Here is a 141,994-nt window from a genome sequence, read left to right on the forward strand (position 1 = left end):
ATGGCCCAGCTTGAACGCCCGAAGTCCTCTTCCCACAGGTGGTATGGGGGAGATTTCCGGGGGCTGGCCTCTTCTCTGGTTGTGTCAAAGTGCCTGTGAGTCATCTGTAAGGGATGGCCCTGTGGCCTTCATGTTACATGGTGGTGCAGTGCTTCCTTGGGCAGAGCCAGCCGGCAGAGGGATTTTAGGGAGAAGTTTGGGACTGTATCTGGATTAGATTGGGGAGGGGCACCAAAATTGTACAGGATTTCTACCTCCTTGGGCTGGATCTGAACCGGACCAAGAAAATCGGCCCTTTTATGGTTTTGATCTAGTTTGGTTTATGCCCAGGTGTTTGAATCCGACCCCATTTCCCCCGCCCCAAATCAAGGGTTGGGGAGGAGCATGTGAAGCTCCCTCTGGGCTCCTTTTTGCTTTAAAGCCGGAACAGCTCCACTTTCATGTAGATATATGACCGTGACCTGTGCTACAGGAGAACGTTACCAGCTCGCGGCTTGATCTCCGGAGATCCTGAGCAATTGCAGCTCCTGCGGAGGTCATTGGGTGGCGCCATCAGCACCAATCAGGTTCAAGCCCTTTGTAACGGGGTGAGGGAGAGGAATTAAAACCCTGGTTCATGCGGCTCCTGAAGGATGGACTCCTGGAAACTACTAGCCAGGAGGATGACAATGGCAGGGAACCAGAGGATCAGGACCAGCTAACGATTCCCTGCATGGGTCATCAGCTGAGTTTGAAGATAGGATCTGCAGCCGCACAGCACAGGCCTCTGTCTCTTAAGCAAAAGGAGTAATTCCTTTAGGCAGTAGCACTAGTAGGCTGTTGCTCTCTGATGGATGCAACACACATTTGTCCACTGCAACCGCCAGTTCGGGGGAGAGCTCCCACAGGTTTTATCTATCTCCCCACTTCTGCCCTACAGGGTTATTTGCCGTTGATTTGGAATATTCTGTGGTGATGCCAGGTGGTGGGCTCAGTCCCAGCTGTCTACTGGAAGCTTCCCTTTCTAGAGCATCTTCCATCCCACTGCACTTTACAGCCTAGCAAAACAAAGCGCCCCCGAAATGCAGCTGCTTGTGGGCTGCACAAGCCGGCACACTAACTGAACCCGCAGTGGGAACAAAGCGAATGGCAGAGCCACATGGTGACAAACCCAGTTGGGAAGCTGGTTGCCACAGTCACCATTTAGTGCATTCTTTGGATTCATTGCCCAGGGCTTCGGCGCGACACATACCCCGGCCCTGCTACGTCCATAGGGCCAGGGATGATGCAGGCTTCAGGCTTACGCATTAGCATCCCATGCTACACTGGACTCTGCTTGGGCCAGCAGCCCCCTTGGGTCTCCCTACTGTCACACAGCTGTTTCCTTTTACTCCCCATAAGTGGGCAGCAACACGGGGCAAAGTCTTCAAGGGGCGGTACTCTGGTTGTGAAACATTTAAAGAGTGGATGAGGGTTTCTAAACAGGGAATGAGAAGAAGGAGTAGAGGAAAACGGCCAGGAGAATATTTAGATTGCAAACTCTTTGCGGCTGGCACCTGCCTTCTTATACGGTTGTAAATCATCATGCAAATCTATGGCACTGAATGACTAGGGATAATTAGAGAAGGGGAAATAGAAAGACTCACAGTATACAAATCCAGGCTCAGGAAAGCCGAATCCTTTCTGCATGTGATGTTTTCTCACTCTCTCCCAGAAGTGCCAGCAGCTCTTTAAACCCAGGACAACTCCAGGAGGTTGATGGACATTACAAAGAGGGAAGCATGCAGCAAGCTCCAAGTGCTGTGGAAAGCTGGGCTCCTGGTGGGGATCTGGGCTTTCTTTTATGAGTTCCTCCTGTAATTTCAGGTTCGTAATCTGACACGTCTGTTCTTAGGCGCTCAGAGAAGGGAACGGAAAGCCCAGTTGCTCCTTGCGCGATTGTCTTCACTCAGGGCAGGGGGTGTGTTTTCCGGTTCAGCTGGGGTTGCAGAGAGAGCTTTACAGGAAGCAGAGCTGGGCTCAGCAAAAGGAAGACCCAGCTTTTGCTGGCTGCAAGCCAGGGGTGTGTTTTCGGGGGTGGGGGGCTGATTTCTTTCCAAAGATAAAGGTTGAGATTTTTTGATGGCGACTGGGGGTTTCCCATGGAATGGGAGGTCTGCGGCCTCCGTCCGGAAATTCAGCTCAAAGCTTTTGGCAAAATTCAACGCCCAACAACCAGACATATCAAACAACCCCACACTTCCAGGGGCAGCTATTGGGTTTGTGTCTCCCACAGACGAGGCTGGCTCTGTTCAAGATTGGCCCGGAGGACAGACGATGCAGTAGCAGGACCCCAGCCTTGATTTTGGTTTGGTCCTGGTTCAAGGTGAAATGCGCCTGGCTTAGGGTTTCCTTACAGCTGTGCTAGATTTCTTCATGTTATATTTTGGCCACAGGCACAACCACTGGGAGGGCAGATGGAAGGGGCAGGTTCCTCTAACTAACAGTTAGCGGTTCATTTTCCCCCTCACCCCACAGTACTGGACTTTATTATGTGGCTGCACTTCAGGATTAAACTGGATCCTTTCTTTGGGCAACTGGAACAGGCTTAGCATTTTGCTTTCTTCTCTTCCGCCCTGCTGGTATTGCAATCACTCGCTTCTGCTCTGTTCTGTTAGCAGTGGATTCAACACTGGAACACGCCGATGTCTGGAAATGAGATGTCGCTTACCACGCAGACATGCAGCAGGAGCGGGGTCTGCGGGAAAAGGTGCCTGGCCGGTTTGCTCCAGGCAGAGGTGCTGCTCTGCATTTTGAGAGGGGAAACTCTCTCCAGCGGCCTGGGCTGGTGGTGCTCTGACAAGGGGAAGCCCCTGAGGTGGCAGACACAAGTGGGGACACAGGTCTGCCTCCCTCGCGACAAGGGGAATTCTACTGGTGCAACTGTCATGGGTAAGCCAGACCTTGGTGTAGACAAGGCCACGCTGAGCCTTGCTCCTACTTGCAATCAAGGCAAAACCCAGCTTGCCGTTGTCTGGGCTCAGTCCTGGGACAGCTATGCGGATGACTGAATCAGGGCAATACCTGAGTGTGGACAAGATTCTGGCACTTCCACTCCCTTTTTGGGGTGGGGCAGGGGGATGGATGTGGCTAACAAAATAATAGGGAGGAAGAATAGACCCCCCTCAGCCTCAGTTGTGACCTTCCAGAAGCTGCTGAGCTGGAAACTCGCAGGCCAGAGGGACAAGAGAGGGGCGTTGAGAGGTGGGTGGGCTGCTGGGAGAGAGCCGCTGGCTTCTGCTTTTTCCCACAAGATGTTGTGGGCCCATTCCCTGTCTGTCTGCTAGGTCTCCTCATTCATCAGGGAAAGCTGATATTTGCCTACACAGAAGAACCACCCTTTCCATCCACACGCCTTCAGGCACCAGTGGGATGCTAGCAGCGGAAAGGACTTGGCAAAGGGAGGGGACTGTTTTCGGGCTGAGCTTTTCCAACCTGCCTCAGAGACTTGCGGGTGCGAGTGAAGGAGCAGGTTTACAGGTCTTGACCCAGTGCTGTCCCCATCAGCTTGCAATCCAGAGAGGCGCCGCTTGCTGTCAGGAATAAATCCGGGCTGCAAAAAGCTCTGAGAAATGCCTTTTTGCAAAAGCACCAAGGGCTGGCTGCTGCTGCTGCTTAGGGAAGAGGTGTCTGGGGAGAGAGAGACAGATGCGGCAACGTGTTGCAAAGATTAACCTGTTCGTGAATCCAATGGATGATCCGAGCAGGGAATTCGCCCGGTAGGGTCCACCAGCGACACTCCACTGGTCGCTCCCGGCCCAGCATGCCGCTTGACAACTAACACTCCACCGTCTTGTCGCCTGTCTTTCAACTGGCCTGGTGAGACCGTTTTCCGAAGGTGGGGGGAGACCCCGTGCAATGATCCAGTTCAGCCTAGGTAGGTCAGTACCGTTCTCTGCCTTTTACAGAGCCGGGCGGAAATGCAGCAGAGAGACGCTAAGGTCCTGTATCCTTCAGCGAGCTCAGGGGGTGTGATGTCAGTGGAATGAATGACGCCACTTGTTCTAACTTCAGCGGAGTCGGTGCCGTGAGCGACGCCGTGTGTTCCCCCAGGAGCGGCGATGCGCCGATTGGCGATTGGGGCAGCACTTCACAGCGCCCGTGCGGATCCCTGATTCCCAACACTGTGGTCTGGCATGGGGCATTCTGGGTAATTTTCCATGGTCTCATGGGATACTTTCAGAGTAGGCCCAGGGGAATTGTGGGAGAAGAGGCTCAAAGTCCCATGGTTTCCCAAGAGGTTTGCTTACGCTGGGACTCAGCAGTGCTCCCCACCAGTGGAAGGACACGTTGGCCACACACCAGGGCCTCAAGGCCTGATTTTCCTAATCAGCACGTGCAGAAAATTGCACACGCAATTGCCTACCGAATTTGCGTGCCCCATTCCCATGTCTGCCGGGGCACACCAGGTAAGTGGGCGAGCCGATGATTATTTGTATTGTGGTGGCACCCAGGGTGTGCTGGGCATTTGCCAAACCCAAGAGCAGATACAGTCACCACCCCAAAGTAGGGGGCAGTCCAGAACCACGAAGGCAGACGGAAGGGATATAAGAGACATGCAAAGTGATCAGATGCGTGGCTTATGGCTTAAGATGGTCTAAATGAACTGCCTCCCTGCTCCAAGCCAGCGACGCCTTGCCAGGAGGGTGTTTTCCCTGATATCTGGCTGCCTAGATCTTTCCTTGCTTAATTTGATTTCCTTGCTGTTAATTCAACTACCCTTGCCTCGCCCCCTCCCTTGGGAATCCCACTCCCCCCTCGCAGTCATCACACCCAGCAGCCCAGCGATCTGGCACCATGGTGTTAACGGGGTAACGGCTGCTGGGTGGGAAAAGGGAGTAGCACCATGGGAAGGAAGGACCGGGAAAGCCAGTGTTCCTGAACCTGTTAGGGCAGCGCCCCCTCCCTCCCAGCCAAAGTCCCGAATCCCTGCGACCCCTTGACATTTACTTTATAAGGCAGAGTAAAACATGGCTCAGTGCTACCCCTAGAGACTCGGGCTGTGTGTGTGTTTTGCGGGGCTGATGGAGAATACTGCCCTTGAAGGGCCGGGGTGTGTGGGGGAGTAGGGGTGGGAGGTTTGCTTTGCTTCAGACTGTAATAATATTTTAACAGTGAGGGTAATTAACCGCTGGGCCAGTTTACCAAGGGCCATGGTGGATTCTCCAGCACTGACAATGTTTAAATTGCGAGTGCATGGTGCTTTGCTGAAAGCTCGGCTCTAGGAATTATTTGGGGGCGGGTCTCTGGCCTGTGCTAGACAGGAGGTCAGATCAGTGGCTCTGGAACATTTTTCATAGTGGGGGTGCTGAAATCCAGCCCCCTTACCCTGTCGTCCCCCCCTCCCCAGAGCTGGGGCCAGGAGCAGGGCTGTGTTTCCAGGACGGGGGGGACCCGGACGGGGGTAAGGAGGCTGAGGCTGGGGCCACAACTGGGGGCGGGTGCAGGACCAGCAGCTGGGACCCCGGGCACGGGGCTGGCAGCAGAGCCCCAGGGGTGGGACCGGGAGCCCCAGGAGAAGGGCTGGCAGCTGGGACCCCGTGGGGGGGGGCGGCGGGCGGAAGTGGAGCCCTGTGTAAAACTTGGGGGTACTGCAGCAACCCCTAGTTCCCGCGCCTATGGGTCAGATGAGATGACAATGGTTCCTTCTGGCCTTAGAATCTATGAATCAACATCTCACATCTGTCCCGCTGCCCCCGACTGGTCTTTCAGGGCCCCCTGCTCCCCCTCTCTGGCGGCACAACCCTCCAGTGGACAAACAGCTGTCCAGTAGGGAGAACAGTAGCTTGAGGCTCAGGAGACATAGCTACAAATTTCCTGTGTGAAGTTGGGCGAGTGACTTAGCCCACTCTGGGCCTCAGTTCCCCATCTGCAGCAGCGGGAAAGTCTATCCCTGCCTCCCAGGGCTACTGGGAGGGTAAAGGTCTGTTGCTGTTTGGGAGAGGCTCTGCTCCGCTGCTGATGGGGACTGTATGGCTACCTGGGGCTGTGATTTGCAAAAGGGAACCAGGGAATTGGAAAATCCCCCACCTTGCTGGGCACAGATCCCTGCTCCTTCCCCCATTCCCGGACTTATGGAGATGGGGCTGTTTAGTCACAGGCTGGCGGGGGCAAGGGGAGGACAGATGCTGCTGCGACCCTCTGCCAATGAGTTCGGTGCTTCGCTCTCACTCGGTGCCAATGTGAATGAGGCTAATCAGCTGATGAAGATGAACACAATAAAATCACAGAAGATCAGGGTTTGAAGGAACCTCAGGAGGTCATTTAGTCCAACCCCCTGCTCAAAGCAGGACCAATCCCCAATTTTTGCCCCAGATCCCTAAATGGCCCCACAATGAACTCACAACCCTGGGTTTAGCAGGCCAATGCTCAAACCACTGAGCTCTCCCTCCCCCCCGCCCATCACCTATCCCCTCTGCATGGCCACCTCCGGTTGCCAGCGGCTTGCTTTTGCAGCTCAGCCCACCCCAACCTCCTCATGAGGGCAGAGAAATTCCTCCTCCAGCGGGAGTGTCAGAGTTAGTTAAGCTTTCCTTCCCGAGTAGCAAAGCAAACAAGCCAGTTTCCATGGCAACTCGGGCAAGGATCACTTCAGACAGCAAAACAGGACAAAACTGCAACCTACCGAGCTTGGACATAGAAGGGAGGAGTGAGAGAGAGAGTGGAATTCCTTCAGTGAGAGCAGGAGAGGAAAGCCCATCAGTGTGGGAGGATACTGTAGATTTCAGAGTAGCAGCCGTGTTAGTCTGTATCCGCAAAAAGAACAGGAGGACTTGTGGCACCTTAGAGACTAACAAATTTATTAGAGCATAAGCCTTCGTGAGCTACAGCCCACTTCATCAGATGCACAGAATGGAACATAGAGTAAGAAGATATTTATACATAGAGAGAACATGAAAAGGTGGAAGTACCCATACGAACTGTAAGAGGCTAATTAATTAAGAGGAGCTATTATCAGCAGGGGAAAAAAAAAACTTTTGAAGTGACAGGCTTCAGAGTAGCAGCCGTGTTAGTCTGTATCCGCAAAAAGAACAGGAGGACTTGTGGCACCTTAGAGACTAACCAATTTATTTGAGCATGAGCTTTCGTGAGCTACAGCTCACTTCATCGGATGCCTGTAGCTCACAAAAGCTTATGCTCTAATAAATTTGTTAGTCTCTAAGGTGCTACAAGTACTCCTGTTCTTTTTGAAGTGATAATCAAGGTGGCCCATTTCGGACAGTTGACACGAAGGTGTGAGGATACTTAACATGGGGAAATAGATTCAATAAGTGTAATGACCGAGCCATTCCCAGTCCCTGTTCAAACCTAAGTTAATGGTATCTAGTTCGCTTCTCTCTGATAATAGTTTGTCCTCCTAGAGAGTGTTTCCACTCCTAGGGCTTCCCAACACCCTTGTAGGTCAGGGATATAAATTGTTATGAGCTGGGTTGAATTAAAACCCCATTGCGCTTGTTAGGTGTGAACTCAGCCTTCAATTAACATACCTGGAAACATAACCCCCTTTGCCCCCTGCACAAAACAAAGATGTGTATGACTGTGCCCAGGAGCTTTTCCCTGGGGGGGGTGTGGTGTGTGTGTGTGTGTGAGAGAGAGAGAGAGAACACACAGAAACTGACAACAGAGAGAGAGCCAGAAACAAACAGCTAGAAAGCCAAGCAGTAGCCTGTGAGCAGAACTCAGTGTGATGCTGGAAGAAGCTAGAGAGAGAGCTTTTGGGTCTGCTGGTTAAAGAGGCTTGGGGCTGTAGGCTTTTGGGTTTTGTCCCTCCTGTATTCAGAGGAGCAGGCCCTAGTACATTCCTTGTACGCAGACAAGATTGCCTCAAAGAAAATAAGACCCCATCACTTTCTTTTTTCATTTCCAGGGCTCCAACATTTGACTAGCCACTTGGATCAAAAAGGGGGGACACTCTTGCAGCATCAGAGGTATCTGAAAGAGTGAGGTGAGTTCCAACAACCTTGAATGCCGCTGAGCCAGTGAGACAAGGGAAATTGCTCTGCCGGGAACACTGCACACCAGTTTAGGAAGGAGGAGGCCACATTCAGTGGAAACTGCAAGGGCGAGAATTTAGGCAGGCAGAATATAATGACCCTTGATTAAATCCAGGCCGGGCACCAGGGTTAACCAAAAGCACAGAATCATAGAAATGTAGAGCCGGAAGTGGGAGAGGCTCTGGAAGGGAGGCTGGTGGGGGAAGGGTGGGAAACAGGGGTGGGCTCCCGGCCAGGCCATGGTGAAGGGAGAAAATGTGCCAATGTGTGTGTGTGGGGGGGGGGGGGGCAGGCACAGCAGCAGCCCCCTGCCCAGGCACACATGTGCGGCTGCTTGGGAACTCCGGGCAGCAGTGACCGGGCGCTCGGTACCCGCTGTTCCTGGGAGCTTAACGCAGCCCGACTCAGAGGCAGTGACTGTAAGACAGCCAATGGCACGGGTCCTGGGCGGGAGCTGAGGCGCAGCCTGGCAGGGTCGGCCTGTGTGTGGGGGGGGGCACTAATCGGTGCAAAGGGTCATTTTCTCAGCCTGTCTCTTTCAGGAAGAATTGCCTGGCTTTGGCTCTCACAGCACCCAGCCCTTCCCCGGCGGCACTCAGCAGCGCTGCAGGCCCGGAGGGGCTGGGTACTGCCGCACCTTCCCAAGGACCAGGCCCTGCTCAGGGGCGCAGCGCGCCCCTCTAGGCCCCATGGAGGGTGTCGCACGGGGAGCCACCGGGCTTTCCCTGGAAGCAGCGTCTGGCTTGGCAGCTCATTTCCTAGACACGCTCCTGCAGAAACAGCCCTGGGGAGCCACCTGCTACATTTCACCAACCCATCACAGACCCACCTGCCCAAGCTCCTCTCACATTGATGCTGCTGGCTGCTCCATTGAGACAGCTACAGCTCCCTGAAACTTTCCTTTGCTGACCCACCCATGGCCTCTCTGGCATGGCACCTCAGTGCTGCACCGGGCCCCTGCATCCTTCTCTCCAGCCATCCAAGCAATCCCTGACCTCAGTTCAAATGCTGGCCCAAGGTTTCTCTGGCCCTGAATCCCCACAGTCCCCTTCCTATCCCTGAGTCTCTCCAGGCTCCACACAGATTCGTCCCTGACCCCACCTTTGCCTCTGTCCTGCCCAGCTGTGGGAGCCGTACCTGAGTTATGTAATTGACCCGCTGACACCCGTGACCCCTAGTGAATGGCTCAAAGTGGTGGGTATTTTTCCCAGCGTATACACCAGTAATTGCAGGCAGTGTGTACAAAACACTCGGCTGTGAGCCCAGAGATGCTCCTTGGGCAAGAAAGAAAACAATGATAATCATAATTCCACAGCTGGGTTTCGTGAAACCACATTTTAAAGGGCTGGAAATGTACCCTCCAGCAGAGCCTGTGTGACGCGCACCAGGTATCTGCTCCCACACCCAACCCTCAAGGTGGCTGCAAGAGAGAATCTGGGGACAAGGCCTGCCTGCTGCTTCCCATGCAGTGTCACCGACTGTCCCTGGCGGGTGCAAGGCCTGCCTGCTTGGGAGACCCAGAGAGCAGCTGGTGCATGGACTCGCAGCGTTCCTGGGAGATGACAAAGCAGGCGAGTGGGTAAGAGACTCAGGGTATATACCGGACTAGGTGCTGTGTGCTGAGAAAATGCACTGTGCATCGTACATCCCCTAGACGCTCCAGGGACGTGCACTTTAGAGGTGCGTTGTGTTATCGCTGACATCAGCTGAGACCTGATGAAGAGCTCCGGGTGGTTCGAAAGCTTGTGTCCAGTAAAAGCTATCACCTCCCCCACCCTGTCTCACCAACTGACCAGAGTAGGCAGGAGTGGATAAATGCAACACTCCCAAGGCAGCACCTGCGACTGGGCTAAGGAGGAAATACCAGGGGGCTAGTGATCTGTCCCCCTTCCCAGACCTGGCTCTGTGCCACAGAGGAGAAGAATGAGCCCCACCACCTGGGCTTGCATCTCCCACTCAGAAACCGGACATCAGCGGAAGCTGGGGACACTCCAGCACCTCTCAGGATCAGGCCTCATGCCATGGGGAGAGCGCTCACATGGCCTGGTGATTCTGAAGCACTGTAAGTGGACAGCAGATGTTTGGTGAGGGGCTGAGACCCCAGGGGGCCTTTGCTACCAGTGAGCAGGGCCATTGCTTTGTCAATTAATCTGCCTTTCCAGTTGGATTCAGCAAGGAGCTGGCAATCCCTCGCCTGCCTCCCCCCGCCCGCCCTGAGTTTAGCAGGCAGCTCTCACGCTTGTCCGTCCTCAGGAGGGGGAACGCAAGACAGTCTGGGTTGCCAACGAGTGCCAGAGCGGCTCCACAGAGGCATCAGTCACTGGCACCCGTTGTCTGCACAGGGGCCAAGTGTGTGCTCAGACGAGAAAACAAGCTGGACGTGGCCATCGCCGCAGGACCAGCTGTCGGCGGCTAGCTGTCTTCAAACCAGAGTCACTATCACTAAAATAACAGCAACAACACTCTGCATCTCTGCAGGCCTGTTTATTTGACAATCTCTACGTGCTTTACAGACATTAGCCCCACCCGCCAGCCCTTCGGGAGGCAGGTACTTTCTGTTAGCCCTGTATTGCAGATGGGGAAACTGAGGCACAGGAAGGCTAAGTGACTTATACCAGGTCACAAAGTGTTAGAGTCGAGGCTAGAATCCAGAAGTCCTGAAGCCCTGTCCTTTTCTCTCACTAACAGGTCACCCTCCTTTCTGGAGTGACACTACCTGATCCTGCCCCTTTGGCTCTCCTTGAATGTATTAGGCCAAAGGAACCAAATTGCTCAGCAGATAAAAGCTGAGGGTGGTGCAGAAGAAGTTCATAATCAGCTGATTGTAAGCCACGCTGTGTCCCCCTCTAGTGGTGACTAGGATTCGAACACAAGAGGGTGGGGGTGCTACAAGCCTTTGGGTCCTGCTTTGAGATCCCGCGGTCGCGGGTTCGGTCCCTGCTTAGTGACTCAGCCAGGGGCACAGTGGAACAGGAGCAATATTGATTCTCTGACACTCTTTATCCCACACCCTCTTGAGGCCTTCTGAACTCATGACAGTGTCTCAAGTCTAGAAATGCTGTCAGGAGTGAGTCTGAGGACCCGCTGGCGGGGGGAATGGGTTTATGATACTTGTTGGGTGAGGCTGGCACCCCGGCACACACTGGGGCCCGCTCAGCGTCCGAAGCACTCGCTCCCCCAGATGGAAACATTGGGCGGAAGGGGAGCCGCTCTGGCGCAGCACGGGATGACATTTTGAAATCCACCCGTCGGGATTTGACCTTTAATCCAGAGCAATGTTGACATTTCTAGGATGTCAGAAGAAATCAAGCCTGCTTGACTAAGTGCAGAGCGGGGCAGGGATTGGAGGGGGTTGAAATGGCAGCGTGATGCTACCGGAGATGGGGTTGGGAAGGGGTGTCGCTCCCTGGACGCCTGCATCCACGGGAACTGGGGCTCTCGCCAGCCAGGGGCTGAGTGCTAACCCACACACAGATGCAGCAACCAGCACCACTGCTTATGGCCCATGAGACCCCTGTGCAGCCTGCAGAGGACCCAGAGCCTGATCCTGTGCAATACTGAGCTCCCCCAGCTCCCACAGGTGTCGGTGGGAGTGGTATTGATTTCATGAGCCTAAATACCTTTGAGGATCTGGGCCTCTCAGGATCAGTCCCTTATATACCCCCTGACACTCGGCCAGGCTTTAATCTCCTCCCAGTCCATCCACACACAGATTCGTTTTAGTGGGGGAGGGTTAATTTGCCTCATACCCACCCACTAGACCGAGGTCCTGTTCCCAGTCAAGTCCAATGGCAAAACAGCCCTTGATATCAAGGAGAAAAGTAATGGGTGCTTTAATGCCACACTGGAGGCAGTATGGCCTAGTGGAGGGAGCCTGGGACTCAGGAGACCTGGGTTCTAATCCTTCCTCTTGCCTGCTGGGTGATCTTGGGCATGTCACTGCCCCGCTCAGTGCCTCAGTTTCCCTATATGCAAAATGGAGAGAATGTTCCTGACCCCCTTTGTAAAGCACTTTGAGATTATGGATGAAAAGAGGTAGGCATTACTAGATTAACATGCTTCCTGGAGAGTGCTAATTACTCATCCCCCCCTGCCCATGCTGGTGTAACTCCCATTTCTGTGTTTTATTTCATGGGGTTCAGCCCGTAACCCTTATGGCTGTAATTCCAGCTGCTGTTGCTAGTGGTGCTCCCACAGGGGGCAGTACAGAGCCTGGCGGGAGGGCAGTTGCCATTTCAGCCCCCTAGAGGGAGCGTGGGAAGTTTGTGCCCATGCCCAGTAGCTGTTTGGAAGCTGGTGTGGAAGGCTCCATTAAGGGCAGCATCCCCGCTTGTGCCCACATCTCCCCTTAGTTAGAAGCTGGGAGCTCTGCCGGGGTCAGGTGCAGCCTAGACCTGCAGGGAGGAGGCAGAGCTGCCAGGGGTGACCCAGACTGAGCTGTGGGGTGGATCTCAGTGCAGTTCCCTCTAATTGCACGGGTTAGTTGGATGTTACGGGTCTGCAGCAGGCAGGGCTATGCGAAGGTGTCTGTACAGTCCTTCGTCCCAAGAAGGAAAATAAGTTGGTTTTTATATTGCAGTGGATTAGGGACTGGGAAATTAGCTACTTGCCTGAAAGCGTGGGGCCTTACCCGTGTTAGAAGTCAGTAGGTTTCAGTGGTAGCCGTGTAAGTAAGTGGGGCAGTTGTGTTTGTGGGACTGTATCTATTGTGGAAGCACAGAGCATGACCCTGTGCCGTGACTGGTAGAGCAGCTCTCCAGCCCAGCCCTGCAGGGAGAAGATAGAGCTGCTGGGGGTAACCCAGACAGGTCTGTGGGGTGGATCTACCGTTCCGGGCAGTGCCTCATTACAAGGGACGTCTCTTGTCTTTTCATCGCTGTTCCACAAGAACGGGAGTTGCTGAGTGTTACCAAAAGCAGCAAGAAATATCCCTGGTGAAAGTAAGTGAGTCCTGCTTAGTGTTATTATGAATAGTGGTGATAATAATAATAATATCAGGAGGGGGAGGTGCTAAGAAAACAATCCCTTGTTTTGAAATACAATGTTGGCAAGCCTGGTTGGATCTCCGTACAGGTTCCTGTAATTTTACACAAGTCAGTGGGATCGAGATGGGGAAGACCCCATAAAGGCGTAATCGCAGACTGGAGGCCAGATGTCTTCAGGAGGTGTGTCTGAACCAGAGACTGTGCGTGAGCCTGACAACTGCACGCATTGCCCGGTTTCTCCCTTTCTCGCTGGAAGTTGCGTCTGTGCCCAGTAATATGGATGCTGAAACAACTGAGTATGTAGGACAGCTACATGTTTTATTTTAATTGTCACCATAATACGCAGGGCGAGCCTACGTGAAAGCAGATCTCCAGTTGTCAGAGGTCCCAGCCCCTGCATTGATTTGGGAAGGTAGTCTCTGGATTTGGGGTTTAGGCCCTGTGTTCTGTCCTTCATGTCAGAGGAAAAACAGCACAGCTGTAGTTAGTGATGTTAGTTTACCCAGAGGCCTTTGCAGTTGCGGTGGTGCAATGGCTTATCCGTCGAGTGTTATTTGTAAGAAGGAATTAGAAATTAGTGTCTGTGTGTGTGTGAATCCGATTATAATTTCCACTGTTAGTATTTAAAAGGTGTTTTTAGAAAACCCAGCCATTGTCCCTCTTGCAAGGATAGGAATTCATGATCTGTGCAAATACTTTGTCAAAGAGAAGAATGCTGCGGCACAGAATTGGCAAGTCAACTGACTTACCTCCCCTCTACCCAGGTTATACTGGGACTTAGTCTTCCAGATTCTTGGTGGTGCTTTGCAGGGCCGGGGCTCTGCAGCCACATCCTCCGGGGAGGGTGGGATCATGCTGCTCCATTATCCCTGCTCCCTGTTTCCCATCACTGGGATGGAGCAAATGCCCCAGCACTGGCTGTGCGTCCCAGCCTCATCTGCTCGCCCCGGGGGAATTCACACTGGAGTTCATAGGCTCACCCCAAAGGCTTTCTTCCCATAGCACAAATACCGGGATGCCTTGCCAGCCACAACACTAACCCCTGTGCCTTCCCCTTTCAATCCCTGCTTCGCTGGAGGAAAACCTCTGGAATGAAATCACTCGTGTTGGAATTAACACAGGGCCTGCCCTTTACTGGGATCAATCTCATTTGCTTTAGGCAGGTATTACTGGATAATTCCAGCCCTGGGGTTTTGGCCGTCCCTATGGGCCAGGTTGTGCCTCTCTTAATCACGGTGAGCAGCATCTTGCTCTGTGAGCAGCCCCATTGAGTTCGGCAGGAGAACTGGCAGGGTGAGGCGCTGGTCACTCCAAGTAGCCCTGGCCCTGGATGGGGTAGTGAGGAAAGAACCAACATCCTTATTGATTGAGGCTGAGCTTTGCAAAGGGAGTTAGACACCCAATGAGTTTTCGAGCGACGTAAGCATCCAATGCCCTTAGGCAGCTTTGTAATAATCAGCCTTGATTCTTAGCAGGTCCTCAGAGGAAAGATATCCCTGAGAGAGGAAGGATAGAATATTTCCTCCCCTGAGTCTCTCCAGGGCTGTCACCTGTGCTGTCATGGTGCCCCTGGTGGATCGCTCTTTGCAATGGGTGACGTGGGGCTTTGCTGGCCTTCCCATTCTGCAGAGTACTTTGTAAGAGAAGGGTCTCCACTGCTTGGCTGCTAAGATATTTCCCTCCGCTGGTCCAACACGAAGAGCTCCAGGGGCCACAAGTAACCCATTGGTCACTGCCTCATCAGAGACCACTTACAAACTGGGGCAGGACATTGCAGCCCCACCGAGGGGACCTCGGTGACACACAAGAGTTTAGTCTCCTGAGGCCTGAAATGCTTTAGTTTAACCCAAGTCACTAGGATCAGTGCAGGAGAAACAGAATGAAATCGACGGGGTTGTGGTGGGAGGTCGGTTGAGATGATTTGGCAGTCCCTTCTGCCCTGAAACTCTCTGGAACTGTGACACACACGCTTGGAAACAATAACTACGTAAGTGCTGACAGAAATCTTGACAGCACTTAGGCAGTCAGTGTGCTGCGGCCACTGTTGGTGATGTTGACCAGTATTGTCTCGTTGTTTCCTTGTGCTTCCCTGCCTGTATCCACCTGTTGGCCTTTGCCTTTTACTTAAATTGTAAACTCTTTGAGGCAGGGACTGTCTTTTTGTTCCATGTTTATACAGCCCTAGCCCAGTGGGGACCTGCTCTAGGACTGTGGTTCCTGGGTACTACTGCATTACAAATAATGAATTACAATAATCAATCATAATAATGGCTGGGTGCTGTTAAGCAGCTGCCAGGTCTCACCCAGAGGTGGCTGCATCTGAGTGGTGGGCAAAGCAACCCTTATGCATGAGTTATATATTAGAATGACAGCCACGCTCTGCACTTCTCAAACATCTTTCCTTCGAGGATCGCATGCTGCCTTACTGTGACAGAATGCCTTCACACCTGGCACACTATTTTGTAATAATCTTTGTACAAAATATGCCTTGTAAGGTATAATTTGAAAACCAATAACTTGCTGATCAGTAATGTCATGGTGAAACTCCGGAGACTTTTAAATAGGGTCATCTGAGCTATTTTATCAAGCGCTCCGAATGGAAAGTGCATGGGGCTCTCCCACCCCAAACAACCAATTCACTAAAAAACTAACCTGGAATAACAACAACAATGATCTGGCATTCATGGCAACCCTACAGTAAACAAACGAGTGAAGGAACAGCAATCTAGATGCAGGACTAGCTGCCACAGAGCTGTAACAGGGCAGTGGGATTTATTTTACAGACAGAATCAGCATCTCTCTCGCTGATGATTTATAGCCCTGACAGCTCAGGCTTGCTCTGGCTAGAGTGAACCAAACTTATCTGTGTCCATGCCCCTCTCCGTATCAGGAATTCAGTCTTTATCTGGACCAGTGTGGTCCAATGGATAAGGCACTGGCCTGGGAGTCAGGAGGGCTGGGTTCTAGCCCAGTTGTGTTACTAACTGAGTGTGTGTCCTTCAGCAAATCAATCTGCCACTCCTGCCTTGTCTCATTAGACTAGAAACTCTTCAGGGCAGGGACTGGGACTGGCTGTTCCCACTGTCACGCACAGCACCTTACACGAGTAAGTTAGCGTCTCTAGGCACTGATGAAATACTGACAGTGGCAGGAGCCCCCCAGACAGCTGCTAGGCGCTCTGCTGTCGTGAATGGGGCTGAATAGCCTCGATTCCTCATTTTAACCCGGCGCCTTAAACTTCCCGCAATGCGTGCCGTGTGGTTGAACTGGCTCAGCCTTTGATTTACTTCTGCAGCAGCTTCCCCAGACAGCTGCCAGGGTTGCCTTTCAGGCGTCCTCAGTCTTTTCTAATCAGCCTCACTTGGTTGGCACATCCGAGGCTTTGCTTGGGAATACAATTCAATTAAGGCTTTCACGCTTTTGAAATGGAAATTCCTCCACGAGCTGACGGGCCTTCCTGCCAGTGGGCTCTGCTGTACCTGACAGCAGCCTCCTGGGACGTGGGGGGAATAAAGGAAACCCTGTTGGTTTCTTGGGAAGGGGTTGGCCTGTCTCCTTGCAGCTTGACTTTCTGCTCTCCCTTGCTACAGAGCTCCGCTCATCAGCTCCTGAACAATGACACAAGGTCTCCGGCGCATCTGGGAGGTGTCAGAGCAGGGATCTGATCTCTGCTTTCTAAGGGAACTCATGTCACAGCAGTCTCCTTCCCTCTGTCTCTCTGTACATACCGCAAAGGAGGACTAAGCAGAAAGGGTCGGACATCAAGAGCAGATGGATGGCGCTAGCCAAGTTCTTTCCTGCCCCCACCTCCCTGCTGTATATTTCAGTCCTTCCCCCATGTGCCTGATCTCTTTTCAACCACATTTATGGCATTGGCTTTGATGGTCTCTCTCAGCAACTTAACCCCTTGTTTACTTCCTTCTGGTGCTATGGGTCGGCTTCAAATGCCCCACACAACCTTTCCTCCCAGGGTACAGTTCTTTGATAGCTCGGAAATCATCCAGGGTTGTTTTTATGCCCAAACATCCTGCCGCTGGAAAGGGAAGCAAAAGAACTCAGCATCTCCTAGAGAAAGGCGGAGGAGGCGGTTGCGGTTGGTGATTTGTATTCGCTCCTCCTGTGGCTGCATCTAACGCTAAACTGAGCCTTTTCTACTGCGGCCAGGCACCAGGCTGAGAGTTAAAAGGTTTGCTCCCCCCAAACCCTTGAGCTGCCTGGAGGCGGCCACAGCATTGGTTTGCTTTCCTGCAAACAAAAGGAGTTAGAGGGAGGGAAATGAATACTGGGGCTGCTCATTCCGAGGAGTTATTTTTGGCTAGTTGATCTTCACAGGTAGGCACATCAGGTTAGCTTCAGCTGCTCTGTAGCCGCCCCACTGAGCTGACAGCACCCAGACTACAGCCCCCTGGGCCTGCATGGCACCCCATTGACTTCAGAGCTCATGGCAGGATCAGGCCCCGGAGTCTTCTGTATCATCCTCTGCCTACCTGGAGCCCCAGTTCGGATCTGATCCGAAGCCCACTGGGAGTCTCTGTGTTGACTCAGGGAGTGGTGTCCTGCTTCAGTGCACTTCCCATGTGGTACTTCAATATAATTGCACCTAGCTCTTACCCAAGGCTTTTCATCCATAGAGCCCAAAGAAGCGCTTTACAAAGCAGGTCAGGATCATGATCCCGGGGGAACCGAGGAACCAGACTGGGGAAACTGAGGCGCCAGGAGGTGACGTGACTTTCCCAAGGTGGCCCAGTAGCTGAGCTGGCATTAGCATCCAGGTGTCCTGAGTTGTAGGCCAGTGCTCTGTCTTGTAGGCTACCCTGTCTAGTCTTGAAACTCCAGTGCTCTGTTCAAAGTCATTTTAGAATAGCCATGGTCCGTCTACCTGTTAGAGAATTACAGAAATGTGGGGCTGGAAGGGACCTTGAGAGGTCATCTGCCCCATGCCCCCATGCTGAGCCAGGTTTAAGTAACCCCGGACCAGTGTTTCTCAACAACCAGTCCATGAACTGGCACCGATCCTTGAGATTTTTCTGACACAGTTTAGGAAGGCAGCAAGCTGGTCCCTGGTATCAAAAAGGGTGAGAAACACTGACCAAGACCATCCCTGACAGGTATTTGTCTAAGCTCGTCTTTAAAACCACCAACCAGAAAGATTCCACATCCCCATTGGTAACCTGTCCCCGTGCTTAGCAATCTTTAGAGTCAGAAAGTTTTTCCTAATACCCAGCTTCAATCTCCCTGCTTGCAAAATAAGCTGCTTCCTTCTTGTCCTGCTCTTGGTGGACATGGGGAACAATGGATTGCCGTTCTAACCCTCACCTCTTCTCGTTGACACAGAAGGAATCGTAACCAGGAGTTGACTCAGCACTTTTGATGCTGTTCTCTTCCTTGCTGAATTTCACTCCATTTGAGCCAGGCAGACGGTTAATGGCTTTGCCGCCAGGTCACCATTTGCAGCCCCGGGCCTGGCCTGATTTCATGCCGGGAATTTAGCATCTCAAGGAAGGGAGCTGTTCACTTTAGCACAGTTGATATCCCCCATCAAGGGTATCCAGTGCACAGAAGGAACAGAGCCAGGATTCTACCCACCGTGCTAGCGTTTCCCCCCTCCCCCATCCTTAAACCAATAAGCACAAAAGGGGAAACTTCTCAAGTGTGTTTGACAGCCTTAAGGTCCTTGTCAATTCAGGGCATTTGCCTCCATTCCGGGCAGCTGCACCCATGTGAACCCCTAGTGCAGAGAGGCAAAGCTCTTTGCACGGATGCTCACTTTTGCTTGAAACTTGCCACCACAAGGTGTGTCCTTGGCGGTCCCTCGGCCTCTCCTGTTCTTTGCCTGGGGCACATGCAGTTGTCTCCCGAGGACTGAAATGCTTTAGTTGAACTCAAGTTATTTGGGCTCAGTGCAGAGGGATTTGGGTGCAATGGAACAGCCTTTGCTATGCAAGAGGTCAGCTCTATGCATCTATGAAACAGGGATCAAGTCCCCCTGGTGCAAACGGCAGCTTTGTCTGTCTGTGTGAGGGGCTGGCCTCAATGCAGGTGCCACCAGTGGCTGGAATCGGGGCAGATCCCCATTGCAGCTGAGGCCTCGATATCATCCTCAGCATGTCCTTGAACATCACCAGTAAGAAAGCACCAAATCTACCTTCAATGCCTCCCATCGAGACCCCCTCTCTGGCGCTGCCTCTGATGGATTTCCGCTGCTATAACCGCCTGGGGGTAAGCAAGTGATTCCAGTGCAGATTCACAAGCGGGAATAGACTCCAGCTTGCTCTTGCCTGAGCTCTGCCGGGCAAAGGAGCGTAAAAGGCAGGAAAGATCTTATTTATCACTGAGGCCAGCGGGTAGGAGTGACCCTCACTGGGGACAGATCTGTTGGGTAGCATGGGGCCGTTTCTACATCGTCGCTTTTCAAAACAGAACTGCCCTGAAAGCGACAGAGGCAAATGCGTTATGCAACGCGTCTGCTCTGCATCCCCTTGCAGCTCGCGGTCGTAGGTCATGAGTGAGGTGCAAGAGGCAGCCGGAGTACAGCAGAGAAGGTTGGAGCCGCTAACGGGGGCGTTCAGAGAGGCTGCAGCGAGGTGGGACTAGACCCAGCTGTAGGATGGAAAGCAGCGAGGGGGTAACGCGGCCCAGGAGAAGAGCAGAGGGTATTGATAGCAGCGCAATAACAGAGGCTGTTGGGCCCCTGCAGCCAGGACATGGCCAGATACGGCAGAAGGGAATGCAGCCTAGCCACGGCCAGAGGTGACCAAACAGGCCAGAAAGTGGCGAAGGTGCAGGCTGGGGACTGTGGAAAAATCCCCATCTCTGAGAGCCGTCTGCTCTCCCGATATCTGCGGCGGTATTAATTAGATAATGCGAGAGCGAAGCAGGCCATTAGCAATCAATTACAACAAAGCGCTGGCAATAAATGCAGATAATTAGGCTCCCAAAAAGTAATTACGTTTGTTCCACTCCAGTGAACTTTTTATTTTAATAGTAATTAACTCCGGCTGGGGGCAGGGAGGGGAGGTTTTCATGACCTGCTGCGACCAGCCCAGTCTGCATGAAAAATGGAGGGTGTCTTCTTCCAGCTATGGACTTTCCCTGCTCTCCTTGAAACTTTTATATGCTGGAGGCCGCTCCAAACAGATCTTTTTTGGGTCACATTTTCCAGATAGGCGTCACCTAGGACGTGGAACCCGAGGATTTACCACAGATCATCATCATGCTCTTTTGCCTGGTCAAACCATCCCTGAAGTTTCCTAAAGCCTCGTGGGATAATTTGCTTGGAGACATGGGCGGCAGCTTTCGTTGCCACTGAACATGGCCAAATGAGGCATCTCAAGCCGCAGAGGGTGCTGCTAATGAGAATGCCATCAGCTGATTTATCCCTTTGACTAGAGGAACTTCTATGACCCTGTAGCATGAGTCCACAGAGCAGCTGTCTGTGCCCCTGGACCTGTTCTCCAAGAGGAAATGTTTGTAAACTACATTAATTTTTCAGGCTCGCCTGAGGAGCCAGTTGGCCTTTTGTTCACTCGTGCATTACTCAAACCACAATCAGCCCTATGACTGAGTGACAGCAACCTCTCTGTCTCTGTTTAAAAGAAACTCCACATCAAAGGGTATCCATCCAAGCCAAGGAAGGCCTTCGTGTATATTTGAAAACACAATAACATAGGAATTATGAAACATACAGGCTTCAAAGCAGCAACATCCCTTCCCCTGCCTACGAAACATCATGTGACCAATACAGCTTAACCGTCCCACCAAGAGACTTGAGTGAATTTGGTGTTGATGAAACGTGGTGGATTGACAGCTTTGGGCCAGTTCTGCACTAGAGATCTGAGCCATTGGTAATCTGACTGGTACCATTGCATTTAGGGTAAATTGGCTGAAATTGGCAACAAGGAGCCAGTCGCCGTGAGGGGTGCGGCTGGTAAAGGTGGATTGCAAAGTCTCATTACAGTTGAGAATGATTAGAGTAAACTTCAGAGGATGCACACAGCCACCTCTGATGTAAGATCTTTTTCAACTGTACATTCATAATAAGTCTCCCTTAACTCATGTGTTCAGTTTCTGTTACTTGAAAACGTGGTGTTAAAGTATAAATATTGTAGCCAGTTACTTCATTCTATCATTCATTTATTGTGTGTTGTGTGATGTTAAGTTTTCCTAACATACCATATAATATATAATCATTGTATGTTGAATAGACTGAAGTGGTAGGATTATAGGCCTATAAGATTGATCAGTAATTAGAAGGGATAAATATGTATTAGGTATCTAAGTAAATAGGGCTGAAATGTGAGGCCTACAGGCTGAGGCCTGTATGATTTTAGCTTAGCCATACTAGGCCTTAGAATTAAGAAATGCTTGACATAAGTGACCAAAGAATAACCTGATGCCATAAGATTACAGGGGAAAAATGTACCAATGGGTGATATTGCGAAAAATTAGCCGTAAGATTCATTTTAGATCACAAAATGCCCGAGAGGTACCTTTTTTCTAACACATGCCTTAACCGCAGGATGCAGGTTGTGCATCAGTACTAATGAGAATAAAAGGAACTACACACAACCTATGAGAAATGCGGTACCCCAATATTCTTGGAGACACAATATGAATGAGGAAAAAGAGGGTTGACACTTTCACGCACAGGCATAGTCAGAATCACATTGAAAAAGAGGGTGCCCAGATTGGGAAAATTGAGTTCCCTATGGGAAAATTCCAGCAGGAACCATCCCTCTCCTGATGCTCAATTAATGAGAGATCCATCAGACCGTAAGACTATCTAGGAGGATGTGAGTATGACTGTAGCTATAATTTCTGCGTGGATATGTGTAGGATTTATCTATACTTGAATAGTCATAACTTTGCTGGTAATTTAATAAAATTTAGAAAGGCTGTTAGACATTGTTCTTGTGACTGTCTGTGTTGCTTTCCTTGTTCCTAGAGGCTCTAGATCTGAAACAAGTGGCAGAGGTAACTTTCATTCTGTTGAGACTGAGACCGTAGCCAGTGGTGTAAAACGACATTATTAAATCCACTTTAACTAAAATAAAAGGTCACAATATCCCTGCATTCTGGTCTTAAACAATGGGAATCAAGCAGCATGGATACAATGCATCAGAAGAGAAGAAAGCATGCCATATAAAGAGGTGTGACCAAAGCATTTCTGGATCTCGCATCTATGGAATGCAGGTAGGAAGGACTCTTGGTCTCTTGACCCCTTCAGTATTTCTGTTCTTCAAAACAAGCACAAGGAATTATCACGTAGAGTTTACTAAGGGCCACGTTCTTAGCTGGTATAAACTGGGGCAGCTTCATTCTTCACCTCAATCGAGCTACACCATTTTACACCAACTAAGAATCTGGCCCTAGAAACATTGTTCTGATTCTCCACCCACACTGTTCAGTGTTAGTCAGAACTGGAACCTGGAAAAAAGAAGAACATAAACTTTCCATGCTCGTTCATTTCTAGGAACATTTTAGTCTAGTCGATGAAATACCAGACACCCTTTTTGTGCTAACTGTTATGGCTTTTCATGATTAAAATGATCACCCCTTCCTGCTAGATACTGAAAGCATAAATTTCTTCCACTTATGCCTCTGAGAAGATTTAGAACATTGCTCTGCTGTGTCTGCAGGATAATTATTATGATTAAAACACATATATAACACTGTAAATAGCTAGCGTCAAGTAGGTTCCTCTCCAGTCTTCAGCATTCTGATGCCAAACTGATTACCCTTTAAATTACATGTGGTATATAACTGAATTCTGTATCCACTCCCAGATCTTGATTGTGTCAATATTCCTGTCTAGATTTCCTTGCCATTCTTTATTTCTGTGCTTTGGAAAATAAGACTATAGTACTGTGCATTACCAGCTGAGGGGAGGGTACAGCCAGTGGTGAGCTGGAGCCGGTTCCCACTGGTTTGCTAGAACCGGTTGTTAAATTTAGAAGCCCTTTTAGAACCGGTTCTAAAAGGACTTCTAAATTTAACAACTGGCCAAAAGTGGCGCCTTAGGTGCCGACTCCGTGGGTACTCCGGGGCTGGAGCACCCACGGGGAAAATTTGGTGGGTGCAGAGCCCCCACTGGCAGCTCCCCGCCCCACCCCGCGCCCGGCCCCAGCTCACCTCCGCTCCGCCTCCGCCCCTGAACGCACCGCCCCGCTCTGCTTCTCCACCCCTGCTTCCCATGAATCAGCTGTTCTCGCGGGAAGCTGGGGAGGGCTGAGAAGCAGGCGGTAGCTTCGCGCTCAGGCCAAGGGAGGTGGAGGCGGAGTGGAGGTGTGCTGGGGTAGGGGTGGGGGCGCGAGGAGGGCCACCCGCGCCGCAGCAGGTAACCCGGGGGAAGGGGGCACGTAGGGGAACCGCTCCCCGCCCCAGCTCGCCTCTGCCTCCCTGGGACTGAGCGCGAAGCCGCCGCCTGCTTCTCAGCCCTCCCCGGCTTCCCGCACGAACAGCTGATTCACGGGGGCGGGGGCGAAGAAGCAGAGCAGGGCAGAGTGTAACTCAGGGGAGGAGGCAGAGGTGGAGTGGAGGTGAGCTGGGGCCGGGCGCGGGGCAGGGAGCTGCCGGTGGGTGCTCTGCACCCTCCAAATTTTCCCTGTGGGTGCTCCAGCCCCGGAGCACCCACGGAGTCCTTTTGATGTGATCAGTCGGGGGAGCGGCTGCTCCCCCTGTTCCCCCCCAGCTACGATCCCCAGGGACCTGCCAGCTGCTTCCTGGGAGCTGCTCCAGGTAAGCACCGCTGGGACTCCCCACCTCGCCCGCCAGCCAGTCCCTCTGGCTCTTAGGGGCGGGGTGAGCACCCACTACGGTGGCCCACGAGACCCTCCTGTCCAGTTCTGGGGGCAGTCAGGGGACAGGGGAGGGGGGTGGATGGGGCAGGGGTCCGGGGGGGGGTGGGCGTCAAGAAACGCGGTGGATTGGATGGGGCAGGAGTCCTGGGGGACAGGGGTGGGCCACGACCCCCTGGTGTGGTGAGGAGAGAACCGGTTGTTAAGATTTTGGCAGCTCATCACTGGGTACAGCACCTCTCTTAAGGTCTGGTCCACAATGGTTGTTTATCCCCATTTCAGCTACTGTTTTTTGCTGCACAAGTGCAAACCCTTAGCGTAGATGGGGTAAATTGCTATCAATCACTGTTTTCATCCATGCATCTAATACTGGTTTCAAGCAGGGGTAAAGTGCACCAGTGCAAATTGCAGTTTATAGCCTGTCTACCTAGGAGTTTGCACCAGTGCAGCTATACTGGGGGCTGTCTAGCAGCGGCTTAAACCTCCCATGTAGCCACGGTCTTTGATTCAGTTAGAAGCCTGGTACATAAATTGCCCTAAGCTGTTGAGACTGGAGAGGAACTAAGCATTTCATGTATCAGCTTGATTGTGGACCCCTTCATTTTAGGCTAACGCTAAACTACGTGCTTTTCCTTCTGTCAAATTAGCTGAATTGTTTACATGTAGGATATTTCGAAGGTGCAGTAATTCGAGAGACACATAGTCTGGATTCAGAGTAGCAGCCATGTTAGTAGGTATCCGCAAAAAGAACAGGAGGACTTGTGGCACCTTAGAGACTAACCAATTTATTTGAGCGTAAGCTTTCGTGGGCTACAGCCCACTTCATCGGATGCATAGAATGGAACATATAGTAAGAAATACATACAGAGAACAAGAAAAGGTGGAAGTAGCCGTACCAATTGTAAGAGGCTAATTAATTAAGATGAGCTATTATCAGCAGAAGAAAAAAACTTTTGTAGCTCATCTTAATTAATTAGCCTCTTACAGTTGGTACGGCTACTTCCACCTTTTCTTGTTCTCTGTATGTATATCTATCTATAAAGCTATCTTCTTACTATATGTTCCATTCTATGCATCCGATGAAGTGGGCTGTAGCCCACGAAAGCTTGCGCTCAAATAAATGTGTTCGTCTCTAAGATGCCACAAGTCCTCCTGTTCTTTTTATAGTCTGGATTATTGTTCTTTTTATTCAAGGTTTGCCAAGTAGATACTGGCCAATTTCTCTGCCAAGACAAGTAATAGGGAAGTAAACCATCACCTGCTGGCTTCAAACAAGTCCTTTACCACAGTGGCTTTCAACCTGTGGTCCACAGACCTCTGCAGACTATGTCTAAGATTTCCAAAGGGGTTTGCACCCCCATTAAAATTTTTTTTAGGGGTCTTCAAATGAAAAAAGGTTGAAAACCACTGCCCTACCGCTTCCTTCATAGCGGTAACCACGTCAGAGCAGACCTGTTGGAACGCTTTGTGTCTCAGCCTATTGACTGCTGTCGGACATAAAAAAACGAGAGCTCCTATCCGTTCTATTCCAGCTTGCGTCTCATCCTCCAGCTATGATGGACAACCGCAGGAGAATACAGAAACCTTGGACAACCACCCTGCGGCATGTTCCGCTCGTGGATTGCAACACCCACCATGCCACAGGGGACTGGGCACCCCACAGCTGACGTTCGACGCCTGATGGATTTTGCTCACACCACTTACAAAGGTTCTAAGAATAATCATGGGGTGGGCCAGACCAGGGCTCCATGTTCTGTGTAAAATCTGGTCTGCCCCTACCCAGCACACTGGGGGCAGGTCAGGGCTAGGAGCATGCACCAGGCTCTGCCGCCTGCACCCCACCGTCCCCTGCTCCCAGCCATAAAAGGGCTCTCAGGGCACATGTCCATGTCAGGCTCTAGCCCCTTCGGCGCATGCGTATCCGCCGCCTTAGCCCCAGCTCCTGCCCGAAGCACATGGCTTCGCTGGACTATGCTGCGCATGCGCCACCTGACCTCCAACCGGCCGCTCTGAGTGCGCACGCGCCTTCCGCGCTCGGCCAGTGTTTCCCTCTCGGCCTCTGTAGTTTTGACTAATTAGCGAGCTTATTGGCCTACTCCGGGTCACGTGACCTGTTAATCGTCTGTGGCCGGGTACGTGACGCCGCGGGAGCCCCAGTCCCGAGATGGCGGCCACCCGCTGCCGGCGGTTTCCGGAGCGCTGCGAGGAGTGGCCGGGGGAGGAGACCAAGCGGGCCCGGGACCTGGGCGCCTTCCCGCGGCAGCGGGGGCCCAGGCCTTCCGGGAGGGGGCGAGCACCCAGGTGAGCGCCGCGGGGCGGGAGCGCGGCCGCGCCCCCAGCTGGGCCGGGGGGGCCGGGGCTTGGGCCCTGGGGGAGGAGACAGCCACGGCCCGCGCCTCGCAGCCCCCCCCAGCTACTCCCGGACACCTGCACCCCGTGCAGCCCCCCAGCCCGCCCCGGCCCTCACAGCCCCCCAGCTCCCCCCACCTACTCCCGGACACCTTCACCCCCGGCAGCCCCCCAGCCACCCCCGGCTTATCTCCCCTTCACAACCACTACCCCCCAGCTCCCCTGCCCCCCTCACAGGCCCCCAGCCCCACCCCAGCTACTGCCTGATACCTTCACCCCCTGCAGCCCCCCAGCCACCCCCGGCTTCTCTCCGCTTCACAACCACAGCGCCCCTGCCCCTCACAGCCCCTCCCAGCGCCCCAGCTACTCCCTGACACCTACACCCCGTGCTCACCCCCTGCAGCCCCCTAGCCACCCCCGGCTTATCTCCCCTTCACAACCACTGCCCCACAGCCCCTCTGGCCCCTCACAGCCCCCCAAGCTACTCCCTGACACCTACACCCCCTGCAGCCCCCCTCACCGCCCCCATCATCCCCTTACACCTGTACCCCATACACGCCCCTTCAGGCACCTCATCTTACATCACTGCCCCCCCGGCCCCTCACAACCCCCCCCTTACACCTGCACCCCATACATGCCCCTTCAGCCACCTCATCTTATGTCACTGCCCCCCCCGGCCCCTCACAACCCCCCCCTTACACCTGCACCCCATACATGCCCCTTCAGCCACCTCATCTTACGTCACTGCCCCCCGTCCCCTCACAACCCCCCCCTTACACCTGTACCCCATACATGCCCCTTCAGCCACCTCATCTTATGTCACTGCCCCCCCCGGCCCCTCACAACCCCCCCCTTACACCTGCACCCCATACACGCCCTTTCAGTCCCCTCATCTTACATCTCTGCCTGCAGTCACTGCCCCCCCCCCGGCCCCTCACAGCCCCCCCCCCACACACCTGTACCCCATACACGCCCTTTCAGCCACCTCATCTTACATCTCTGCCTGCAGTCACTGCCCCCCCCGGCCCCTCACAGTGCCCCCTTACACCTGTACCCCATACACAGCCCTTCAGCCACCTCTTCTTACATCTCCGCCTGCAGTCACTGCCCCCCCATGCCCCTCACAGCCCCCCCTCCCCCACACACCTGTACCCCCTACACACCCCTTCAGCCACCTCTTCTCTTACATTTCTACCTGCAGTCACAGTCTCCTCCTCTGGCACCCCCAATCACCCCCTTACACCTATACCCCATAAGCACCCCTTTTAGCCCTACAGCCACCTCTTCTCTTACATCTCTACCTACAGCCACTGCTCCCCTGTCTATTGTCTGTTTTATTCACATGATTAAGATTTGCTGGGGAGGTTTTCTTCAATGCTGTCCGCTACACATGTGGGTTGCTCTTTGTCGCTTGTTGAAACGTTTCCACTTTAATTATTAATTGGGCCAAAGCAAGAGATAGCTCTGAGACGACTTCCTTAGTTCAGTGTTTATGGCACTGAGCTGTGATGTTGGAGGCCTTGGTTCAATTCCCACCTCTTCCTGCCACGAAGGGATTTGCTACCTAAGCTGTTTTGTTTTGTTTTAATTAAGTGGGCACAAGAGGAGAAAACTTAAAAATGAATCACTCTTGTCCCGGACCCCTGTCCAGGCTATGGGAGATCCAGTCCCCCCTCTGCCAGGGGACTTGAACATGGATCTCCCACATCCCAGGGACCACACCCCCTGCCCGGTGGGTGGTTCTTAATTCAAGCCCCCTTCCTTTCTCAGGAAGACAATGGCTCCTATGAATGAGAGGGGATTTAAACAAGGACCCCCCACCTCAGTCACCTGGGAGAGAGGAGAACCCTCTTCAAACCCCTTCTAAGGGGCAGAGGGAGGACTCAAACCGGGATCGCCTGTATTCTGGGCGAGAGTCCTAGCCATGGGACTATAGAGTGATTCTAGCTTTTTAGTTGGCCCAATGAATAGTTTAATTAAAGTGGAACAGCCTCAATAGGCAAGACTGAGGGAGCTCCCTGTTCAGATCCGAGCTCCTCATCAGGCGGAGGGGGGAATCAAACTAGGGTTGCTAGCATCCCAGTAGCAGACCCTGCCCACTATGCTAGAGAGGGCTGCTCATGTCTGAGACTTGCTTGGGTCCAATTAATAGTGAATTAAAGTGGAACAGCTTCAATAGGAAAGATTGAGGGAGCTTGTTCCACATGAACACTGCTCATTTTTGCCCCTAGCATTGTGCAAAAGAGTGATTTCGTCCCATCCTAAGAACAAGCATGAAATATCAGCTGGGGTGTGTCAGTAACCTAACTGCATGCTGTCATTTATAAGCCTGCTCCCATTATCTACAGCGTGAGCAGTTTTGAGGGCAAAGAGGCAAAACACTCCGACCTGGTCATCTATCAAAGATGATCCAACAGTCTTGGGAGGTAGCTACGTCTCTGCCTGTTGATGGCTTTCTAAATTAGGACCATTACTTTGAATTCATGGCATGGACAGACCTGACCTAGCCAGACAGATAAAGCACCAAGCAGTAGCTGACAAGTAACCCTGGCTCAGTGTCATTAGCAAGATTTGAAGGTGGGTAACTGCAAGACAAGGCAACTGCACTTCTTCAGCGTCAGCAGCCTCTGACTCACTGGTATCTTTATTGTACTGTGGGGAGAAGCAAGCAACTCTGGATAACATGCGCGAACACAAGTGAGCAACTGTCACCAACAATAGCCTCCTTCAGGCAGCACCTGAAAGGTGCAAATTATCAGTCATACATAATGGAATCATGCAACAGGTCAGTATCTTCAAGTGTCCCCTGTCAACAGGGGATGGGCAAGAGATAGCATGGGCCAGCCAGCTTCTAGAGTGATGATGCTGCCACCTGCTCCAGCCGCCATCCTCCCCTTTCTGCAGTGTAGTTGTGGGAGTAGCTGTGCAACAAGGAGATATAAATGCTGCAGGGATTTGGGGCCTTCGAGGCTCGCAGCTGGGACAGTGACGAGTGTAGCAAACGTGTATTGAACACATCAGAGACAGATTCTGAGGGGTGTGTTAGAAACATTTCAACTCTCTGCCACTTACTGAGACTTTTTCTGAGTGAATATAGCTCAAAGGAGTGTTGCATTAGACATGCAGCAGCTCATAGTGATATGTAGGGTTACATAACAGTATGTGGTTATACTTTGTTATTCACACATGACAGTCTACAGCCCTTCTACTAAGAGTCATTACTGTTCTATAAGTAGCTTACATGTACTGTCCTTGTATTCAGTGATACGACGGAAGAACCCCATGCACCGCTACAGACTAGGGACCGAATGGCTAGACAGCAGTTCTGCAGAAAAGGACCTAGGGGTTACAGTGGACAAGAAGCTGGATATTTTGGGCTGTATAAGTAGGGGCATTGCCAGCAGATTGAGGGACGTGATCGTTCCCCCCATATGACATTGATGAGGCTTCATCTGGAGTATCCAGTTCATCTGTGTCCAGTTTTGGGCCCCACACTACAAGAAGGATGTGAAAAAATTGGAAAGCATCCACCGAAAGGCAACAAAAATGATTAGGGGACTGAAACACATGACTTCTGAGGAGAGGCTGAGGGGGGATTGTTTAGTCTGCGGAAGAGAAGAATGAGGGGAGATTTGATAGCTGCTTTCAACTACCTGAAAGGGGGTCCAAAGAGGATGGATCTAGACTGCTCTCAGTGGTAGCAGATGACAGAACGAGGAGTAATGGTCTCAAGTTGCAGTGGGGAAGGTCTAGGTTGGATATTAGGAAAAACTTTTTCACTAGGAGAGTGGTGAAGCACTGGAATGCGTTACCTAGGGAGGTGGTGGAATCTCCTTCCTTAGAAGTTTTTAAGGTCAGGCTTGACAAAGTCCTGGCTGGGATGATTTAGTTGGGGATTGACCCTGCTTTGAGCAGGGGGTTGGACTAGATGGCCTCCTGATGTCCCTTCCAACCCTGATAGTCTATGATTCTATGACAGTAAGGTAATTACAATTGTATTATGTGGGTTTTAGACTTTTCTCCAGCTGAGCACATAACATCAAAACTATATGTTTTATAATTAGCTGCATAATGTCATAAAAATAGCAGACAGATAAAACTTTACTCAAACCAGTCCATTCTATAAATGACAAGATGTTGTGTGACTACACACTTTAGCTTTAACTGCAGGCCAAAAAGTATAGGAAAATGCATAAAATATATCAGCTGGGGCTAAAGAGTTTCCAGACGTTCCAAAGCAGTACTATTTTGAGTACATAGTTGCATTATCAAATGTATTTAGAAGCTTTCTGCCAATTTTGATAAAAATTAAAACGATGCTTCTACAAGTTATGGCCCTCTTTGTGATTTTATGATTTTTTCAGACAGGCACAGGAAGAGAAGTCACAGGTAGCAGGAGGCTGGATGGCTCAGGGGAAGGGTGAGAAGATGGAATCTTTCATCTTTAAGGTCCTGCTTTGAACCCAACTCAGGTCAGTATTGGCCAAAAACTGTCACCATCTGAGGTGGCAGCATGGTCTAGTAGACAGGGCCCTGGCGAGGGAGTAAGACCTGGGGCAGTCACTCCCCACTCTCCCTGTCTTGTCTATTTAGATAGTGAGCTCTTCTTGTACTATGTGCACGTACAGCGCCTAGCACAATGGAGCCTCTAGGGGCCACAGTAATAGCCACTTGATAGTCTAATGAATTGGTCCAGGTGCCAGTGGGTATATATCCCCCAGACCATTTCCCACGCTGTACCTGTCTCAGCACTGGGAACTTTAGCTTCCGTGGTGTTTACCGCAGCACATTTTCCCGGCAGTAAGATTCATGTGGAATCTTTAATTTAGAAGAGACGTAGGTTTTATGGAGTCTAGATTCACAGATTGTAAGTCCAGAAGGGACCATTTTGATCATGTAGCCTGACTGACCTCCTGCATAACACAGGCCAGAGAACCTCAAGTATAGCAATGCCTGCATCAAACCCAATCATTTGTGAACTACAGCATATCTTTTAGAAAGACCTGGAGTTTTTAAAATCAAGACTGGAAGCAATAGAGGCTGTGGAGCTGGAAATTAATTCAGAGAAGAGAGGAAGCAATAGTCCATCTATTTGAAGTCCCTTAGTAAATAATAATTATCTTTAGCCCTTATATTTTATATATATATAGTTTGTCGTCCAAAAACCTCAAAGCACTTTAGAAAGGAGGTCAGTATCATTATCCCCATTTGACAGATGAGGCACAGGGAGGTGAAGTGACTTGCCCAAGGTCACCCAACAATCCAGTGGCAGAGCTCCACTTACATCCCTTCTCTCCCCCTCCAACAAATAAAATAGCATCTGGCACACATTTTAGTTGGGTTTTTGTTTTTAATTAGTCATGTTAAACTAATGACCATCGGGTCGCTCTCTCAGAGAAAACAACAAAAGGCACACACAAAAAAAGTAAAGTCAGAATGCCTGAGACAACAACTCCAGCTTAGGAAAGCAACTCTTGAGACGCTGGTTGGAGTTATACTGGCAACATGGCTCTCACTTTTACGCTCTCACATCCTCCGGCCTCGCCAGCAATTGTTATTTGACTAACGCCACTGGGACTCTCTTTCCAAAAAGAACAACAACTCAAATAATAACCAGTGCGCTCTGGTCCCCAGGGAACATGCCGAGATCACCCCTTGGAGCGGGGGGAGGAACTCCCCCTGTGAAGAAATCGGCCCCAAGAAATCAACATTTGGCACTGAAATGGCGCCTTCCGCCAGGAATAAAATGTTACATTAAAACATTCAAATTTGGGTTTTTAAAAGCACATTGAGGCAAGGTCTGTGTGTGGAGGGTAGAGAGGGAGGAGTCGTGTGGGCATAAGCCATCTCCTCTGTTCTCTCTGCTCCCTAGGAGCGCAGACAGACACACGAGAGCGCCCAGGCCTCTCTCTTCGTGGCCCTGAAGAGCCAATGGGACAATCCGATAGGGAGGCAGGAGAAAAGAAGCAGATTGATGCTCATTCCCCTTTAACAAGGATACTGCAGTGATGTACAGTAATGGCCCAAGCCGCCACACTATGGTGCTTGGGGAGAGATTACCGGAGTACTCTTCACAAGGGCATGGCCAAGTGTGGAGAAGGTTGGCCGACACCCCGCAGTTCACATCCCGGCTCTTCCAGGGGCTGCTCCTCCCCCATCTCCGCAAAATACCCAGCCCCTCTTGAAACTGATTTGTAAGTTTCTAGTCGAGTTTTCCTAATAGGAATTCAACACTCGTCTCTTAACGTGCTACTGCAGAAATGCCTACAGCTCGGCAACCCCGAACGCCAGAGGAGACCGGAGCCCTACCGTACTTGTACCTAGGCGGCCTTTGCACGCATGAGACGCATATTATAAATATAAAATCATATCTGCTACAAACAGAAGACGTATATTGTACATCTCTTACCCATATACACAAGACCACAATATACACATATGCCTTGGAGGAAGAGGAGTGTCATCATGGAAAGAGGATTTTAAGAGGCACAGCTCCCCCCCTGCCAGCCCTGCTGGGGGGGTGGGGTGAGGGGCTGTGCGCACAGCAGGTCAGATCAGTCACAGGAGGAGTCTTGTCCAGTGGACATGTGTCACTCAGGACAGTGCATGGATGGGCCAGTCTCCCTCACACATGTGCATGCCCACAACATGCATGCACCCATGTGCTGCATGAGAGGAAGAGAGAGAGTGCGCGAGCCTGTCTCCCGTTACCCTTGAAGTGCTGCGTTTCTTCAGACACTTGGAGCGAAGCTAGGCCCTGAGAGCTTTTTGCATCCTACAGCACGGCTGCCCTCAGAAAGGGTTCCACCCAGGCAGGTCTCTGGTAAGGCATCTTCGTCTGGGAGTTGGATCAAACTGTGTCTGAAGAGAAAATGGACCCAGCTGGGAGCGTGTGCGCTTGGGTGGGCTAACAGGAGGCAGCAAGGCTCAGATGGCTGGTGACAGCCAGGCCTGCGGAGGCATCCAGAGGCTCAATCCTTGGCTCAGTTTATACTTAAAGCCCCAGAAGCTGCCACTCTTTGCCTCCTTTCCCCCCAGACTCGGGCCACCACAATGGCATGGAATACTGATGGTCGTTTGAGTGGCACATCCACACACGGAGTGGCAAGCAGGCAGACGTAAGAGTTAAGACAAAAGTCAATGTGAGCTTTGTACAGCTAGGAGTGGCTCCTGGCCAGCACGTCCGAGGACTTCAACGATGAAATGCCACAGTGATTAGATCAGGCCGGGGTGGGGAGACCAAGTCCTGGCACCTATCGGCGGTAGTGATTGGGGGCATCCGCAAACATGTACTTGAGTCTGTAGGCTTCAGCAAGGAGGAGTCCAATCTCTTCGTTGCCCCAATGTATTGTTGGTAGGTTTTGTAACAACATTAGAAGACCCTGAAACAAGGGAAAAAGGGGTTCTTATTTTGGGAGGCAGTGGAGCAAGGATTCCAGCCGTAGGGCAAATTTAGATCTGGTATGAGCAGGCACAGCAGCACTGAATCATGATATGTTCTAGCTTTAGTATACAGAGCACTTTCCATCCATCAAAGTGCTTTACAAAGGTGGTTGAGGGGGAAACTGAGGCACAGAGCGGGGATGTGACTTGCCCAGGTCAGGCCAGCAGCGGAGCTGGGAATAGGACCCAGGTCTCCTGAGTCCCAGTCAAGTGCCCTGTTCATGCCTACCATGCTGCCTCCATGATGTCAATGGAGTTGCACCTGTTTACACTAGATCTGAACATGGTCCTGAAGGCAGAGGTAGAGATAGCTTCATCAACACTGCACATACGCAGACACACACCTCACTCCTGCATGCTGGCGGCCACCCAAAGGTGGACAGTGGACTCTTTATTAACCATGGAAAATGGAGTCCCATCCCCCTGCCCTTTTCCTGATGCACTGAAGCCTTCATACCTCACGTCTGCAGCACACAAGTCTTTATAGCGAACAAGCCTGATCTCAGCACACATGAAGTGCTCCCTCTTTATCCAACTGGATTTCACATTCCCTGGTCTATTGAAACGATTGCAGTGCTCAGACCCCGGCAGCAGCAAAACCTGCTTACCCAGCTCTGTGTGAGAGTTGGATACACACCCTGGTATGCCCCTCTTCAGCTTCCAGGCTGCTTCCGGAGGGTCTCAGAGCACTTGTCAGAGGGGCACTAACGGAGCCTCACAACCCCACTGTGAAATACAGCATTAACACTCCAGCTTTACAGATGGGAACCACAGCACAAAGACACACAAGGTCAGACAGTGAGTCTGCAGCAGAGGATCCCAGAGCACCTGGCTCTGCCCTGTGCTCAGTGTAACCAATCACGTGTCCTCTATTAACGTGGTTATGGGACGGTCATGCAGGGGTCCTCCAGTCAGAGGAGTTGAATGGTGACACCTGGGTGTAGATTTTATGATCTGATCTATCACTTGGGTGCAATCAACACGCGCACAGCCGCATGCGGTGCATCTCAGTGCTTGATGTTTAACCACTTACACGTAAACCACCCAACAGCGGCAATTATGTCGCCCGCCCTCCTCCCCACCAGGGATTCACCTGGAAGTCCTCCTCATCCAGGATCTCTTTCCGCCACTTGATCAGGAAGGCGGCACAGACATACAGGTGGAAATGGGAGAATCCTTCTGGCTCCGACTGGAAAGGACACAAAACTCTGGGTCAATCCTTGCAGCATGAGGATAGCACCGGGAAGCCCAGCGTAGCCTGCCTTTGCTCCAGGCTCTCCCCAGCAGGCCTGTGGCAGGCACTCAGGGCTGCACTGCACAACAAGGCAGACAAGAGGAAGGAGCAGGTCACTTTGCTGCTGCTGATCTCTCTGAGCGCAACAGCCTTCCCAGCGCTGCAGCTGCCCCACGCCCACCACTGGGGAGGCTGTGCTGGGAGCCTGCCCGAGGGCAAAAAACGGGGAGGCTGGGAAGTTTTAGTCCTACGTACCTGGTAGGTGTCCCACAGGCGGATAGTGCAGCGCAGGGGGAGCTCCCTCATCAGCAGATTGTTCATCCAGCGAAAGGCAAACTGCAGGTATTCGACCTCATATTTCCTAAAGTGATTGTGTACCTGCTCTGAAACAGCACATTCCATTACACATCTGGATCCCCATGGGGCCCAAGGCTCTGTGCCCTAATGCCCTGCCCCTCAAAGCACTCTCAGGACCAATCCCCTCCCCTGTCCAAATGCATTTCAACCCAATCCCCTCTCCCCATTAAACCAAGCCTCCTCCTACCATGTGCATTAAAGTCCCCTGTTCTGTTAAACGATGCCCCCTTCCACATGCATTTCAACCAAGTCCCCTCCCTTGCTAAACCTCAGTCCCCCCTACCATGTTTTCTCTGGCCAAATGACTCTGATTTGTGCCAAACTATGCCCTCGCCCACATGCCTTCCAGCCTAGCCCTCTCCCCTGCCAAGCCATGACTCCAGCTGTGTCTCTTCCACCTGAGTCCCTTCTGCCTCCTAATCCACCCCACCAAAACCATGTCACCTCCCACATGCCTTCCAGCCAACCCAACCCCCTTCCTCATCAAGCCACATCTATCCCAACTAATTCCGCCGCACTTCCCCTCTCCAAACCAAGCCCCACTTCCAGCCCCTTCCCATGGTTTGTAGCCTCTGTCCTGATCCGGATACCATCTGGCACAACCACTGGTCTTTGGGAACCTCGTGGGGGAATGGGAGAGGAACTGTTACAGTGCAAGCCTGCTCTCTGCCTCCGTGCATATGCTAGAATTCCAGAGGGAAATCATGTCCATCAACAGCTTCCACCCTGTTGAATACTCCACTTCTTCAAATAAAGACCCATCATATCACTGCAGTCAGTGATTACTAAACAGTAATAAGTCACCAGGACCAGATGCTATTCACCCAAGACTTCTGAAGGAACTCAAATGTGAAATTGCAGAACTACTAACTGGTATGTAACGTATCATTTAAATCAGCTTCTGTACCAGATGACTGGAGGATAGCTAATGTGACGCCAATTATTAAAAAAGGCTCCAGAGGTGATCCCGGCAATTATAGGCCGGTAAGCCTAACTTCAGTACCAGGAAAACTGGTTGAAACTATAGTTAAGAACAGAATTATCAGACACATAGATGAACACTATTTGCTGGGGAAGAGTCAACATGGTTTTTGTAAAGGGAAATCATGCCTCACCAATCTACTAGAATTCTTTGAGGGGGTCAACAAGAATGTGGAGAAGGGTGATCCAGTGGATATAGTTTACTTAGATTTTCAGAAAGCCTTTGACAGGGTCCCTCACCAAAGGCTCTTAAGCAAAGTAAGGAGTCATGGGATAAGAGAGAAGGTTTTCTCATGGATCAGTAACTGGTTAAAAGATAGGAGACAAAGGGTAGGAACGAATGGTCAGTTTTCAGAATGGAGAGAGGTAAATAGTGGTGTCCCCAAGGGGTCTGTACTGGGACCAGTGCTGTTCAACATATTCCGAAACGATCTGGAAAAAGGTGTAAATAGTGAGGTGGCAAAATTTGCAGATGATACAAAACTACTCAAGCTAGTTAAGTCCAAAGCAGACTGTGAAGAGTTACAAAGAGATCTCACAATACTGGGTGGCTGGGCAACAAAATGGTAGATTAAATTCAATGCACATTGGAAAACATAATCCCAACTATACTGATAAAATGATGGGGTCTAAATTAGCTATTACCAGTCAAGAAAGAGATCTTCGAGTCATTGTGGTTAGTTCTCTGAAAACATCCACTCAGTGTGCAGCGGCTGTCAAAAGAGCTAACAGAATGTTGGGAATCGTTAGGAAAGGGGTAGATAATAAGACAGAAAATATCATGTTGCCTCTATATAAATCCACGATACGCCCACATCTTGAATACTGCATGCAGATGTGGTCGCCCCATCTCAAAAAAGATATATTGGAATTGGAAAGGGTTCAGAAAAGGACAACAAAAATGATTGGGGTATGGAACAGCTTCCATATGAGAAGAGATTAGTAAAACTGGGACTTTCAGCTTGGACAAGAGATGACTAAGGGGGGATATAATAGAGGTCTATAAAATCATGACAGGTGTGGAGAAAGTACGTGGAGAAAGTAAATAAGGAAGTGTTATTTACTCCTCCTCAGAACACAAGAACTAGGGGTCACCAAATGAAATCAATAGGCAGCAGGTTTAAAACAAACAAAAGGAAGTATTTCTTTACACAGCACAGAGTTGACCTGGGGAACTCTGCCAGAGGATGTTGTGAAGGCCAAGACTATAACAGGGTTCAAAAAAGAACTAGATAAATTCCTGGAGGATAGGTCCATCAATGGCTATTAGCCAGGATGGGCAGGGATGGTGTCCCTAGCCTCTGTTTGCCAGATGCTGGGAATGGGTGACAGGAGATGGATCACTTGATGATTCCCTGTTCTGTTCTTTCCCTCTGAGGCACCTGGCATTGGCCACTGTCGGAAGACAGGATACTGGGCTGGATAGACCTTTGGTCTGACCCAGTATGGCCGTTCTTATGAGCAAACTGCAGGGGGTGAGGAACAAGAGCTGTGCACAGCAAGACCTCCCCCTCCTGCCTTGCTCCCATTCGGCTCTCCTCACCACCTACCATCTATCCGGCTGACGAGCTCCTCCAGTGCTTTGACCTTCTTCTGGATCCCGGGCTGTGCAAAGGTGTAGTTATCCTGCAGGAAGACAGTGAGAGTCAAGGGCAGCAGCTACTGTAGTGAAAGCATCCTGGAGCTTGGAACCCAGCTAAAAGACCTGCTCTCCTTCTGCCTACTCCTGGGATCGCTGAGATCAGCTGTCACACTTTTGCTAAGAGTCCCTGGATGTGAATTGTCCAGGAGACAGTGCGTTTGGGGTGGTGGGATCCTCTGCTCTGGAATTCACTTCCCTGTTGGGGAAGATTGCTGCCCTTCCAGGCCCAGTGTAAGCCAGACTCCCTGGAAAACATGAGCATTAGGGTTTTGCTTAGTGAGGCAGGGTGGTCTAGTAGTTAGATATACAGACTGAGAATCAGGAGACCTGAGGTGAAATCCTGACCCTACTGGGCCTTTTGCTGTAGACTTCCATAGGACCAGGCTTTCCCGCCTGGATTCTATTCCCAACTCATGCTGTAACTCTAGGTGAGTCCCTCAACCCCTCTGTGCCTCAGTTTCCCCATCTGTAAAGCAGGGGCAATTTTTTAAGGTGCTTTGAGATCCCCCAATTGGTGCTAAGTGGTAATTACTCTATTTTAAGTGGAAAGTGTTCGACTTTGATGTGTGTCTCATTGTGTGTTTTGTTTCTTGCTGCATACGGGGCGCTCAGATCACAAGAGAGCACACTTGAGAAATCTCTAAATAAGTGAATTTGTCAGGGAGCAAGGAAAGCGATTTGGAGCTTACAGAGAAAAATTCCTTTTTAATGGAGACATACATAGGCAGAGAACGAGAGAGTACTTAATTCTCGCTTTATTAGGAAGGTCGATCCTGATAAAAGAGGGGAGTGTTTTTAATAAAGAAGACAGAAGACATCTATCATTGCCACTTGTAAGTCCATGTGTCTTTGTGGGACCCTGATCAAGTTGGTCCGCAGGCCTGTGTGGGACCACAAGCTAAGGCGGGGGGGTAGAAGTCTGCAGCAATATGGGGCAATGAGAAGCAGAGACGTGAGGAGCCGCACGTGACTGGGGAACAAGATGCATGAGAGATCAGAGAGCATATGCATGGAGACAGCTCTCATCAGAGAGGAGGGGTGGTGGATGTGGGAGTCAGTGTGTGGAGAAGTAGGATACCAGCCAACTGTTGAACAAGCAGTTTCAGAAGTCAGGCTAGAAGGGGGTCAAGAATAATCTCGGCACAACAGCCCTCTGAGGTACGACCTTCATTTTACTGAGAGGGGACTAGACACAGATAAGTGACTTGGACAAGGCCACTGAGTAATCAGTCGCTGAGCCAGGATTAGAACTCGGAAGTTCCTGGCTTTGAGTCCCCAGCCTCTAAAACTAGACAGGACGCAGCTTGTAACCAGAGGGGTTAGGTACAGGGAGATCACTAGGAATGTCACTCAGATTGGGGGTGCGGCCTGAGGGTAGAACAGATGGCTACCCAAAAACAGAGGGAGGACACTAGGATTGCTACCTAAGGGAGAGGGAGGAGCAGAGAGAAATCTGCTCAGGCCCATTTCCTGGTGCACTTACCTGTATGCCATCCAGTAGTTTGCTCATACACCAGAAGCTGTCGGCTTCAATGCTCCGCAACACATCCTGAGACAGGGTCGTCACGTCAAAGTTCTCCACATCCTCTTCTGTAAAACAAAAGGGGGAAGAGAATCCAGAGGACGTGTCTCCAAGGGTGTGGGGAGAGGAGGAGAGAAGACGCATGAGTGCCTCGTATCTTTAAGAGGATCCTTTAATGTGGAGGGATGCCAGGCTGAGTTCCCCGTAGTGCCACCATCCTTGCTGCAAACACATTTTTGTGTTCCTGGTGCAACCTACCCTTGGCTTTGAGTCACTCTTCTGCTGCCAGGATCAAGGGGGAAAGGGGTGGGTAGAACTGGTTCTAGAAGCCAGAGCTGCTATGAACAAGATTGGTAACGAAGCTGTGCAGCACAGCAAAACATCAGCCCGGGAAATCTGGAAAGCCCAGTCCCCCTGCATGTGGGACAACCACGCTGCCTGGGGATCACCTGTAACACAATTATGCTTTGTAGAGCGGTAGTGTCTATAAGCCCCAAGCGCAGACCAAAACCCCTTTGTGCCAAGCTCTGCACAAACGGTGAACAAACAGTGCGTACAATCTAACAGTGCACCTTACCGTGACAGGAGAGCTGAACCCAGAGCTACAGTGCCATTCCCTAGATAAGCCAGTAAAGATGCTCCAATGGCTGTGGGTTCCTTACCGGCTCTGGTCCTACTGGCTAGGATATGTACCAACATACCATCCCCAGGCACCACATCAAGGTCACCACAACCAACGAGTCGCTTCCTTGCTTACAACTAGGCTGGGCAGAATTCGATTTTTATTTTTGAGAATATTGAGGTTCATTTGTAAGCATTTTCATCAGTTTCAGCTGTCACCGTTGGGAAATTGGGGGGTGGGGGGTGTGTGCCAAGCAATCATTATTTAATGACAATAGGCATTGAGATTCCCAAAGTGAAAGCTCTATAACCATTAAAACACAAACTGTCAACATCACATGTCAGAATATGCAAAATAAATATCCTTAATCAACAAATCACGTGTTTTGACTGCTCATTTGTTAGCCCATATGGAAGAAGCCTAATTCAAAAGCCTAACTCCCTGGATTTTTGACTCTTAAGTTCTTAAGCAACTCGCCTAGCTCTGCATTTTGATTATTATTGCTGGAAATATTTTTTGTGGGTTTGCGTACACTGAAATTGACGTTTCTGTATATTTACCAATAAAAACCTGATCCATCCATGCCTACTTACGGCTCGCCTTTAAGAGTGTTGGTGGTGTATTAAAGCAAAGTCCCTAAAGTCAGGCCTGCAGGTCCAAGAGGACCAGCCATCTCCTTGGATCAGAGAAACAGTTTATCTGGAAGCTGGGTGGGGAAGATCAAGGAGACCAGGCTGGGAGGAAAATCCTGTCCAGTGGGGTATTTTGGGGGGCAGGGGAGTTTGCCCCATTTATAATCCTAATTCATCCCTGGAGGCCATGGGGATGGCAGGATGGTCACACAGCAACTCCCTTTGTGAAAGCAGGGGGATCATGCCCTAATCCAAGCTGAGAGAGATGCCCCAAGAGAAGCACACAGCATAGTTCTAAAGCCTGGGATTCAGATAGGGATGAGGAAAATGCCACCAGCCATGCAAAGCCTTGTGTTCCTTTGCAAAGGCAGAGAAGGGGCTCCCTTGATTGCATATTTGATCTGGGCTTGGTTCCTCCAGAGGCTGCTTGCAGCAGTTTCTCCTCGGGCTCCTTCCTACTACACTGATTACCAAGGCAGAAACCCCAGAGCTTTAAAGGCAGCAGAGAAATTACCAGCATGCCAGCTCTCTGCGTTCAGTGGTGAGTGCCCTGCTAATAGATCTGACAGCTAGTGGAGAAAGTGCTCCTGATGGGCTGGTTTTGCTGTTAGGACTGAGTGGGAGGCTAAACATTGCCCTCCTCATACAGCCACCAGAAAGATAACGACAGGCCACTCGAGCCTCACGCAGAGTTAACAGCTGCTGAGCAACTGATCTAGTTCTTTGAAGGCAGGTTAAAGGGGTGGAGAGCTCGAGCCCAGAGGGATAGCTCAGTGGTTTGAGCTTTGGCCTGGTAAACCCAGGGTTGTGAGTTCAATCCTTGAGGGGGCCATTTAGGGATCCAGGGCAAAAATTGGGGATTGGTCCTGCTTTGAGCAGGGGGCTGGACTAGATGACCCCCTGAGGTCCCTTCCAACCCTGATATTCTATGAAAGTCAGCAGCCCTGGCATGCAGAACCGACAGCAAGCCCTATGGAGGCAATTCAGGAAGGGAGGGACCCAATGACACTGCTGCTTCTGCCTCTTTATAGCAAAAGCTGCGTTAAAGTTAGAGTGCCTTTCACACCCCAAATCAATTCACCCACCAGTGACATGCACCCACCTCTGAGGTGGAGGGCAGCACTGTTTAACAGGAAGCAGCACCACAGGGCAGAAAGGAGAGAAGACTGCTGTCATGGCAGGGGAGATTTCAGGTACATGGAATTTAATTGCCTGAACTGGAATTTGGCTGAGATACACAGGTCTTTAATGATGCAAAGCAATCAGGGCCTTGATTGTATCTGGAAGAGGGTAACATACCATAAAGGGAACAGCGCCATCTACTGGGTCACGAGCAACCACGTGGCAGAACATGGGTTTGACTGGGAGCAGTCAAGTCTGATGCTGCTTCGATTGTCTGAGGAGATCACAACCCAAGTTATCCTGTCTCCGCAGGGGAAACCTGCCATTTGGCTGAAGTTTCATAGATTCCAGGGCCAGAAGGAATCATTGTGATCTAGTTGGACCTCCCTGTGTAACACAGGCCAGAGAACTGCCCCTAAATATTTGTTTGAATTAGAGCAGATCTGTTTAAAAAAATATTCAATCTTGATTTAAAAATCACCAGTGCTGGAGAATCCACCATGACCCTTGGTATGCTGTTCCCCTGGTTAATTACCCTCACTGTTAAAAATGTACCCCCTCATTTCCAGTCTGCACAGAACACCAAGAGGCAGGACTTGTGTACTACCACGGCCCGCAGATCCCAGTCTTCTGCCTAGGCCTGACAACCACCACCCCACAGCTGGCCTGCAGAAAGTGCGTGTTGGATTTATGGAGGATTCATTCGGGCACCAGGCACAATGTCGTTCCTACAGGAGGGGCATGCCCGGCTCTCACAGTCTACTTCCTGTAGGCCTGACTTCTGCTCAGTTTGGTTCTGTGTCTGCACAGCTATCATTCATGGTTTTATGGAGGAGAAGGCCCAACGAGATGCACCATGCTTGGCTACAGAGCCAGCCTGCCAATGGCCCCAAATGGCATACGTACAGGAACCACTTGAGACCTGAATGCTGCCAAGGTACCTCCTCTGGTGACCCTTTCCCTTCTAGCATCTCCCCTCATCAGTATCCCAAAATGCCCTGCAGGGTGGGATGGGCTCTTACTCCAGGGAGCAGCCGGGTCATTCTGTCCACTGCCCTGCCCTCAGATCACTCCCTTGCCCGGTACATGCTCCTGCTTCCAGGCAGATGGGGAGTGGGGATAGTCAATGACACCTGTGCAGTCTAGTCACCCCCCTCGCAGTGCCCAAAACCAGTTGCTCCTTCAGTCAACACAAGTACTGATGAAGACGATGGTGTGCTGTGCCCCTCTATAGCTCCTTTAATCTAAGCAGCTCCAAGGGGCTTTTCCCACAAGTCACCCTGTGCCCCTAGGAAACCGGGAAGCCTCATGACCCCTCCGGCTACTAATGGGCAAACAGAGGCAGGGAGAAATTAAGTGACTTGCCCACAGTCACCCAGCGTGTCGCAAACAGCATTAGAATCCGTGATTTGGGACTTCCAGTTCCATCCCCCACTCCCTTGCCGGGAAGCGGAGACCCCAGCTGCAATTCACAAGTCCCTCCAGAGCGCAGCCCAGGGTTTGGAGAGGCCAGTATAAAAGGCTACTGGATAAAAAAATCAACATTGGCCTTGGAACTAACATGAGCATCTCTAACGCCAGCTCATTGTGAAACCAGCCGCTCTGCTGGGATGAGAAGCCCTGCTCCCAGCAGGAGAGGCAGCAGATCAGCTGCTCCAGAACCAGCTGCATCATAAATACAGATCTCCTTTGGGCCTGGGGTGCGAGCAGCATGTCCCGTGGACTTCTATACTCTGCATAAGCCTCTCTTCTCTCTGCATTTCTAGCCTTAGACCCGGCCGTTCTCAGGGCAGAAAAGGCTGTGGTCCGATTCCACATCAAGGTAAGACGGAGGCCCCGTGAGAAAGGGAGGGTTGAGTAATTGGAATGCTACACATCACTGGTATCGCTCCCCCAGCCCTTCCTGGGCAAGTGATGCTGTCTAAGAGCAGAGACGCTGATCTAGGCTACATTAGAGAAACGTAGATCCTGAACTTGCCCAAACGCCTGGGAGCTAGACATGCAGATTTCATGAACCTCATGCTCAGGGTATAAGCCAATCTCTAGTTACTAGGAGGAAACCTAACGAGGGTGGGGGAGAAGAGAGGGATTATCCCACAGCTGCCTCAGGTGCGGTTTCTTGAACCTTCCTCTAAAAGCACATGTAAGAGAAAATCCTGATCCAGATGGCGCAATGGTTAGGCCATCACGAGGGACGTTTAAACACGCATCTGAGAAGTTGGCTCATCAGCTCCCCACCCATTGCAGTTCCATCCTTTAAACAAGATCTCACGACCAGGGTTTATCCCGGCAGCTGTAGGCAACCTTTCTCCTCCCCCCACTGCTGCTTCTCTCCACCCCAGAGACAGCTGCAGTTCAGTGATGTTTGGAATAAACGGTGCTGCAGGAAGCATGGTCTGGTGGTTAAAGCCAGAGAGAGCTGGCTTCTATTTCTGGGGCTGCCACAGACAATCACACCCTTCTCTGCCTCAGTGTCCCTGTCTGTAAAACAGGGCTCATACCTCCCTACCTCGCAGGGCTGGCAGGAGACTCGGGGCCCCTCTTCCAGAGATGCAGAAGTACCTGCGTCTCCCCTCGATCACCACTTGCACTGCAGGTGCAGAGCACCTCTCAAAATCAGGCCCCAGTGAAAATAAGGGACGAGGATTATCAGCTCCTTGGGGCAGGGCCGTCTTTTTGTTCTGGGTTTGTACAGCACCTAGCGCAATGGGGTCCTGCACGTTGCCACAACAGACATAATGAATGGTAGGTGCCCAACTCCCCTTGAAACTGAAAGGGCACTGCATTCTCCCACCCTTCCTGTCTAACGGGCCCCTCAGAGGGAAAGTCCTAGAGACGTGCAGTGAATTGGGTGCGGGCTGAGAGCTTAAATCACTGATGCCCATTTCCAGTTAGTGGAGGAACCGGATTCACCTTTCCCTTTCACATCTCCCCTTCCAATCGCCTGTGACAGCCCTCCACCGCAGCAGGGCAGATTGCACGGGAAGCCCACTGGCCTCGCAGCAGCAAGGGAATGGAGAGAGCAGCGGGGCCCTAAGCACGACAACGCCAGCTGACAGGGAATGGCAGCGAGGCACTGAGAGGCGGCTGCTGGAGTCTCTGACAGACGCTTGGTCAGCACAGCTAGGGGATTTTTGGGGAGGCTCGTGACCAGGCCCGCAAAGGTCTGAAAGTTAAATCTGGCTCGGAGCAATTAGCTCTGATGAACTGACAGCGGCACCTCTGCCGTGCAGCTCCAAAAGCACCCCTTCCCTCTGCCGTGCAGCTCCAAAAGCACCCCTTCCCTCTGCCCCTCCCCGTGCAAAACGTGAAAGGAGAGCTCCAGTACCTGCAACCAGCCTTGTGCATTAGAGGGGCAGCATGGAAGATTCTCTTCTGGGCATTGGGGGGGCGCATGGGTGGACTCAAGATTTTCACAGACTAGTTTTTCCGAATCCAGCTAATTAGGATCACAGCAGGCAAACGCTGCTGTGGGTTCAGTCCTTGAAGGGTATGCAGAGCGTGAAAGGCAGTTCATCACTTTTAACAGGTCCGTGAGCCACTGGGAAGGGGCGGGAGGAGAGTTTCAAGCCCAGATCAGTGCGTGACGAGAAGTTGTGAGCAGCACAGCGAGACAACGCTGCCTTACACACGAGGCAGTGCAGCTCCAGGGACAATCCAGAGACTGCACTGCACAAGGCAAGAACACATCGGGACTCTCACCCAGCACCTGGTGCTTGAAGTCAGGGCATTGGGAGAAGGGCAGTGTGACCTAGTGGATAGGGCACCAGACAGCATCAGGAGACCTGAGTCCCATTGCTGGGTCTGGGCAAGTTGCTGTGCCTTTCTGTGCCTCAGTTTCTCCACTCACTCAGTCTTATCTAGTTAGATTGTAAGCTCTTTAGGGCAGAGGCTGCCTGCATCTGTTCTGTATCTAGCCCAATGCGGCCACTAGAGGCTACTGTAATGCTAATTAATAACAAGAAGATGAGCAAATTCATTTCTCAAACCCACCCTGGCCCTGAAATTCTTTATTTACCGCTGCTTAGGAATCAATGGAAGAGGAGGGGAAATGAAAAATCAAATGAAAGAACTGCCTGTGCCCCACTTAGCCCAGCCCAGCTTTGGGAAAGGGGGTTGTTCTGTCCCCTTCCTCGGTGCTTCGCTTGTGCTAAAAAAGCTGTCAGTGACTCACCCTAGGGGATCCTGACCCCTAACTAGCTTAAGAAGTTAGTTTCAGGTTCACCCAGCAGCCACCATGGCTCATGTCTCTACCTGGGGCGGTTTGGCCTGGAACCAACCCCAAAGCTGAGGTTTATAACTGACAGACTCGTATTTAATCCTTTGTTAATTTCTGCCTATCATCTAACAACAGGATTAGTAGGAAGCAGGTTCTCTGGCTCTGGATAGTTTTCATAAGCACTGGGATTGTTTTAACGTGTCTTCTCCCTTCCCCTTCTCCAGTGGTTCAGAGACCCAAAGGATTGTGTTAGTATTTTAAAACTTAGCATCTTTCCTTCATGACTCCCCCACATCGGTCCAGAGCAGATGATTACACATCCGGAGGGAGACCTCCACCACACACCTACATGCTGTGGAAGTGATGCTCCTAATTCTGGCACGCTGGCAGTTGGCTCACCTTGAAACTAGGGGAGGGAACATCAGGCTGCTGAAAGACACCATCTTTCAGATGCCAGGTTCCAACCCAGTCCTGACCAGCAATGGCCACGGAACATCTCATGGCACTGCTCACAATTGGAGTGCCCAGCTGGATTCTGCCACCTTCAGTTTCAGTCGGGTACAGCACTCTCTGCTTCTTGTCCCAAGCTGGACTCGGGCAGAGTTGCTGTGCACCAACACCTGCTACTTCCCCCCCCAGAGGTGGCTGCAGCTCACTGACAAACGTACAGAGAGCTCACGGCTGAGTATTTTTATTTCTACAGTACTCTGGGAGCGTCTGATGCTTTGCAGACCAAAAAAACCAGAAACCAAGTCTCTGCCCTGGCGGCTTCCAGTTCAGCTCAGACCAAGGACAGGTAAGAACATCAAAATGAAGGAGGAAGGTTAGCGTACAAAGGACAAAAGGGGAGAAGTGGTGGATCACAGATCAGAATGGGAGGGGCAAATTAAGGCACAAGACTGAGGGCGCAGTTCACATATCCGTGTTGGTCTTGCAGGGAGGCGGTATCTCTGTACAGGAACTCAGTATTATTCACTGGACTTCCCCCTGCAGGGCAAGAAACCTCTAAGGCCAGGAGCCCTGGAAAGCCAGGACAGTAAATGCAAGTGGGCTGGGGAAGCTTGCACCACGCCTGGCTGTGCCGTACCGAGCTTGGGGCAATGCTGGTAAAGGAAGAGAGCCTGTGGCACACGGCCCGCTCCATCCCTCAGAACCGCCACTCACGGCACAGATCCCCCGCTGGCTGGTTCGGAGGCAAGTGGCACAATCAGAAGGGAGGCACGAGCCAACTATCCTGGCAAACAGCAGCTTTGATAAACCATCAGCACAAACAGCGGTTCCGCGGGATCGTTAAAAAGGTCCCGCATAAAGAACCTGGCTCTGACCGAAACTGAAAAGGAGCCAACAGCGGAGTGGCAGCCACGCGGCTCTGGGGTGCAGGAGGTTCTAGCGTGGCTGTCACTGCAGCACAGGGTGCCTGGCGTAGTGTTCGGAGCATGCCCAGCTCCCTGCTGTGCCAGGCATCCCGCTGGGGAAAATAACGCTCCTGGCATTGGCATCAAACTGCCCCACCCAGGGGCTGCAGTAGGGGATCTGGTTGGGTCGCTGATGAACCTGACGAACCCCGGAATTCCAGACCACCAGCCCCAGCACCTTCCTGTGAACTTTGACCCATCTCCGTTCCCACTAAGGGATGGATCATTCCAATTCTAATCACGGCATCCCAACTGTGGGATAGGTTGCTGTCTCTGTATTATGGGCCGGGGGCAGGGGCTTGCTGGATATTTACACCTGTTCCTCGGTGCACAGCTCTGCTAGGGATTGGATGTGTGTACACTGATGGTAGAATGACTTTCTAGTGGCTTGGTCAAAGGCAGACTCCTGGCTTGGCAAGTGTAGGATAAAAGGGCCCAGCCTGAAACATGCATACTGCTATGTCTAGCATTTGGCTAGTTGAGTCTAATGCCACCACTGACAGTCAGGTCCAGGGGCCACTCAGGACTCTGTACAAGCGCCACTCACAGTAGCTGGATAGTTCTCTATTAGCTGCTGTGAAATAGGTAATGTCCTAATTACCATCAGTAGGCTTCAGAGTTAACACTAACTGGGATGTACAGGGGCAGTCTAGAGGGATTGTTCTTACTTGAAGACTTGGAAAAGAAACAAAACAATACACAGAACTGACAGGTTCCTTTAGCAACTGCCAGAAGCTAGAAACTTACAGTTATTAAAATATAAACATCGACCTAACAACAGAAACTAGTGGGAACGGTAAGCAGTGCTGGTACAGTGCCCTGGCCAATACCAGCTCCAGCCAACAAGGAGAGAGTCACCTTTACAACCTCCTTTGGATTTAAAGGAGCCGTATGGATCCCTAGTCCCATTGCTGCCATTACCCTACCCTGCTGCTTCTCTGAAAGAAAGGCAACCCTGGCGGCTGTAGAAATCTTCCTTCCCTAGGAGGTCGTCGTGGGGTAAGCACAGTGCTTGGGTTGTTAAGCAGCCCATGACGTTCTCTGTAAGAGCTGGCACATTCAACCCCAATGCCCCTGACCCCCTGACCTCTCCCCTGCCTGCCCTAACTCAGCTCGGTTTGCTATGGGCTGGTAAACTGAGGCTGCATTTCACCCAGAGGTGGCTGTAGGGAGGCCAGGGCACAGTGTGTAAAGTGCTCAGAGAGGAGCTCGATGAGCACAAGATGAGCAGCAGTGATTCCTGGGAATTACATGTACCATATCCTTGCCCCCTTCCTGGGCCACATGCAGCCACCTGTGCTGGAATGAGCCATCTGCACACAGTACTCGAAGGCCAGCTTGCGTCTCCTGATTGACCACTCAGCCTCGCACGCCTGCCCCACCTGCAGGACACAAGACAGCAGGCACAGCTGCTGCTGCTTCTGCAGCCTTGACACCTCCCACAAGCGCGTCTGTCTCAAGGCACCAGCTGAAACAAGCAGCGCTCAGCACTCTTCAGCTGCAGCCATTGATCGGATGGGAGCAGCAGTCGCTCCAGAGATAGATCTGTTGCTGGCGGAGGCCCAAGGCGTCCGAGGGCTCTGCCAGCTCGCTGAGGCAGCTGCGTTTGGTGCAGCAGGCTGATACAGAACATCTTGGGAACACACAAACCGACTCACCGCTGTGGAGGCAAGGATGGGACTGAGGGACTCAGCTGCAACCCACCTACTAAAGATCTCAAAGCTGTGAGCAAGGGGGGGAGCGGGGCAAGGGAGACAAGATGACCTTCAGCAGAAAGCAAATGCAGAGACAGGGCTGTTCTCCAACCCAACACCACCTCACTGGGAAGGAAACAGGCAGCAGGAAATGGCGTCGGGGAACTGACCCCAAGAAGCTCCCCAGGCAGGAAGTAAAAGACTAACCTGCCCTCGATTGACCTGAGAGGCCATCACCCAGGACAGGCACACGTGGCCGGAGCACTGCAGCCAAATATACCTCTCAGCAGACAGTGCGTCGAGTGACTACACCATGAGAAAACCCCAACCCCCCCCTTCTATTTCCTTTAAGCACCGATGAAAGGGACCAGAGCTACGGCCCAAGGAGACTCAAGTCCTGTACCACAGAGACAGCAGTAGCATCCGCCACAGCACTGTGTCAGCACGTATCACCCTGGAGCAAGCTTGATGGCTGCTGGAAGGGAGCGGAGTTCCATCTCCGGCCAATCCAAGCATTAGCCTCCCTACTGCCAGAAGAGCCCATGGGAGGGAGGTTAACAGTCCCTGTTGGCTGGGAACTGGACCGAGACCCAGCAGCTCCTGTTAGTAAGGTGACAGCCAGAAGAGAGCAGAAACTGAGGTCGTTCCCAGCCTGGCCTGGAGGAGAACCAGCCATCAAGAGAGGCCAGGCTCCAGATTCCACTACCAGTCATGACAGCTTTGCCCCCAGAGTCTCCCACATTCAGCAGCTGCTCATTCCACAGGCAGCGCTGGGTGTTACAGAACTGGGACCCCCACCCAGGACATGGCATTTCTAGCTTTCGAAACAACCCCGGGCTAAGAAGGCCCGAGCCCCTTGTGGAGGGGTTTCTTTCGATCACATGTAAAAAACTTTGAGGGTAGCTATTGGCTAGTGCCTTGTCAAAACAGCATCTTCTTACTCCCTGATCTGTTCATACCAAGGCTGGACAAGTGTCAAGCCTGGCAGCAGACCCCTCCCACTGCAAGCTGACAGAGCCTTTCGCCCAAGATGTGTTCCTGCGGTAGGTCTCTATTTCATAGATGGGAGGAAAACCCCGCTGTGAGTGACCAGCGAAGGTCACACAGGGAATTGGGTCTCCTGACTCCCTGTTCTAACCACTAGACCACCCTGCCTCACCCGTGGCTAATGAAGTGAGCCAAGTTATGACTGCAGAGCGTTTACTGCTAGTGACAGCCTCAGAGGAGGGAAGCTGCTGGCTTTAAGCTTGTGAACGGAGCACTTTTGATACTGAAGCCATTGAGGGAGTAGACAGTGCCCTCCCTGTGTCTTTTATGTCACGTAACCATAACTTCCATGCACGGCTTCTCCCAGGACCTCCCCTCCCACTCCTTCCTACCAGTTGGAGTGAGCCCAGACAAGCCTCTTGGAGAGATGGTTCTGGCTGCTGCTTGTTTTAACTCTTGGCCTGGCCCTTTTACTGATTGCGACCGAGAAGCTGATCAGCTGGAGACATGTATTGACCAGCCGATCAGTTAAGAGGAGAGGTTGTAACTGACCTGTATGAAAGCCGCTGCTGTGTTGGCTTGGAATACAATACCCGCCCAGGCATGAGGAAGGTTAAGGAGTCCCAGTGACCTTCCAAGCTGGGCTCATCTATCACTGGGGGAGGGGGGGGGCAGATGCTAACGGAGAAACTAGTAAGTCTAACAGTAAAAGGCTCTGCTGTCAGCTTGGACTTGTGCTGAACAGTTATTTCCCGACAGCACCCTGGGAGCTGCTTTGGTCCTGCTGACTCAGCTGGCTGCAGGCTCTGCTGTCAGGGGAGGGAGGCGTTTGGAAAGCATGCAAGTCAGAGATCTGGAGAGGGTAGTGGGCAGCCAACTACATGAACTTGCAGTAGACTATGATGCGAGGAGAAAAAGCAGTTCTTTTAGGCTGCACATACCGAGCGACTTCTAAGAGCCAGCCACACAAGGGATGTGGTGGGGCAGGCAGTTGTCTGAGTAGGAAAAGGAGCTGAATGGGGGGTTTCAGATGGTCCATGGTGGGTAGGAATAATGGGATGAAGTGAAAGAGAAAGCTCTTCCCAAGGGGATCTGTTCGGCTGAGGTACAGGTCCTAGGGTAAGTGATGAGAGCACCATAACGGAACACCAGCTTGGACAAACAGGTTTGGAAGATGAGCTTTTTATCAGTAAATAATCTGTGTCAATTTCATCGTACACATCTAAACCAATGAAAAATCTTCTCAGCGATAATCAAAGTTTACAGATGGGAAAATGCAGCTGAGAATTTAGTAGAGTTTGATTTAAGGCCATTTCCTTCGTATATTTTGATCCGTGATGTTGACATTTGTGTTTTAATGGTTATAAAGCATTAAACTGTTTGGATCTCAGTATCTATGGTCATTATTGTCTAATTCCCGCTCCACTGCCTGACCTCCCAACCCCAAAGTTTCCCCACAACTGGGAACATTTAAAATAAATTGAAAAAAATGCTTAAAATGAACATTGATATTATCCACCAAACTTAATCGAATTCTGCCAAGCTTAACTATGAAGAGACAATCTTGCACTGGTTGGGGACTGTCAAAGGACTAGATCGTCTAGCTGCCTCCTTCCCATGGCTGTAGTCCTCAGAAGTTAGCAATCGCATTCCTTACAATAGGGCTCTGGGGACCATTTACTCCATCAAAATGAACACAACAGACTACCTCAATCCTTTTCCTTTCAAGCCACCTGCCAGATTCACCACTAGAGGAGACTGTCCATTGCTGGCTCATCCACTTGCAAAGAACACCCCCCCTCCAGATGTCTGCAGAGGTGTGAAAGCAAGTGGGGAGTATGAGAGGTTACTGCTCTGATGGTCGAGTGCCATCTTCCAGTAACTACCCCGGCCAGGTCCCCTCCGCTACCACTCTGATTCAGATGCTATCCACAGGCCTGACACAACGCTGCAGGTACATGCAATATACTCAGAGGGTGTAGGACCGCAGCAGGGCCACCCTGCTGTGGGGGTGGCTCTTTGGGTCTGTGCTGCACGTATCCCAGAGAGCGAAAGCATGTGCTTCCTGGGGACAATACCCCGTGAGACGCGCCTTTAAAGAGCGCAAGCCACAGGGCACAAGGAAGAGTTGCCCCAGAGGGGTACGTCTCCTTACAATGAAAATCCACCCAGGGGACCTTAGTATAACAGGCATAAGTCTCTCCACGTTACAAGCTATGCAAAGCTGAATGCTCAGAGTGGAGTCTCTTCATTCACTCCTGTTGCAAAAGCCCAGGTACTACCCCAGCCCTTCCTGATCCTCGGGATCACAGGGGTGAATGACTGACAGAGCAAGAGAACCTCCAGCACAAACCTTTCCAGGAATCACCTGCTCTCGTACCTGCCAGCAAGGGCTGCTGCCCTAGGAACAACCCCGGCTCCACACCACCAAGTGAGCAGTAAGTAGGTGAACTTGGGGCTAAGTAGCACTATGTAGCACCAGTCCAGTGTAGCCAGACAGCGTGCAGGGTTCTCCCACCTCTCTAGGCCAGTCGATCTCTGGAGACATGCAGCGCAAGCCACTCATCCTTCCCCAGGCCTTTGTTGAGCAAAAGCTTGCCACAGAGTCAGACCACTGGACAACTATCTCCTTAAGAGACTAGAGGTCATTTCACTTGTGATCCAAACTAGATTTGAACCCAGGTCTCCAGAGGTGAAAGACTGAAGCGTTAAGCAGCTGTGCTCCTGGAACCAACTCAGTGAAAGGGCTAATCTCTCAAGCCGAAAATTTTCCTCTTTCCCATGTTTCAGGAGCAGCTTCTATCAGGAGGGAGCTGTTCAGGGAGAAGGCTTTGAGCTTAAGAGCTAACAGGAGTGAAACCCAGTCAGGGCCTGTCACCGTGTGAAACAGACATTCAGACTAGCATGTCTGTTACAGCACAGACTCCATACTGTGTGGGTGTATGTGGACACAGAGCATGAGACCCTATGGCATTTTCAACCGCAAGAGACCAGCCCCATTACCCACTGGCGATGGACACAGTGTACCAGAAGTTTTAGACTAGTCCTGCACTCAGCCAGGTAATTCACTCGGCCTGCACAGCTCTGCCTCTAACCCAGCTGATCAGACCAGAACGATGAGCCACAGCGGGGACTTGGGGCCATCATGCACCATGGTGTCAGTATATTAATGCCTAGAGAGCACTCAGTTACAGACTAGCCAGGGGCCTCCTCTCAGTCGCTTCCAGGACACAAGTTTGTTCCTTTTGTGGATACTTATATAGGAAAGGAAATTCACTAGGGCAAAAAACAGCAAGCCCCTTTAGGTTTTGTGCCATTGTTTCCCCAAATCATTACGCAGAGCACAATCCTGCTTGATGCTGAGCACCCTCAGCTCCCAATGAATGCAAGTTGAAAGGACTCAGCCCCTCACAGGATCAGGCCCTTGGAATCAAACACTCAACTCAGTGTAGGCTTGCAGGGACTGATCCAAAGCCCAGCGAAGTCAGAGGGAGTCTTTCCATTGACTTCAGGGTACTTTGTATCAGGCCCTTCATGGGAGTTTGAAGATACGCTTAACCTCATGTCAGACTAGCCATCCCGTTTCTAATAAGGTTTTCTAAACCCCTATGTTTAAAAAGTGGCCACAAAAGCTTTTGTGGGGCAAGGAGCAGTTTGACTTTAAACATTCTCCTGCAATGCAGTGAACCCAAACAAGACAGCAGAGACTAGAGAACTGGCATTTCAAGTGCAGACCAGACACAGTAGTGAAACTGACCAGCTAACAAGGTGAAAACTTAAAAAACCCCCACCAAAAAACCACAAAAAATGAACACAAAACCAGAAGAGCAGAAGTGGGAGAAGTCAATTCATGTTTTAAAAGCTCTCCGGTTGAATCAGCTGTGGCTGCATTAGTAACACAGAGCACCAATCTTATTTTAATTTTAATTTTTCAATTTAAACAGGGTCCCTTTATAGCTCACGTGCTTGGGCGCTGAGTGCATACCAGCTCGGGAATTCCAGCCAGAAGAGCAAGAAAAATGCAGTTATGGGTTTAAGCAAAGCCTCAAAACGAATAAAAGGCTTCACTGTGTGGAAAACTACAGCCGGATTAAGCGCATTCAAGTGTAAATACACCCTCGGCACTTTCGCCTCTGCCGAGCCCTGTACGCTAGGTGGCTAAAGCCAATCCAAAAGGAGGAGAAAAGTGGCAGGAAGGTTAAGGTGCAGCTCCAGTTTTGTGCAGCAGCTGAATAGCAAAGAGATCCTCTCCAGCAGGATTAGCTTGTCTGAGCCTAACAATTCAGAATCACTGCAGCAGCACCACCTCAAAGGCAATTGCACGTTCTGAGCGTCAGATGTCACTTACCAACATGTTCGGAGAGGAACACGACAAAGAATGGAGTGACCAGGTCATTAATCCCCTGGACGTAGCCACTGGCTGGGTGTCGGATGGCCCAGATAAACAGGATTCTTTCAAAGATCTAGGAAAAGCAAGGAGGAAAGCCAGACATCTGTGTTAGCCAGGCCCAGAGGAGAGGCAGAGAAGCATGCATAATAGACAGATGGGGCGGGGCAAGGGGGCAGTGGGGGAGATCATGGTTTGGCAGAGCCATTCCTAGCAGCAACGCTGATAGGATAAAAAGTAAGCAAGCTAAAGAACCAGGACTCCCTGGGGTGTATATGAAGCACAGCTCCCACTCTCAGCCCAGCCCATACCTCCCCAAACCTCAGCATTAGGTTTCCTTGGTGAGTGAACACAGAGCCTGAGTTTCTAAGATCCAGATGCAGCCCTAGATGTGGTGTCAGGCCCTTCCAAAGGCCAGGTAGAGTTTTCACGGTATTACCAGAGCTGTCTGACTGCTAAAAATTGCCAGAGTGGGTCACCCAAGACATTTGCCTGACACAAGCCTGACCACTGTTAGACAGCTCCCAGCTAAGCCAGTTCCCGGCTGTGGAGCATCCAAGTTAGAAGCCAGGCTAGGGTGTCTCTTTACTGCAGTAGCACATCCTTGCTATGGCCCCCAAAGTAGTTCTACAAGTCGGGCACCCAAGGGCTTTTCTGATTTCCCGGAGAGTTACAGAGCATGCTGTGACTGACTCCATACAGGCTTCTTCCCAAGTATCCCTGCGCCTAGGCTCCAGAATCCCATGCCCTCTTCTAGTATGTCAATAGCCTGTGATCCGAGTCTCTAGTGGGGAGAGAGATGTCAGGTTCCCGGTGCCCTGGCAAAGCTCTTCCTAAGTCCTTGAGTTCCTCCTACAACATACACTAGTGAGTCCTCTCAGGAAACTGGCAGACCAAGAACTCTGCCCTAAGTGCAGATCAGTTCAGTTCAATCTGATCAAGCTGCTTGTACCTCCTAGCAACCCCGCTAAATCTTGGGTGTCTCATACAACAGAGGCTGGGATTCTCATGCCTGCTCCCACCAGGGAAAGGCTTGCACATCCAACTTTGATGGCCAGGCTTTAATGTAGCCTACTCTGGCACGATGGCCTTGGGCTGGTTTCAAAGAGCACTTCAGATTTTTGACCAACTCTGAGTTACCTTTAGCCAACTATATCAATCTGTGCCCTTCATAATTGGAGCTCCTGGCCAGAGTCCCTAAAGCAAATCTTTAAACTTTTTGGAGACCTATTTTAAAGGCTAAAGGAACTTCCCCAATAAAGTCGTAGGACACGTTAGGACTGGTCTACGCTGGGACACTTACCCGCAGAACTGTACCAATATCGTATTACTGCTATAACCCTCCACCAGCACACCCTTATTCTGGAATCCCAGGGGCCTGGCTCAGGTTAGCCAAGTTTCTTTCAAAGCATGACAGAGTCCAATCGTGGTTTTGTTCCTTCAAAAGAAGAGCCCACACCAAACACACTCTTGTCACATGGTAAAAGGGACTGGATGTGCCATCCAACAGCTAGAACAGCTAGCTGTTAGTATGGCACAGCTATTTGTAGTCAGATGGATAGAGCACTGGATTGGAACATAAGACTCTGCCAGCAAATCACTTCCCCTCTGCCTCAGTTTCCCCCTTTGTCTTCTCTATTTTCATGGTAGGCTCTCTCAGGCAGGCACCGTCATTTACTGTGTGCTTGTACAGCACTAAGCACAAGGGAGTCCCAATCTCGGTTGGGATGCCAACACCTCCTCCCTACCCGCCCAGTACTACCCAGAGGAAACACCCAGCCTTGTGCAAGATCCCCCTTCCCATGGGGTGCTGGTGTCTGAATGGTGGGGTGGCTACATTTACATCCAACATCCCCCTCCAAACAGATGTGGTAAGGCTGATCCTAAACTGCATATTAGAAAGGGGGGAGGCCTGCCCTGGGTGGAGGCAAGTCCCCAAATCCAGATGACTAGATTAACTCCACCGGGCTCCATTGGAATGGCCCTCTCAGCACAGAATACGTGCCCCTAGGAGCACGCCCCAAAGCCAGATAGACCTGGTGCCCTGGGTGGAACGGAAGCGTCTCCCGCTAGAAGCCCATGGTCACCAGCAGGACTTGGCCTGCCCCACTGCAGGGAAGCTAGAGAGAGACTCGTCCCGCCTCACCTCCTGGACTAGCGGCTGCTGGAAGAGTGGGATGAGAGGGTTTGTCCTGGGAATGTCGATGTGGATCTGAAAAGGAGAGAGGCAGAGCGGGTTAGACACACTGACCTCGTGGGGAGGAGAGGGAGCTGCGATTCGAGGCGCTGATGGAGAGAAAAGAGGTCGAATCCCTCAGCCACCCCACAGGGACAGACCTTGCTTAGAGGCAGAGGGAAGTGCCTAAACTCTAGCCCCCACCGCTCAATTCTGGGGAAGAAGGGGGAGCAGCTAGAAGGGCTAGCGATCGGTGCAGGGTGGCAAATCCAGCCGATGAGAACCACTGATGCGTCTGATACAGCCGCTAACAAGGCAGAATGGGGCACAACACCCTGCCCTCACTGGGGGAGATGGACTCCACCTTGTACGGGTTGTACGGGACGGAGAGTGGGAGGCTGGCCGGCAGGAGGGCCTCACCCTTGGGTGCAGGGACCCAAAGGAGGAGGAGGAGCAAGGCCTGTACCTGCCGGTAGGTGTCCTGATGATGCTCTTCATTCCTGGAATCGTAATACTGCTCAATGAAGCCGAAATACTCCTCCCGCTTGCGCTGCAAGGTCAGCTTCCTCCGCTCCTTGTTCGCAGGGAGATAGCCCTGCGGCAGAAAGCAGCCTGTCACAGTAGGTCCCCTTCCCCTCTCCCTCCTGCCCCAGCCACGGTCAGTCCCCTGCAATCCTGCCAAGCAGCAGTTTGTCCAGGAAGCGCTTCCAGCCTGCATGCAAAGGTTGGAGGAGGGGAATTCTCCAGGGCTTCAATGCTCCCAGCACATGTCTGATATCCTTCCTGCCTGACCCCAGGGCAACCTGCCAACACCCTGCTGCATGAGATCTGATTGCTTGTTTCCACACGAACAGCTGAAGACAGCGCTCTCTAAAGCGACAGGAAGATACCGAATGGGTGTGCGAAGCGGCAGGTAGGGCTCCACTCCAAGCGGGAGGCAAGACCACACTGACATGGGCGTTCAGATCATGCGGTGCATGAAGGTGCTGGATAGCACCTGTGTGTTAGCTAGAGCCTGTGAGGTCTGGTGAGGAAAGGGGCTGAGGAGGAGAAAATGAACCTGTAGCATACACAAGATGAGAGCTCCGCTGAGGGAGAACTCGTCGGCTTTAACACTGAGGCCAAACTAGCCTTCACTGTATTTTAACATGGCTTTTGTTACTGACTGCGCTGATCCCCACTTCACGGTCATGCCCATTTCAGGGTGCCCATCAGCGACCTCAGAAAGCGTGGGGTTTGAAGGTCAGGAATATCAGATCTCCACTTCCCCGGGTTTGCTGCAGGACTCCGCAGTGAATTGGAGAACTGGCAGCATTGAGACATCCCACCTGACTCCAAAACCTGTGTGACTGCGGGGAGGAATTTTTAAGCATGACAGATGTTAGCCGTGCAGCTCAAGGAAGTGCTGGAAGGTGCTCACGTACTGTGGTGCTGAGTGTGACAAACTATTCTGTGCTAGAGAGTCCATTAAAAAGAGGGAAGCCGCCAAGCAGGGAGGCTCTCTCTGCTGGAAAAATTAGGCCATTTTAGATCACAAAGGAGCAGCAAATGAGACAGGCAACAAAAAAAAAAAAAATCTTTGCAGATTCCTCTTACAGGCTTGGCCCAAGGCCATTCAATGTGGTTGGTGGGGTCACCGCTCTGCGCACCGTCTGCATTCACATGCACCAGTGTACACCTCAGTGGCATGCTAGTGACGCTCTCAGACCCTGCTGCTGGTTTCTGGAGCTGGAGCACGTCACCTTGCTGAGGTCCCTGCCCTCCACCCATCTGGCAGTTCAGGCCTTGAGGCTCTCCCCTTGTCATCTGACCCTAGATCCCTCGCTCCTTAGGTGCCTCTGTCTTCTCCTCAAGTTCTTGTGCTTTCTCCTCCTAACAGTCAGATCAGCCTCCCATTCTCCAGCCGGTAAGTGACCCCCCCCTCCCTAAAGCCCATTTATTCCAATGAGCCTCCCGCACGGAGGAGCTCTGCACCTGGAATCTTATTTGCCCAGGTGAGACCGCAGGCTCCTCAGGGCAGGGCTCTCCGTTCCGTTCTGCCATACACCTTTAAGGTGTCCTGCAAAGAAGAGTTTGGATTCTTTGCTGGGTAGCATATAGCGTGGCCTGCACAGGAAAGGGCAATTTATACATAAGGAACGGCTCCATACTCAAGGTCATGGACCACCATGGAACTGGGCAGTCCCATGTCTAGATAGTCATACATGGATTTGCCCCGGGGCCATGCACTGAGCTGATCGGACCTAGTTCAATGCACACAGGAGCATTCATGTTTAGCAAGCCTAAGGCATGTTCATTTGCACGCCCTTCTGTGTGTACACATCCCCCCGTGGGCCTCTGGGCTGCCATCACCCTCATGCGCCCATTGATTGTGGCACCGGGGCAGATTTGAAGGTGTCGTGCCGAGTGTTGCTGCACCCAGCTCCATGCGAGGCTGCTCAGCCTTTCCCCAGGAACCCCGGGCCGCAGTGGTCAGCACTCACCGACAGGAGTCGCCATGTCACAGGCCGGACCTCTCTGGGCACGCCAGGCCAGCTGCATTTCCTCAGCTCATCTGCAAATGGACAGTGGTGTCAATGGATTAGATCCCAGGCGCGTCCCGAATGAGGTCCCCGGCTAGGTAGAGCTACACCTAAAAGGAGAGGAAACCCCAGTCTGCTCCTGCAGGCTCCGGATACGCTGAGCCCCCAGGAAGGCTCCATGTCTCTGATGCCTGGGACACAAGTGCAGAACAAGCACGCTCGTTGATAACATCGACAGGAGACCAGCCCAGCCCAGCCGAACCAGCCTCCAATAGACCCAGAGGCCCTCAGCAATCCCATCCATCACCCCAGTGACACTGGCCCACATCTGACTGGCACAGAAGTGCCCTCATGACCCACCCACCTTTCCACCTAGCCCCGCACTCACCCAGGTCCGTGTTGTGGCTGGAGAGGAGCTGCCGGAACTTCTCCAGGCGTGTTTTCTCCCGCACTGTCATTGGGGGAGCCCCCGACGCGTTCTGGTCAGAGATGCGGGCGACGAGTGGAATGATGGGTCTGAGTGGGAGGGACTGCTGTTTGTGCAGGGCGTTCCGCATGCAGGCATCCTCTGGAAGAGGGTTCAGATGTGCTTTGAGAAGGGGCGGGGGGGGGGGGGGATGGCCACGTGCAGTAGCAGTTAAAGCACAGAAGTGGGGTCAGGAGATCTAGGTTCTACTCCTCATTCTCCTACTAATCCATGCCTCAGTTTCCCCACCTGCATAATGGGGATAAATCCCTCCCTCAGAATTCATTCCCTCACATTTGTACAAGTGCTTTGGTATCCTCAGATGGAATGGAAGTATCTCAGGAGCCCCCAAACAAAGGAGATTCCCCCCAGGGTCAAGCTGCTCTCTAGTCACTGGAAAATGCTTGAAAAAAGTTTATTGGTCGAGAAAGAATTTGATCTGGTCTCTTGAGTGCACCCAGGCACCTGCTGAGATCCCCACCCTTAGAATCGGAGTGTTTCAGGCCAAAAGGGCCCATCAGATCACCTAGTCTGACCACCTGTATGGCACAGGCCACCCCTCCGCCCCCACTAAACCCAACTACTGAAACTAGACCAAAGTGTCTCAGCCCACAGGAGACTGGATTGTTATATTCCACAGGCAGAGAATAGGAGGGACCGAGGTGCACCAGTGCCCGAAGCCCCCGCAATGGCAGGGAATTGAATACGCAAGAGATACCCAGATAATCCTGGCAAGTGACTTGCCCTCACATGCTGCAGAGGAAGGTGAAAACGCCCCCACAGTCACTGATGATCTGACCTGCTGGAAAGTCCCTTCTCAACCCCTAACAGGATCAGTTAGACCCTGAACATTTGATTAAGAACCAGCCAGCCAAGCACCTAAGACAGACAATGTTCAGTGCCACCTCAGAGACCCGGCCCTCCCCATCTTCAGCTGTGGCCAAATCTGGTATTTCACAGGAAGGAGAGCAAAAGAAAAAAATAATCGGAATACGTTGACCCCTGCAGGTGATGGACACCCTGAAGCATGAGATTTTGGGAACATAAGACAAACCAAAAGGAGACCCCAGCGCTGCCAAGCCCAGCACTCTGCCATCACTAGCAACCCAGCCCTACAATCCCACTCACACATTTGTCCAGCTCTCTCTTCACTAATTATATTGTTTGCCCAGCCCCCCCAGAACTGTTAAGTCTCCCATAATTCCCAATGACCATCTCACTGGCTTTCCCCCACCCTGTACCACATCCACACTCCCACTGTTGGAGAGCCAGGCATCCCCGCTTTCCGGTAGCGGCTCTCACACTTTCGTACCATGAACCACTGATCCAGCCTGAAGAAGTCACAGCGCAGGGAGGGGATGCCAGGAGGGCCTGGCTGCAATCCCATCAGCCAGGATGGAACAAGGCCAGCTCCCTGCAGCCGTTCTTCCATCACTTCCTCCTGATTGACCCTTTCCTCTCACTCCTGATGTTCGTCCTCTCCTTCCTTCCCCCCTTTTGCATGCAGCATGCCTGCCTGCTGCTCAACCAGCACTCCACCACAACTCAGAGCGGGAGGGGGCTTGGGAGTCCCAGGGAAACCGACCTTGAAGTTTACCCCACCTTGCCTCCTTTAGCCTACCAAGCAGTCAGAGCTTGAATAGAAATGGAGCCATTACATGGCCTCTGATGCCACCTAGTGGCTGGACTCATCTGCTGTCTCCTTTTCACATGGTGAGTATCTCGTCCGGCATTTCTAGGTCCACTGGCAGCACGGAAGGACACGTTTAGACGACCTCAGACTTTAAGGCCAGAAAGGACCATCATGATCATCTAGTCTGACCACCCGCACATCGCAGGCCACAGAACCTATCCATCCACTCCTGGAATAGACCCCCAACCTCTCAGTTACAGAAGTCCTCAAATCAAGGTTTAAAGACTTCAAGTTACAGAGAATCCACCATTTACACTAGTTTAAACCCACAAGTGACCCATGCCCCATGTTGCAGAGGAAGGCAAAACCCCCACAAGGTTTCTGCCAATCTGACCTGCGGGAAAATTCCTTCCTGACCCCAAATCTGGCAATCAGTTAGACCCTGAGCACGTGGGCAAGACCCACAAGGCAGACACCTGGGAAAGAATTCTCTGTAGTAACTCAGAGCCCTCCCCATCTAGTGTCCTGTCACCCTGCAGCCTCTGATCAGACACTGACAGATAAAGCAGTCACATGCCTGGAATCAGACCAGGGTGCAGCACTGATGTGGCAAGACACTCAAGCCAGAGGAGTTAATCTAGTGCACCAAGCACAGCGCTCCGGCTGGGCAATCAGGCTAGGAACAAGGCAAAGCGTCCCATCAGACTCAAAGGATCCCATTCCGACCTGTTCCAAGTGGGCGCAGCTCCACCAGAGCTGTATCCGCTTAGGAAAGGTCTGAATTTGGCCCAGAGATTCCAAGAGCAGCACATGGGGTTCCAAAGACCCATAGGCAGAGCATCTCTGACAAGGCTGAATCAGATGGCCTAGATTTGAAGCACTGGAATAGAATGGAGGATCACCTGGGCAAACCAAAGCTTTGAAATTAATAGCTGGAGGCTGAATTCCACAGTCAACCAATACAGCACGTGGGCACTAGCTTCAAAGGCAGACAGCTAGGATAGCATATGAGCAACAGACTGGTGACTGCCTCTGGAGAGAGGCTCTCTTACCAGGTGATCTGGACAGCTGGGCCTCGCTGCTGGACTTGATGACCTTGCAGTTGGCTGGCATCTCGCTGAGAGCAGACTGGGCCCGCTCGGGTTTCACACGCAGCTTGCTGTGGTTCTCCAGCACCTGGGCTGCCGTGGCCTTGGCTACTTTAGAGTTCAGGGTTTGGAAAGAGGAGGAGAAGTCTTCATCTTCATCATCGCCGATGTCCCAGGCATCACTGGTGTTGCGTGCAAACTCGTGAAAGCTAGAGGCCTTCTTATTTTTCAGGGGCAGCGCATTGCCCTTGGAATGTTCCTTAATGAAGCTGGGAGTCAGGGACAGAGGGTAAATGCCACGGAAAGAGCCAACCCCAAGCTCCTTACTCCTCCCACAAGCCCATTCCATGTACCCTCTTCTCTTCCTCCCGTGGTACAATCCCTTCCCCTTCCAAATATTTCCTTCCCTTTACCCTCTGGTATACCCCGCAATGCCTCTTCATCCCAAGGTACGATCTCCTCCCTCCTTCCTAGGCATGAACTAAGGAACGCATGAAATCCCTCCAAGCAACCCCCACGGCAAGTACAACACTGGAAGGCAAAACAAAGCTGGTACAGTCTCAACACAGGGAAGACCAATGTACCACCTAACCATTCCTATCAGGAAGGTGTTCAAGTCTATCTACTCTACCCAGCCGGGCAAAGGAGAGGAACTGATTGAGCTCCAGGCTGCATGAGGCCGCTCCTAGGCTTGCAACTGCCCCAGCCGCATACAAGAACAGGAAAAATAATGGATAAATTCAACCCAGGGAGATGTACAGGAGCAGCTCTGTGCTCACACACGCAGGATACAACTGCAGGCCAGACTGGCCTGCTGATGATTTCAGACACAGGGAGAGCGCTCCCACTACCTTCAAGCTCCACGAGTCAAAGTCCACCGTGATAAGGAGCCAAAGCCAGGCGATAAAGTCTCCCTTTCAGTGCTGGGGAAACGTGCTGACTTGACAGTCCTAGGGGCTGAAGTGCTGCCCACTGACAGGGCAGAGACAGCAGGGGAAGCAGCAGAGATGTGGTTCCCAGGTCCTCCCTGCTGCCCGGGAGGGATCCCCTCTAAGAGCAAAGGGGGAGGTCAGTCACCATCACCCAAGGAATCCTTGGTCTCTTCTGCTGACAGCACCCAAGGGGGTGGCTGTGACCGTAGTTATATGATGCGGATTCCTTGCTACTAAGGTGAGGCCATGGGCTCATTTCACACAAGCCAAACAGCCATCAACTGGGAACGTGGGTCAGAGTCAAACAGATGACCTACCGGTGCATGGCTACAAGAGAGTACGGGAACTCTGGAGAGCCCCCGCCCAAGAAGGGACAGAGAACATCCCAGCAAAGCAAGCCCTCCAATGGAAACAGAGCTGGGTGAGAGGGGGGCAGGGAGATGCGACACTTACTTTTTGGTGAGCCGGGGATCCAGAGGAGGATGCTGGGCTCCATAGACGGGTTGAATACTGCAGGGGAAACAAAAGCCAAAGAAGATTTGCGAATAATTGCCTCAGCGTCGGACAGGGTCACATTCCTCAGCTGTTCTTGGGAGCCGCAAGCAACTTCAATGGGATTCAAAGTTCAAAGCCTTTGATCAAAGAGCCACAGTCAGCTGAAGGTTTATTCTTTCCGAGAGCAGAAAAGACACTAAACTATCAGCCGCACTCTGGCTCAGCTGGGAAGGAGGGAGCCGTGTATTGGGCATTAGGGTTCTATGCCTGGCTGTGTCACCAATTCATTGCTTGAGTATGAGCCTCCGTTTCCCTCACCTGTACATTCAGGCCAACAGTTATCTACATCAATGGGGCGTCAGAGGCCTAGTTTGTTGTGCCTTGAAAGCCTTGGATGAAAGTGCTTAGCAAAGGGCAAAGTATTACAGCCATTAGCACGCTCGTGTCTTGGAGAGAAAGATGGGGATTTGAGCTCCCCACAAGGTGCTAGGTTCTCGGTTGCTGCTGAGCAGTGCAGAAAGTTACGAGGAAAACACTGCACCGAGAAGCGTGATTGGAGCTCAAGTCCCAGCTTGGTCAGGGATGGCTGGGCAAGTAACTTCACTGCCGTGCCTCGGGCTCTCTACTTGTGGAACAGACTAACACTCCCCTCATTCAAAGGGGGCAAGGATGCTATGAAGCTCTGAACCGCTATGCAATGAGGCCTAGCCTTCACAGATGTTAAAATGAGGATATCGCTAGTTTCACAGGCAATTTAAAGATCCCCAAGGCAATTTCCACAGAGCAGTAGGGGATTCAGTCCAATGTTTAGCCAAGACTCAGGCTAGTTATACATGTCCCCAGCCCACTCCCCTTCCAACATCCAGGCCTATTGCTCGGTCTGCCTCCATGCCAATGCTCTGAGAAGCACAAGCATTCCCGGAGGATGGTTCTCTCAATAACCAAACCCCATCCCTCTGCACATACGTCACATACCTTACTTAACAGCAGGGCCCATTCTCAGCTGGTGTAAGCAGACTGAGCTCCACCTGAGCCAATGGAATTGCAATCGCTTTCACCAGCTCCGGATAGAGCTGATGACTCCAGGCAGAGCCAGCGGCACAGAGAGCTGGGCCCTGCGGTACAGGAGGGAGAATGCAGTCTGGCTGCAGCTCGAGAATGCGCTCAGTGCTGGGAACTATCTGGCTAAGGGGAGGGGGAAGGCGGCAGGACGTGGCAGAAGGGAGAAACAAACAGAAGAGCGAACAGAAGAGCTGCAGTAAAGGCACATGGCGACAATGGGCCCTAAACCCAGGAAAAGCAATGGGTGATGAAACCTAGCATGGGCTTTCTTTGCTGCATCAGCAACTCCCATCTTTCAGCCTACAAAGACTAGCTGTATTTCCCCAGTAGTGATTAGGCTGGGAAGGAATTTGCTGGCTAACTAAGATCTAGGTGTCAGGATGGCCATTAAACATAGGTGGCTGTGTTGGTGGAGATGATGAGCAGATTATCCAGGGCAAAATGAGATTGATGTTGCTGACAAATGACTCAGATCGGTTTCTTTCAGAGGCCAGGAGAAGCCAGACAAGTTGTTTTAAAGCTTAACATGAGTTTTACAAAGCTCATCAAGTTGCCCCTCTGTACGCAGATCAGTGTCATGTGTAACACAGAGAATCCACGTGCTCCTTCTGGGAGAGGGTCCTCATTTACACACAGGAAGGGCACTGGGAAAAGACTGACACAGGAATATTGGAGTCCCCTTTGGGAACACACCACTGGTCTCTCAAAACTAGGATCCCGCCTCAGGCTGGCTGTGGTTGCAAGCAGCTAATACTCAGAAGTACAGACCTAAACTTTTGAGTGCGTGCACCCTCTGGGAGACATCTTAAGGGGAGGGGGGAGTCTGACACCCAACACCAAAACCCAACCCAGATCACTAGTCACTTCTGAAAACGTAACCCAAAAGCCTGGGTTATTTTCATATGAACAGCTAAAAATGTTATTGGGTAAGTATTTCCCAGCCCCCTTTGGGAAGCTAGCGGCAGTATCTGACGTTGGCTTCCTGCAGCAGCAAGTTCCACAGGATGACACAAAAGCAGCATTTCCTTTAGTTTGTTATGCTGTTCATGTCACTGGCTGAACCTTTTGTCCTTTTATTATGGGATGATATAAATGGCAGAGTGAGGAAGAAACAAACACTTCCGAGGAGAAAGCTACAATGGGGTTGACTTCTAGGGTATGTTGGCAATTCCATGAGCTTCCTTCCACTTTAAAGAAAAAAAAACCTTCTTTCCTTAGGTGGCCATCCCCAGCCAGTAAACCAGGTCATAACTCTGATAAGGACCAGCCGAGGACACTGCGGACTTCCCTTAACAGGACTACTTATAGAACTGCTGAAAATGACTCCAGTTAGCTCTAATTTTATAGTGGTTAGAGTTTCTGCAGAGGTGGATAGGAAAAATCTATGTAAAAATCAGCTTCAAGAGCCAGTCACATCAATACTCTGCCTGAGACAGCCAGAGATATAAAAATATCCAGAACAAGACTGGGAATAGCCTAGCAACCAACATGGGACTACTGAAAAGTAATAATACTCAGTCCTTAGTGTCTGATCCTGTTCCCATTGGCTTCAAAAGCGGAGGAGGATCTGGCCATTATGAAGTCCCCTTCAGTGGAGGCTCTCAAATGTTTTCATGGAATGTTCAGATTTCATTTCCTTTTGTTGCATTGAAAAAGGAAATGTCATCAACTTAGCTAGTGAAACTAGTGTGATCAATTCCACTTTTTTATCTAGTCAGTTTCACTTGCTTGTTCTCTGCTCCACTAGTGAAAGGCTGAGTCAACAGAGGCATGCAGTGAATAGGGCACTGGCTCAGGAGACCTATGCTTTGTTCCCATCTCTGCCACCATCCAAGGTCACAAAGCAGCTCAGGTCACTTTATCTCTCTGTGCCTCTCTTCCCTCTCCCACCTTTGTCTGTTTAAATTGGAAGCTACTTGGGGCGGGGCCTCTCTCACCACATTCATGTATAGTGCCTAGCACAATGGGGACCTGACCTCAGCAGAGGCCTCTAGGGTCTACTGTCTATAAACAGATAAGATTGCTTGGGTTGCCAATACCTCAGCAGAAAGTAAAAAACCAAAAAGGCTGTCAGTGACTCAAAATATTTAACATTTTTATTCTCTTTATTATTAAAACCCTAAGCACGGGTCCCAAACTTCCCAGTGCCCTAGAGAACCTCTCCCTGTAGCAGGGGAAACCTGGACACCAAGCCATGTGCAGGAGAACAAGTGAAACTGACCAATCTTGTTTCACTGAACAAAATCCAAGAAATTAACTAAATTCATTATTCCCAATGTAATAATTTATGGCAATCATTTATTAGCAGGAAAACCCCCCATACATTTTCTTTGCATCTGATTTTATTTTATCTTGACAGCAGTAACCTTTTAATGTTGATGTGCCATTGAACCAGCCTGTCTAATCTGAGAGGCCATGTGGCTTGGCAGACTCAGTCTGGGATGTTGCCAGCTGGGTGATGATGGGCAAGTCACTTCACCTTTCTTATGCCTCAATACCCCCCCCTCCTTAACACCCCAGTTTCTAAAATGGGAAAGATACCATCCAAAGAGCGCTTTAAGATCGACAGATGAAAAGCACTACATTTGAGAGATTTGGTGGATGAAGAAAGCATGAGTGCTTCCATCTCCAGTCCCTTCCAGGGTGATCAGCACCGAGGGAAGGAGCCAGCAAACACACAGGAAAAGACCCCAGAAGGTTTGGTTAAGCAACTCTTAAATAACCTTAACCTCCTGAGGCCATAAGCCTAGCATCTCCTGCTTCCCTCCTCTACTATCCACTGACCTGCCAAGAGGGACAACATCAAAATGGGGGTGATTCAGAGCAAGATTTAAGAACAGAGACATTCCCACATTACACTGCTGGAATTGATAGAATATTAGTACGCTGGCCTGTTGGGCAAGAGGAACAGTTTATCCAATACCCTGTGAAGTTTGGATTTCTTGTCTGGGCTGGCTGGCTCCTAGTTCTGTCTCCAAACCGGTTTGCCTGGTTAAGCTCTCAAAAGTTGAGCTCAAAGTGGTTAAAGATGGAAGAGACTTGTTATCTTAAAGACCACCCCTCTTCACAGGAAGGATGTGGACTCCCGATAAAGAATGTACCAGATAGGAAGATTACACTTAAAGACACGTGCTTACACATTGTGGAATTTATTTTCCAGAAGGAAAGGAGGAGTTGTGGGTTATGTCTGCAGCTTCATACCCCACCCCTTCCCTGACCTGGTTTGTCCCAACAACCTGAGTTTGAGCAGGGACAGCAAGTGAAAGTGACAGCGCATTAGAAGGAAAGAGAATTAACTGGCCAAGCAGGACTTAAAGCCAGCTAAGCATTTCAAAGGCTGTGCATTTGCACACCAGGAGGGGATTGCAGGGTCAAGATGAGATTAATGGGGGTGTAGAAACCATGAAGCCCACATGAACTCCTCAGACTTTAACCTAACCTTGTAATACTCCTCACATGGAGGTGAAATTCCCCAGCCTTTTCCCTTTCTCCTGGGGATTTGCTGTGTGTTTTTCTATGGGAACCTTCTTCTCAAAACCACACAGGAGGAGCCTCTCTCCAGGGCAGGTTTCCTGCCCCCCCATTCTCATAAATCTATTTTAATGCAGTGGTTTGTGCATTTCTCCCTCTAAGTAAGCGTCCCTTGCTCTAAAGGAAGCAACACCTTGCTGCTCTCCACCCAGAGGAAGTGAGGTGGGGGAGGTACCCCCATAGACTGTCACTGACACTTCCTGAGGACGAACCCTCAACGGAAGAAGAGTTTAAGGGGAGTCCAATGAATTAGTCTCATGGGGATCCAAGGCCACCCATTCTGCTGTCTGCTTGGGGGCAAGGATAGGTTTTGCTGTTCAAGGAGAAACCTCCAGGGCATTGTATGGGGGGGCAGGGGGGAGAGGAAGGGAGGGGGAGGTGAAGGGCTTCTGCTTCAACATTTGCCGGGGGGGGGGCACTGTATGCCCCTCAGCTCTGAAGTTGCCCTTTGGATGTCCAGTAAGCCCCTCTCCACATTGCCTCCTACCTGTCCCACTCCTGGACACGGAATGAAGGAGAAAAGACTTGCTGATTCCTCACCCCACAATATCCAGCCCAAATTGTTCCTCCTCCTGCTTAGCTTCCCCCACTGAATGCGGGGGGGGGGGGGGGGGGGGAAGAGAGGGAGGGAGAGAAGCAGGTGGACAAGAGTTTAGTTAACTGGCTCCTAAACTCCTCTTTTGTCACTGGCTCCCATTCCCTTGCAGGAGCCTCATGGGGGCAGGGATACAGATTACAGGTACCCACAAATCGAAGTGGGAAGTGAATCCCGTTCTCAAGCAGGTCCCCTCCTCTTAGGCCCAGCCTGGAGATGAACATGAGTTCATCGATACGACAGGATCAATCAGGAGGACTATTAGAGAGGTCGGCTTCTTTCTCCCTCCCTGGACAAGCTGCCCAACTCCACTCATACATGAGCTGGGGGGGCGGGGGGGGAGGAAATTTGGCACCGACAAAGCAATAATAACCATCCTGCCCCCCACTCTCCCAAAGAATGGATGGAAAAAGGGGGTGCCCCCTGCCCGGGCTGGGAGATCACCACTTAGTATCGATAATCCATCAGAGGGCAGGGGGAAGGAGTGTGTGTAGGGAGAGGGGAAGGGTCACCGACCAGCCAGGATCAGGATCGGGACCGAGGCCGAGGTGTGTGTGTGTCTCACCGACCGACCGGGACCGAGCCCGGGGGGGGGGGGAGGGGGTCACCGACCGACCGGGACCGGGACCGGGACCGGGACCGGGACCGAGCCCGAGCCCCGGCGGGGGGAGGGTCACCGACCGACCGGGACCGGGACCGGGACCGGGACCGAGCCCGAGCCCCGGCGGGGGGAGGGTCACCGACCGACCGGGACCGGGACCGGGACCGGGACCGAGCCCGAGCCCCGGCGGGGGGAGGGTCACCGACCGACCGGGACCGGGACCGGGACCGGGACCGAGCCCGAGCCCCGGCGGGGGGAGGGTCACCGACCGACCGGGACCGGGACCGGGACCGGGACCGGGACCGAGCCCCGGCGGGGGGAGGGTCACCGACCGACCGGACCGGGACCGGGACCGGGACCGGGACCGAGCCCCGGCGGGGGGAGGGTCACCGACCGACCGGGACCGGGACCGGGACCGGGACCGGGACCGAGCCCCGGCGGGGGGAGGGTCACCGAACCGACCGGGACCGGGACCGGGACCGGGACCGGGACCGAGCCCCGGCGGGGGGAGGGTCACCGACCGACCGGGACCGGGACCGGGACCGGGACCGGGACCGAGCCCCGGCGGGGGGAGGGTCACCGAACCGACCGGGACCGGGACCGGGACCGGGACCGGGGACCGAGCCCCGGCGGGGGGAGGGTCACCGACCCGACCGGGACCGGGACCGGGACCGGGACCGGGACCGAGCCCCGGCGGGGGGAGGGTCACCGACCGACCGGGACCGGGGACCGGGACCGGGACCGGGACCGAGCCCCGGCGGTGTCACCGACCGACCGGGACCGGGACCGGGACCGGGACCGGGACCGAGCCCCGGCGGGGGGAGGGTCACCGACCGACCGGGACCGGGACCGGGACCGGGACCGGGACCGAGCCCCGGCGGGGGAGGGTCACCGACCGACCCGGGACCGGGACCGGGACCGGGACCGAGCCCGAGCCCCGGCGGGGGGAGGGTCACCGACCGACCGGGACCGGGACCGGGACCGGGACCGAGCCCGAGCCCCGGCGGGGGGAGGGTCACCGACCGACCGGGACCGGGACCGGGACCGGGACCGAGCCCGAGCCCCGGCGGGGGGAGGGTCACCGACCGACCGGGACCGGGACCGGGACCGGGACCGAGCCCGAGCCCCGGCGGGGGGAGGGTCACCGACCGACCGGGACCGGGACCGGGACCGGGACCGGGACCGAGCCCGAGCCCGAGCCCGAGCCCCGGCGGGGGGAGGGTCACCGACCGACCGGGACCGGGACCGGGACCGGGACCGGGACCGAGCCCGAGCCCGAGCCCGGCGGGGGGAGGGTCACCGACCGACCGGGACCGGGACCGGGACCGGGACCGAGCCCGAGCCCCGGCGGGGGGAGGGTCACCGACCGACCGGGACCGGGACCGGGACCGGGACCGAGCCCGAGCCCCGGCGGGGGGAGGGTCACCGACCGAGCCCGAGCCCCGGCGGGGGGAGGGTCACCGACCGACCGGGACCGGGACCGGGACCGGGACCGGGACCGGGACCGGACCGAGCCCGAGCCCGAGCCCGGCGGGGGGAGGGTCACCGACCGACCGGGACCGGGACCGGGACCGGGACCGGGACCGAGCCCGAGCCCCGGCGGGGGGAGGGTCACCGACCGACCGGGACCGGGACCGGGACCGAGCCCGAGCCCCGGCGGGGGGAGGGTCACCGACCGACCGGGACCGGGACCGGGACCGGGACCGAGCCCGAGCCCCGGCGGGGGGAGGGTCACCGACCGACCGGGACCGGGACCGGGACCGGGACCGGGACCGAGCCCGAGCCCCGGCGGGGGGAGGGTCACCGACCGACCGGGACCGGGACCGGGACCGAGCCCCGGCGGGGGGAGGGTCACCGACCGACCGGGACCGGGACCGGGACCGAGCCCCGGCGGGGGGAGGGTCACCGACCGACCGGGACCGGGACCGGGACCGAGCCCGAGCCCCGGCGGGGGGAGGGTCACCAACCGACCGGGACCGGGACCGGGACCGGGACCGAGCCCGAGCCCCGGCGGGGGGAGGGTCACCGACCGACCGGGACCGGGACCGGGACCGGGACCGAGCCCGAGCCCCGGCGGGGGGAGGGTCACCGACCGACCGGGACCGGGACCGGGACCGGGACCGAGCCCGAGCCCCGGCGGGGGGAGGGTCACCGACCGACCGGGACCGGGACCGGGACCGGGACCGAGCCCGAGCCCCGGCGGGGGGAGGGTCACCGACCGACCGGGACCGGGACCGGGACCGGGACCGAGCCCGAGCCCCGGCGGGGGGAGGGTCACCGACCGACCGGGACCGGGACCGGGACCGGGACCGAGCCCGAGCCCCGGCGGGGGGAGGGTCACCGACCGACCGGGACCGGGACCGGGACCGAGCCCGAGCCCCGGCGGGGGGAGGGTCACCGACCGACCGGGACCGGGACCGGGACCGAGCCCGAGCCCGAGCCCCGGCGGGGGGAGGGTCACCGACCGACCGGGACCGGGACCGGGACCGGGACCGAGCCCGAGCCCCGGCGGGGGAGGGTCACCGACCGACCGGGACCGGGACCGGGACCGGGACCGAGCCCGAGCCCCGGCGGGGGGAGGGTCACCGACCGAGCCCGAGCCCCGGCGGGGGGAGGGTCACCGACCGACCGGGACCGGGACCGGGACCGGGACCGGGACCGAGCCCGAGCCCGAGCCCCGGCGGGGGGAGGGTCACCGACCGACCGGGACCGGGACCGGGACCGGGACCGGGACCGAGCCCGAGCCCCGGCGGGGGGAGGGTCACCGACCGACCGGGACCGGGACCGGGACCGGGACCGAGCCCGAGCCCCGGCGGGGGGAGGGTCACCGACCGACCGGGACCGGGACCGGGACCGGGACCGAGCCCGAGCCCCGGCGGGGGGAGGGTCACCGACCGACCGGGACCGGGACCGGGACCGGGACCGGGACCGGGACCGGGACCGGGACCGGACCGGGACCGGGACCGGGACCGGACCGGGACCGGGACCGGACCGGGACCGGGACCGGACCGGGACCGAGCCCCGGCGGGGGAGGGTCACCGACCGACCGGGACCGGGACCGGGACCGAGCCCCGGCGGGGGGAGGGTCACCGACCGACCGGGACCGGGACCGGGACCGAGCCCGAGCCCCGGCGGGGGGAGGGTCACCAACCGACCGGGACCGGGACCGGGACCGGGACCGAGCCCGAGCCCCGGCGGGGGGAGGGTCACCGACCGACCGGACCGGGACCGGGACCGGGACCGAGCCCGAGCCCCGGCGGGGGAGGGTCACCGACCGACCGGGACCGGGACCGGGACCGGGACCGAGCCCGAGCCCCGGCGGGGGGAGGGTCACCGACCGACCGGGACCGGGACCGGGACCGGGACCGAGCCCGAGCCCCGGCGGGGGGAGGGTCACCGACCGACCGGGACCGGGACCGGGACCGGGACCGAGCCCGAGCCCCGGCGGGGGGAGGGTCACCGACCGACCGGGACCGGACCGGGACCGGGACCGAGCCCGAGCCCCGGCGGGGGGAGGGTCACCGACCGACCGGGACCGGGACCGGGACCGGGACCGAGCCCGAGCCCCGGCGGGGGGAGGGTCACCGACCGACCGGGACCGGGACCGGGACCGGGACCGAGCCCGAGCCCCGGCGGGGGGAGGGTCACCGACCGACCGGGACCGGGACCGGGACCGGGACCGAGCCCGAGCCCCGGCGGGGGGAGGGTCACCGACCGACCGGGACCGGGACCGGGACCGGGACCGAGCCCGAGCCCCGGCGGGGGGAGGGTCACCGACCGACCGGGACCGGGACCGGGACCGGGACCGAGCCCGAGCCCCGGCGGGGGGAGGGTCACCGACCGACCGGGACCGGGACCGGGACCGGGACCGAGCCCGAGCCCCGGCGGGGGGAGGGTCACCGACCGACCGGGACCGGGACCGGGACCGGGACCGAGCCCGAGCCCCGGCGGGGGGAGGGTCACCGACCGACCGGACCGGACCGGGACCGGACCGAGCCCGAGCCCCGGCGGGGGGAGGGTCACCGACCGACCGGGACCGGGACCGGGACCGGGACCGAGCCCGAGCCCCGGCGGGGGGAGGGTCACCGACCGACCGGGACCGGGACCGGGACCGGGACCGAGCCCGAGCCCCGGCGGGGGGAGGGTCACCGACCGACCGGGACCGGGACCGGGACCGGGACCGAGCCCGAGCCCCGGCGGGGGGAGGGTCACCGACCGACCGGGACCGGGACCGGGACCGAGCCCGAGCCCCGGCGGGGGGAGGGTCACCGACCGACCGGGACCGGGACCGGGACCGAGCCCGAGCCCCGGCGGGGGGAGGGTCACCGACCGACCGGGACCGGGACCGGGACCGGGACCGAGCCCGAGCCCCGGCGGGGGGAGGGTCACCGACCGACCGGGACCGGGACCGGGACCGGGACCGAGCCCGAGCCCCGGCGGGGGGAGGGTCACCGACCGACCGGGACCGGGACCGGGACCGGGACCGAGCCCGAGCCCCGGCGGGGGGAGGGTCACCGACCGACCGGGACCGGGACCGGGACCGGGACCGAGCCCGAGCCCCGGCGGGGGGAGGGTCACCGACCGACCGGGACCGGGACCGGGACCGGGACCGAGCCCGAGCCCCGGCGGGGGGAGGGTCACCGACCGACCGGGACCGGGACCGGGACCGGGACCGAGCCCGAGCCCCGGCGGGGGGAGGGTCACCGACCGACCGGGACCGGGACCGGGACCGGGACCGAGCCCGAGCCCCGGCGGGGGAGGGTCACCGACCGACCGGGACCGGGACCGGGACCGGGACCGAGCCCGAGCCCCGGCGGGGGGAGGGTCACCGACCGACCGGGACCGGGACCGGGACCGGGACCGAGCCCGAGCCCCGGCGGGGGGAGGGTCACCGACCGACCGGGACCGGGACCGGGACCGGGACCGAGCCCGAGCCCCGGCGGGGGGAGGGTCACCGACCGACCGGGACCGGGACCGGGACCGGGACCGAGCCCGAGCCCCGGCGGGGGGAGGGTCACCGACCGACCGGGACCGGGACCGGGACCGGGACCGAGCCCGAGCCCCGGCGGGGGGAGGGTCACCGACCGACCGGGACCGGGACCGGGACCGGGACCGAGCCCGAGCCCCGGCGGGGGGAGGGTCACCGACCGACCGGGACCGGACCGGGACCGGGACCGAGCCCGAGCCCCGGCGGGGGAGGGTCACCGACCGACCGGGACCGGGACCGGGACCGAGCCCGAGCCCCGGCGGGGGGAGGGTCACCGACCGACCGGGACCGGGACCGGGACCGGGACCGAGCCCGAGCCCCGGCGGGGGGAGGGTCACCGACCGACCGGGACCGGGACCGGGACCGGGACCGAGCCCGAGCCCCGGCGGGGGGAGGGTCACCGACCGACCGGGACCGGGACCGGGACCGAGCCCGAGCCCCGGCGGGGGGAGGGTCACCGACCGACCGGGACCGGGACCGGGACCGAGCCCGAGCCCGAGCCCCGGCGGGGGGAGGGTCACCGACCGACCGGGACCGGGACCGGGACCGGGACCGAGCCCGAGCCCCGGCGGGGGGAGGGTCACCGACCGACCGGGACCGGGACCGGGACCGGGACCGAGCCCGAGCCCCGGCGGGGGAGGGTCACCGACCGACCGGGACCGGGACCGGGACCGGGACCGAGCCCGAGCCCCGGCGGGGGGAGGGTCACCGACCGACCGGGACCGGGACCGGGACCGGGACCGAGCCCGAGCCCCGGCGGGGGGAGGGTCACCGACCGACCGGGACCGGGACCGGGACCGGGACCGGGACCGAGCCCGAGCCCCGGCGGGGGGAGGGTCACCGACCGACCGGGACCGGGACCGGGACCGGGACCGAGCCCGAGCCCGAGCCCCGGCGGGGGGAGGGTCACCGACCGACCGGGACCGGGACCGGGACCGGGACCGAGCCCGAGCCCGAGCCCCGGCGGGGGGAGGGTCACCGACCGACCGGGACCGGACCGGACCGGGACCGAGCCCGAGCCCCGGCGGGGGGAGGGTCACCGACCGACCGGGACCGGGACCGGGACCGGGACCGAGCCCGAGCCCCGGCGGGGGGAGGGTCACCGACCGACCGGGACCGGGACCGGGACCGGGACCGAGCCCGAGCCCCGGCGGGGGGAGGGTCACCGACCGACCGGGACCGGGACCGGGACCGGGACCGAGCCCGAGCCCCGGCGGGGGGAGGGTCACCGACCGACCGGGACCGGGACCGGGACCGGGACCGAGCCCGAGCCCCGGCGGGGGGAGGGTCACCGACCGACCGGGACCGGGACCGGGACCGGGACCGAGCCCGAGCCCCGGCGGGGGGAGGGTCACCGACCGACCGGGACCGGGACCGGGACCGGGACCGAGCCCGAGCCCCGGCGGGGGGAGGGTCACCGACCGACCGGGACCGGGACCGGGACCGGGACCGAGCCCGAGCCCCGGCGGGGGGAGGGTCACCGACCGACCGGGACCGGGACCGGGACCGGGACCGAGCCCGAGCCCCGGCGGGGGGAGGGTCACCGACCGACCGGGACCGGGACCGGGACCGGGACCGAGCCCGAGCCCCGGCGGGGGGAGGGTCACCGACCGACCGGGACCGGGACCGGGACCGGGACCGAGCCCGAGCCCCGGCGGGGGGAGGGTCACCGACCGACCGGGACCGGGACCGGGACCGGGACCGAGCCCGAGCCCCGGCGGGGGGAGGGTCACCGACCGACCGGGACCGGGACCGGGACCGGGACCGAGCCCGAGCCCCGGCGGGGGAGGGTCACCGACCGACCGGGACCGGGACCGGGACCGGGACCGAGCCCGAGCCCCGGCGGGGGGAGGGTCACCGACCGACCGGGACCGGGACCGGGACCGGGACCGAGCCCGAGCCCCGGCGGGGGGAGGGTCACCGACCGACCGGGACCGGGACCGGGACCGGGCCCGAGCCCGAGCCCCGGCGGGGGGAGGGTCACCGACCGACCGGGACCGGGACCGGGACCGGGCCCGAGCCCGAGCCCCGGCGGGGGGAGGGTCACCGACCGACCGGGACCGGGACCGGAACCGGGCCCGAGCCCGAGCCCCGGCGGGGGGAGGGTCACCGACCGACCGGGACCGGGACCGGAACCGGGCCCGAGCCCGAGCCCCGGCGGGGGGAGGGTCACCGACCGACCGGGACCGGGACCGGAACCGGGCCCGAGCCCGAGCCCCGGCGGGGGGAGGGTCACCGACCGACCGGGACCGGGACCGGAACCGGGACCGAGCCCGAGCCCCGGCGGGGGGAGGGTCACCGACCGACCGGGACCGGGACCGGAACCGGGACCGAGCCCGAGCCCCGGCGGGGGGAGGGTCACCGACCGACCGGGACCGGGACCGGAACCGGGACCGAGCCCGAGCCCCGGCGGGGGGAGGGTCACCGACCGACCGGGACCGGGGTCCGGTGCCCCCGGCCGCACTCACCTCCCCGGCAGCTTAGCGCTCCGCTTCCAGAACTGCCTGCTGCTCTCCGCGGCCATGGCGGGCGCTGGGGCCGGGCCCCGGCCGGCTCCGGGCGGGGGGACAAGCAGGGGCCGCAGGTCCGGAGCCGCGGGCCGAGGCCGCTTCACCTCCTCCCTCCGGAGGCCCCGCTGCCAGGCTCCGGCGCCGCCATTTTGGATCCGGGAGGGCCCACCCCGGCCATTGGCTTCCTGGCCCCGCGGCCTCCGGCTCGGCCAATCCTGAGCCGGGATCCGGCCCGGTCGTGAAGCGAGGGCGTCCGGGGCCGGGCAGAGGGGCGGGGCCGCGAGAGGCGGGAGAGACCATCTGCGGCCAGGGAGGAATAAACCATCTCCGCTGGAGTGGAGTGAACCATCTCCACTGAGGAGGGGGAAAGGGTCGGGTAAATCACCTCCACTGATTGGGAAAGGGAGAAGCTACTCTGCTTGGGAGAGGAGTGGGAGAATAGGGTAGATTTTCTGCCTTGAGGAGGAGGGGTAGAGTGTGTTAAACTATTTGCGTTTGGAGGGAGTTACACGCTCTGCACTGGGGAGGAGAGGGTTAAGCCATGCGCCCCAGAGGCGGCGTGGAGTGGGATTAAACTAAGGAGTGGGTTAAACCATCTTCGCTGGGGGAGGATAGGTGGAGAGGGTTAAGCCATCTGCACTGAGAAGGAGGGGGTGATGTAGGATCAAACTGTTTGCACTGGGAAGGAGTGGGTGATAAAGCTGGCGGGCACCTGCTGGGTCCCCTATGATTCAAGTCCAACCAAAGTTTCCATATCACCCCCCTTTTCAGGTGCTTGTAACTTTGCCTTGGGGAGCCCTGAAACTTCCCACCTCTGGCCTCTGCCCAATGACAGTTTGTTTTTATTTATTTTAAGTTAAATTGGACAGGAAACATTCCAAATTCTGACACTTTCAGCTGAGAGTGGGGTGGGGGTCGGGGTGGGGGGAAGCACTTTCTCCATTAGCATAAAAATGTCTTAGATGTTTCAGTTCTAGGACCTGAGTGGTTTGGGGCTGAATCCTGGATTGCATCAAAAACACAACTCCCAGGTTGATCGTGTGCCTCTTGGAATCGTGGTGGAAATCCACCTTGATTTCCCCAACCTTAAAAAAAATAATCTTATTTTGCCCATGCAAGTGGGATTACACAAGGAAAATGGTAATGCAAATTTTAAAACTTGTAAGGCGCTCAGTTATCCCGGTGACGAGCACAGTACGTACGGCTAGGCAAATCAAAAAATAGGTCAGATGGATGGGTATGCATGGCAATTATATATATAAACATATATTATATAAACATATTATATAAACAAACATTTCTCTCTCCTTGTGAAAATGTTATCGAATGTAATAGAAATTGGTAACTTTTCCATCGTGTTTTTGAACCATCCTATTAAATGCGATAAATAATTATAACTCTGCTATAGAATTCTACAGGATGGTAAAAAAGGAACTCACAGAAAGCTGTGGTGCCCTTTCAGATTTCAGTGGAGAGGGGGCAACTTTCAGCAGGAGTCCAGAGGCTGTTTCAGTCCCCAGAAGCTCTTGGATTATTTGAAGAATAAAAGTGTAAAAATGAGCCTATTTCAGGAGCATTTGTTGTGATTATTTCCTATATGTTTAATAACAATTCATGAAGGTTTACTACAACAAAATGACCAGCACTGGACAAACAGGAAACTAAGCAAGCTAAGCAATCTGCACCTGTGGCATGTAGACCCAGTACCAAATAAAACCTAATTTCAATTTGAGAAAACAACAAGGGTCCGAGCATACAGAAGTTTGCGAATACAGACTAACACGGCTGCTACTCTGAAACCTTCCATAGGAATGACACTCAAAGCAGACATCCCAAACCAGTAATTAACTAACGAAGTCAACTAAAAAGAACAGGAGTACTTGTGGCACCTTAGAGACTAACACATTTATTTGAGCATAATCTTTCGTGGGCTACAGCTCTCTTCATCGGATGCATAGAACTAAGTTGACTAATAAAATCTAAAAAAACCCTCCAAAAACAACCACTCTCCCCCAAGCAGAGTTTTGACTGAAAAGGGTGAAGTGCCATATTGTTCATGTAATTGACTAGGACTGTGCTAACACTCTTGATTTTATGTGGAAGGCTCTCAGATATTACGGTGAAGGGCGGCAGTATAAAACCCATATGTAGGGACTCAGGCAGGTGTTACCAGTAGTCATTCTGAACAGAAACCTGTGTTTAGTCCAAAATGCTTTTGTGCATAATGAGCAGAGCATTCTGAATCATTGCTTTGTTTGGGAAGTCCCTAACATTCATTCGTAGGCTGATCCTTGTCAAACATTTTGAGCTTTCACCCCATCTTTTTCTCTTGTAGTACAGCAATTGCTCACCATGATACCACTTTGGGAACAACCACCCCTCCTCCCCCCCCCCCCCGTTCATCTAATGCCATCCACTGTCACTTGTGCTATTTTAGGGAGGAAAATTCCACAGATTCTCTTTAAGTAGAAACCTGGTCCAGGCAGCAGGTGTATTCCCAGCTTGATTGCATGTTCCTTCTCTTATACTGGTTTCACATCAGGGCAATTGCTTTGCCACCAGTGGAATTGCATCCTGATTTACACAGGCGCACGTGAGAGGAGAAGCAGGGCAAAGAAGCTCCTTTTCCTTCAGGCTGGTGTGTGACGAAGTGGGACTGTTCTTAATGTTTTCTCTGAATATTGTGGGGGTGCCTCAGTTTCCCCTATGCAGTTCTTAAGTATCTAGGTGGTGGGATAAGGGTGTATGATCATTGCAGAGCCCTAGAGGGCAGGTGTGTGCAGGGGTCTGGACACAGAGAATGGCCAGCACCCTGTTTCCTGGCAACTGATGGCCTGGCCCTTCCCCACTGCAAGGTGAGAGCTAAAGGGTTGAAGACAAAGAGATCAGGTGACCTCCTGGCCCGGGAAAGGGACAAAGCCCAGAGGAGGAGGGGCTGGAGAGAGTTTTCAGTTTGGGGCTGGCTCCCGTGGAGTGAAGTGCAGACGCGGTTGTCTGGCTCACTGCCCCCAAAATGGGCCCGGCTGAGGGGTCCTGTTCTCTGTACCGAAAAGCTCTGTTTTAGACCATGTTCCTGTCATCTAATAAACCTCTGTTTTACTGGCTGGCTAAGAGTCACATCTGACTGCGGAGTTGGGGGGCAGGACCCTCTGGCTTCCCCAGGACCCCGCCTGGGCGGACTCGCTGTGGGAAGCGCATGGAGGAGCAGAGGAGGCTGAATGCTCCGAGGTCGGACCCAGGAAGGTGGAAGCCGTGTGTGAGCTTCTTGCCCTGAAGACAGTATGCTCCCAGAGAGGAGACTCCCCCTGAGTCCTGCCTGGCTTTGCAGGGAGCAGTTCCAGAGCATCGCCCGGGGACTCCGTGACATGGTGTTCACTAGCAAATAAGAATGTGCTGAAACGTGCTAACTAAAATGATCTCAAATGCAACTTTGCAGGCAGTCAGATGGACGTGAGCTTAAACCCCAAATCTGAAGACACCCTCCATACACCTAACATACCTAAAGTGACCATGGGCATGTCTACACTGCAATGTCAACCCAGATTTTGAACTCTGGCTCAAGCCTAACCCCCCTTTCATCTACACAGAAATTGCACTGACCCAGGGCTCGGACCCAGGACCCTCCAGGTGTGCAGGGTCTGAGTCTGTGTCAAGTCAGGACACAGGGATTCAAGCCCTATTGCTTTTCAGTGCGGATGCAGTCCCACTGGACTGGAGCCCACCAAAAGTATCCCACAATCACAGGGGTCGACTTTCTTTGTCCTCTGAACAGTCAAGTTTGGTGAACAGTTAACTTTTCCACAATGCATCATGAACAAAGGGCTAGAGTGGCCACCTTCTGGGAGGGTGCTAGGAAGTCTGGGATATGGGTGGTGGGAGTCGAGCCTGCACAATGCAATGTAGATGCTGGAGCCTCAGGTTGGGACCTAGGGTTCAACATTTCCTAAAATGGGGTTAGCAATGAATGTAGATGCTCCAGCCCTAGGTGAACAAACCCAGTGTCTGCTTACTCAAGTTCTACTAACCCTGGGCTTACATTACAGTGTAGACATACATCATATGTCCTGGTTTTTCATCTGTGTCTCTGGATCTTCTTTTGGAACATCTGGGATGGATGTGTTTGTGTCTCAGTGAAGGTTTCCCCCCCCTACTTGTTTTTGTTTTACATTAGACATTCAGGGGTTTTTTAAACCCGGAAACTCTCTTGGAGATTGGAGGGCTGTTAGCCTTGTAGGGGGGGGAAGGATAGCTCAGTGGTTTGAGCATTGGCCTGCTAAACCCAGGGTTGTGAGTTCAATCCTTGAGGGGGCCATTTGGGATCTGGGGCAAAAATTTGGGATTGGTCCTGCTTTGAGCAGGGGGTTGGACTAGATGACCTCCTGAGGTCCCTTCCAACCCTGATATTCTATGATCTATGGAACTCAAACGTGGGAGAAACATTTGGGGCATCTTTGTTAAAGATCCCACACCTTTTCATTAAGGAGTGGGGAAGGAAGAGACACTACACAGTTGAGATCTCCAAAGAATTATCCACCAAGAGCAGGAAGGAACTTTCCATTGTTGATATTTCCAAGGTTAAAAAACAAGCAGAACCATACCTCCCCATGCACTCCCCTTTTTTTTAAAGGGGGGAAAATCTTCTGAATGTGAATGTGTGATACAAGTGACGTGTTGATCTCCCTGCCCCTGTCCTGCGGAGCGGGAGTGCAAGTACCGACTATAGAGCTGCTGGACTTTAGTTTTTAGGTGGGTGTAGGTTTTGTGGCTGCTTCTCCAAGGAGCTGATCAGCCAGGGGGTTTACGCCACTTGTGCTGAATCTGCTGTTGAGGGAAGGGAAGAAAGCTTCCTGCTCTATGGGAGGGGTGAAGTTAGAGGCGGTCAGTGGGAGCCTGCAGCAAAAGCTTGCCAGCCCCAGGAAACTTGCTGGAGTGCTGACTTTACCCTGGCATTTCCTGTGTGTCTGTGGCTGCCTCCCGCAGGGATACAATTACCAGCCAAGCCAGCTAACAGGGACTTGAGCAGAGGCCAGTTCCTAGACTGATGCCATAACCACCGGCTCATCCTTCTTCTCTGATGACTTCGGATCAGGACCTTTGTCCAGGACTCTACACTTTACCATTGCCCAGCAACTAGTTCCACATTATGGAATTTCTTTTCTGTATCAATTTTCTTTTCCTCTCTCTCTCAGAATAAAAACAACAAAATCCAACACCGTAAACATTGCATTACAATCGCTGTGTTCATGAAGAGAACACAAACGCTGCAAAGCCAGGCACCCCACGCCAGGGCGTTCCAAAGCGAACATTTCCCAGGCACCCTTAACTCTGTCCCTTGGCCTGGCTGCACTATTCGCCAGCTTTTTCAAGCCCTCAGCACCCACAATTGGTGCCAACGTTTCCTGAGAGCGCAGCTCCCGGGTAGACATCTAAGGAGGGGGCCAAGTTTGCAGACATGCTCAGCCCCTCACAGCTCCCATTGAGAACCATGGCCTCTGCTTTTGAGTCTCTAAATGGAAGTCGAGCTCCTTTGAAAACGGATCCTGTCGTATGATGTTCAATGACACGATCCCCTCAAGGGAGCTCAGAGCCTCTGCAAATCAGGTCCTAAGTCTCCCAAGGCGGCCACTTTTGAAAATTTGGACCCAGGTTTATTTCTCCTACTTTGTTTTGTAAGTCAATGAGGAGGGGTGGTTTGGCTGCTAAAGCAAAGAGCTGGACGCTGGGCCTCCTGGACTCTCTGTCATAACCTTCATCTGCGCGCTGGCCCACGCTCAAGTTTGTTCCTTTGAGTCCATCAAGGCAGCTAAGACCTTTGCGAAGGCCAGTCTGGACCCTCCTTAAACCAGTGAGACTCAGACGGAGGCTTGCGAGCCACGAGTGGTTCTTTAATGGGTCTCCTGCAGCTCTTTGCAGCACACAGTGTTAAAACATTGTGTAACTGAATTATTAACCAATCTAAGTTATTAATCAATCAGGATGCTTTTACTACCTTATTAACCAATTAAGTTTCTGACTTGCACTAAGTTATTAACTTATTTGCTGTGAGAATAATATATATATTTCCCCATCATTCACACAACTGTGTCTCTTTTGAGTAATGTTGATTGCTCCTGAACCACTGAGGTCTGAGTATCACTGCCCTAAACTTTTGTTACAGGCTGAAAACAAAACAAACATTTGCAATTCTGGAATATGTATTTGGGGAGCATTCAAACTAGCCTGTGCAGACAGATATTAATTGCCTTGAGATAATTAGCAATCAATTTATTCAAGGTAAAAACTCAAGTGTCAACCTGTCCGTCTGACTGAGGGCAAGTCACTGCCCCGCTTTGTGCCTCAGTTTCCCCATCTGTAAAGTGGGGATAATAATGCAGGCCTGTGTCAAGAGGATTCCTTCGATACTCTCAAAAGTGCTGGGAGGACATGAGAAGGAAGGTGTTCTAGGTGGGCAAAATTATTTGTATAACAATTCAAGAAGAGAATGGGTCTGATTCTCCATTGCCCTGCACCAGGCGTGGTCACTTACACCAGGGCTAAGTGAGCAGAAAGTAAGTATAAACTGCTGGCGGGCTGATTTGCTGGCATCGCTGGCCCCCTGTGCATGAGCGTGAATGATTTACATGCGGTGTGAGGTGAAGGAGAATGGCCCCTCATGTTTCTCTTGAACATTCAAGTGAGGAAGTGTCTTCTTTAAAGTTAGACAAGGATTCTGAGGACAGATTTTCTAGAGCTCAGCAGACACCTCTGAGGTCAGGTTTTCAGACGACCCAAGCACTGAGCACATGAAAATCTGGCTCTTTGTTTCAATGCCTCAATGGGACACGCTAACACCAGAGGGCAGTGCAATTCTACAGCTGATAAGAAGCCAGGCCACCTACACTCCCCTGCGCTATACACCTTACAGAGCTTCTCTTTTCTTCTGAACCAGCCAGCAGGAGCCTCCCAGCTGGAAGTTGGCCAAAGGCAAAGGCCAACTTTCGTTTCTGAGCAAGACTGAAAGTGAAGGGACAAGAATCAGTTCCCCCTCCTGCGCCCTGCCAAGCAGGGGAAAGTACTTAAAGCCAAGAGAAAATTGAAAGTTAATTTTGTGGCTCCCAGCTGCAGCGAGATCAGCCTCTCCAAGGCAGGGGCAAAGTAGGGGGCATGCATGCTTCCTCTTGAGTCCTATTAGAACAGAAAGCTTCAGAGTTTCATACTTCCATAGACTTTAAGGTCCGAGGGGACCGTTAAATCACCTAGTCCAGTGGTTCTCAAACTTTTGTACCGGTAACCCCTTTCAGATAGCAAGCCTCTGAGTGTGACCCCCCCCTTATAAATTAAAAACACTTTTTTATATATTTAACACCATTACAAATGCTGTAGGTGAAATGGGGTGTGGGGTGGAGGTTGACAGCTCACGACCCCCCATGTAATAACCTTGCGACCTCCTGAGGGGTCCCGACCCCCAGTTTGAGAACCCTTGACCTAGTCTGACCTCCTCTATATCATGAGTTCTCAACCTTTTTCTTTCTGAGGCCCCCACAACATGCTATAAAAACTCCTGGGCCCACCTGTGCCACAGAGGTACAAAAATAAAAAAAGGGAATATTATTTTTGTTTTACTTACTTAGTGTGAAACTCGTTGCTGATGCTGACCCACAGGCAGGGTGGCCTGCTGAGGTGAGTAAAGGGGCGGAGGTAGCGTTCCCTCCCCGAGTCCCACCGCCTGGGGCTGAAGCCGGGTTTATTTTGGCAGATCCCCTGAAACCTGCTCACGGCTACCCAGGGGGCTGCAGATCCCTAGTTGCGAATCACTGCTTAGAGAACTGCAGTTACTCCTATAGTGAGCCTAGTAACTTGTGTTTGGCTAAAGCATATCTCCCAGAAAGGCACCCAGGGCTGATTGGACAACATCAAGAGATGGAAAATCCACCCCTTCCCTTGGCCACTTGTGCCAGTGGTTAATCGCCCACATTATGACAAATGCATGTCTTATTTCCAACGTGTCCCGTTTCTAACAGGGGCTCAAGGTACTAGCAGTGATCATCCTCGTGACGTCTTACATAGCAATCAGCCTGAGTCACTGCCCCCCCGCCACTTCCAAATCCTCAACATCTGGCAGTCGGCATCTCACTTTCATAAACGGCCCCTCTCTTTATAACGGGCAGGAAAAGACTTGAGATCAAAACACATCCCCCCCAAAGATTAGGCTGATCAAAATCTGCAACCAGCTTTTGCAGCTGGAGCTCAGCCTTCCCTTCCATCTGGTTAGCAAACTCACCATGCACCGCAAACGACGTGAACACAAATCACGTCACCGAGAGACAACACCGCTTTGCTCATAGCCCTTTGCAAACCATGAATGCACGAAACCTCACAACTTCACAATCAGCGGGCGGTCAGATCTGTATTACTAGTCCCGGTTTGCAGAGGGGGAAACTCTGGCACAGTGAGTCCAAAGGTCAATGGTTTCTGAAGCGGCCATCGACTCGAGTCACCTCCAGGTTCAGGACACCTTGGTGCCTGAATTTCAGAAGCATGAGGCACCTGTAAGTGCAGCAGAAGCCAATGGGGGCTGTAAGTGCTCAGCATCTCTGAAATCAGGCCTGCTTACCATGCCCCGGGGAACGTAGCCTCCTTGAACCAGGGGACAGGCTTGACAATCTGGTCTATGTGCTCAGGGTCTGCCCCAACTCCCACTGAAGTCTGTAGAAAGATTCCTTTTCATGTCAGTGGTCACTGAATTGGGTCCTTCGCAATCCAGGCTGGATAGGGTGATAAGGAGGATGGAGAGGATAGGTCAGGACAGGAGATAGAGAAAATTCCCTCTCACTAGGAATTTTACCTCTGGTTTCACCATAGATTGGCCCCACAGGCTTTGTTCCTTGGGGAAATTGTTTGGGAACGACTCCGATGAAATCAGCCCTAGTTACAAGACATTCCCCTCCTCTCTGATGGGCTAAGCCAGCATCCCAATTACTGCCCCCCAAAGGAAGGTGGTGCTCAGATTTTAATCCCTTACTTGTCATCTCGCAGCAGGGCGGGAAAGGAAAAGTTTGACTTTAAGGTTTTATTCTGCCCAAATCCTGGTTTTCCCATGACAGGTGAAATGCACCCCAGGGCAGAGGGCCCTCATGGGGCTAGACCGGCAAATGAACTCGCAGACAGATAGTCAAGGGCTCAGCATCCGCAACTGGGACGTGGTTTTCCAATGAGCTCATTCAGGCACCTAAGGGGATGAAATACCACCTGCAAGCTGAGGAAAGGCACTGATCAGCAAAGGGAGCCAGGCTCCAGCTGTCTGAGGCCAGCTCCCCAATCCTGTGTGACATCAGTTTGGTGGGGCTCAGCCCAATTCCCAGCAGCCAGGCATTCGCTTCACACAAACACCACAACCAGCAGTGACTCAGGCCACCTGGTCAGCAGCCTCAGTGGAGAAGGCAAGGCCCTACTGAGACTAAATTCCCCCATCAAGCCCTCCACAGCTGAGTCTCATTGACAGATTAGGATGGGGGGAAGCTGGCCACAGGCCGAAGCAGAGCAAGAGGGAAGGGAGGAAGCCCCCATTAAAAGAACCAGAAGTCCTAGAGATCGCTCCAGCCCTCAGCTCGAAAGCCTCGTCTCCAGCCCAGGTCCGTCACGAGTAAGCACAGAGTGGGGAGGGAATACTACAAAGTTTATGGTAACGCTGGTTCTGGGGGTAACCATGGTAGGGAGGGATGGGACGGAATAAAAAGCATGCGAGCGGTTAGGGAGCTCCCACTGGGGTCAGGTATTTACGGCTGGCGGGGGTGAGGGTAAGGGCCAACGGAGGGAGTATTTAGGGGAACTGGTGCCACTCTCTCAGTGTGGCACGGACGGGTACGCTAGGCCCGATGTGCTTTCAGTGACGCCGGTATAAGCCTCCAAGCGAAGAGGGGCTCTGGCCTACATGTGACGCCCGCGAAGTCAAGAGTTACTCCGGGCTCACGCTGGCCCAGGGTTTGCATTGAGAAGGATTCTGAGACGAAGCTGACGAGACACGGTCCGGCAGCTAAGGGAGCGCGGGGGGCGAGTGAGCGTACGTCGGCTCATGATGATTAGTTATTATTGGTACCGTGGGCGGGGGCGTGCCCAGGGAGCAGGGCCCCCCTGTGCTAGGCGCTGTACAAACACAGTTCCAAAGGCTGTTTACTGTTGATGGCTCCAGCATAAAACGAGAGAAAGAGCCAAGACAGTGGAACACTGAGGCTTTATTCATTCCCACCAGGCCTCTCTCATCAAGCACTTCCTGCCAGTAGAGTTCCCAGATATTACCCTCTCCATACTGTCATCCTCTGACACCCCCTCTTGGGAAGCCGTCTCACGTAACACTCTCAGATGCACTGGTACTTATGTTGTCCATGAATGCCTCAGGAAGCCGTTGACTAGGCTGGAATAAAACCTTATCAGGCCATCTTATGTTCGATCAGTGCCGGAGTGGTATCAGTGCCACAAGGAGCTCATCGCTCCTGTGATAGCAGCCCCGTCAAAGGCTCCCTGAGCTGAATAACAGACCTTGTCAAACAGCGACTTTGGGCAAGTTTGTCTGGGCCTCAGTTTCTCACGGGTGACCTGGGGCTAATTGTACCTTTCCTCTCTCCCACTCTTTGCTGCCCCATCTATTGAGATTGTCAGCTCTCTGGGAGAGGCGTTGTCTATTGTGTATATATATGTGCAGCATCTAGCACGATGGGGCCCTGGGCCCCACATACACAACACAAATAAGAATAGAGTCCACACAAACAGACTCACACAGCCCTGGTCTTGATTGGGGCCTGCAGGTGCTCTCATAACGTACCCTGTGGTCTGGGACGGCGCTCTTTGGCAGAAGGGATACAGTAATACAAATTAATAGATTTCCATTTATTTGGGTCCCTTTGGAATCCACATACACCAACCTAAGATGGCCCCCAGAACTTTTTTTTTTTTTTAAAGTGTGGAAAGGGGGAATGGGAATTGCTCAAACCTGACTTCGATAGAAATTTTTTTTAAAGTTGCAATGAAAGCCACTTGTATGTGGCTGTTAACAATTCCTCTGCAGGATTTGCCACCCAAACCTTGCAGCTTTGGGGTAAGGCACAGAGGCCGAAAGTGAAACTGATTAGACTAGTTCCACTCTCCCAGCTGGAAACATTCTCAGTGGTACAGAGTAATTGAGAGTCAGGCCCCAACAATTATGAGATTGGCTTAAAAATCGTGGTTTTTAAAATGAATAAACATGGGTTCTTTGTCTTGCCTTTAGGCAGAAGTCGGGTAACGTTTTCTGGATTTTCTCCACAACCATGAGGGCTAGAAATTTTTTTTTTAAACAGAAGTCAACATTTTCACCAAATCACTTGCCTCCAGGAGCTGGGGCTTTAAGAAAAACACCAAATATCGCAAGTCTCACGATAAAATGATGGGAGTTGACAATACTGCCATTCTTGCCCCAGTGAACCTATAATCTAAGGCCCTGATCCTGAAAACACTTGAGCAGGTGCATAACTTTACATCTGTTAAGAGTGTGCATGATGGGGGGGCCTGAATTCTTTTTAGCTTCTTTTAAGGGAGGAAGCCAAACGGAGTCACTCCCCATCCTAAAGTGCAGGATCTAGGGCTGGCAGTAATGCATCCCTGCCCCATGTGGGGTCAAAAATCTCTTCATTGCCTGAACAGACCAAGGAGGCACTACTGATTTCTTGGCCATGGAGACAAGTCCTCCCCCAGGCCCCTGTCCTAGGTGCTGGTCTCCAGCAGGGGGAAGCAGCTTACCTTTTTCTGGCTCTAGGCAGGTGGATAATTTGGTTTCTGCCAATATTTGGGTCAGGTGCCTTCTGTTTGGCCATAGTTAGTGTCTAACTGTTAGATTAGCCCACTGCTACCTTCTGGTTTTTGTTTGTTTGTTTGCATCTTCCTCTGAAGCATCTGGCACTGGCCACTGTTGGAGAAAGGATCCTGGACTAGATGGACCTTGGTTCTGATCCCATCTGGCAATTCCTGTGTTCCCTTTACTTTATAGGTTCCTGGTGAGCTGAGTAGTTGGAGGAGTTATTCCTTTAGCAGAGCAGGGTCCCAATGGGAAGAGCACATGGTCTCTCAGCTATTAACGGCTAAGGTCCGTGGCACTGTGGCGAGGCATCATTTCCAGCCGGTGCAAAGATACCGCAGCCGATCCATCCACCAGGTCTCCTCCCTTTTCTCTCTCAGAAGGAGGTACGTTAGCCCTGACCTGCTCACTGAGTCTAACCTTTGAGGGGCTGGAAATGCCTCCTGTTGGTGGGAATGAAAGATGGAGACGAAATATAAAGGCCTATTTCCGGATGTCCCCATTCAAACAAACTTCCATTGACACTGATGGGAGTTTGCTTGATTAAAGCTCCAGGCTTTGGCCCTTTGAGTTCAGTGGGAATTGCTGGCAGTCATAGCCTAGAAATCTGGCCAGAGCACCACAATGGGAGCTTCTGAGCACTGAGCTAATTTGGTCAACCTGGCCCAGAGAGCAGGTCCTGCTGGGCTCTTATGAATCTGGAAAACATGGTCTGTGGATTTCCAGGAGAGCTGTGGGCGCTCAGCCCCGCTGAGGAATCAGCCTGCAGGCTTGGCTTTGCACCTTTTCTTTTAATTTATTTTATTTTATTTTGCAATGCTTTTTTTTTTTTTTTTTTAAATGTCTGTGTCAGTATAGAGCTGGCTCAAGGGGCCTGCAATCTAGAGCTAAGTGGTTACATTGCAGCAAATAATTGATTCAACATATATTTGGTGATTTTAATGAAATAATAATAAAGACCTCACTCTAATCTAGCACTTTTCATCTGTCGTTCTCAAAGTGCTTGACAAGGGAGGGCACAGTAGCATTATCCCCATTTTACAGGTGGGGAAACTGAGGCACGGAGAGGGACGTGACTTGCCCAAGATCACCCAGCAGGCCAGTGGTAGAGGTGGTAGAACCCAAATCTCCTAAGTGCTCTATCCACCAGGCCGCCAACAGCTGGGAAACTGCTAGACTCTATGTTATTGAGATTAAAATAATAAGGAGGCCTATGCAAGGGCTTAGGCACCTAACATCATTAATTATTCGGTAAACACAATTAAATTTAATCTCACCAGCATTAAAATTAGTTCCACAGGAACTCGAGCAATCAACCACCTGTCCCCTTCACTGTTTCTAAAAGGGGACTAGAGTGGGCCCCCTTTAAAGCAGGCAGGTCTCTCAATGCAGGAGCTCAGGAGCATGGCTTGTTGTTGATTAAGGGGGCTGGGAACCCTTCTCTGCACTTGAGGGTTGGGGGATGTGGAACGCGGTCAAGAGCACATAGGATCATGGGGGACATAACCAAGTTTTGGTTTAGCAGGAATCTTGGTGAGATGGGGCTACAGAGTGTGTGTGTGTGTGAGTGTGAGTGAGATGGGGTTACAGTGTGTGTGTGTGAGTGTGAGATGGGGTTACAGTGTGAGAGAGAGAGATGGGGTTACAGTGTGTGTGTGTGTGTGAGAGAGAGAGAGAGAGATGGGGTTACAGAGTTGTGTGTCTGTGTGTGAGAGATGGGGTTACAGTGTGTGTGTGTGAGAGAGAGAGGGGGGGAGTTACAGAGTGTGTGTGTGTGAGATGGCGTTACAGTCAGTGTGTGTGTGTGTGAGAGAGTGAGTGAGAGAGATGAAGTTACAGAGTGTGTGTGTGAGATGGGGTTACAGTGTGTGTGTGTGTGTGTGTGTGTGTGTGAGAGAGAGAGAGAGAGAGAGATGGAGTTACAGAGGGTGTGTGTGTGAGATGGGGTTAGTGTGTGTGTGTGAGAGAGATGGAGTTACAGAGGGTGTGTGTGTGAGATGGGGTTAGTGTGTGTGTGTGAGAGAGATGGAGTTACAGAGGGTGTGTGTGTGAGATGGGGTTAGTGTGTGTGTGTGAGAGAGAGAGAGATGGAGTTACAGAGGGTGTGTGTGTGAGATGGGGTTAGTGTGTGTGTGTGTGAGAGAGAGATGGAGTTACTGATGGGGTGTGTGTGTGAGATGGGGTTAGTGTGTGTGAGAGAGAGAGAGATGGAGTTACAGAGGGGGGGTGTGTGTGAGATGGGGTTACAGTGTGTGTGTGTGTGTGTGTGTGTGAGAGAGAGAGAGAGAGAGAGAGTTACAGATGGGGTGTGTGTGTGAGATGGGGTTAGTGTGTGTGTGTGAGAGAGAGATGGAGTTACAGATGGGGTGTGTGTGTGAGATGGGGTTAGTGTGTGTGTGTGAGAGAGAGAGAGATGGAGTTACAGAGGGTGTGTGTGTGAGATGGGGTTAGTGTGTGTGTGTGAGAGAGAGATGGAGTTACAGAGGGTGTGTGTGTGAGATGGGGTTAGTGTGTGTGTGTGAGAGAGAGATGGAGTTACAGATGGGGTGTGTGTGTGAGATGGGGTTAGTGTGTGTGTGTGAGAGAGAGATGGAGTTACAGAGGGTGTGTGTGTGAGATGGGGTTAGTGTGTGTGTGTGAGAGAGAGATGGAGATACAGATGGGGTGTGTGTGTGAGATGGGGTTACAGTGTGTGTGTGTGTGTGTGTGAGAGAGAGATGGAGTTACAGATGGGGTGTGTGTGTGAGATGGGGTTACAGTGTGTGTGTGTGTGTGTGAGAGATGGGGTTAGTGTGTGTGTGAGAGAGAGAGATGGAGTTACAGATGGGGTGTGTGTGTGAGATGGGGTTAGTGTGTGTGAGAGAGAGAGATGGAGTTACAGATGGGGTGTGTGTGTGAGATGGGGTTAGTGTGTGTGTGTGAGAGAGAGATGGAGTTACAGAGGGTGTGTGTGTGAGATGGGGTTAGTGTGTGTGTGTGAGAGAGAGAGAGATGGAGTTACAGAGGGTGTGTGTGTGAGATGGGGTTAGTGTGTGTGTGAGAGAGAGATGGAGTTACAGAGGGTGTGTGTGTGAGATGGGGTTAGTGTGTGTGTGTGAGAGAGAGAGAGATGGAGTTACAGAGGGTGTGTGTGTGAGATGGGGTTAGTGTGTGTGTGTGTGTGTGCACACGCTAACCAATTCTCCTTGGGAGTCCAAACGACGATCTCCCACCACACGATGTTTCAGCCTGATCCTTTTCCTTTCCAGCACAGCCGTGGGCTCACTGGCTCCATACCTAACACAAGCCCCGCCGACGTCTTTCCTCGCTTGCCTTTCTACTCTGCGACGCTCCTTCGGTTTCCTTGGCCAGCGAAGTTGCCTGTGGAGAAAACATGATCATCTTGTGCCCGGGGGGGTTCTGTGGCATGACCCCCAAGGCCGGGGCCATTGTCGCTGCTGTCTACATGATCCTAGTGACCAACATGTACCTGATCTTTGAGTTTGGCCACTTTGAACGAGCAATGACTGACATGGCGCAAATCAAGCCCTTTAACATGACCAAGCTGGGGAAGATGCTACCGTATTGCTACTATACAGCCATCACGCTGGCCATCATGACCTACCCGGTGTGTGTCTTCCTCATCTACTCAGTCCACAAGCGGCACTACAGGGGGTTGTTCGCCTATGTCGCATGGATCACCTTCTACGACCTGGCTAACTGCTTCGTCGTGGCCCTGGCTTACCAGGTCTCCAAAGAAGCCTGGTTTTCCCTCAGCCCCCTGGAGTGGTTTGGGCTGGCCACCAGGATCCCCATGGATTGCTTCTGGCTCTCCTTCATTGTCACATATGCCCTGCTGATTATTGACAGCAAAGGGAAAGGAAGGCTGTCGCTCAGGCTGAGGCGGATCTCTAAGAACGTGTCAGAACCGCCCAAGTTTAGGTTGAGCTCCACTGCTCGGAAAGGCATGTGAGGGGAGGTTTCGGAGCACTGCGTTGGGCTCCATTTTCACATATTTCCTACTGGTGGAGATGAGAGACCATTACCTGTATAATCTCCTTCCTCTGTTGTGTAATTCAGTGTTTCTCTTGCTGTTGCTGCATTTCCCAGGCTGTGCGTTCAAGTCCTGAATAAACCCCCCAAAGCCCATCGTTTATATTTGTGTTTTAGGTTCTTCCCAGGCTTTTATTTTGCAACAGGGAGCCACAGGATGTGGGAACTGGGAGTCGGCAGAACTGGGCCTTTCCACAGCTCTGCGACCGACTCACCAAATGACCTTGAGCAAGTCATGTCATCTCCCTCTACCTCAGTTTTCTCATCTGTAAAAGGGAGAGAAAGATCTTGACGTATAGTATATAGGGAAGGCACTTGAAGCTCGAGGGATGAAAAGCCTGACATAAGGCCAGCTTTTGAAAGGTATTTAGGCATTGCGGGGCTCAGCATTGCAACACCTAACTGATTTAGGAGCCTTGCTCTCATTTTAAAAAGGGATTTAGGCACTTGGGACAGCTGTAAGCTATGATCAGGGTATTGTAAGAGCCCCGTGGCAGATGCTGCTGAGAGGATGCATTCAAGTAGACCACGCACTGATGACTTTTTGGCCTATACACTCACCTGGGCTGACTCCCTATCTGATGGAAGAGGCGGTGGCTGCTTTTTCCTGCTACGCCCTCCCGCCCGTGGACTTTCTGCCAGTAGGGGCCTCTAGCAGGATCGGCAGCACAGATCTTTGGCATGCAGCCTAAGCAAATTGTTGCATGGTTGCCAGGTAAGAGTAAACAAATACAGCACCACACTACTGACATAACTACGCAGCTCCTCTATCTAGGACGTAGGCTGCCACAAAACTATTTACGTCACATCCCAGGAAGCACTGGTTTTGAGCAGCACCTTCTGGGGGACAGTGTAGGAACTGGAGCTTAGCAGTGCAGTTGCACATTGTGGACAATAGCCAGGCAGAGTGAGGTTAGCGAGCACAGGTGCCAGCCCAGACTGCAGGTGCACCTTGCTTTGCGGAATAACCTCTCTAATAAAGCACAGGAACCTCCAGACCTGCCAAAGCGGAGAATAGTGCCAATAGGTTTTGTTGCATCTCTGTTGCCCATCAGGGCTATCAACACTGTGTTGGGTACGTCCCCCACCTAGCTGCCAAGATTTTGGAACAACTGAAGAAGAGAGCAGCTTCCAGAAAAGCCAAGCCAGTGCATGCTGGGGCAGGACTTTGGAATTTTTGCCTGGTGCTGTCAGAGGCTCTAGCTAGCCCCCTGAGCTCAAGCCCATTCTACCCACGGGGTCTGAGATCGTGTGGCTAACGCTAGCCTCCACAGGTTCCAAGATGTCCACCCTGCTATTTTCTAGGGTGTTCCCAGCTGCAGTGTAAACATACCCAGTTAGGTGCCATTGACTTCCCAGGGCTTCAGCACACGTTTAAATGTTTTCCTGAACCAGGATCTTAGATGGATTTAACTCCCAGCCTCAGTGAGAGTTATGCCTACCTGACAAAGGGCCTAATTAGGCTCTATGCACTCCTTGGTACTCTGCGCCATTTGGATGTCATGTCTCCCTGACAGCATTTCCCTCCTACTGAGCTGGCCTGGCCGGGCAATAGACATAAACTGCAGCAGGAAGCATAGTGACTATCATTGCATCGGTCCCTGCAGGGCTTGACACTCTGATCTGACTTGGCCTTTCTGTGGTGAGGTTTCTAAGAAGTGGAATAGCAGTTGAGCAGTGTGTTTACGGGAAGGAGGGAGAGCCTCCACTCAGTGGGGGGCAGTTTGCTGTGATACTGTAACTGCGCCCGGCTAAATTTCACTCGCTGCAAGAGACAGACTCATTTGCTGCCCTAAACGTGTGAGATGGACTTTCTCAAAATAAGGAGTTATAAAGTTTGTTTTGGTCTAGCACAAGAGCCTGCAGTTAAATGAAAACCACAGAGCTCAGTAGCCCCCAGCCTTTGAAGATGTGGAGCTGAGCTTTCTTGTTCAGCCCACCTACAAAAAAAAAAAAAATTAACTCACTAATGCCTTTCCTCAAAGGGACCTGCAAGGGCTGTACAGAGGACTCTTTACAGATGGGGAAACTGAGGCATAGAGCAGAAAATGACTTGGCCCGGGGTACACAGCAAGGAAGTTGCAGTGCAGGAATACAACTCCTATATCCTGCTGCTCATGCTTGTAGTCCAGCGCCATACCTAGAAGACTCTAGGCAACCCCAGTGCTCACTTGGTGGCAGGCACCTTGCTGGAGATTAGCAGTGCCGAGAGGGTCAAATATTTCCCCAGGAAGCTACAACCAACAGGGTTTTAAAAAGAAGTGCACTGTGCAAACAATGCTTGCAGTCACTGCTCCATCTCTTAACGTTACACAGCCCCACACTTGAACCAACAGCATAGGTTTTAGACAACACCGTGAATATTACAGCCAGGTGGAGCACACTGTTCCATTCAACCCGCAGACACCCTGAAACGTAACAGGTAAAGAATAGCTCCTGTCTCCACCAGGGTAAAGCAGAGTTTTAAACGTTGCCGCTAACTCAGTGCTGCACAAGTTACTGTTCACACCAAGAGGCCGTTGCCTGCACCGTGTGGTCGCTGTAGTTTAACGAGGGGAAGCCCAGCTTATTTGTGCTGAAGAGTGTGAAAACGACCGCGTTCTCCTAGTCTGGACGTCAACAGCTCCCGTGGCTCTGGGCCAGCCCCAGCCTGGCTGAAGATGGTGATAGTATGTAACGAATCAGATGCCTCCAGAGCCTGCCACACAGGATCGGTTACTGAAACCCCATGTGCCCAGACATGGATGGTCAGCATCCAGTGTGCCACGTGCATGGGTAACATACTGCATCATCAATGCAGCACTGACATTTACCTGCTTTGTTCACACACGACTAGGCATGAATGGAAACGGTATGTACATACTTTATGCCTCAGCCATACACCTTTGATCTCACACTTCAGTGAAGAAGGCTGCCAGAGATGGCCAGAACCAGGACATCTGGCATGGAGAGTGCACCAGTTCAGATCCAACACTAATAACTGGCACCTTTAACGGGCTGAACCAAAACACTGCATCTGAGTGACACGGCTTTGAGGACATGTGAATTCAAGCTTTGTGGTTTGGGCTGCTATCTCTAGCTGTAGCTTACTCATCTCCTGCTCCGAGAGCCGCGCGCTTTGGTGGTGCTCTCGGTGTTTGGATCACGTTATGAAGGGTCCTGAGTTTCGACAGCACCGCTTCGCTGCGCTGTGAAACTGGCAGTTTTACTCCACCAGAAAGAGAAGAGGTCTCAGGTTAAGTCAAGTGATTCATTTTTATTTAAAACCGCATGTATAAAAAAAATAGGATTTCTGAATTCCCCTGTACAATATTAACTATTAACAAAAGCAGCAGACTACACACTGATGACATATACAGGCTTGACAGTGTTGGAGTCCAGGGTACCTTCCCCGACAGCTCGGCAAAACCAGTGCTATATACACATGACGTCCCGCAGCCCAGACAAATACCCGTGGAAATGCCTTTAAAACAATTGAACACACGCGTGGAAGAGGAACACCGGCAGCCGGAACTATTTACAGACAGCTGGGAAGCAGTCAGCCACTCCACACAGTGGTGAGATGTTAACAGAGCATTTTAAGAAGGGAGTGCAGTCGGGTGGGGAGACCCCAACTGGAAACCAGATCAGCAGCTATGGAAGCCAGGCATGGGCTCTGAACCCACATGAATTATAAATAAATAAATAAGTTATCCTACAGGTTCGGACATTTTCCTTAAAAACAAACAAACAAACAAAAAATAACCCAACCCCCTGAAAATAAGTTAAAAACAAAAAAAAAGTAAAAACGTTACCATTATAAACTACAGTCCTCTGTACACCAAGCTTCGCTCCTGTATAATTCTGTACACATTTACAGCTCTATTGGGTTGCATTGTTTGTGCATCTGTGAGGACGCCCCAGCTTTTGAGACTCAAAGCAAAGAGCTGAGGAAGAAAAGTTTCTGCTAGACAGCATACCTCAGAAACAACTAGCCAGGGTGCACTGGTTTCACCCATGGCTGCTTCTGACCTGTTCCTTAAGGAGGGGAATATAAAATAAACCCAGGTGAATCTTGGAGAAGCAGAGGTGTAGGAAGATTCAAGTATTTCCCCCAGCACAGCCCAGATCGCAACTGAAGGCACTCAGAACACGGTGACACAGTGAATAAGACAGGTATTCAAATCAGTACCTTCCCTCCCTCTCCACAGCCAGTTTCCCCAAGCGAAACTTTCTTGCTAATTCTCTGGTCCTTGCTCAGTTCCTATTCCAGGACTCAGCAGGTCAGGGACACTCATGGATGTGCCCATAAGACATCAAAAAAGTCTACTGGCAAGACATCAAGTAAGGCAGGACCTAACGAGTTCAAGACCAGTCCACCTGGGATGGATGGTAACCTCCAGCCTCTCAGAAGATTCTCCAGTTAGCTGAGCTCTGGAATGAGATATGCATGTTCCCATGTAACAGGCAGACAGTTACTGGTGAGAGTTTTTTCTTTTACACCCAATGGATGAGAGGAGCTGCTATTTGCCAGACTCCTGAATTAGACTGTGCAGGTGGATCTCTGCCGTTTTCTGTGGCAAGAGGACGTCTTGCATCCAAGAATGATTTAGAAGGTCTTCAAAGGATGGCCTCTCGGAGGGCCTCAAGGCCAGACACCATTTAATGAGGTGCTGGCACTCTGGGGAGAGAAAACAAGCAGTCAGTGACAATCTGCTGCTGAGTAATGTCTGTGAAGCCTACAACAAGCCTCCCTATTTTGCCATCTGCAAGTCTGCTTTGGGATCTGCCTTTCTTGCTTCACAGGACAGATTACCATGGCTGTGGCTAGGTGTGGTTTCTGAGTTACGCCCCCCCCCCCCCTCCCAGCTCCCGTATGTGGGTGAACCAGTTCCCATCTTTGGAAGGAGACTCCGAAAATACACAAGGGAGCAAATTGGCAACGAAAAGCCGTGAACAGCCCATCTTCCCCTGCCATTCACACCCAGGCTAATAGCAAAAATCAGCTTTCCCTTCCCCAGTGAGATGATTAAACCAGAGAGCTACTTGGTTCAATATCTTTTGTCATTTCCACTTTCTGTAAGACTGCTTCAGCAGCCAGCTGCAGTAGCCACATTAAAGACCCCAGCAAGCGGCAGGAGAGTCAAGTGCTGAAGTGAACTACAACAGTGAGCTCTGAAACAGCTGTCTAAGGCAGAGAAGACAGCGGGGTCCCCCGCACTTTGCTGGGATTCAATAGCATTAAACATCTCATTGAGTTTAAGACAAGAAGGGACCACTAGATCACAGAATCATGCCTTGCACGTCTCACTGGTTGCATGAAGTGATGGTAATGCATCTCTATGGCATCATATTATCACTTTGTCAGTGTGGCATTCAGGCTAAGCAGTTGTTTGCCCAACTCTAACACAACAAAGGAGAGTGCTCACCTGGAGAGACCCTCTGTCTGAAGTAGACCTGACCCTTAATAATCTCCTCATCATGTTCAAAGGGGATATCCCCGCAGACCATGTCATACAGCAGGACCCCCAGAGACCAGACTGCTGCTGACCTGCCGTGATATCGGTGACAGCGGATCCATTCCGGGGGGCTGTACACTCTGGTTCCTGTAGAGAAGATTAGAGGATCATGGTTAGCAGAAATATTTCATCTTGTACCTTAAGCAGAGCAACCAGTTATTAATTCTTTTTTCAGGTGTTATCAGGGTGGTTTTAAGAGACCAAGTCAGGTACTTCAGCCCCAAATTTAGGTTGCAATATCTTAATATTGTTTAACTATCAGCCCAGTCTGAGTGGGATTGAAGCCCCCAGCAGTTTTAGCAATTGCAGAGTTGCACTAGGGCACAGACTACAAATGAAGCAGAACCAAATGGAGTGCAAATAAACATGTTTTCCAGCTGCAATACAAGCCACAATAAAGAACAGGTTTCTTAAGGCCACTGTTGTCCTGACTTTCTCGCTGTCGATGTAACCATTTCTCACTGAGGTAAAGAGAGAGGCAGCTTGCAGATGCTTCAGTTCATGGTGACCCAGTGTAGACGGAGCATTTGGGGCAGGGCTGAGGCCTTGTCTACTGCACTACAAGGAGCCCAGACAACCTTACAGTCCTTTCTTCATAAATGGGTTTCCTTGTGGAACCCAAAGAAGGGCAGATACCTTGAAGAGTTTATTCCTTTTTTGGCATTATACCTGACTGACTCAACAGTAGCCAAAGCCAGCCTACTCCAAAGCTGTGGACAAAGGTTTGTTGTACAACATCAAGGGAGTGGTTTTAGTTAGTTCAATTGTGCATGTGATAATTATGCTTGGAACTCAGATTCCACCCTGCTTTTGGCCTCTGCAGATGCTTACGCCCTTTGCCTTTGTTGTATTTGATCTCTTCCCTTCTGGCAGGAAGAGGAGACTGAGGTCAGAGCTCCTAGTCTGGTTCCTGGCCACGTGACTGTTGTTTACAAACTTTGGGTTGTAAAAAGAGACCTGATGCCCCACCAGGGGGCACCACTAGCTTGGGAAATTCTGCAGAAGAGAAGGTGGTTGGGAGGGGCAAACCCATCCCTTGTCATCAACCGTTAAATTAAAAACAAAAAATGCAGCATAGCCCAAGCCATCCGGCAAAGCAGAAGCAAAACAAACCCTCAACAACAAACAGTGATTTTTTTTTGAAAGTCAACGGCCCTACCCTGAATATGCCTTTCAAGTGAGTCAGAAAAAAGCCTACCACCAGCAACACAAGGCAGCTCTCTTTATTTGTCCCCCACGCAGATCCCTGCACCCCTGCTCCAAGGTCAAACACTCCTCCCTGGGTTTATAGCTCCCCCCTCCCCAAAGATCTGACTCAGGTGCCTTTGGGCAGCAGAGGAAAGGGAGCCTGCTGTAAGCAGATCTCCTGCAGATCCTATTTCACAACATTCATCCCGTGACAAAACACAACTTTCCAGTGAAATGAATAATTTAGCGAGATGGCGGAGACAGCAGCTTCTCCTCTTGATCCCCTCCCCAAATTGATGTCCATCCATCCTCACAGAAAGAAACTGTACAAGAGCCCTTCTCTTTATCCTTAGGGGGGAAACATCCCCTCCCCTACATTCTAGCTGCTAGATTAGGTTAGAATCCAGCATCTGAGCAGCCATGGCTGCAGACAGGTTTAACTCAATCTTTCCCTATCTACGAAATGAGGCAGATCTTGTTTGCACCACCCCCCCGGAGGGTGGAATACCAGCCAGATCCCTGCTGAAATGCTACAGATGTGATGGACCTAGAGAAAACCAAACCACTGGAACCAGAGCCCAACTTTCTCCTCTCATTGCTCACAGGGACTCCAGAGATAGATTCTTGTGAGTTCACACCCGGTTTCTGCCATGTGCCCCCCCCCCCGCCACCCCTGCATGACATGGGCAGCTACCACCAGTGCCTGTGATTAACACCCAACAAAAGGGCAAACACATTTGTGAAATGCTTTTTGGATACAAGGCAGGGAGGAAAACCCCAAAGGTATCAAAGCTGCAGATCATACAACAGTATATTTAGCAAGTGACAATGGCAGGGGGAGGAGGGAACAAAACATTCCTTGGCTGGGAAGTTACTGAACATTTACAGGCAGGGAACAACCCATTTCAAAGAGGAATTTCCCTGGCTTCCCTCCCTACGCAGATAAAATAGAAGGGGATGGAAATAGACACTCACCATCAAAATCAGTGTACACTGTGTCCTTGAGTAATGCTCCAGACCCAAAATCTATCAGTTTCAGTTCCCCGCTGTTCAGATCAATCAGGATGTTCTCGTCCTTGATATCCCGGTGCAATACCCCACAGCTATGACAGTGCCGAACCGCCTCCAGAACCTGGCGGAAAAAGCTGCGGGCGAGCTCCTCAGGGAGAGCACCCCTTTCCGTGATGAAGTCAAACAGGTCCTGCACGGGATCTGGCCGCTCCAAAACCAAGATGAAGCTGTCCGGTCTCTCAAACCAGTCCAAAAGCCGAATGACCCCCCGGAAGCCTGAGCCCACTTTCTTCAGGAGCAGGATCTCCATGGGCACTCTGGTCCCGCCAGGCTGCACAGAGAAAGGAGAGCTCCATCAGAGGCAGGCAAATTGACCCACAAAGTCAAAAGCTACCTATGACACCGGCTGCAACCTTCACTACAGAGCCATGACCATGCAATGCAGAGCCACAACAGCTATTCCTGCCCCAGGCACTTACCAGCTCTCCCCAGTCAGAAATCCGGTCCCGGGCCACGTGCTTGATGGCCACCTAGAACACAAACAGAACCCCACAGACAATCAGAGTCAGGTCAGGCAACCCCAGAAAGAGGGGAGGCAAACAAGGGACCGGGGAAGGGGATGCAAGATGGTGGTTCTGCCAGGGCAAAGCAAAGGAGATGCAAGTGGGTCAGGGACAGGTCTCTCACCAAAGGTAGAGCTCTGTAGAGCAGCAGGCATGGGGAGCTGGCTGCAGTGGGGGCGGGCTCTACTCACCGGGGCGCCGTCGGACAGGCGGGTGCCCGAGTAGACAGACCCAAAGCCACCACTGCCCAGCAGTGGGCCCACCTGGTACAGCTTCTCCAGGGGCTCCTTGTCCTTCCCTGCAGGCAGAGACAGACAGACACCAGGATCAGACCCAGCTGTTGTCCTCAAAAGACCGGGCCAGCCCTCCAGACCGGACCGGACCCACATCCCTCCTCGGAACGACCCCGAACTGGACCAGACTCATCATCCCTCCCCAGACCAAACTGGATCAGACCCCCCATGCCGCCTCAGACCGAACCCCGCCAACCCGGACCAGACCCCCCGAACCGGATCAGACTCCTCTATGAGCCTCCCCAATGCCCCGCAGGACCGGGCTCCTCCCGCACCGAACCCGGACCGCTCTGGGGCGCCCCACTCCAGAGCCAGCCCCGGCCGCGGATCCGAGCCGAACCGAACCGAACCGGGCCTCACCTGGCTGTAGCTTGGCCGGGTGCTCCCCGCCGGACCCGGAGCACAGGTGGGCCAGCGAGTTGATCTTGGAGAGCAGCATCCCCGCCCCGTCCCCTTGCTCCGGGACCGGGACCGGGACCGCCCGAACCGAACCGGGCGCCAGTGGCTCGGCTCGCAGCCCCGCCGGGTCGGAACCAAGGGGGTGGGGTCCGGGCTGGCGCGGGAGGGGCGGAGGCCGAGGGGGGAAGGGGGGGGCGCGACTGGGAGCAGAGCCGACGAGGCTGCTGCACTCGGTGCCGGGCTCCCGTGTGGCGCCGGCTCCCCTCGCTCCAGCCGCCAGTAGTAAGGGGAGGGAGGGAGCCGGGGCAGGGGCGGGGCCGGGGACAACCTGGGGGCGGGGCTTCGGCGCGGGGCCCGCCCCGCCCACAAAGCCGCTTGCAGCCAATCAGCCGCGGGGCCCGTCCTCCCCTCCCCCCCCCCCGTCAGAATAGGACGAGGAGACTAAAGACGTGGCGGGAAGGAAAAGGCGCCAAGAGGGGGGAGGGGTCGGGGGAAGGGGAGAATAAAGGAGCGGGGCGGGGGGAGAGACTGGGGGGAGCGGCCTGAGGGGGGGAAGAGGGAGGGGAAGCCCGAGGAAAAGTGAGGGAAGACAGCAGGTGGATGGGGCAGGGGCAGGTGGAAAGTTTGGGAGGGGCAAATGAGGGGGGGGAGGGGCAGAGGGTGGGAAAGGGGGGGAGGGCTGTAAATACCCCCCCCCAAAAATCCAGCAGAAAATACAAGCCAAAAAAAACTAACCCCCCCTTCGCTCCCCCCGCCCCCGCTGGGCTCCCTGGGATCAGTGTGGTTACAAGCAAGAGGGCGGGGGGGCACCCTCCATCTGTCTCTCTGTTTGGCTTGTAAGCTCTTCAGGGCAGGGACCTCCAGTAGGTTCCTGTACAGCGCCTAGCACAATGGGGGCCCCCATGACCCGCCCATAAAACACATCATAATCCAACCACACCCATGCAGTCACCTCTGGGGTGGAGGGTGGCGCACTGGCAGGAAAGAGAAAGGAGGAGATTTCTGGTAACGCCCCTATTCCTGCCAGTTGGGCCATGGGTTCTTTAATGTCCACCTTGACCAGAAAAACGCTGGCATTTTCAGATCTCACCTGATGTAGATGGTCAACGAACGCAGTGGGGTCTGATTCTGCCCTCACACCAGTTTGACGCTGGCACAGTTCCATCAATTTCAGTGGAGTTACTCTCTTGATTTACACTGGCGCAAATGAGCTCAGACTCATGCCCTTTATCTTGCGTATATGTAAAAATAGGACCCATACACGGTAAACAACATGGCACCCAGTCCCTTTGGCTGCTTTAAGGCAGTGTATAACATCTCACGCTCTTGCAAGTAAAGATTTTTGCAGCATGTTCCAATAAACGTGCTTTTTAAAAAACGTCACTCCTTCACTTAAATTGTCCCTCTCGGCCAGCTCTGAAGGAGAGCTGTGTTGTGTGCTGTTATGTGTACATTGAGCTAGAGAAATACAAATACAACCTTTAAATATGGTCAATTCAAATTTGGCCCCATCATTTTTATTTTGGATAAACAAGCTGTTATAAAACCTAAAGCCAACAGAAATCTCCTCACAATATTTTTATTTTAAACAAATTCTGGCAGGAGTAGCTATATTTAAAACAAACAAACACTTCCCAGCAATGCTTGCAAGCCAAAGGTTGCAGCAACCCGAAAGTGAAACTGACTATAAACACAAGTGAAACTGACTAAATTCCATCATGTGCAAGATAAGTGCAAAAAGGTGAACAAAGGAAAAATGGTAGAAAATAAATAGGACGTTAAACATGTTTTCTTGCCTTACGCTTTGTGTAGTTACTGACGACTGTGCACAGTGGGTGTAAAAACACTATTAAACCAGAATTCTCTATTCATCCACTATATGCTCATTGTGTATGGGTGTAAATGATGGGAAAAGCAAGTCAGTGGAGATGCAGGCTCTTTTCATTAAGTTATTGTCCACACTTTCAGTTCTTCTATTCTTCTAAACTTATAAAGAGACGGCTAAGGGGAGATATGATAGAGGTCTATAAAATCATGGCTGGCATAGAGGAAGTAGGTAAAGAAGTGTTGTTTACTACTTCTCATAACACAAGAACTAGGGGTCACCAAATGAAATTAATAGACAGCAGGTTTAAAACAAATGAAAGGAAGTATTTCTTCACACAATGCACAGTCAACCTGTGGAACTCCTTGCCAGAGGATGTTGTGAAGGCCAAGACCATAACAGGGTTCAAAAAAGAACTCGATAAAATTCATGGAGGACAGGTCCATCAATGGCTATTAGCCAGGATGGGCAGGAATGGTGTCCCTAGCCTCTGTTTGCCAGAAGCTGGAAATGAGCAACAGAGGATGGATCACTTGATGATTCCCTGTTCTGTTCACTCCCTCTGGGGCACCTGGCACTGGCCACTGTTGGAAGACTACTGGCCACTGTTGGAAGATACTGGGCTAGGTGGACCTTTGGTCTGACCCAGTAGGGCCGTTCTTATACAATATAACTATTTCAGAGCAGTAACACCCAAAGCATTATGGTCCAGATTTTGACCCACAATTCTGGCTCCTCTGTATAGGGTCGCCAGTTGTGGTTGGACGAATTCCTGGAGGTTTCATCACATGACATAATCTTTAATTTTTGGAGACTCCAGGACAAACCTGGAGGCCTGGCAACCCTAGCTCTGTCTTGCTCTGAAACAGCTAGGAAGCCATCTTAACCACCTATCTGGGAATTTGTCTTTTGCACAGAGAATCTTTGGATGGGTTGGGCCAGTCTAGTGGCTCTGTGCCTGCCTGCCCTTTCCCCTTGATCCCTGGTACCAGAGATGTGGATAGGGGAAAAAAGTATAGCTAAAACAGCGGTGGCTTAAAGGATGGGGGATCAGTGTTGCCTAACAAAGTATTGAGATAGCTTCAAGAGACCAAGGTTCAATTCTTGACTCTCCCACTTGCCTGTTGAGTGACTTTGGGCAAATCATATCCCCTCTCTGTGCCTCAGTTTCCCAGCTGTAAAACAGGGATAATGATACAAACCTCCTGCTTTGAGATTGCTGGTGAATCTATGAAACCACCCTCTGTTCCAGCTATTCTTAGCATTAGAATGGCCCTAGTAGGGATAGTAAGCAGCCAGGTGTAAGTTAGGTTTGAGCATCTCTCAAAGGGCAGGACTTCATAACAGAATTTCCATTTGGTTGAAATGTCTCATTTTTCTCAGTCGCGTGGTGAATTTCACGTGGGGAATTCTGTTTGGCTGATTTGAAACCATAGCCATTTCACACAGTGCATTTAACTTGATATCCTCTTCTTCTTCAGTATCCTCTTACCATTGTCTCTCTCTCTCTCATTTTTTTTTTTTAACAAAAAAGATGATGATACAACCTTGTGGTTGAAGTTTTTGCATAAAATACTCAAGAAATTCCAAAATGCTACAGCTGCCCCATCGATCATAGTTTGGGCACTGTATACAGAGCTCAAAAACACTATATAAATGCAACGTGTTCAAGTTACATTTGTTCTGAAGAACCACCGTTTAGAATTTCCCCATTTCCAGCTGAAGGAAATCAGGATGGAGAGGATCTTGATAGAGGAGTCACTGTAAAATTGAAAGGTGTTAGAGACAGGGATGGTAGTCCCATAAAAAGAATAGATTGAAACAATGGTAGGTGGTAGATAGAAATGAGAACAGAGCTTTGAGCTTCTGCACAGAGGAATAATCTACTGTCAGCAGAGCAACCACCAGGGATACAGAGAGGTAGGAGGAGTGATACCATGTGACGAAGAAGCCAGCAACATCAGTGTTTTCTTCAAAGCTTTCCAAGGGGAGAGTATCAAACAGTGCAGTGGCTGCAGGACAGAGTCTGGTACAGACAGAGCCTCCCGGTACAGAGAGGAAGGATGGGTCAGTAGTTAGGGCACTAGCCTTGCACTTAGGTCAAGTTGCTGCTTTCCGGTAGACTTCCTCTGTGACCTTAAGCAAGTCACATACACCTAGATCCTCAATGGGAGTTAGATGCCTATATACCTTTGAGGAGCTGGGCCTCGCTTCCCCATCCGTAAAGTAGGAATCGTTGCATTTCCCTACCTCACCAGGCTGTTGTGAAGATAAATACTTACATGATTAGAAGGCGCTCAGCCACTGCAGCAATGTGGGGGGGCCATACAAGTACCATAGACAGACTATGGCAGTGAAGTTAAAAGATGAGCCCCTGGTTTTGTTGGCGAGGGGTGAAATACAGTGGGAGCAGTTTTGTCAGGTGCTGGTCCTGTTCTGTGGGAATACAATGGCTCTCTAACTGGTCTAAATCCAAAAGTACTTGTCTTGCAGCACTGAAGGACTATTTGGTAATAGGATGGGATTCATGAAAGGATTTCGGTGCCTAAGCCCCAGATTTAGGAGCCTAAGTCTCAGTATTGGCTCCACTGAGATTCACAAAACTCCCTCTGAACCCTAGGTGCCTAAACTCTCTTGGTGCCTAAGTTTTTCAGGATAAAAGTTCCCCAGGTAAATGCTAAAATAGTCACTGGGGGAGGTGGGGAAGAGCAAGAGAAAAAACTCTGTAGGCCAGCGGTTCGGGCACCCACATGGGAGACCCTGGGTCTAGTTCCCCTGCTCCAATTACTCGTTTATTATTTAGCCACAGAGGAACACCTTCGACAGGAGAGACTCAGAGAGCCACCCCACCAGAATATGCCATAACTCAGTGATTAGGTGGGAGACTCCTGTTCAAATCCTTTAGCAGAGAGGGGAGAATAGAACCTGGATTGCTCACATCCCAGGTGGATGCTGTAACCACTGTGCTAAAAATTAGAAGGTGGGCACCGCCTTTTGTGGCCATTTTCCTTAGGCAAGTCCCCGCCTACTGTGCTGGCTTTTGTGCATTGCATTCTAAGGCACCTCTCTCTCCCCATTCATTGTACAGGGAATCTAGACACTGAACTCGGCTATGTGGATTGTAGCATTCCTGGATTTTCTAGGCCCCATGATGCTCGGTGTTGCAACGCACAAGTCCCTTCATGGATCCCACCCATAGTGCCTGTCAATGCTGGCATCATCAACACAAGCCAGACCCCTTTTGCCGCCTTGAAGAAGTCAGCTTTGATTGGCTTTGGGTATTATTGTAATTACGTCATTGCTTCCTGATCCACACACAGACTTTTCCCTTTTCTAGTAAAAGTGGAGATTCCAGCTGGGAGTTCTTGACCAACAGCCTCTTTCCACAGAAGTCGCTGGCTGAGATGCTTTGCTGAGTTCCAGAGATAAGATAAATAATTTACTGGATGTAGGGCTCTGATTACTCACTCTATTAGCATTTAGAGCAAAGAGCTTCAGCCACTGGGAGCTAAATTATTACAGATGAAGCCCATCTGGGCTCTTTTTCCTGAGAAGCTCAGGGAGCTCCCAGCACCCACACATACTTGTGGAATGAATTGCTTAAATTTAATGGGTTTTACTGGAAATTCTGGTGAGCCTTGTTTTCTTTTATTATTTAAAAAAATACACAGCTGCTGAGGCTCCTTGCTGAGTCAAAACAAAACTCCCCAACTGATTTTCAAAAAGTACACAGGCTCCGATAGTTGAAAACAGAGTTTCAGTCTCAGACCCTGTCATTGTCCTACGAGACAGATGGTACGTGGCAGGAGCAACTCTAAGAGTTGAGATTAAATATCTTTCTAGCACAGAGTATCTCTGCTTTCAAGAGAAGTATGTTACCATATACAAAAAGGAAACAAATGTTCATATCATTTCTACAAGTGGACCAACAAGCAATTATAGGCATAACAAAAGGGCCACACCTGTAGCTGCAGTGCAGATTCTTATAATTATTTGTGTTTTTATAGTGCCAGTCAGGAACCAGAACCCTACTGCGCTAGGTGCTGCACAAACCCAGAACAAAAAGACCATCCCTGCCCCCAAAGCCTAGAAGACAAGTGACGACTGATAGAGACAGACAGGGGAGCCCAAGGAAACAATGAGGTATTATTGGTCAGCGTGGCAGACAGTGAGCTCAGAGTTGTGGAGTTTTTTGTAGGCATCACGGCAAAGGAGACACCCCGCTATTCTGGGAAGATATAAATACAAGATGTGGCACATACTCAGTTGGGATCGAGCTAAAAGTGAGCAGCGTGATAAACGCACGTTTCATTCATTAAGGATGAATCCACAAAACACTTTGCCTTCCCACCTTATACTGTTCGCCAAGCATTCAAGGCTGCAAAAGAGTTTCAATTTTCTGTTTTCGGCTTACTCAGAACTTTCTGAAACATCCTCTTGTGCAGCTGAAATTTTCTAGGCTTGGTCTCTGGCCAAAGGTGAAATATTTGTTGCTGGAAAGTTTGAGGAAAATCTGTTCAGTCTTTTCTTGAGTGATGCAAGGCTGCAAAAAAAACCTCCCAGAGCCCTGTGTCTCTTACTGTTCACGCCAACAAGTAGTCTTGTGTCAGGCAATGGGACTACTCATGGGAGCAAGCGCTCACAGTTTGCCCCTAACCAATTACTGAATTCCTTACAGTGATGATGAAAGGTCCCAAACGGACTGCCCTAGAAATGGAAGTTCTCTGTTTACAAACAGAGTGGACGGGGCAACCAGGCAAGCTTTCCTGCCAACGTGCCTTGATTCTCACCTGCAGGGACTTCCTCTAAAGAAAGGTGGAGGAGGATGTACAAGCAAGCCTCTCTGTTGAAGCTGCTAATCAGGGCCAAATGTAGCAGTGTTTCTTGTAACATGGACTCCTAGGGCCAAATCCTCAGCTGGTCTAAATCAGTCTACTTCGACTGATGTCAGTAGAACCAAGGCAATTTACACCATAGAGGGTCTGGCCCATGCACTGGTGTAAATGATGTCTCACAGAAGCTTTGCCTGTCTATGCTAAGGCATTGTCCCATTGCAGCTACTCTAACAGTCCCCCAATGACTGAATCTGGGGGAACCTCCCCAGTATAGACAAGACTTTGGAAGTGGACTGAGTCCCACACCAACTTATTTCCCATGGTCCACTGAACAGCTGTCACGTGGTGACAACTTTCTATCCCTACTGACTTGTGCTGGATTTAAACTGGTGATCTAGAGGCGAAAAGCTCCATCTCCCATCACCAATGGCCTAAGCTAGCCATGCCGGACCGAGATAGCATGGGGGTGCAGGCAATTACTACGTGTCCGTTTGTTGCTGGTGGCTCAGGCCTATCTTTCTCTCTTCAGGGTGTTCCATGAGGGAGTAGATCCATCCCCCAAAATGGACTAAATGGTGTGTGAAAAGCCTCATTCCGCTGAAACCAAGGTTTGCATGTTTGTATTTAACCTGGCCCTGATTCCAGTCCAGGCTTCCCTGCTTGAGGCAATTAGGATGTGTCAGATGTGAAATAAATAAATGAATAAATAAATAAACAACCAACCAAACACTCCAGCTCACTACCTGGTGTGTGCTTGACTGGTAGGGTAACCTAGTGTTCTGGTTGATTCCAAAGTGCCCCACCTCTCCCCCTGGCAATCTGCAGTCAGGATAAAAGCTGCAGAGGATGTCAGCCTCTCAACACCATCAGCATCTGTTCATGCAGTTTAGCGCCTCTCGGGGACACCCAGGCCTTCAACCAGGGCAATTTACTGCCCATTTCAAGCAGGCCCCGCTATGGCAGCAGATAGGGGAGGCTTCCCTGGGCTTCGAATCACTGCGCTAGCCAACGGGAATCCCCTAAATCAAGGGTGGTCCGCTTGTGTCTGTCTGGTTCTTCCTCACTCTCTCTCCATCTCCAGGCCAAATTCAGCCCTAGAGAAAGCGGCTGTCGCTCTAGTGAAGAAGGCAGTGTTTGCGTGCAGTGACACCAGGGCTGAATTTGGTCCTGCTGTCTGAGAGGCGCTCACATTTCTCGCAGAGCAGACTGGGAGAGTAAATCTTAGACCGTCTGGGGAAAAAAAAAAAAGCAAGCAAGCAAAAAGCCGGGAGCAGGAGAGCTGGGCGTGTCGGCAGGCTTCCCCAGAATCTCGCAGTCAGCTCGCGCCCCATTCTGTCTGCAGCGTGGTTTGTCGGCACAGGATTGCACAGTGCACAGTCTGGTGACTGGCTGAGCCAAGCACCACGCAGACATCAAAGGATCAGTCCCCAGCCCTGCAAACAATCCCTCCAGCTTGCAGTCTCTTCAGCTGCATTCCAGTCGAACCATGGCTGCCTTGCATGATAATCAGGTCTAATTGCCGCTTTATCCCTTGATTGTTGTGCTGGGCCTTTGGCGCTGCCATGTCCCTTTCTCAGTTTATATTTTTGTTTCCTCTCCCCCACCCCACTCTTTAGATCCTTCAGGCTCCAGATTTTGTCATTACAATTAGCAAATAGGTGAAAATGGTTAGTAGCAGAGCTGGGCTTTATAGTTTCAATTCACTGCACACAAATATCTGGAATTGGCTGTCAGACAGGGGCTTGCGCGCCATGCAACATTCTGGACAGCAGAAGGAATATCGCTGGGTTCATTACTGAGGCCGGGTCTACGCTACAGTTAGGTCGACGCTGCAGTGTTGTTCCCACCGATGTAAGTTGCCCAGTACGACAACGCTGATTTAATAACTGCACCTCCGTGAGAGGCGTACCGCTTAGGTCGCTGTAGTTAGGGCAACGCAGTGTCAGTGGAGACACTGCGTTACTTACGTTGGCTTTAGTGGCCTCCGGGAGGTGTCCCACAATGCCGCACCGTGACCGCTCTGGTCACCGTTTTGAACTCTGCTGCCCAGCGGCCAGGTATGCAGGTACATGCCCCTCCCCTTTTAAAACACTGTGAATTTTTGAAATTCCATTTCCTGTTGGCTCCGCATGGAGCGCTCACCTAGCAAGTGCCCAGCTGACCACGCCGGCTCCACGCTGCAGACGTGCTCCCGCCTGGCCTACGCAGGAGGTGGTGGATCTCCTGGGCCTGTGGAGAGAAGAGGCTGTATGGGCAGCCGTAGAAACGTTGACATCTACGAGCAGATCACTCGGGGTCTGGGGGAGATAGGCTACAAGAGGGACCCACAGCAGTGCCGCGTGAAAGCCAAGGAGCCGCAACAGGCGTACCAGTAGGCAAGGAAGGCTAACAGTCGCTATAGTGTGGAGCTGCAGACACGCTGCTTTTACAAAGCGCTGCCTACTATCCGGTGGAGACCCCACCCTCACCCCCATAGGGCCCTTGGATACGCTGGGGGAGCTGGAGTCACAAGCCCCTAGAGTGAACAGTGAGGAGCAGGTATTGGATGAGGAAGAGGAGGAGGAGGAGTATAGGGGACAGGTGACTGGAGGATCCAGTGGTGCAGTGAGCCAGGACCTGTTTTTGACTCCAGAGAAGTTGAGCCAGTCCCTACAGTCCAGCACGGGTGAGCCTGATGCAGAGGAAGGAACCTCTGGTAAATATGCCGTTTGCTTTGATATTGCAGGGACACATCTGTTCATTTAGTGGCCTGATCAGGCTATAAGAGGTAGCAAAGTAACCAAGAGCGGTAGAGTTGCTATCTGCTTCTCATTCCCCTGTACAGTCACGCAGAGTGGGCATCGGGATGTCCCATGACTCCTCCATCGAGATCTTGAGGAAACTTTCCTGAAGGTAGTCTGCAATCCTCTGCCGAAGGTTTCTGGGGAGGCCTGCCTTACTTCTTCTTTCTACCGCAAGAGGACACTTTCCCATGCCAGTCTGCAATTACTTCAGCAAGTACCATTGCAGCACACAGGCCAGAAGCATACGGATCCCGTAAGACCTGTCCGCTTTCAACCTCGGTTACCCTCAGGAGTGAGATATCAGCTAATATCACCATTGCCTGTGGAAAACAGTGCCAGTATTCAGTTCAGTTGTCCTCGCCGCATATACTCATGCCTGTGAGCTGCCCTCTGCCTCATTAATTGTCCCAACGTGCCCCCTCCCTGCCAGGCTGTACTCACCCTAGCTGGGACTGCTGCTGCACCCTATGAATCCCAGGGAGAAGAGAGAATATAGCACTAGTAACTTCTATGGATCAAGGGGAGTGAGTTCAGTATATCAAGTTCCCATTTATCTTGTGAATACACTCACAATAGTACCTCTGTGCATCGTATCTTTTGCAGCCGGAAATGTGGCCTTGAGGATCTCTCCATTCACACCAGCGGGGCGCCCCAGCCAGATAAGGAGGAGAAGAAAGAGGGCATGAGATGACATGATGCAAGAGATCTGCAATCTGGTGCTTCCGATACTGACCACAGGGCTTAGAGGATCACCCTCGCGGACAGAATGGACAGGGATGGAGCACAGAGGAGAAAAGCCCAGGAAAAGGAGAGAGACGTGCAGTGGAAGATGCTAGAATGTTGGACACTCTTGTTGACCTTCAAGTTCAACAGGTCTCCCTTTGCAGCCCATAGAAAACTGCATTTCGGGACCTCCCCCAACACACACCCAGGTTCCACCTGGCTTCCAGGGCTGTTGTACTGTCCCTACCACTCCACCCCAGAAGAGAGCACAATCACAGCCGCACATACACTGAGCTGTGCGGGACATGGTTGGACACGTGTGTTTGAAATGAGAATGACTTTTCTTTCCCATTCCAAGGTTCTTTCCCCTGTACAGTAACGGCTCGCTTAACATTGTAGTTATGTTCCTGAAAAATGCTACTTTAAGCGAAACAATGTTAAGTGAATCCAATTTCCCCATAAGAATTAATGTAAATGTGAGGGTTAGGTTCCAAGGAAATTTTTTCCCCCAGACAAAAGACATTATATACATATACAGCATAAGTTTTAAATAATTTGAAACAAACTATTTAATACTGTACTCCCCAATGATGATTGTGAAGCTTGGTTGAGGCGGGGCATAGTGGGGTTGGGGCGTGGGGGCTTGCCCCACTCCAGCTGTCCGGTGCTCCTACCGGGGAGGCGGGTCGGGAGCTTGCCTGCTCCCCAGCTGGAATGCCGGGTGGGCAGAGTAGGATAAGCCCCCGCATCCCAACCCTGCTCCCCAGCTAGAATGCCAGGTGGGTGGAATGAGGCAAGCTCCCACTCCCCGACCCTGCTCCCTGGCTGGAATGCCAGGTGGGCAGAGCGGGGCAAGCCCCTGTGCCCTAACCCCTCTCTCTGGCAGGAGCGCTGGGTGGGCAGGTGGAGCAGAGCAAGCCAAACAACCTTGGCACAAAAAGTGGGAATGTGCTAATAAAGTGTGCGGATGACACAAAGCTGGGATATCTCTGCCAATACAGAGAAGGACCGGGATATCATACACGAAGATCTGGATGACCTTGTAAACTGGCGTAATAGTAATAGGATGAAATTTAATAGTGAAAAGTGCAGGGTCATGCATTTAGGGATTAATAACAAGAATTTCTGTTATAAACTGGGGACGCATTACTTGGAAGTAACAGAGGAGGAGAAGGACCTCGGAGTATTGGCTGATCACAGGATGACTATGAGCCGCCAATGTGATATGGCCGTGTAAAAAGCTAATGCGGTCTTGGGATGCATCAGGCGAGGTATTTCCAGTACAGATAAGGAGGTGTTAGTACCATTATACAAGACACTGGTGAGACCTCATCTGGAGTATTGTGTGCAGTTCTGGTCTACCATGTTTAAGAAGGATGTATTCAAACTGGAACAGGTACAGAGAAGGGCCACTAGGATGATCCGAGAAATGGAAAACCTGTCTTATGAAAGGAGACTCAATGAGCTTGGCTTGTTTAGCCTAACTAAAAGAAGGTTGAGGGGAGATATGATTGCTCTCTATAAATATATCAGAGGGATAAATACCATGGAGGGAGAGGAATTATTTAAGCTCAGTACCAATGTGTACACAAGAACAAATGAATATAAACTGGCCATCAGAAAGTTTAGACTTGAAATTACAGGAAGGTTTCTTTCAGAGTAACAGCCGTGTTAGTCTGCATTCGCAAAAAGAAAAGGAGTACTTGTGGCACCTTAGAGACTAACCAATTTATTCGAGCATAAGCTTTCGTGAGCTACAGCTCGATGAAGTGGGCTGTAGCTCACGAAAGCTTATACTCAAATAAATTGGTTAGTCTCTAAGGTGCCACAAGTACTCCTTTTCTTTTTATGAATGTTTCTAACCATCAGAGGAGTGAAGTTCTGGAACAGCCTTCCAAGGGAAGCAGTGGGGGCAGAAGACTTATCTGGCCTCAAGACAAAGCTTGATAAGTTTATGGTGGAGATGATATGATGAGATAGCCTAATTTTGGCAATTAATTGATCTTCAACTACTAGTGGTAGATATGCCCAATGGCCTGTGATGGGATGTTAGATGGGTTGGGATCTGAGTTACTACAGAGAATTCTTTCCTGGGTGTCTGGCTGGTGAGTCTTGCCCATATGCTCAGGGTTTAGCTGATCACTATATTTGGGGTCAGGAAGGAATTTTCCCCCAGGGCACATTGGCAGAGGCCTTGGGGGTTTTTTGCCTTCCTCTGCAGCGTGAGGCACAGGTCACTTGCTGGAGGATTCTCTGCACCTTGAAGTCTTTAAACCACTATTTGAGGACTTCAGTTGCTCAGACATAAGTTAGGGGTTTGTTACAGGAGTTGGTGGGTGACATTCTGTGGCCTGCGTTGTGCAGGAGGTCAGACAAGACAATCATAATGGTCCCTTCTGACCTTAAAGTCTATGATTTTATGATTCTAGGATCCAGACTTCTCACAGAGATGGCGGATGTGTGGGTTTGCAGGGCCTTTGATGAGAGGTGCAAAATATTATGGGATGCACATAAAATTATAGGATGGAGAAAACTGCATCGTGGGACATTGAAACCATGTTCCCTGCGCAACTCGTTTGCCCCCAAGAGGCATTGCAAACCCTTCCCAAAACACCCTGCACTAGATGGTAGCGAGTTGCACAGTGGGATAACTATCCACATTGCACTGCTTTCTGCATTGATGCAAGCGCTGCCAATGAGGATGTGTACCGCCGACACACGGAGCGTAGTGTGGACATGCAAAAGTGATTTAATTACTGCAGTGGCTGTACGTTGACATAACTTAGGTCGACTTACTTTTGCAGTGTTGACTTACCCTAAGTTCAAGACTGAAACAAAGATTGTCAGCCAATGCAGGCTTTGAGATGTGTCTCCATTCCCAATTCCCTGCCATTCCAGAGTGGATGAGAATCACAAAATTCACTTCAGCATTGCCAGAAAAGGAGGAAGGATGGGTTAGTGACTAGAGGTCTGTGTCCTGCTCCTAGAACTGTCGCTGACTCACTGGACAACCTTGGGCAAATCATATTTTGACTCTGTGCTTCAGTTTATCCACCCATAAAACTGGTTACCACTCACTGACTTAACAGGGGAGTTGGGCATACATACATGGGATCATTTTGAGTAACTTGAGCTTAAGCACACACGTAGGGTGAGCAGACAGCAAATGTGAAAAATCGGGACAGGGGATGGGTGGGTAATAGGAGCCTATATAAGAAAAAGACCCAAAAATCAGGACATCTGGTCATCCAACACACGCTTCTGATTGTAGGTTATTGTTGGACATGTGATACCTTTTTAGTGGACTAGCAAATAAAGGCACAGACCTCCCCCTCCATGCCACAGGGTGTGTGTGACAACTTCAAAGCCGCGCATCCCCAGCACTCGTGAGCCCCAGAAGCAATGAAGCCCTAGGCCTCTCCGTTGGCTTTTGAAAAAAAGGGAGACCTCCAAAATCAATGGATGCTTTGGAAAAGGGAGGTGGCCTCATGGCCTGAATCACTTCCCCTCCCGCAGATTCCCCAGGAGCAGGTACGTCTCAGGCTCCTGCCCTTAATGTACTTTGAGACCTTGCCACAGATTCTTGCTCCAGACCTTTGAGACCTTGCTACCCACTGGCCTACTAACGGGGGTCCCGGAACCGACCTTCCAGCTTCACGCAAGGGCAGCCTTGGGGTACAACAGCTCCCCTCTCATGAGAACCTGGAGGTTCCCCAATTGTGGAAGAAGAGGGGCACAGTTGGGGCGCCCTGCCCTGTGGAAGATCCCTGCTATGTGGGAGAAAAGCCCCCAACGCGGACTAGAGAGCTTTGGGTTGAGTTTTTCAGCATGGGCTTTTTGGGGAGTAGGTGCAGCATGTCAGGAGGGAGCAGTCGCCCTTGGAGGCAAAAAAACCATCGCTAATCTGCTTTGTGAATGGAGCTGCATGGGGGGCTGGAGAGGGGGAGATGGGAGGGGGAGGGAGCCACATGCTTGAAATTCCTTTATCTGGGTGGGCTCTTTCTCTGCAGACTCTCAGGATGTGGGAAATGGAAGATGAAAGAAGCTGCGTTTCCACCCTCTCGGGTTACAATGTCTAAAACAGAAAAGGCTGGTGGAAGGGGGCGGAGGGTGGGGGGCTGCTGCAGGGAGACCTGGTTTGGGAAATGGCATAGGGAGAGAGAGAGACTTTGTGGGGGGGGGGGAGGGTGCTGGGGCTTGGGGGGATCATGTTTCACATCACATCAGAGCTGTGGAATTTCCTCTGGTCTGGGGGTGCCTTGCAGAGAAGGGGTAGGCTGAGATTTTAAGGGGTTTTAAGGCTAGCTTGGGATGAATAATAGCCCAGAGGCAACTGATGAAGAGTGTTACTAAGTGACTGATGTTTACAAAGCTAACCCTCCCGCAGAGCAATGTGGGCGGGGTGTGTGTGTGTGTGTGTGTGTGTGTCTAGAGAACCCTGTGACACAGCAGGGACTGGGTGTGTGGGGGTATATCTAGCACTTCCCTTACAATCAGAGCTGGAAAAATAAATCCCAGCCACCAGCTGGTTCCTCTCATGCAGCCGCTTTCTCTGCTTGAGGGAGATCCAAGCATAGGTGCTGGAACTGCGTAGCGGCAGCACCCCTTGGCTAGACGTGGTTTCCATTGTATACAGGGTTTACAGTTTGGCTCAATAGCTCTCAGCTCCTCCCTCCCCCACACTCTACAAATTGCTCCAGCACCCCTGGATCCAAGATCGGATCTGCATTTCCTCAAATGTACCCTTTCTCCGGATCTATCTGAAGAGCAGCCGTGTCCAGTTTTCTTTATAACTCTGCCACTTGATCATGTATATTCTAAAGTCGAGCTGCACTGCTCAGCAGCAATTGGTTGGGCAAGTCACATGGACATGGTTTCTGCCACCCTCCTTGGCTGAGGACAGGAGTTCTGCCAGCGGGAATATTACTGCCAGTGGCTACAAAATTGGCTTTCCCTGCTTGTGTGTCCTGGGCTGCTCGGAGGATCCAAGAAGAGTGTAAACACAGGGCCAGCGAGATATCTTCAAAAATCCCAGCAAATATTGTGGGAAATATTTCTGCATCATTCCCTCAATGTTACACAAGATACAGATCCCAGTACACACATGTGAAGTGGAAGTTTTGCCCAGTCTACCCCGGTTTTAAATTAAATTCGGGAATCACAAACTGTATTAGAACCATCTTTAAAAATCACAGGCCAGCCCGTCAGCTGGTAGTAACTTGGCCTAGCTCCACGGACACCCACTGATACCAGCTGAGAATCTGGCCCCATTTTCTGGCCTGGGTTTTCACCATGTTAACACCCAGGTTTGCAAACCATCTGGAAGGAGCAGGTTAGCAGAAGAGCTCAGCTTCCACTTAGGTACCAAAATGAATGTACAGATTGGAAAATCTGCCCTCAAAGGGTCACAATGCTCGGAACAGAGCCCTTCTGAAAATCTAGGGGCCTAAATGTGAGCTGAAGTCTGTGGATACTGAGCCCTGCTGTGCTAAACCTGGGTTAATGCATTTTTTGTCATTCTTGTTATGAAGCAGTGTTGACCCCATGTATGCTAGCAGGACCAAAGCGTGATGTTACAACACTGTCTCCCAAAGCAGACTAAGCAACCAGCCTTAAACAAGGTCAATTTTTTAGGCTGTAGCTTTTTTAAGGGGGAGGTGTGCGCATGTGGAAATTCACTTACAATTGCATAGGCTTTGGGGCAGCTCTAACATGGACCACCACTGTGGTCACTAGAGCATCACCTACCCCTGCTCATAGACATCACCACCAAGTGACTGAAACGCTGATCAAAGGGGAGAGCCTGGCTGAAGGGCAACCAGCCAGCCTGTGGTGAGAAACATCTAATTTTGTAAGGACACTAAAAGTGTTAAGAATCAGCTTAGAATGTGTTTTGCTTTTATTTCATTTGACCAAATCCAACTTGTTGTGCTTTGACTTATAATCACTTAAAATCTATCTTTTGTAGTTAATAAATTCGTTTGTTTATTCTACCTGAAGCAGTGCGTTTGGTTTGAAGTGTGTCAGAGACTCTCCTTGGGATAACAAGCCTGGGATAACTCTCCTTGGGATAACAATGTCTTTGTTAAATTGACAAACTCATATAAGCTTGCAGCATCCAGCGGACACAACTGGACACTGCAAGACGGAGATTCCTAGGGTTGTGTCTGGGACCGGAGATATTGACTAGCGTCATTCTGTTGCACAATCCAAGCAGCGGCTGGCCAAAAGTGTTCACTCATGTAGTTGGAAGCAGCTTACATGCCAGAGGCTCTGTGTGAACAGCCCGGGAGTGGGGGGGTCTCACAGCAGAGCAGGGTAAGGCTGGCTCCCAGAGCCGAGGATTAGAGTGACCTAGCAGATCACTGGTCCAGATAACACCAGGGGAACGTCACACATCCTTCCTGTATATTAGTGGTGGCAGAGGCTGTGACAGAAGTGCTGGTGTGAATGCCATAAAACAACCCCTGACTCCAATCCAGTTCAGCAGCACTGTCTTACCCCCTTCAGTCTATAGGGGTTACCACATTCTGGACAGGTCACTGTAGGTCCTTCCCCTCCCCACCCATTCATTAGATGCCTGTTTGTCCTGGGAGCGGATAACGAAGGCTCCAGGGCACGGCCCATGCAGCTGGTGGAGCAGCAGGACTGCCAGGCACTCACATCACTCAGACGGAGCCAGCCAGTTGGCAGCGGTGTTGCCAGGCTGAGCTCGCTCAGAGGGATGCCCTTTGTGGGTCCCAGCATTGCCAGGCTCTGTCCATGCAGGAAAGCCCAGCTGGTGAGGATGGCGACAACGCCGGGATCAGGGCTGGAACGGCAGCCTCCCCATGCTGACGGGTTCCAGGAGCGGGCCTGAGGACAGGGGGGTGGGTGTGCCAGAAGCAGGTGGTTTAAGGCCGCAGTAAAAACCAGCTCAGAAGGCAAGCGGTTTCCCTGCTTCTGTCTCCGGCCAGTCATTTTAAGCCAGCTCTGTGTAGTTTCAGAAGTGAGCAAAGCACTGGGTGAAGAACACTCGTTTGGGCAGGCAGGTGCCCTGCCTACGTCTCCTGTGCAACTCTACCTAGTCCCAACCTGCAGCACCTCCTGCTCGTCCCGTTCTGGGCCTCTTTGACGCAGAGACGGCGGGGGCTCCTTGCAGAAGGAGTGGAATCGGCCCAAAGCACACGATGGTTGTGTGGCAGCCACTGGGATTAAGGTGAGCCCCACATCACTTTCATTCAGGCCAGAAAGCCAGGATCTGAACAAAGTCTTAGGAGTGAACAGCTCAACCCCCCTGTGCTGTGTAACAGAGCCTCTCGTCTAGGATGTGCTTATCTGGGGCAATTTGCCCAAGGCTTCTCTTTATTAATTGCCTTTATTTACAGACCGACCCCGATCGGCAGGCTCCACGTCAACTGATGACACAGCAACCCAAACCCAGGGCATGGCTCTTCGGGGCTTTTACACACGTCCACACCATAAGCACCACATTCACTCAGCGCTAACAGGTACTGGGCCCTGCCAGGGGCAAGATGCCCGGGGGAGCGGGATGGACAAATGGGCTGACCTCAACTGAGAAGTTCCTTTGATCTCTCTTTCTTGCCTGACCACAAGCCAAAGGAGCTGCATAGAAACCTACCCCTGGTTTGCCCCATCCAGGGAATCCACAGTGTCTACACTCTACTACGAACCTCAGGGCTGGCAAGAGGATTTCTGCACCCAGGCCTTAAAAGTTCTGGGCCCCGTTACCCTGGCTGTCAGTCTGCAGCACGCTCCTGCTGTCCCTTTCACATCACTGTTTGCATTTCCCCATGGCATGACCTGGAGAGTCCCACTTTTATGCCAAGGGTGTGTGTGTGTGTGTCTCAAGTTCTTGGATATTAGGGACAAAGGACATAAATCAGGGGATGCCAAGATAGGAGGAGGAGAAATGCTGATTGTGCACAGCACAGTCTAGCGATCAGAGCAGGGGCCTGGGCATCAGGTGCACTTCCTAACTCTGCCACTGACTCACTGTGTGACCTTGGGCAAGTCCAGGGTTTAGCTGATCGCCATATTTGGGGTCGGGAAGGAATTTTCCTCCAGGGCAGATTGGAAGAGGCCCTGGAGGTTTTTCGCCTTCCTCTGTAGCATGGGGCACGGGTCACTTGCTGGAGGATTCTCTGCTCCTTGAGGTCTTTAAACTACAATTTGAGGACTTCAATAGCACAGATATAGGTGTGAGGTTTTTTTGTAGGAGTGGTGGGTGAAATTCTGTGGCCTGCGTTGTGCAGGAGGTCAGACTAGATGATCATAATGGTCCCTTCTGACCTAAATATCTATGAATCTATGAATCTATGAATCTTTCACTGCTCTGTGCCTCGGTTTCCCAGTTTCTAAAGAAAAGGGATAACAATACCCCCCCGACTTGGGACTGATGTCGTGGAAGTGCCTTGAGATCCTCGAATGGGAAGTGCTAAGGAAGGGCAGAGGCTTAGCAATAGGCCTTAGCTACACTGGAAATTAGCTAGTCACTGAAGCAGCTGCAACCCTGCATGCCCCCAGTATACAGCAGGAAAGCTGTGATCTGTCCCCACGCAGGCCCTCCCCCCCCCGGTTTCAAGCTCCCCTGGTGCAAATAGTCGGTGCTTGCCTGCACTGGGAGGGGGGGGGGGGTTCACATGGGCACAGCTACACCAGGGGCTGGACTTGGGGCTAATTCCCAGCATAGCTAAGGCCTTAAATGGAGTCAGTCTCCAGTCCAGCTGAGAGGACTTGCTGACGTCCGCTGCTCTCCACAGCCTGTAAAAGGAAACACCTCCCCGGGGACTGAGAAGGGAGAGTCTGGTGCAGAACACGCCTTTGTCCTGTGAAACCTGAGGCACTGGGGTCACAGTGCCCTTGGCACAGGCTGTTCCGTGGCACCTTTGTTCCCGGGGGCACATTTGGTTGGATGGCTAATGACCTGGCGGGGAGGAGAGGTTACTGCCATTTGCCCTGGCTTTCACTCACTGCATGAGTCTGACTGGAGACCCCAGCACTGGCTGGGGGTTGGTGGGGCCTGGTGCACAGTAAGAGAGGCGGGGACCTTCCTGCAGGTGGGGGAGGGTTTGGCACAGGGCTGGCCAGGGGCAGGGGGCTTTGACAGGACATTGCTGGAGAATTGGAGCAACGGGGGAAGAGGGGGATCAGGGTGCTGAGGGCAGGGCAAGGGTTTGACCAGTTTGAATTAGGTGGTGGGTAAGGGGCTGGCAACTGGAAGGGGGGCTTCAAGCCAATGGGGAGAGGCCCTCCCCCCTGAGAAATGTGGGGCCCAATGCCAATGCCCCAGGTGTCCAGCCATCTGCTGAATGTGCCGGTGCTCATCAGAAGCAAAGAGTCTTCTCCCCTCTCGGATCCAGGCTGGGTCAGTTTCCACCGTGCGCAGTTGATCTTGCATTGAAAAAAAAAGGGAAGTGGGCCTCCTGGCTCCCAGACCATAAGACGTCCATCGTCTGCGATTGGTGGGAAATGATGTCATGTGTGGGGACCCCGGAGCGTCTGGGATTGGGGGCGGGGTGGGGGGGTGCTGTCTGTGGTGGCTGCTTCCTCTCTCTGAACCTTGACCTTAGCAGATGAGCGTGAGATCAGGGAAACATTTTACCCATTGTGAGATCAGCCCTTCTATTTAAAAAGCTCCACAAGTCACACGGCATCCCTAGAGGAACACAAGAGCACTTGTCTCTGGCTGGCAGGTGACCGTCTGATGAGCTGCCTGGCTTTGATCCTTCCAGAAGCCACTGCCCCAAGTGGAATTCCAGGAGTCAGTCGGGATGGCCATTTACGGTGCTGTCCTTGCATCAGATTAGTCGCTTTGTTTGTGTGTTCAGGGAGGGCTGAGGGTGGGGGCAGTGGGGAACTCACTAAAGGGAAAGTATCTGCACAGTCCACTGCTGCAGCCCCAAAGGTGCGCCCAGGCCAGGCCAAGCCCAGCGTCTTGGGGCTGGATTCCCCAGGTGGCTTTGGTTCTTGTTGTGTTCCCAAAGCAAATGAAAACATGTTACATGGGAGAGGGGTGTTAGAGCAGAAGGCTGGGACTCTGGACGCCTGGGTTTGATTCTCAGCTCTGACAGGAGAGTGTGATCCAGTGGTTAGAGCAGGGAATAATGATTAGGGACTCCCCTGTTCTGGTTCACCTCTGAAGGAAGTGTTACCTAGTGGTTAGAGCAATCAGGACGCCTGGGTTCTACCTGCAGTTCTGCCACATATCTGCCATGTGACTCTGACAAGTCACTAACCCGCTCTGTTCTTCTGCCTGCCCATATGTAAAAATGAGGCATGAACGTTTACCTACCTCACAAGGGGTCAAGAGGATGGATAAGTGATTGTCCAGCAGAGCTGGGCAAAAAAAGGTTTCCCATCCCACAAGAATTTTGGCGATATCGAAAATGTTTCCAGAGCTGAATCGGGACAAAGTCAAAATCTGGACAATTTCACAAAGCAATCAGCTGAAGAAAGAAAATAGGATCGGGTCAAGCAAAGCCTTGTGGTTTCATCATTTCAAAGCATTTTGTTCGGGTTCCAACCTTTGACAACGTTTTAATCTCTTTAGTTTAAATCAACTCAAGTTTCAAACCAAACAGTTGTTCCAACCCCCGAAACAAAGCTTCTCAGTTTTTTTTTAAAAAGTCACATGGGTCGTTTCAACCATTTCAAAGCTTTTTTTTTTCCCCGCAGAAAAGTTTTTTGAGTCAGGTAATTGATCAGACCAGATCATCTCCCACGAATGGTTTCGATGACTCAGCATTTACCGATGGGGTAAAGAGGTTCAGTCAGAATTTCCCAACCAGCTCCGTTGTCAAGTGCTTTGCAAGGTGCAAAGAACCACACCACACTTTTCTTTCTATCGTGGGGATGGGACAGGCTTGCGGATGTCCAATATTAAGCACCGGAGGGTATTAAAATGGGAACTGATCTCCAGGGAATAATTACACAGGGGATTGTCAGCTCTGTGAAGCTGAGAGAGGCAAAGGACACTGGGCGTTTGACTGTAGCTCATTCCTAACCTCAGTGTGGAGGTGGCTGTAGATAGCTGCCCCATGTCCAGGATCAGGGAAAAATCACAGCACAGCAAGGTGAAGTAAAATCATCAGCCAAGATTTTCCATGGGGATTCTGGTGGATTCCATCTTTGGGTCCCTCAGACCTTAAAGAGGCCTGATTTCCAGACAGCAGGTGCTCAGCACTTTCTAACTGTCATAGGGCCAGCCACCTTCCCCACATATGACCAATGGGTGGCCCTGCAAGCAGTCCCTGCCTCAGTTTCCCCCTTCTTAAATAACCTCCACACCCAGACTTTGCATCCAATAGCACCCATTCCTCAGGGTCTGGTTTTATTAACAGACCAGTTCAAAATAAAGTGCTCACATCCATTTGTTTACTCTCTTACTGGGTCACTCCCAAGCCTTCCCTGCCTGTATACTCCCCCTTCAAGCCCCAAGTTTCTCGGCTGGAGCTTGCTCACAACTCAACTCAACTCAACTCAACTCAACTCAACTCAACTCAACTCAACTCAACTCAACTCAACTCAACTCAACTCAACTCAACTCAACTCAACTCAACTGCACAACCATCCCCCCACTTTCTGCACCTTCTTGCTGCTTTTTATAGGGGAATCAGCTCAACCCTGGACAGCTGTGCCTCCTTAGGAACCAGGGCTCTAGCCCTTAAAGGGGCCAATCACCTTGTTACAGTAAAGATCAGGCCCCCTGTACAGCATCTCAAGCTGAAATGACTCGTCACTTTTGCAAGTCGTGGCGGGCGCTCTTCTAAGTGTGGAAAGCATTGCTGCTTCCCAAGGACTCTCCGCTGTCCAAAACCACATCCAGCCTGTCCTCTGAATGGAAATGACCCCTCTGTTTGGCGGAAGCATGGCTCCTGCTACCCTGAATCCAGAGTAGTCTCAGTCGCCTGCTACCCTGAAACCAGAAAGGATGCTTTCCCTCTGCAACCAAAATGCACCCCTAGGCGTTGAGGATCTGTTTAGGGTCCAGCCGCCTGGTGGCAATGCGCTCTGACCATTGGAGCTGGTGCTCTCACACTGTCTCAACAGGGCTGCTCTTCAGTCAGCTTTTTGAGCCTGGTTGCCCCTAATGGGGCCCTGGGATGGAAGGTGAACGAGGAACAAGGATGCCGAGGGGAGAGGAGCCTCGTAAGTCACCAGCACTCCTCCAAAACGAAACCAAGCCCTGCTCCAGGGAATGGTGCCATTTTGCCTCCTTCTGTCACCTTTGATCTGAGCATCTCACAGCACTTCCCAAACAGTAATTAAGCCTCAGGAGCCCCCTGCAAAGTAGGTCGGTAGTATTATCTCCACGTTAGAGATGGGGAAACTGAGGCACATAGAGCTTGCCAGAGCTACACGGCGAGTCAGTGGCCAAGCTAGAAATGGAACCCAGGAGTCCTGGCTTCCAGCTCCTCCCTTTAACAGCTACCATGTTTCCTTGAGCTCTCCCCTTCACTGAATCTGCGCCTTTCAGAGGCCTCAATCTGGCCCAGATGGATTGTCTCAGGAACAGCTGGGGAACCAGTGAGACAGAGGGAAATGTGCTGCAGTCAAGGGGAGCTGGGAATGCAACCCCTGCCCCTTTCTCCCCAACCCCTAATGTGCACAGAATGTGGGCGGGTCATTTGTCACTAGCTGTGGGTCCCATCCCTGGCTCTGCCCCAGCCTTGCGGTATGACCTTGGGCAAATCATTTAGGGCTGGACCATTCATGGTGCTGAGGGCTCTGGCCCTGATCCAGCGCAGAAGAATGTGCTTAATTGTAAGCGTGCGAGCAGTCTTGTTGAAGTGACGGGCTTAGCTGGATCAGGGCCACCATGCAAGCACAGAGTGATTCCCTTCGCTGAGATCAGGGCATGCAATGTCAGGCCTTGCTCCCGCAATCAGAGCTGCGTGGGGACTCTTGTGCCTGCTCAGAGTCCCAGTGAAGTCAATGGGGATCTCAAAGGTCTGCTCGCATGGATCCAGCTGCAGGATCGAGACTGAAGGGCCCAGTCCAGGCAACCACTTGCAACCGGACAAAATGCTTCCTGCTGGGAGCAGTCTGATTGGTTTCCCTGTTTGCACCCCATGTTGGAAGCATGCTGGGTAGGGAGCGATTGCCTAGATGGGAACGGAGGGGAGGGAGGTCAGGAGGAGGACACACGTTCTGGGCCAGACCCTGAGCTGGTGTAAATCGGTGTCACTCAGGGGCCACGGAGCTGAGTTTATTTGCAGCAGCGGAGGAGATGGAGCGCTGCCAGTTTACACCTAGTGAAGATCGGGTCCTGGGAGTTCAGCCAGAACAGATTCCTTAAACGATGCAAGTTTTTTCACAGCGGCACCCAGAAAACTGGCATTTTATATTTCAAGCCATTCACAGCTCTTTTGAGAGTTAAAGGGGAGCTTGCTCTCACAGCTCCATGTGTCTCTGCAGGTCCTGAGCAAAGGAATTGCCCATTCCACAGGTACATTCCTTGCATTCTTCTGTCCATGAGCACTGGAGAGAATGCTGACCCCTGCGACCATGGGAAAATGCCTCTCTCTGCTGTAGGGAATAGGCAAGGGGTCAGGAGATCAGACAGGAAGTCTCTTTCATCTTTTCATGGTCCTTAGCAAACACATCCAGCCTGAGCAACTTGGGAGAGCCCCTGGAGAATCGAGGGCAGAAGACAGCATGTTTCATTCGTGATCCGCTTCTGCAAAGGGGGCTACCTCGCACCGGGCTCAGGACTAGAGCAGAGTGACGTTTTTCGGACACCCCTTTTTTTCCACTGAAAAATGCAGGTTTGGGTTGATGGAAACATCCCGTGACTTTGCGTCATAAAGTGTTTCCGTCCGAATCAAACTCCGGCCAATCGAAACACTTTGACGGTTTCTAAAGGAGACGTTTTGATTTTTCCATTTGAACAGCTTTTCCTTTTGAATTTTCCTTCCGTTTTATTTTTAACAAAAGGGTAAAAAAAAAACCAACAACCCAACCCTCAGAAATGGGATGAAATGCACGGAAGATCATTCAAAGCCCATGTCTATTGAGTCCTGGCCTTCCCTGTATTGGTGCCTAGGGCATATTGGCTCATCCTGTCCAGAGATGTGATTCACGTCCGTTGCCTGTTTTCTCAGCCGCGGATCGAGATCTCCTGGTCCCCCTTGGAAGTGAATCTGCTTCCATGGTGGAATCCAGGGTACGCCGGTGATTCTAGGTCTCAGAGGCAGAGGTGTCACAGAATTTGCCTGCATGGCTCCAGTCCTCTCCCCTCTCCCACTGCTAAGTGCGATGCACTAGAGAAGAAGCAGTTCAGTGCATCGCTCCTGGAAAAGCTGACGCCAGCTAATCAATGTTGCAGACAAGTACATGGAGTGCCGGCTCAGCTGCCCCTGGACAGCTGCTGCTGCTATGTGATATTTCAAGCACCTGCCTGGCCCACATTCTCCCCTTCTGGCCCACTGGACATGGCCTTGGCCGGTATGCAGGAGAACTCACGCCTAATTGTCCAGCGCTTTGGAAACGGGAATCCCAGAGTTCACTGGGAAGCAGCCACGGTGCCCCAATGGCACGGCTGTGACCTCCACTTGCCGGGACAGGGGCTTGGCGGGGTTAAAAAGGAACGAGGATGCGGTGTGGAAAGCCACTACCAGGCATGTCAGCGCTCACGCTGGAATCATCCTCTAGCCCGCACGGGCCCAGCGATGAATGATCTGTGGAAACATAGCTTCTGACAGCCAAGAACGCCCCCCGCCTGGGACGCTGTGACTCCCTGCAGGCAGAGGTGTGGCTGTCACGCTGGGGATTCAGGCTGCGAATCGTGAGCTAGGCCCTGAAAGCCAAAGCTAGCACAGCCCGTCTCAGGACAGGCTGGCTGCACGGATAGCTCTGTCCCCAAACGGAGAGCCCTGGCGCCGCGGGACCCTGGGTGATATGTAGATGACCTCGCTGCAATTGGCTCCCGCTCAGCCGGAGCTCTCCGTTGCCAAAACAAGACTATTCCCCAGCACGGTTTCCTAGCTACGAGGCGCTGTCATAACAGCCGCTTGTGCTCTGGAGATCGGTGTCTTGCAGTTACTGGATGGAGCCCAGGTCAGGAGATTCAAACCCAAATACGAAAGCCGGGCGTGCTGCCATCGCGGGCAGTGGGACCATGGAGAGGGGGCCGAGCGTGTCAACTGCCTGCCCGTTCGGCTGGCATTGTACCAGAGGCAAGGCAGTCAGATGCACAAGCTCCAACCTCCCTGAGGGAGGGCTCTCTTTTTGGGGCTCCATTCAGGCAGGAGTGGGGTTGTCTGGGGAGCCCTTCACAGCACCAGCTGCTCACACTCCCCTCTGTGTATTTATCCTCATCATTGCAGGGGCCTCCCACCTGTTGCACCAGGAAAGCTGCTGCTGCTTTGGTATTCATGGGAGCATCATTCAGATTCGTACAGCCGTGCAGGCTGCGGGAAGCGGGCAGAGCCGCAGTGTTTGATCCACGCCTCCATGTCGCAGGGCTGGCTGGGCCCAGGGGATCTGTTCAGCCCGTGGCAGAGATCTGGCCAGATCAAAACGTCAGCGAAGCTCAGGGCTGATAATCATAGAAACGCAGGCCTGGAAGGGACCTCGAGAGCTTATCCAGTCCAAGCCCCTGCCCTGAGGCAGGACCAAGTAAACCTAGACCAGCCTTGACAGGGGTTTGTTCAACCTGCTCTTAAAAACCACCACCGACGGGGATTCCACAGCTCCCTGGGAAGCCTGGTCCAAAGCTTAGCTACCCTGATAGTTAGAAGGTTTTTCCTACAATCTAACCTCAGTTTCCCTTGCTGTAGATGAAGCCCATTACTTCTTATCCTACTTTCAGTGGACATGGAGAACGACTGATCCCCATCCTCTTTCCAACAGCCCTTCACACATTTGAAAACTGTTATCAGGTCCCCCCTCAGTTTTCCTTTCTCAAGACTAACCGTACCCAGTTTTTTCACCTTTCCTCACAAGGTCGGGCTTTCCAAACCTTTTAGCATTTTTGTTGCGCTTCTCAGGACTCTCCAGTTTGTCCACATCGTTCCCAAAGTGCGGCGCCCAGAACTGGACCGAGGACGCCAGCTGACGCCTCACCCGTGCCGAGTAGAGTGGGACAATTACCGTCCATGTCTTACACACTGTGCTTCTGTTAATACCCCTCAGAATGATATTAGCCTCTTTCGCAAGAGTGTCACACTGTTGACTCATATTCCATGTGTGAGCCACTGTAATCCCCAGATCCTTTCCAGCAGTATTACCCCCTAGCTGGTTATTCCTCATTGTGCATTTGATTTTTCCTGCCCATGTGAAGTACTTCACACTTGTCGTTTTTGAATTTCATCTTGTAGATATCAGATCAATTCTCTAATTTATGAAGGTCATTTTGATTTCTAATCCTCTCCTCCCAAGTGCTTGCAATCCCTCCCGGTTTGGTGTCATCTGCAAATTTTATAAGCATCCTCTCCACTCCATTATCCAAATCATTAATGAAAATAATGAACAGTACCTGACCCAGGACTGACCCCTGCGGAACCCCACTTAATACATGCTCCCAGTTTGACATTGCCCCATTGATAACTACTCTTTGACTACGATCTTTCAACCAGTTGTGCACCCACCTTATAGTAATTTAATCTAGACCTCATTTCCCTAATTTGTTTATGAGAATATCATGCAGGACTGTGTTAAAATTAAGATATACCACGTCTACTGTTTCCCCCCTCCACTAGGCCAGTAACCCTGTCAAAGAAGGAAATTAGGTTGGTTTGGCATGATTTGTTTTTGACAGATCCATGCTGGCTATTCCTTAATTCCTTATTATCCTCTGGGTGCTTAGAAATTGAGTGTTTAATAATTTGTTCCAGTATCTTTCCAGGTATCAAAGTTAGGCTGATTGGTCTCTAATTCCCCAGGTCCTCTTTGTTCCTCTTTTTAAAGGTAGGTTCTATGTTTGCTGTTCTCTAATCATCTGGGACCTCACCCATCCTCCATGAGTTCTCGAAGATAATCACTAACGGTTCCGAGATTGCTTCAGCTAGTTCCTTAATTACCCTAGGATGAATTTCATCAGGCCCTGCTGGCTTGAATACCTCTAACTTATCTAAATATCCTTTAACCTGTTCTTTCCCTGTTTTGGCTTGTGTTCCTTCCCCCTGTGTTGTTAATATTAATTGTGTTAAGTATCTGGTCACAATTTATCTTTTTAGTGAAGACAAGCAAAATCAGCATTAAACACCTCCGCCTCCTTGATGTCCTCAGTTATTTGTTCTTCTTTCCTGCTGAGTAGAGGGACCTACACTTTCCTTCGTCTCTCTCTTGCTCCTGTCTCGCTCTGGGCTGTTTGCAGGTCAGGCAACACGGGCGTCAAACCATGGAATTATTCAGTGGTAAAGCTTGCAACAGAGAAGGATCGGCCAGGATTTAAAACCTCCTCAAAACTCATTGTGGCAGGTCCTTTTGCTCTGACTCCACCCACACAAAACAGGGGCTCCCCCACCAGCCTTTCGGCCATCAGGTGACTGATCCTTGCTGGGGCTTGCTTGGCTATGGAACTTGTTCTTCTGGGACATTTGCCTCAGTCCAGCTCTTTGCAGCCAGACTGCGGCGTGTTCGGGTGTCTGATCTGTATATGTAGAAGCCTGGGGTTCTGTTCCTTCCTCTCCCTGTGTGACGTGGGGCAAGTCACTGCCTTGCTCTGTGCCTCAGTTTCCCCAGCGGTAAAAGGGATAATGATACTGACCCCACCTGGTGGGATGGATTGTCTGTGCAACTCGCTCAGGACTGCAGGCAGTCCAGAGGTCACTTGTTTAGAGCAGGCCTGTTGCTAGAACAACCCACCTAGGAATAAGGGAATGGGGATCTGTTGGGTTGGCCTTTGGAGTCATGGTCGTACCTACGCAGGCGAGATGTTGGGAGAGTGAATCTTGACTGTCAGTAAAGGCCCAGGATTTGGGCCAAAGTGCTTTGAGATCCCTGCATGAAAGAGTCCATATCCATGCAAAACAACGGCAAGGCAGCTACGCTGTGTAACACCAGCTGAGGATCTGGCCTCACTATTATGATTTACAAATATCAGTCCTCATTCTATTCTAGTTTGTAATACTCTGCCCATCACACTGGTATCTGAGCCCCTGTAACTCCTCTGAAGCACTTGGATATTCCGGTACCTAAAGTCACTCTGGGCTTGCTCGGCTGTAAGTGAGACCAGCAGCTGGCCCGCCTCTCACACGGCCTGTGGGGGAGACATCAACTCTGCCCCCTTTGCAGGAACATCTGGGTCTCTGATATGGTTCTGGAGCTGCCATGTTCTGTGCTGGCCTCTTCCCTGACGGGGAGTTTGCTGTTGAATGTTTAATGCTGTTGAAATGTGACAGATTGACACTGCTGGAGACGGGGGTCCCCTCGTCATCCCCAGAGCAGGGACATCGTGGGCGGCGGCTGGGCAAGTTCCCCCTACAGTTCCCTGCCTATGAATATGCCTCCATTGGACTATGCCTCCTTTCTTGTTTAGAGCCGAGTCCAGTCTCAATGACCCCTTGAACCCTTGGCCTTTCTGCTGCCAGCCTGAAAATAAGAGGTTCAACTCGTACTAGTTGTAGGGGTGGTTTTGGGATGTGGACATCTGGCCACTAGGATCTGGGTTGAGAACTGCCAGCTTCGTTACATATAGGCCTTGGGCAGCCGCTCATCCACTAGGAACTGGCCTGAGACCAGGGGCAGCTGCGTGTTTGTATTTGGACAGGGCTCTTCCTCTCGCTCCCTGGTGCCCAATCAGATCACAGGGTTTGCTCTCCCTCCCTTTCATTGCCTGCTGCTAGCACAGATCCAAACCCTTGGAAATCCAACGTCCAGCCGGCGCACTGGCTGTTCCCCCTGCTGCAGCCCATCACCCTTTGCTGGGGATCGGGTCTTTGTGTCCTTGGCCGGGGCTCCGTGCCTCCATCTCAGCCTCCGCAGCGTGACTGTCTGAGCCTCGCGGTGCGCTGAGCGTCTCCCAGACCCGCCGCTTCGCCCACATAGGCGATGGGGAGCTGGGTGTCCTGCTGCCAGACGGACTCCAGCTTCGGAGGAGCAAACCCCTTGGGATGCGCTTTGCTAATCCCAGGTGAATCATGGCGGGCTAGGAGCTTCCCAAACGATTTCCCTGCCTGGCTGCATTGCCAGAGCCTTTGGAGTCGGGGTTGCTTTTGTATTTGAGTGCAGGGCAGTGGGGGAAGCTGATTTTCCCTGTTTATAAGGAAAGAGCCCTAGCACTGGGTTCCTCACTCAGCTCTGCTCATGCAGCTCAGTCCCGACCCTTATTCCAGTCCCAGGGCCCCACAGAGCTCTGCCAATGCCCCCCAGTCCTGACCCATTGCAGCCCAAACACTCCAGTCCTGCCAGCCAGTGCACCTGTCCTTGGAGATGCCTCTCTACCTTGGTTGTTCCCACCCAGTGATGAGGGCGGTGGAGGTGAGCTTCCTTGGACGTGGCAGCACTGACTGGGGGATCACGACTAAAGAGGAAGCAGTTTCCACCATCCCGGCTCAGCCTCTCACGATATGAGAACCTCAGAGCAATACTGATAAAGAAATTCCATTCCCGACTCGTCTCCCTCTATCCCTCACACACACCTACTGTAACCAGACAGCAGACGGATACCAGCTGCAAGTATCCTCTCCCTGCCAGCTGTGCCTTGACAGCAAGTGGGCCCTGCAGGAGGCAATGCTGGCTTTTATCCGCTAAGTATATAACATGCCACGTTATAATGATCCACTCAGACCAGGGCCCCATTGTGCTAGGTGCTGTACAGACACACGACAAGAGACAAGCCCTTCCCCTAAGTGCTACAAACTTAACTAGACAAGACAGACAAGCGGGCGAGGGGAAACAGGGCCAGGTGACATTCCCAAGAGCACACAGCAAGTCAGTGGCAAAGCCAGGAATACAGCCCATGCTGATTCCTAGGCCACTGCCCTGACCACTAGGACAACCTGCTCCCCAGGGATAATTGTATCTAAAAATCTCTCTTCTGGGGCAGGGAAGAGGACTGGTTTCTGTGTCTCACAGGTTGGTTTCATGTCCCTAGGGAGGCTGGCCTCTTCTTTCTCCCGAAGAAGTCTCGGTGGGCTTCACATGTGGCCACCAGGAGGAAGAATCAGCCTCCCCATGAGAAGGCCTATCTGGGCAACATCAGGGAGGGACAGCGCAAGAAAAGTGCATGCGGGGACAGGATGGGGCTGACGCATGGCAGGAGGTTGCACAAGGGAGTAGAAGGTGTGGCCCAGTTCGTGTCAGCACAAAATCTGGGATGAGGAGATGGAGGAGACGGGAAGGGGCCTCTCAGGAGAACATGAGGCAGGGGCATATCGGGACAACATCAGGGAACAAAATATCATGGCAGCATCGGGAAGTGGCACATCAGGACACAAGGCGGGGATGACGAGCCATGTGAAAACCCCATTAGGAAGATGTGTGGGGATCTTGACCAGTTCCTCATGGAGATTACTGCCCCCAAAGCCTCCCCTGGTGGGTTTGTCCATGGGGCACCAAGATGTGGGCCAAGGCCAGTGGAATACCATGTTGCATCCTTTCATCCTCACTATCACCTGTGTGCTGTCCACGTGGATCATCAGCTCTGCCTGTCCTACTCCAAACCCGCAGTTACAACTTGCAGTGTTGATGGGACCCGGCTAGCCATGGCTCAGTGACTGGGCTAAAGCCACAGGCTGTGCAGCGTCCTGACTTGGTTATGGGGGTGTGGCTAAGATCTACCTACACCAGGCCCCTTAGTGGTCTTGTAACCAGGCCTCTGGCCCACACAGCCTAAGAGACCTCGTCATCAGGACATTGCCATTGGTATTGCACTAACTCCTAAGGGCTGCACCTGAGGTCAGGGGCTCATCCTGCTGGGTGCTACACGCAGGCCTCGTAAGAGACACGCCCTGCCCCAAAATATGTACACACTGAATAAAGAAGTCAGGCAAAGAAGCAGGGACTTTTTGTTCTGTGTTTGACCAGATGTGGGGTCCTGGGCCAGGACCGGGGCTCCTAGGCACCATACTAACACAAATAATAAATATCAGTGATGGGCTGGGTGCCTTAACACCGGCTTCTCTTTCCTCTCCAGAACAGCCTTCCGACTTTGCCTGGTCTTTCTTAGTTCCCTCTTATATCCCCTTGGCCACCCACCACCACCACCACCACCACGCTGGAAGCTGCAGACTCTTGAGCCCAAATTACAGTCTCAGAAAAAAACCTGCCCCAGTGCAACCTGAGGAGACCTGGCTGGGTTGACGTCAGCTGGAGCTTCCTCTTCTGGGCGGCTGGTCAGCACAGGCATATTCTCCTAGCTGCACCCGCCTGGCAGCGCGTGCTCCAGAGGTGTCTGCATCCCACAGGCTGGCTTCGAGAGTGGGGAGATTTGATCTCTGAGGGGAGGCTTTGTAAAGGGAAGCGATCCCACCACAAAGCGGCCTTCTCCCCTGGGTTTGTTCATTTGGCTGGTTCTCAGTGGTGTGGCGCGATGAGGGAGTCCATCGCACACGCAAGATGGTCAAGCAGGACTAACAAGATCAAAGATGAATCCTCAGTTTGTTCCCAAGTCACAGAATCACATAATTACTCACAGAAGCTAGAGATGGATGAGACCCACCAGATCATCTCCGCTCCCTGCCCATGCAGGATTGCCTCTCACCGTAGGGAGACAAGGGACAGATTCTCACGTGGGGTAAATTGATGCTGCTGCCTCACAGGTTTGGGGGATCTGTCCTACTCCTGAAAAGCTAAGCCATAGGGCTTTCACCATCTCCCTTGGGGGATGCCACTTCACAGCCTCAGAGTCCTCCCAGTCTTCTGCCTTTCCTCCCCTGGCTCCCAGTTATAGCCGCAGGCTATATAGAGGCGGATGAGCCTTCTCCATCCCATGTCTTACCTGTTCACACCCTTCACATAGTTGTTACCATGATCCATTGCCTTTTCACTGAGCTCCACAAATTCAGCTGTTTTAATCCTTCCTCCAGCAACCAGATTATTTCTGGGATGAGCAGGAACTGAACTCCCTAGAACTTCAGACTGGTTCTCCTCTTACCCTGGTGTAAATCAGGAGTAACTCCATTGTTCCTGGTTCTCCCCTCACCCACCCAGGTGTAAATCAGGAGTAACTCCATTGGGCTTGGGTCTCCTCTCCCAGTGTAAATCAAGAAGTTAGCCGAGTTCCGGTAGCTGTAATATTAACGCTAGACTCGGGCCCCAGGAGTTCAACCCTTCGGGCCCATCTCACTTTATAAATGCCCAAATCCTTATTCAGGCAGAACATCCGAATTTGTGGACCAAGGGAAAAACATGCAGGACTTGGCCCACCACTGATCTTTTGCGAAGACCTTGGCATAGGGCTGCGTGAGGGTCGGAGGGACTTTTGTAACTGCCTCAGGGCACGGCTACGCTGCAAGCTGGGGGGGGCGCGATTCCCAGCTCAAGGAGACGCTGATGACGCTCACGTGCAAAAACTAGAAGGCAGCAGCGGCAGCGCGTGGGACTAGCTGCCCTGAGCTCGCGCTCATCCGTACATACTCACCCTCCTGTTACTCGAGCAGCTAGTTCGCATCGAGCTAGCGCGGGAATTTCACCCTCCCTCCCACCAGCTCAGACATACCAGGGTGGCCTGGAGCACGCCTGGCACTAGGCAAACATTAAAGAAAAACACATTGGCCTATTCACTGGCCTTGCTGACTCACTTCTATAGCAGCCTCCACGCACCTAACTCCTTCCATCCCTCACCCGCTTCCTGTTTGCTGTTAGGGTTTGCAAAGCCTCCTCTTGCGACCCTCTGCCCTCCAGAGGATGATATCTGGCCCTTGTCCTCATTAGCTGTGATGTCTGATCTCCACAAGACGAGTTTCGAAAGGGCCCAGCATTCAGCACCTCCCACTGTTCTCAGCAGGGACTCATAGGCACGGAGTCCCTACGTGCTCCATTACAAGTCGTGGTTTACCCCAGTGCTTCACATCTATGCTCTGAACTAGGGATGCCTCTTAAAGCTACCCACCCCTGATTCTCCTCTCACCCAGCCCTAACGCTGTTGATTTCAACGGCATTCGTCCCGATTGACACTGGGCTGAGCGAGAGGGGCCTCAGACCCCGCAGAGTTACTCTTGATTGCCAGTGGGTGAGTGAGAAGGGAATTAGGCCAAAGGTGGGTTACTCCAGATTTACACCAAGGTGAGTAAGAGGAGAATTAGGCCCCATGTAGCACCCATTGCTGCTAAGAGGCTCCGCGGGGCATACGATCAAAGTGCTATCTTCGGGCAAGCAGATCCAGCCGCTCGTTGGCTTGTACCATGTTTACCTTTGCTTCAGCATCAGTGAGTCCAGAGAGGAAGTGTGAGTAAATGCAAAGTTTCGGGAGCACATGCTGCTGGGCCACATAGTTTCCCTATTAACACACATTCCTCCGCAGCGCATACCAGCGGCCTCATTATCAGTGTGCCTTGTTTGTTTGCTGGAAAAGGGTGGTAGCGGAGCGGTGACCCAACACTTCCTTCCTTTCCTGGAAGCTGAGCACTGACACCCTCCCGCGCTGATAACCAGCCGCTTTCACAACACAGCGCAGAGCGTGGGTTTCACAGGGCGGGGCTGGCTTTGGGATCCTTTCCCCGCTCCTCGCCCCAGCCCTCGGCCCCCGGCTGTGTAGGTGGCTCCTTGAACAGGATGGGCCGGGGATGCGTTTTTCTGAATCAGGGCTGGCGGCGCCAAGGTCTCACCGGCTGCTCTGACTTTGGCCCCGAAAGGGTGCAAATCTGGCAAGATCGTCTTCTGGGCTCCTCGCAGTTAGACCTGGCCAATAATCTCCTTCTGGTTTGACCTCCAACTCACTGGGGGCATGGGGGGTGGCTCTGGGGATGTCGGTTCGACCCTCACATCTCTCTGCCTGAAACTGGGCGAGTTTGCATCGCTAGAGGGTCTGGGCCAGGCCCTCAACTGGTGTAAATTGGTGGCACTCCACTGAAGTCAAAGCGGTGATGCTAATTTACGCCAGCTGAGGCTGTGACTCTCGGCATCTCAGGAGAAGGATGCTCCGACAGCTCTCGCGGGCTCAGAGAGGGATGTTTCCACAGCAGCCCCGTGGCGAGATGCCTTTTCCCAGAGGCATTAGGGCTCCTGGCTGTAGCTACATTAGTGGAACCATGCTGGCGTGAGCAGGTGCAGTACATGCTTGGGAACACTAGAGGGTGCTGAGGCAAGGATTCTGGAGAAAAGGGAGACTTTTAACTCCACCAATCCGTGGGCGTGTACAGCACCTAGCACAATGGGGCCCCGATGCCCAGCTGCGGCTTCTAGGAGCTGCTGTAATACAGCTAAGAAATGGGAGCCATGAAGCAGGATTCAGCATGGCCCATCTGGCCAACACTCCAGCCCAGCACTTGTTTGTCACGGACACCGCGGGACATGCTCTTTGGGAGCAGAGAACACAGTGTGCGTGAAATAGTTTGCAGGTTTTAGAGACCCCCAGGGGTGTAGAGACCCCCAGGTCAGTTTGTAGAGACCCCCAGGGGTGCAGTGTGGGGCGGCTGTCTGATAACAGAAAGTAGGCTAGTTAATCTCTTCCCTTGCTCTGCCCTTAACAAGGAGGCGGGGTATGGTTCCTTCACGGGCTCAGTGCCCGAGCTGGAGGTGGATTCACCCCAGGGAAAGCACTTCACCCTGTCAATGCCAGCGCCCGTCGTGGGCACAGGTCTGGGAGAAGGCCGCCCCAATGGCTCCAAGCACAATGCAGTGGGGCAGCCAAGTCTGAGGCCATCTGGCACTTGCCCACGGCTGCTCCTGGGCAGCGAGGGAGTTAGTCCAGCCCCTGCTTGATTTTGCGGTGGGGGGGATCCAAATTCACAGGTCGAGACAAGCTACATTGCCTTTACGTGCAGATTGGTGCTTGTCACACCTGTAAAACAGGGGGTGACATTACAGCTGATCATTCGGCCTGAGCTGCTGGCCTAAGCCATTGCCTGAAGTGCAGGACCCAGCCCTTGGCGGGCTCTGCTCTGACACAGAGCGCTGCCCTGCACAGCCTCCCCTTTGGGGATCTCATAAGAACGGCCCTAGTGGGTCAGACCGAAGGTCCATCTAGCCCAGTATCCTGTCTTCTGGCAGTGGCCAGTGCCAGATGCCTCAGAGGGAATGAACAGAACAGGTAATCATCAAGTGATCCATCCCGTCGCTCATTCCCAGCTTCTGGCAAACAGAGGCTAGGGACACCATTCCTGCCCATCCTGGCCAATAGCCATTGATGGACCTAACCTCCAGGAATTTATCTAGTTCTTTTTTGAACCCTGTTATGGTCTTGGCCTTCACAACATCCTCTGGCAAAGAGTTCCACAGGTTGACTGTGCGTTGTGTGAAGAAATACTTCCTTTTATTTGTTTTAAACTTGCTGCCTATTCATTACATGATTCTTGTGTTATGAGAAGGAGTAAACAACACTTCCTTATCTACTTTCTCTACACCAGTCATGATTTTATAAACCTCAAGCGTATCTCCCCTTAGCAGTCTCTTTTCCAAGCTGAAAAGTCCCAGTCTTATTAGTCTTTCCTCATACAGAATCTGTTCCATACCCCTAATAATTTTTGTTGCCCTTTTCTGAATCTTTTCCGATTCCAATAGATCTTTTTTGAGATGGGGCGACTGCAGCTGCACACAGTATCTCAAAGCACTTCAGAGACATCCACTGCTGCCTTGCACGTTAGGTATCAGGGAGCCCCATTTCACAGGTGGGGAAACTGAGGCAAAGAGCTGGGACCTGACTCAACCAAGCTCACAGAACAAGTCAGTGGAATAGAACCCAGGAGCCCCAGCCCCCCCTCCCCCATTGCACGAATGAACAGCTACAGGTGTATGATAATTAAGCACCTACAGACGCTCCTTTTATTGTTACTACCTGTATTATTACAGCAGCTGGCTTGCCTGGCGATGGGTGAGGGCGTGTTAGCATCTGCCTTGTGAAACTCGTCATTCAGGAGTTTATATAACTTGGCTGCAGAGCGTTCACTCTGGGCTGAGACCTGCTTCCAAAGCTGGGAGACTTTTCTGACTTAAAAAACCCAAAGTGCTGCAGTCCCCGTACCTTTTCCACGTAGTGGATGCAGAATGGTACAGGGCGGTTTGGGGATGTTTCCCAGAAAGCCACAACTCAGAAAACAGACACAGGTTCTTTTAAAATATAATCTAGTTGGATCAGAAGTGAGAGTGGCCATCTGAGGGACATTCAGTGTAGCGAGTCTGGGGGGTTCTCAGCCCTGCTCCATTGGGAACAGCTGTCCACACCCCAAAACCGCCAAGACAAAGGGTACTCAGGGGCACATGGGGTGCTTGGCTCTTTGGGAAATCTGGCTCTGACTGTGGATGCAGAGACACCTTGAACATCTGGCCCCGAGCTCTTTGCGACACCTAGAGGGGCCAGGAATGAACAGGCTGAGATCCCTTGAGTTCCTGATCACCCCTGGCAGGCAGGGGTTGAGGCAGAACAGTGAGATGGGGGTGTGTGTGGGGTGGGGGGGCGGTTGCACTGTTGCTACCCATGCTGGTGTGTGGATAGCTAGAGCCCAGCCAGTCACCCTATTTCAGGGCAGTTCTCTGGCCCATTTTATGGAGGAAGTCAGAGGAGATGATACAGTGGTCCCATCTGGCCTTACACTCTATTAATCTTTCCCCGTGAGCTTCAGGCAAACAATATATATATATATATATATATATTTTAATAGTAGGACCTTAATCAGTGATACAGACCAGTCACTGTATGTGTGCCCCAGGTACACGAGTTATGTTGGAAGCTATCTTGATCCCTGTACAGCTAATCTTATGTTTGAGTGTTTCCATAGCATCCAGAGGCCTCAGATGAGGTGCGAGACCCATTGAGCCAGGTGCTAAGAGACCGCGACTGATCCAAATTGCTCATAATCCTTCTCAGTGGTATCTGAGCATGGCACAAAGGTTAAGGAATTTAGCCTCACAAACCCCTGGGAGGAAGGGAGCCATTATTTCCTCCATGTTGCCAATGGGCAAGCAGAGGTGCAGAAGGCTAATGGCCTTGTTTTTCGAAGGATCAAGGCACAGCAATGGGAGTCAGGCCAAATACCTTTGAGGCTCTGGGCCCAAGAACCCCAACGCCTCTGAAAACCCAACTCTGGTGGTGATGGTTTCTCCATCACTGTAGAAAACCCACCTCTGTGAGAGGCGGCAGCTAGATGGACGGAAGGATCCATCTGTGCCTAGTGCAGGAGTTAGGTTGACGTACCGACACTGCACAGGGGAAGAAAAGTTTCCCAGCCCGGAGCGCCGCAGCTAGGTCGACCTACGTTTGAGATGTAGCCCAGACCGAAGCGACTCACTCAAGGTCACGCGGGGAGACTGGCCGAGGCAGAAACTGGACCCTGATCTCCTGCCTGCCAGCACCTTACGCACAAGACCTGTGTGGTTGCCCTGGGTCTCTGCTGCTGCTATTTATGCTCCACCTGAGGGATACTTATGATGTTGTTAGCATGTCTCTAGTTCTGCTGTAACAGTGGTGCGCCAGGCCCTGAGACTCCTTGTTTCCTAGACAGCTGCAGACAGAGATCCAGCCTGCATCCTGCTGTCCCTGGCTCGCAGCACTTTCCACGCCCACCTTTCCATCCGATTTTGCAGTGTCGTGTCTCCTCTTAACCAGATTCTCTTTGGAGCTGCCCAGTGAGGAAGTGGACGGTAGAGTCCCCCGTGAGTCACGGATAATGGGGAGGTAAATACCTCTTGCCCGAGCAGCCCAGCAGGTTGGGGCACGCCGGCCAGAAAGGCAACCATTAGGACTGGGAAGGAATGTGGGGGCTAGTGGAACCCATAGTTAGGAGGTGGGCAGCTTTATGCATCGGACACATCCACCTTGCCTCTCCTAGATGGAGGTGGGCACACCCTCGGCGCTCTGCCATGCAGAGACCTCCCAAACAGTGCTCTGGGCACTGGCACTGCCCTTCCAGGCAGGGGCCCGCATGGCAGCTGTGTGGGTCCCTCTGCTCCCCAGCCCCACTGATATGGTTTAAAAACGGCACCCGAAGCGAACGAATCCCACGTCTCACTGCGGAGGGTGACAGAGAGAGCAGGGTGCTGCCTGCTGCCAGTGCTGGCGAGGCCAGGGGGAAGGAGGGGAAATGTGTGTGCGGGACAGATGTGTATGCTGGACAGATGTGCTAAAGAACAGAACAGCCCCCAGACGTGGAGAGCCCAGGAAGGGAAGCTGGCTGACTCCTAGAGCCAGAGCCCAGCATCCACCCACCCCCTGGTCCTTGGGAAGACCCAGACTTCCCAGCGAGGGCTTGGGTCTGGACAAGGACCCTGCCCCTCATTTGGGCTGGCCTCCATTCGAATGGGCCAGAGAAGGCGACTGTGTGTGGAGGTGTCAACACCTTACGCAACAGAGCTGCTCCCTGGGTGGGTCTGTAAGTCACCTCTGCTAATGTTACCCCTGGGCAGAGGCAGGGAGCCACGGGACGGACGGTTCTGTAGAACCACAAGTCAGACCTGAGCGGGCCTTGCTTTTCCAAGACGTGCCAAAGCTTTGATCGACAGTTCAGATACATGAGAAACGGCAGCTTATTCCTAATACTACTGTTCTGAACACCTCTATCACCTTCATCACATCGGAGTGTTTTACATCCATCAGTAGGTGGTTGGGTCTTCATCATTATTAAGGCCACTTTCCAAACGCGGAAACCGAGGCAGAGAGGGGAGCACATCCTGCCCAAGATCACACAGTGAGTCAGGAATAGAATAATAGAAATCCCAGAAATGTAGGGCGAGAAGGGACCTTGAGAAGTCATCTAGTCCAGGCCCTTGCTCTGAGGCAGGGCCAAGTAAACCTAGACCAGCCTTGACAGGTGTTTGTTCAACCTGTTCTTAAAAGCCACCAATGACGGGGGTTCCACAACCTCCCTTGGAAGCCTGTCCCAGAGCTCAACTATCCTGATGGTTAGACATTTTTTCCTAATATCTTACCTGAATCTTCCTTGCTGCAGATGAAGCCCATTACTTCTTGTCCTACCTTCAGTGGACAAGGAGAACAACTGATCCCCATCCTCTTTATAACAGCCCTTAACATATCTGAAGACTGTTACCAGACTTCTGTTCTCAGGACTAAACATGCCCAGGGTTTGTAACCTTTCTTCATACGTCAGGTTTTCTAAACATTTTTGCATTTTTGTTGCGCTCCTCTGGACTCTCTCCAATTTGTCCCCATCTTTCCTAAAGTGTGGTGCCCTGAACTGGACACAGTTCTCTAACTGAGCCTTTTCCATAAATTCATCACACTTAATTGACTCTCACTGGATTCGTGATCCACTATTGCCCCCAGATCCTTTTCAGCCTAGCCGCTTATTCCCCATTATCTAGCGGGGCATTCGATTTCCCGCCCCCAAGTGAAGGACTTTGCACTTGTTTTGATTGAATTTCACCTTGTCGATTTCAGACCAATTCTCTGATTTGCCAAGGTCGGATTTGAATTCTAATCCTGGCTTCTTTAAAGTGCTTGCAACCCCTCCCAGTCTGGTGTCCTCTGCAAATGTTATAAGCATATAGCTTAGGAGTCCTGATTCCCCATCCTGTGTTCTTCAACACCATTTTCTCCTCCTGGGCCTGAGCCAAAGGCTTTTGGAACCCATGGGATTCTCTCCCTGTGCGAGGCAGGTATACATAAGAAGGTGCTGGAATGGAGTGGCTGAGATCATTAGGCAGGCCGGGATTTGGTATCCAGGTAAATACAACCCTGGCTGTATCATCACCTCTGTACCTCTCAGGTGTAACAAATGCTGCCACCTCTCCTGGACAGCCTGCCCGTAACCCAGCTCAGAAAGACCACATCAGCTGACATCTCTTGTCACCAACTCTTCTGCGGAACCTTCCCCACTGAGCGTCACTGCTCCGTGCTCTGCTGGGACTGAGGCATACGAACCGGGGATAAAGGGGAGCAGTAGAATGGGCTGGAGAGGCTGGGCCAGGAACACCCAAGTTTTGCAACCCAGGGGGCCTACACGGCCACCCTGCCAGCACCACCCCCCTCTTCCCCCAGCCGC

The 141,994-nt window shown here is 52.7% G+C and overlaps 3 protein-coding genes and 1 long non-coding RNA gene across 5 annotated transcripts; 2 read left to right on the forward strand and 2 right to left on the reverse strand.

Annotated features, from left to right (window-relative positions):
• The first annotated feature begins 25,928 nt into the window (after positions 1-25,928).
• LOC144278344 (uncharacterized) lies at positions 25,929-54,089 on the forward strand. Of its 2 annotated transcripts, none has more exons than XR_013348572.1 (3): positions 25,929-26,094; positions 30,507-30,614; positions 53,957-54,089. It is a non-coding gene; the product is annotated as an uncharacterized LOC144278344 (long non-coding RNA). The 2 variants fall into 2 exon arrangements; XR_013348571.1 differs by lacking the exon at positions 53,957-54,089 and adding an exon at positions 31,777-31,925.
• Positions 31,473-77,173, reverse strand: TBC1D22B (TBC1 domain family member 22B). Its single transcript, XM_077839615.1, has 13 exons — positions 76,956-77,173; positions 63,670-63,726; positions 62,249-62,553; positions 59,486-59,665; positions 59,059-59,129; positions 57,042-57,170; positions 56,546-56,611; positions 54,361-54,475; positions 39,283-39,389; positions 37,708-37,783; positions 35,075-35,202; positions 34,679-34,774; positions 31,473-33,524 (listed from the first exon to the last, which is right to left on the reverse strand). The coding sequence occupies exons 1-13, from the start codon at positions 77,009-77,011 to the stop codon at positions 33,396-33,398; spliced, it is 1,515 nt and encodes a 504-aa protein (XP_077695741.1). The 5' UTR covers positions 77,012-77,173; the 3' UTR covers positions 31,473-33,395.
• Positions 77,174-92,176: 15,003 nt separating this feature from the next.
• On the forward strand, positions 92,177-92,755 carry TMEM217 (transmembrane protein 217). The gene has a single exon (XM_077839519.1). The coding sequence runs from the start codon at positions 92,177-92,179 to the stop codon at positions 92,753-92,755; it is 579 nt and encodes a 192-aa protein (XP_077695645.1).
• A 3,316-nt stretch (positions 92,756-96,071) lies between these two features.
• PIM1 (Pim-1 proto-oncogene, serine/threonine kinase) lies at positions 96,072-102,023 on the reverse strand. Its single transcript, XM_077839414.1, has 6 exons — positions 101,749-102,023; positions 101,287-101,393; positions 101,012-101,062; positions 100,497-100,863; positions 98,244-98,420; positions 96,072-97,495 (listed from the first exon to the last, which is right to left on the reverse strand). The coding sequence occupies exons 1-6, from the start codon at positions 101,825-101,827 to the stop codon at positions 97,338-97,340; spliced, it is 939 nt and encodes a 312-aa protein (XP_077695540.1). The 5' UTR covers positions 101,828-102,023; the 3' UTR covers positions 96,072-97,337.
• Between the last annotated feature and the right edge of the window lie 39,971 nt (positions 102,024-141,994).

This window comes from Eretmochelys imbricata, chromosome 21 (assembly GCF_965152235.1).
Source record: "Eretmochelys imbricata isolate rEreImb1 chromosome 21, rEreImb1.hap1, whole genome shotgun sequence".
Taxonomy (NCBI): Eukaryota; Metazoa; Chordata; order Testudines; family Cheloniidae; genus Eretmochelys; species Eretmochelys imbricata.

Excerpts from the sequence above, each read along its gene's own strand:
- TBC1D22B (XM_077839615.1), bottom strand. The coding sequence starts at position 77,011 with ATGGCCGCGGAGAGCAGCAGGCAGTTCTGGAAGCGGAGCGCTAAGCTG. Across the intron at positions 62,554-63,669 it reads GATCCCCGGCTCACCAAAAA|CTTCATTAAGGAACATTCCA; the intron begins GTAAGTGTCGCA and ends CCTGACTCCCAG. Across the intron at positions 39,390-54,360 it reads GTTCCTCTCCGAACATGTTG|AAGAGGATGTGGAGAACTTT; the intron begins GTAAGTGACATC and ends TTTGTTTTACAG.
- TMEM217 (XM_077839519.1), top strand. The coding sequence starts at position 92,177 with ATGATCATCTTGTGCCCGGGGGGGTTCTGTGGCATGACCCCCAAGGCC.
- PIM1 (XM_077839414.1), bottom strand. The coding sequence starts at position 101,827 with ATGCTGCTCTCCAAGATCAACTCGCTGGCCCACCTGTGCTCCGGGTCC. Across the intron at positions 101,063-101,286 it reads GCCTGTCCGACGGCGCCCCG|GTGGCCATCAAGCACGTGGC; the intron begins GTGAGTAGAGCC and ends TTTGTGTTCTAG. Across the intron at positions 100,864-101,011 it reads TTTCTGACTGGGGAGAGCTG|CCTGGCGGGACCAGAGTGCC; the intron begins GTAAGTGCCTGG and ends TTCTCTGTGCAG.